Source organism: Muscardinus avellanarius (assembly GCF_963383645.1).
Source record: "Muscardinus avellanarius genome assembly, chromosome: 15".
Taxonomy (NCBI): domain Eukaryota; kingdom Metazoa; phylum Chordata; class Mammalia; order Rodentia; family Gliridae; genus Muscardinus; species Muscardinus avellanarius.
This window is the reverse complement of record NC_137801.1, coordinates 86,883,799-87,024,977: the sequence shown is the minus strand read 5'-3', so window position 1 is coordinate 87,024,977 and position 141,179 is coordinate 86,883,799. Positions and strand designations below refer to the sequence as shown.

At 53.7% G+C, this 141,179-nt stretch overlaps 2 protein-coding genes across 2 annotated transcripts; one reads left to right on the top strand and one right to left on the bottom strand.

Annotated features, from left to right (window-relative positions):
• Positions 1 to 12,368: 12,368 nt before the first annotated feature.
• Positions 12,369 to 27,410, top strand: PSD4 (pleckstrin and Sec7 domain containing 4; the record flags this gene model as incomplete). The annotated part of the gene is given in 16 exon segments (XM_080711437.1): positions 12,369 to 13,241; positions 14,792 to 14,870; positions 15,246 to 15,624; positions 20,240 to 20,255; positions 20,257 to 20,429; positions 20,698 to 20,778; positions 20,954 to 21,066; positions 21,239 to 21,297; positions 21,475 to 21,564; positions 22,861 to 22,904; positions 23,180 to 23,340; positions 24,335 to 24,405; positions 24,502 to 24,668; positions 25,541 to 25,685; positions 25,865 to 26,008; positions 27,153 to 27,410. Coding segments are annotated over 16 exon segments (2,853 nt in total).
• Positions 27,411 to 39,977: 12,567 nt separating this feature from the next.
• PAX8 (paired box 8) lies at positions 39,978 to 108,023 on the bottom strand (the record flags this gene model as incomplete). Its single annotated transcript, XM_080711436.1, has 15 exons — positions 39,978 to 40,054; positions 41,702 to 41,818; positions 48,483 to 48,584; positions 55,685 to 55,891; positions 56,278 to 56,398; positions 61,344 to 61,519; positions 61,980 to 62,105; positions 62,376 to 62,464; positions 64,848 to 65,048; positions 67,674 to 67,839; positions 101,046 to 101,162; positions 101,647 to 101,760; positions 102,266 to 102,347; positions 107,427 to 107,500; positions 107,945 to 108,023. 15 exons carry the CDS (start codon positions 108,021 to 108,023, stop codon positions 39,978 to 39,980), a joined length of 1,848 nt encoding a protein of 615 aa, XP_080567562.1.
• Positions 108,024 to 141,179: the final 33,156 nt, after the last annotated feature.

Sequence of the window (141,179 nt, the reverse complement as noted above, 5' to 3'; positions counted from 1 at the left end):
ATATATTACAAATGCAATATATATTATATTTATAATATAAATGTGATATATTATAAATATATATAATAAATATATAAATAATATATAAATATATATGCCTCCCTTCCCTTTTTACATAAATAGAAGGAAATAATACTCAAGTATGTACCTTTTGTTTGTTTAAATTTAATTATTCTTGCCAGACGTGGTGATACATACCTATAATCTTGGTACTTGGGAGGCTGAGACAGGAGGATCACAGGTACAAGGCCAGCCCTCAGCAACTTTAGAGAGATCCTTAGCAATTTAGCAAGACTCTGTTTCAGAATAAAAAAAATAAAATTAAAAAAGGGGTAGAGCTCAGAAGCAGAAAGTCCTATGGCCCAGTTCCAAACAAACAAACAAACAAACAGCCCCTTAGTCATTCTTAATAATAAATCTTCAAGACATATAGATGGACATCATCCTTTTCAGCAAGGTAGACTACCTCGTTGCGTGGCCGTACTGTGTCTGTCAAGGCAGTCCCTGTGGGTTTGTAGGTGGCTTCCCCTGTTCAAGTTTGTTTGCTCTGACAGACAAAATGCATTAAGGATACTTGTGCCAAATCTCTGTCTTCTGTGGCTATTTCAGCAGGAGAAACTGGTTTCAGCGTTGTGTGTGTCTCAGACTGTGATTAATGCTACCAGGCTGCTTTGCTTGTGTAAGAGCGGTGGCCTCCCCGTGGCTTCCCCAGTGCCACTCTCTTTTTGTTCTTGCCGATTTGACAAATAAATAAATGTAATCAGGTTGTAGTTTTAATGGGCATTTGTTTCTAGCAGGTGGTGTTGAGTCTTACGTATGTTTTAAGCTATTTGTCTTGCTGGGTACTGTTCATATTCTTGGTGCATTAGTCAGCCTTCTGATGCTGTAACGAAATGCCCGAGACAATCAACATAAAGAGGAAAGGTTTATTTTGGCTCAGAGCTTTTAAAGTTTCTCAGTTCTAGGTCAGTTGGCTCTAGGTCAGTGAGGCAGTTCATAGCAGAAGCAAAACTGCTTGCCCCGTAGCAGGGAAGCAAAAATAAAGGAGGAGCTGGGGTCCTCTCATCCTCTCTGAGGGTACCTCCCCAGTGACCCCCAAACCTCTTAGTTGTCTCCACCTGTGTGTGTGTGTGTGTGTGTGTGTGTGTGTGTGTGTGTACTGGGGGCTGAACCCAGGTCTATAACCTGGGTTCTTTGACTATACCCACAGCCTGTTTTATTTTTATTCTAAAATGGGGCCTAACTCAATTGTTGAGGCTCTCACTAAGTCGATGAGGCTGGCTTCAAATCTGCGGTCCTCCCGTCTCAGCTTTCCCAGTAGTGGGATTATAGACGTGCACCACCGTGCCCAGTGACCCCAGCACTTAAAGGCTGCACCATCTTCAACGTGTTCCAGGCTGGAACTAAGCCTCCAACACATGGGACTTTGGGGGACATATCTGATCCAACCATAGCACTCCACTTATGTCTCAAATGAGAATTCAGTCTTTTGTTGTTTCTTTCGGTACTGAATCGTAAGGGGTCTTGGTACTTCCTCTGGCTCCCCTCGTCCCAAGGACTGGCCTTTAGCCTGCCACCCCCGCACTCACAAGCAGCAGCCACTCCTACCTCCTGATGAATGGATTATCCTCAGAGCTGGACGGATTTCAGAAAAGCATATGGTACTGATTTTTATATGCATGCATCTTAAACTTATACAAATTGCATTGTGCTATAAACCACGACCTTTTCCTTACTTCTTAAATCCTATTTATTTACTTTTTTTTTTGGTACCAGGTAATGAACTCAGGGGCATTCTACCTCCAGGATATACCCTCAGCCTTTTTCATTTTTAATTTGGGAACAGACACTTGCAAAGTTGCCGAGTGCCTCACCATGCTGTCTCGCTGAGTTGCTGAGGCTAGCCTTGAGCCTGGGATCCTCCTGTCTCAGCCTCCCACGTCCTGGGATTACAGGCGTGGGCCACCACACCTGGCTTGCCAATTCACTTTTATAATCACTTCTTGCCCTTGCTAGTTCTGCCTTAGCTCTCAGCCTGAAGATGACAGGCCTCTAAGTTGGTAGAAGGACATGTCGGAAGGCAGGTGTCCTCTTGTTTGTCCTTCTACCTCCCCCACCCCCCTGCTGAGAGCTGGAGTTTTTTTTTTTTTTTTTTTTTTTTTTTTTTTTCCGCCACGGCCAGTATCTAAGCTCAAGGGCCAGGGAGTGTTGTGGTAAGCTTCTTGCTGCGAGTAATGGTGGCGTCAGGCTAACACCCAGCGGCCTGCAGAGATGGCCTGCCCAGCCTCGGCGTCCACATTTGCAGCTCGAGGCCCGTGATGGAGTGGAGGATAGCGGCCGGGGCCCAGTCTCCTGGCTTCACCTCCCAGCTCAGCCATCAGCAGCCCACGGGAGCCCAAGCGATTGCTCTGACCCCCAGTTACCTCACCTGCCTGTAGCCCGGAGACAAAAATGGCCCCTGTACCACCCCACCCAGGCCCCAGACATCCTGCGTGGGGAGGGTCTGGCGGATGGCGGGCACGGGCCTTCAGAAAAGGCTGCAGAAAGCCAGGCGCCCATTCCCTCCTCCGCCATATCCTCCCCCCCATCCCCTCTGCCTCCCAGGAGGGGTGATGTGTGTGCTGAAATCCCCAGGGCTCTCTCCTGGAGCCCCCACCCCGCCCTAGTGGCTTGGCTTGTGAGAAGCCACGCTTGTGTAGGCAGCTTCCTCTGCAGCACAGGAAGCGGCTCCCCGGGCTATGCAGCCTACTGTGTGGTCAGGAGGCGGAGTGTGCTCCGGGTCCTGGGAGGGGGACAGTGTGCTGGGGAGGGGTCCCTGGTACTGGAGAGAGGGGTTGCCAATGGCTGGCTTTCAGGCAGGTGCCATGGTGCCCCAAGTTGGAGGCCCTCCTGGGCCCCTTCCAGGGATCCTGCACTGGGGTCCTGCAGTGCTGGGAAGGAGAGAAAAGTCACAGCAGACAGGACCCAGCAGAGGAGTCCAGGACTTTGGGAATCCTCCCACAAGCGTGAGGGTAAATTGTACAGACTTTGGAAAACTCTCTGTATCTGCTGAGCTCGATACACACCTGCCTTTTTCCTCAGCCTATCCAGTCCTAGTGGACACATAACAGAATATAAATATATACTCATCAAAAGACATTCATAAGACCCGATTGGCGGTGCACGCCTGCCATCCCAGTACTTGGGAGGCTGAGACAGGAAGATTGTCTCAGCCTCCCGAATGCTGGGATTAGAACTGTCTCAAAGAGAGAATAAAGAGAAGACACTCATAGAATGGCGACGGGAGGCTGCAAGCCAGGCTCTCTGCTGTGGAGGGAATGGCTGGCGCTTGTGCTAGGGCAGCTCGCAGTCCAGGGCGCTGGAGAGCCCATGCACAGGCCAAGGGGCAGGGCCTGGGGTTGGGGCGCGGGGCTCAGCTCTCAGCTGAGTGCACTGTGGGTGGCCGGGGGGGCTGAACCCAGGGGCGGGAGCCGGGGTCCAGGAGGGAACTCACCACTGATTGCTCTTCCCCTCCACGGTTCCCTTGGCCTCGCCTGGCCTTCACCTCTGCATGGCTGCACTCTGTGACCAGTCACTTTCTCTTCTCTTCTCTTCTTCCTCTGGGCTCTCACAGAGCAGACCACTTCCTCCTCCGCAGGCAGCCTCCTCTCCCTGGTGGCAGCACCGGCTCCTGTTCCTCACATCTTCTAGGGGTCGCTCTCAGTCTCCATTGCAGACATCTCCCCTCCGGTCCGTCCGGGACAGCTGTTTGCCCCCCGGGCTCTGAGAAGGTCTCTGGAGTCACACACACTCCTGTGAGCTCCTGATATGGTTTTTCAGTCACCTCCTTGAATATCTCACAGGTGGTTCAAAGCCAACATTAAAAAACCCAAATCCCTTGCTGACCATGGCGATGCATGCCTGTAATCCCAGCGCTTGGGAGGCTGAGACCAGAGGATCGCAGATTCAAGGCCAGCCTCGGCCACTTAGTGAGACCTTGTTTTCAGATTAAAAAAAAAAAAAAAGGCTGGGAGTGTGGTTCGGAGGTAGCCGGCCCCTGGGTTCAATTCCCAGCATCACAAAACGAATTAATCTCCGCTCTCATGTCCTTGGTCCCGCTCCCTTCCCATCTCTTCCTACCTCTGCAAGGGCCACTGTCACCACCGGCCAGTTGGTGGAGCTAGCAGTCCAGATTGCCCTTGACCTCTGCAATCTCACCTTTACCCCCGGCATCCAGTGAAGCAGCGAGTTTCCGGGTGGTCCCAACATCTATCCCAAGCCCTTGCCTGTCTCCTCTGCATTGCCCCCCTGAGCCAGGGCCTCCTCTCCTGGACGTCACAGAGCTCCGTGACTGGCCTTGTTCCTAGCCTTGACTGTCTGTTCTCAATGCAGCAAAGAGGTGATTTTTTAAAAATTTTAGTACTGGGGATTAAACCCAGGGGCATTGTACCTCTGAGCCACACCCCCACCCTTTTTATTTTTTTCATTTTGAAACAGGGTCTCACTAAGTTGCCCAGGCTGGCCTTACTTGAGCCTGGATCCTCCTATCGCAGCCTCCCAAGTGCTGAGGTTACAGGTGTGCGCCACCGCCCCTGGCTCAGACAGATGATCTTAAAAATAAACTTGTATATACACAACACTTCCAGACAACCTGAAGCACGCCTTCCTGGCTTGCCGTTGCAGACCTCCTGGGGCTCGGCCGGCGCTGCCCGTCCTCTTCCCGGTCTGGCCTGCTTCCGTTCCCTGAGGACGTGGAGACCTTTCCCACCCCAGGTAAGGAGTTAGCCCTGCAGTTTCCTGAGCCTGAAGTCCTCTTCTCTGGATGCCGTGACCCTGGCAGAGGCGCTCTGTTGTCTCTCCCCACTCCTTCCTGCCCAGCATTCATCATGATGTACAATCGGGCATCGATTAATTTGCCTGCTTGTTTATTTTTCCTGTGTCACTAGATTGGAAGCCCCCCGAGGACAAGGGCCTAGTGTATTTTATTCCCCATAGATTAGAGGCTTCTAACAAAGGGCGGATCTCACAGAGCAGGTGCTGGTCTGAGCCGGAAGCCCGTTCTAAAAGCTTTTGGGGGAAGCTGGGGGGTTTGCGGTAGGTCTTGGTGACATTAGGTTTCTGGCTTGCCTGGCTGGGGAGAGTTGTACAATGGCCTTGCGGGAGGACTCCAGCCCGCGGAGAGAAGGCACAGGTGTGGGTTCCACTGACTTTGAGGTGCTCGTGGGTAAGTCAGCCGCTGACACTTGCCATCCTGTCTCAGCCTCCAAATACTGGGATTACAGGTGTGTGCCACAATGCCCCGCTTTTTGGGGGGGGAAACTTCTATTGGTATATTGTAATTATACATCATAATGAGAGTCTAAGAACCGTACCGCTACTCGCACACGTGTGTGTCTCTCCTTCCCACTCCACTCTGCAGTTCTCCCTCCTGCTACTTGGTAGTAACATCGGTGGTGAGACCTTCTTGTACGGACGTGAGATCCTTAGAGCCGAATCCTCCCTTGAGCCTCCTTTCCCTCTCCCCACGACTCCGCTGCCTGCCCCCAGATTCAACCGAGGCTCTGGCTTCCTCTTTTCTCTCTGGCCTTCACAAAGGAGAGAAAATATCCAGCCCTGACTGGCCCAGGGTTCCCTAGCGCGTCCATTTTCCTGCAGATGACGTAACTTTGGTCTCCTTTCGGGCTGAGAGAAACTGCCGTGTGTATCGGCCAGTTTCTCCATCCATCCTTCCGACCGCAGGCTCCCAGGTTGACTCGAGAATCCAGCTACGGTGAATGGAGCTGCTTAAGCGGCCGTGCCGCATAGCTCTAGTGTTAGGACTGTAATTCTTCTGGAAAGATATGGAGAGGTGGTGGCGCTGGGTCACACGGGGGCCAGGCCTAGTCTTTTGAGGAACCAGCAGTCCGGGTCTGAATTAGGATAGTCAGCCTTCCGGAATTCGGCAGAGCTGCCGCAGAGCCCCCTCCACCCGTTGGCCCCCGGCCCAGCCCCTTCCCCCCTTGTCTTCCCCACCCCGCCCCACATTGCAGGTTCTGGAGGGTGTTGACCTGCCCCGGCTCCAAGCCCTGGCGACCCCCTCCTGCTGTGGGGAGGGGCCTGGTGGCCGGAGGATGGCCAGAGCTGGACAGTCCAGGCGGCTGGGTCTGAAGGCACCTCTGCACACACACAGAGGGGTAGGGGCTCCGGGTAGCGAGGTGGGTCTCTGAGGACTGCAGCTGGGGGTGGGCCGGGGTCTTTGGACCCTCAGCAGGGAAGTCAGAAGACGTTGAGGCTGGAGAAATGGATGGCGGAGATTCAGAAGCGAGGGTATGGCTCCCGCCAGCCTCAGCCAGAGTCCTGGTCACCTGCAGCCTGCGTCCTGAGGACCTATGTCGGGAATTTAGCACGAACAAGGTGGCTTATGTTCTTAGAGGTGGCGAGTTCGAGCCCCGGCTTCGAGACTTCCAGCTGGCCGAGGTCAGGCAGTGGCCTCACTTTCCTCAGTCTGCCCCTAGTTCCGCTCCGCGTGATGAAGTCGGCGGGTAACACAGGCTGAGGCGCTTGCAAAGGGGGCACTTCTGAGCGCAGAGCCGCTCTACCAGGTGTCATTATTACCGTGGACGTGAGATGGAGTCCTGTAAAGCTGAAACGTGACATGTTGAAATCAGGAACAGAACAGTGTCCCGCGCCCTGTAGGTGACGGAGCTGGGGCAGATGGCGGAGCCTGTCCAAGGCTCAGCACCTTCCTCTTTCTTTCGCAGCCCCTTCCACTGCCAGAGGCCGGCTCAACCCTGGCGGGTTCTTCCCAGGCCAGTGAGGCAGGAGAGGGGCCTCCGGGGTGCGGGCCTGAGGCGGCGGGTGGTGCTGGGTCTGGGGCAGGAAGTGTAGGTGCTGAGGGCTGGGGAGCCCGGGGATGTGTGTGTCACTGTGGCGAGGGGAGCGGAAGTCGGAAGCTCCAGTGCCCTGTATTCGCGGGGCTGCCGAGGCGACAGGAAGTGCTCCGGGAGCCCAGGACAGCTCCCCTCTTCTGGGCCCTTTGGAGGTGAGCCAGGTGGACCTGCCTGGGTGGGGCTCAGAGGGACCAGGGGGAGCCTGCAGGAGGAGAGCCGCTTGCGGCCCTGGTGGCCAGGCGGGGGACAGGTGGGCAGGGAGGAGGCCAGGGCATTGGCTGACCCAGGGTACCTACTGGGGCCTGGCTCGCTGGACCCCATGCCCCTCCCCCATTTGATCTCCTCCCAGTCCTTCTCTTCCCAGTAGAACCAGTAGAACGCTCTCTGATGCCTCCCTTCCCAGCAGCGGCCTGCCAGTCACGGTGGGTGGCCCCGGGAAGTTTCTCAAAGTCCCAGAGACTTCTGTGGCTGAGCGCCCCAGGGAGCCTGGACCCCAGCCCCTTGGGGAGGGAGCCCTGGGCTCAGGGGCAGCTCTGGGTGCCTCCCTGGAAGACCAGACTCTGCCATTGGGGGGCTCCTAGGGGGGCTCCCAGGTTGGCTTTACATTTCAGGCCCCACCCAGACCCAGGTCCTTGTCCTGATGTGCAACAGGACCCTGTTACTCTTAAAAGTATCTCTGTTTGCGACACTCCGAGGCCACCAGTGATAGTCCTTTAACAGACGGCAAAGCAAGCCCTGGTAGGGGGCTGGTCCCCAGCCACCGCATCCTCCTTACCCAGGGCTTCAGAGTCGCTCCTATGCCAACAGGCTGCAAGGGGTGACCTGTCACCCGCTATTCACAAATAAATAAAAATTTAGGCAGGGTGTGGTGGTACACGTGCCTGTAATTCCAGTACTTGGAAGGCTGAGGCCAGCCTTGGCAATTTAGTGAGGCCCCGAGACACTGAAGTGAGACGCTGTTTCCAAATAAAAAATAAAAAGGGTTAGGGGCGGGCATAGCTTGGAGGTAGAATGCCCCTGGGGGTTTAAATTCCCAGGTATTAAATAAATAAATTAATTAATTAATAAAGACTACCCGTTGGGACTGCTGACCTCAGCCAGGCGTGGAAGGCTGGGCCTGGGTCATCCCGTCCCCAGCACCCTCCGATGGAGAGGAGCCACCCACCCTGTGCTTCTTCCTGGGCCCCTGTTGGTGGCAGCACAGGGCACCTCTCTGCTCTCTCCCCAAGTACACCACAGCATGAAGGTTCCTTCCGCCTGCAGGCAGGATGTGGCTCCCCTGAGCAGCTCCCTGGGGTGCTCTGGGCTGGGGAGGGGAGGCTGGGGCAAGGGGCGGAAGGAGCTGGGGCCCAGCAGTGTGTCCCGCCTGTGGGTCCCACCCGGCAGCTGCCTGTGCCCTGTGCCTTGCAGGCAGGATACCTCGCGACCCAGTCCCCGGACCCCAGGAGCTGCGTGCTTTTTCCACGGGAAGGAAAATATATCAGGGGGTGAGGGGAGGTTTGCTGGCTGGATCTGGAAGCTTCGAGGAGAAAGACTGACAGGCTCCAGGTGGAAGGCGTGGGGCTCCTCCTGTGGGAGGCCAGGTGTGTGGACGGGGCTGGGCTGTCGAGGAGGGCTGGCCATCTGTCTGCGTTGACCCGGCCCCTCTGAGAGGCGAGAGAGGCAGAGTTGAGCTGTGCAGGACCTGCTCTTCTCCAGTGACTCCCAAGGGCCAGGTCCGGCCTCCCCCTGATAGCAGACCTGCGGTCCAGCCTCATCTCTGTGTCTTTCTTTGCTCCACTGATAAGGAACCAGGTGATATTTTCTACTTAGACTAGTCAGTCGTGAGTCTCTGCCCAGGTGCTTTAACAGTAAGAAATGTTTAAACAAAATAGGGCGCAAACGTGGAGTTTTACCAAGCCCAAACTTGATGTATGTGAGTATTTAAACAAAATACTTCTGATAACATGAGAAAATGCCAGCCGGGCGTGGTGGCGCACGCTTGTAATCCCAGCATCTGGGAGGCTGAGACAAGAGGATCGCGGTTCACGGCCAGCCTCAGCTACTTAGTGAGGCCCTCCGAAACTCAGTGAGATCCGATTTCAAAATAAAGACTAAAAAATAGGGCTGGGGGTGGATCTCGAAGGTAGAATGCCCCTGGGTTCCATCCCCAGTATGAAGAAGGAGGAGGAGGAGGAGGAGGTGGTGGTCAGGTGTGGTGGCACATACCTATAATCCCCCCCCCCCTGCCCCGTACTTGGAAGGCCAACTCAGGAGGATCACAGATTCGAGGCCAGCCTCAGTAACATAGTGAGGCCTTTAATGAGACCTTGTTTCAAAGTAAAGTGTAACTGAATGAATAACTTAATGAAACTCTGTTTCACACTAAAAAAGAAAATAGGGCTTGGGAGGTGTAGCTCAGAGGAAGAATATTCCTAGGAACCACGCCCCCCCAAAATAAATAAAATTTAGACATGAAAAAGAAGACTTCATTTTATCTAAATTTTCAATTATAAAAAGGAATTATAATAATAGGCATATTTATTTATTTTTATTTTTTAAAATTTATTTTGTGGTACCGGGGATGGAGCCCAGGGGTATTCTACCTCTGAGCTACACCCCAGCCCTATTTTTTATTTTTATTCTTTATTTTGAAACCGGGCCTCACTGAGTTGCGGAGGGCCTCACTAAGTAGCTGAGGCTGGCTGCGAACCGCGATCCTCCGGTCTCAGCCTCCTGAATGCTGGGATGACAAGCGTGCGCCGCCACGCCCGGCTCCCCCTGGACGTGCTGAGACTGGCTGCCTGTACACGACACCATTTCGCTCTTCTCTATGGCGCAGCAGGATTGCATCGTGTGTCTGTATCTTGTTTTCAGTCTCCATTCATCTGTCGATGGTTGGTCCCGTGATTTGGCTACTGTGCCTAGCGCTGCTGTAGGCATGGATATCCGTGTGTCAGCGCAGTATTCTAAGTGTAATTCTTTTGGGAGTGTACTGAGGAGTGGTAGAGCTGGGTCATGTGGCTTTTCTGAGAAACATCCATGCTGACCTCTCAGTGTCAGTCCCACCAGTAGCGTATGAGAGTTCCCACCTCCCCGCGTCCTCGCCGGCATTTATTATTGCTTGTATTCTTCATGATTGCCATTCTAATGGAAATGAGATGGAATCTCTGTAATTTTGATTTGCGTTTCCCTAATTTCTAAAGATAGTGAACAATTTTCCAAATATTTATTGGCTGATTGTATCTCTTATTTCTTTATTTCTTTATTGGTGGTACCGGGGATGGAACCCAGGGGCACTCTACCTCTGAGCTGCACCCCCAGCCCTATTTTTTAGTTTTTATTTTGAAACAGGGTCTCAGTGAGTTGCAAAGGGCCTAAGTAGCTGAGGCTGTCCCGAACCACGATCCTCTTGTCTCAGACTCCCAGATGCTGGGATGACAAGCGTGTGTCACCAAGCCTCGCTCTATCTCTTATTTTTATGGAAGTCATGAGTGTCCAGTGGGATTGATTTGTGGCTGGGAAGAAAGTGATGTTGAGGAAAGTGGTGGACCTAGGCTCGGGCCCCAGCTCCCTTGCTTGTTAGCTGAGCTACTTGAGAAAAACTCTCAGCCTCTCTGAGCCATTCTTAGAAAGAGGGTATGTTACCACTGGTCCTGTGGCTGGGGTGTTTGGCAAGAGGGAGGAGCTCTTGGCTGAAAGCTGGATAGCTTGCCTGCTGCAAAGACTAGGTAACATTATTTATACCTTCTCCAGGAGAAGGTAGAGTTACCAAATACAGACAGCTCAGTTAAATTCGAATTGCTGATAAACAGAGAATGAACTGTTAGTACGAGCATGCCCCGGATATCGGGCACCCTGATAAGTTTATTTGCTCAGTGTCGCAACCCTGCCATGAAAGTGCGTGCCCCCACATAGGGTGGTCTCTACGGAGCTAGACCCACCTCCCACTGGGCTCTGCAACCCTGGGGGTCTCATGGGTGGGACCTGACCTTCTCCAAGTCAACAGGAACCTTTAATATTCGGATCCACTTGTCCGGTGGAGACACAGCAGAAAACCCAAAGATCCGGCCTCTCGGGGCTTACTGCCAGGCACAGGGGAACCGGAGGAGGAGGCTTAGGCTCAGAAATCCAATCACGAGGGGTGGGATGTGGCCGGCAGCCTGCAGCCTCCTGCCTCTCGGAAAATGCCCTCTGACCTCCTTCCACCAGATAAGGGCCACCCTGAGGCGTTAGCCTGTAAATGGAGGGAGGCAGGTTTGGAGTGGAGTTTGGCCCCAGGCAGACAGGGCCGCCGCCTCCCAGCCTCCTGCTCCCCAGAATGCAGAGTCCCAGGTCTTGTGGCGGGAGGCACGCGTGCTCAGCAGAGGGCAGGAGCTCCCCCTCTGAGGCCAGGCTGAGCGTAGCGCAGAGCCCCACGCGAGGCTTGTGAGTAGTCTTGAGACCGCTCTGGACCCCAAAGACGGCCCTTGAGCCGCAGGAGCCAGGCAGGCTGTATCCTTTCTCTGCTGGCTGCCATCACTCCCGAGGTCGCTCTTCTCACCTCTTGCCTCTCTCTCTGGCGCTCTGAACTTTGACTTATGTATCATCTTGGGCTTGCTGATGATTTTACAGTGTTCTGGGTAGCCGGGCACAGTGGCACACACCTGTCATCCCAGGACTTGGGAGGCTGAGACAGGAGGATTGGGGGCTTGAGGCCAGCCTCAGCCATGTGGCAAGACCCTCTGAGATCCTGTTTCAAAAATTAAGAAAAAAATTTACAAAAGGGGTGAGGGTGTAGCTGGGAGGTAGACTGCTCCAGGTTCAATCCCCAGTACTACAAAAAATAACACTACAACAGTCTGGTCCAGTTCCATCCTGGGCTCCCATGGCTCAAGACGACCGCTTCTCCCTTTTGGCCTCAGCAACGTGGTATTCTGTTAGCCAGAGCTGGGTATCTTTGGGGCAGGTGGTATTCTAGTGCCAGTTCAGGATTTGTTTTTTGTTTTTGTTTGTGGTACTGGGGGTGGAACCCAGGGGCATTCTACTTCTGAGCTACCCTCCCAGCCCCATCGTGTGTGTGTGTGTGTGTGTGTGTGTGTGTGTGTGTGTGTGTGCGCGCGCGTGCGCGCGCTACGAGGGTTCCTGGAAGCCCTTCTACCTCCGGGCTACACTCCCAGACCTATTTTATACATTTTTATTTTTGGAAACAGGGTCTCTTAAGCCAGTGCGCTGGCTCCCAAGCGCGGGGATTACAAGCGTGTGCCACCACGCCCGGCTATTCTTTATTTTGAAATATCAGCACGTCCAGTCCGCTCCTTCTCCCTGGCAGGGCCGCGGGGCGGTGCCCCTTAGCAGCGGTCACAGACACGGCAGGCACTCCAAACACGGTTCACGCCCTACACGTGGCTTCGGGAAACTTCTCTAACCTGCATTCACTTCCATCATTTCCAGGGTAGACGTGGACTCCTGGTTGCCCCCTGGCCGGCGCCCCCCTCATCCACAGGATGGAACCCTGAAAGTGGACACCCCTGGAGCAGCCTGTAAAGCTTGTGTCCGTAGATGATGGGAGACAGTGGACTCTCGGACCACCCCCAAACCCTGGAGTTTCTCAACGCCTGTTTGGGAGACACCCTGCAGCCCCACCCAGGAGCATGCCAGAGGGAGACGGGTGGCCTCCCAGGACCCCCTGAACCTTGTGGGGCGCACGCCTGGGCCTTCGATCCCCCTGAGCCCGCCGGGCCTGATGCTCCTCCCGGGGGCTCTGGCGTGGAGCCTGCACACCTGGGCAGCTCTTTTTCCCACATGCCGGCCAGGCAGGGGCCAGAGGAGCCCGGGGACAGCCCGCGGCCGACCCAGAGCTCGTCGGCACAGGTGGTGTTCTGGGCGGGCATCCTGCAGGCCCAGATGTGCGTGCTGGACCTGGAAGAGGAACTGGAGAAGACGGAGGGGCTCCGGGCTGAGCTGAGGCGCTGCCTCCCCGCAGCCGCCTCTCCAGACCTCCCCGGTGACCACAGGGAACCGAGTCACAGCCCGCCCGGGGAGGAGGACTTTGGGGAGGACGGCAGCAGCGGGCCCGAGGAGGGAGCACCGGGCTCCTCCCCGGAGTGGGGTGCGGAGGAGGAGAGCGTGTTCTTCGACAACCCCCTTTTCCTGGAGAGCCCTTGCTCGGATACCAGCCTTTATGGGGAGTGCTTTTCTTGGTGGTCCCCAGACTCTCACAGGCCCGACACCCTGCAGACCCCGGAGCCTCTGCTCCCAGGAGGCACAGGGCCCAGGGAGCCCACAAGTGAGCCGGATCTGGGGAGCAGCGCCGCGGGCCGCAGTGGGCGCGCCACCCCTCCGTTCCCTGTTCCCTGTTACAAGACCCATCCCTCCTGCTGGGCCCCGGCCGCCGGGGGCCACCCCACAGCACCTCCTGCTCAGGAAGACAGGGTAAGTTCAGTCCTGGACGCCATCCCAGGGTCCTGCTGGGACTCCCAGAACAGAGGGCCTTCCTCCTAGAGGCCATTAGGCCCGGAACGTCGTTTCTGATGCTGGGGCCTTTTGGGAGTTGGGGTAAAAAGCAGAAACCCAGAGTCACTGTGACCTTCAGAATTCTGGGAAATTTCTATCAGTGCCATGATGTCAGCTGAACACGATGGTCATCAGTGCACAAGTGTGTCCGTCTCGCTAGCTCCCAGGCCGATGCCTGGCTACATTCGGAGAACAAACAGCTCCTCCAGGTGCAGGGTGTTCCAGAACATTCTCAGATTCTCCCCCTCCCACCTCCAAGTCAAGTGTCACAGGGCAAGGGTCAGCCTGCGCTGACCTCTGCCCCCACAGCGAGGCGTCTGTGTGAGGGGTCTGAACCTGCCCTCTCTTCTCTTGAACCAGTTTGTTACTGTATCTCTGTCTTTCATTGTGCCTTGGACAGCCGTAGGGGACCCTCGATATCAGCCAGGCATGGGGACGGATTCTGTGGGAACATGGAGACACGGTTTTCCCAGGCGGCCTCTACCGCAGAGATAAGGAGCCTCAAGATGGCAGTGCGCTCTCGAGGGAGGCTGTAACTTTCTAATCTCTCCCTTCTCAGAGAACAAAAGGGGATGAGAGAGGCTTCCAAGTACTTCTGGGCATCCCGTGCCCAGGCTGGGCCCAGGTGGGGTGAGGGCGCCTGGCCGGCCCGGGCGCGCCCTCTCAGGACCTTGCTCGGAGGCGCTGGGTCCTCGGAGGAAGGCTCGGGAGCCCCGGGTCTTTGGGGTGGTTTTATAGTTGTTGTTTTAGGGTGTTTTTTAAAATTGGTATTGGGAATTAAGCCCAGGGGCATTCTACCTTTGAGTTACACCCCAGCCCAGGGTCTCACTGAGTGGCTAAGGCTGGCCTCAAAGCTGTGATCCTCCTGTCTCAGCCTCCGAAGTCATTACAGCCTCCCAAATACTTGGACTCCTGACTGGGAGCCCAAGGTTTGAAGCTAGGAGTTGCCCTCCACCCCACCCCCCAGCCCAGTGCTCGCCAGCCACCGCCGTCGCTGAAACACAGTCCCTTTTCGGACTAGCACTGGCCCAGTGGGGTATGGGAAAGGGCCGGGGAGCAAATTCCCTCGGATCAAACCTCTCTTACCTTCCTTCTTAGACTTCTCTGGAACAGGAACTCAGCCCTGCCTCACCTACAGCATTGACCTGGGAGTCACCTGGATCTGACCTGAGCCGTGACACTTGTCCTGTGCGGCCTTGGGCAAGTCTCTGCTCCTCCCTGGGCTTCGCCTTCTCTGTAAAGGGGGAACAGGAGCCTGTCGCTTTCCAGGGCCCTCTGGAGTGACACTCCTAGAGCGTGGGTCTGCTCCCATCCTGATTCCTCTCCCATACGGAGGGCCCAGGCTGGAGCCCGCATGTTCTGAGTGGGGGACGCAAGGAGAGGGGCTTCTGCGTCCTCCCGAGCTCTTCCTGTCCCCGCTTCCCCAGCACCTCTGGGCTCCAGGCCTCACGCCTGGCTGCTCTCAACAGGTCCTGCCCACCCCCGAGGGCTGGCACGCCGCAGAGCCCCTCTCCTGGCCCCAGGAGCCTCTGATCTCCCAGGACAGTGGTGAGACCCGCTTTGGGGTTCTGGGAAGCTGGGGGAGGCTTTGGGTTCAGAGGTGGCCCTCGGTTTCAGTGGGCTGTGTCGGAGCCAGCCCTTGCTTGGGGTTAAAGCTGGCCTTTGCCTCTGTGGGCTTTCCCAGACTAATAAAGTAAGTGAAGGCACATACCGCAGACGCAGCAGAGATGCCCGGGGCTGCCCCAGGGCCGGAGTGCGGGGAGCCGCTGCCTGCCTCTGCCTCTCAGAGGAGAGGTCACAGCTTGGGGGAGGACTGGCGGGTGTGCTGCTCGGCTCCGGGGGAGGCGTCCAGGGAGGGAGGATGGGAGGAGAAGCTGGCCGTTCCCCAGCTCCAGCCCCGCGTGCTCACTCAACTCTTCCCAGGTAAAAGGGATGCTGAGAGTCCCCAGGAACCTGCTGCCTGCATCCTGGCCCCTGGCCCCTGGGGCAGCCCAGCCTCCTCGCCGGAGCCTAGCAGCCCAGAGTCGGAGCCCAGAGGCCCCTGCCCCACGCCCAGCCCCGCAGCCTCCCGGGAGGGCAGCCCGCAGCCCCAGCGCCATGGCCCGGGAACTCTGCCCAAGTGGCCAGTAGGTGCTTCGCAGCCTTTTCCCCTGGATACATGCGGCGCCGAGCCAGGTTCCCTGGCCAGAGAAGAGGCAGCGGAGGCTCCAGGCCCAGCGCCAGAGGTCAAGGTTGAAGGCTCAGCCAGGACTGCAGAGGCCGCGGGCGCCCGGCCTGATGTTCACCTGACCTCTGCACAAGGGTGAGTCTCAGACCAGGGAGCTCCAGACGCCGGGCCATGGCTAGTTAACGATACCCCTAGTCTTGCCAGGTGTGGTGGCGTGACCCAGCTCGTTGGAAGGCTGAGGCAGGAGGAGAGCCAGTTGGAGGCAGGCGACTTAGCAAGCCCCCATCTCCAAATAAAGAAGAGAACCCAGCACAGGTGGCCCATCCTGTAATGCTAGTTCTTGGGAGGCCGAGATGGGAGGATCGCAGGTTTGAGGCCTGTACACCGTAACTTAGCAAGACCCTGTTTCAAAATAAAAAGGGCTGGGGGAGGGGGTGTAGCTCAAGAGTAGAATGCCCTGGGTTCAATTACCAGCATTAATAAATAATACAGTATCAGTAAATAATAAATAATAAATAAAGCCGGGCATGGTGACACACACTTGTAATCCCAACATTTAGGAGGCTGAGACAGGAGGATAGCGGTTTGGGTACAGCCTCAGCTACTTAGTGAGGCCCTTTGCAACACAGTGAGATCCGGTTTCAAAATAAAGAATCAAAAATAGGGCAGGGGGTGTAGCTCGGAGGTAGGACGCCCCTGGGTTCCATCCCCATTGTCGCAAAAAAAATAATATAAAATAAAATAAATAAAGGCGCTGGAGATGTAGCTCAGGGGTGGAGTGCTTGCCTAGCATGCGGGGGGCTGTGGTTTCCACCCCCAGCACCAAGAAGAACAAAAACAAACAAGGTTGCTGGATGGAGCCTGAGAAATGCACATGCATTCAGTATAGGGATCTTAGCACATCTGTGGCTGTGCCGTATGCATTATTTAGACTTATCTGACTGGGCACCTGTCAAGTTTTGATAAAGACTGGGGGGTTTACTTTTCATTTTTGTTAGTCCTGGGGGTGGAATCCAGAGGCTTTCTACCTCCGGGCCATACCCCCAGACCTATTTTATATTTTATTTGGAAACAGGGTCTCACTGAGTTGCCGAGAGCCTCACTGAGTAGCGGAGGCTGGCTTCGAACCCGCGCGATCCTCCTGTCTCAGCCTCCCAAGCTCTGGATTACACGTGTGTGCCCCAGGCAGGGTCGTATAACCTCAGGACTGTGCCTACCAGCAGGATTAGGGCAGCCGGGGAACCAACCTAGGTGTCCACGCGCCCCGGGCATCAGGAGTTAGCCCCGCAGCTCTACGGGGTCGGGGCTTTGTTCTCCGGCTGGCTGAACAGGAGCCGGATGAATCAAGGAGGTACCCGCGAGGGCTCGGGCCTGAGCCGATGTGCAGTGACTGGAGGGACAGCCCGTTCCCATCCCCGTGTCCTCTGGGGGTGAAGAGAACGTCAGTCAGTGTCAGAAACCACAGAGCCATTTTCTTTAGGCATCTGGAAACTGCCCTGTCCTGGAACTGTTCAGAGTCTGGGTAACCTGAGGTCTCCGTATCTGCAAGGGGAGGCGCGTGGTACCAAAGATTATTAGTTAATCCAACCTGAGACGAAAGTCCACCCAAAGAGACAGCCATGGTTTCTAGTAAATATTGAGAAGGAGCTTGATTGGGGCTTTATCTGGGTAAATGGCACTAAACATTATATAAATGAGTTTACGCTATCTTCTACTTAAGGTAGGAAGTTTAATTTTTTTTTATTTTTCTCCCTGGTACTGGAGATTGAACCCAGTGGTGCTTTATCACTAAACCACACCCTCAGCCCTTTTCATTTTGATATAAGGTCTTGCTAAGTTGCCCGAGCTGGCCTTGAACTTACGACCATCCTGCCTCAGCCTCCAGAGCAGCTGGGATTATAGGTGTGAACCACTGCACCTGGCAGAAAGTTTCATTTCTAGAAACAAGTGTGCTGTCCTCTTTCATTTGTACTTAATGTTACCGTCAGATTATAAAGATAATTGAAAATAGCTTTATTGAGATGTAATTCACAATAGCCTACAATTTACCGCATTTTTTTTTTTTTGGTACTGGGGTTTGAACACAGGGGCATTCTATCTCAGAGTTACATCCCTAGCCCTTTTTAATTTTTTTAAATCTTGAAACAGGGTCTCGCCAAGTTGCTGAGGTTGGCCTTGAACCTTCAGTCCTCCTGCTCCGCCCCTGAGATTACAGGTGTGTGCACCTGCCTGGCTCCTGTGACAGTTTGCATGTAAATAGCATTTTCCCCTCCTCTAAACATCGTTTCAGTAGCAGTAACACAGTGAGTGACTAGGTCATTTTCTGAAGCATTCTGGGCCTTTTTCCTGGCTGCTTCTGCGCGCAGCTCTCTCCATGTGTGACTGTGCGTCAGCTCTTCTCTTTCCTGCTCTTCCTGTTCGGGGCGCCAGCTCCGACAGCCCCTGTCTTGGCAGTGGTTCCCCTCTGGCGTCCAGCATGGCGTTTGTGGGCTTTATGAGATTCCCCGTGGTTTTGCGAGATTTGCGACTTGACATCGAAGTTTCGGTGATACTTATCTGCATCTTGGGATGTGTAGGAGCTTCGGGGGCCGAGGAGCTGCCCCCAAGAACTGACCTGTCCAGGGGAGGGCTGCTCAGTGTGGCCGTGACCGTTGTCATGCGAGGCGGCGCTCCCATCACCCCTGTGACCTGCCGATTGGCCCTTGAGGCTGTGGATGAGCAGGCCACCCACGCCTGGTCATCACTCTCAAGGAATGCCCAAGAGTCAGGCAGAGCCGGCGCTGCGTGGCTTCTGAGAGTCTTAGTGTCAGACCTGGATGTTCTCTGTCAGGAGGAACTGGGCCTGTTACGTGGACCTGAGTCATCTGCCATGTAAGGGCTGCTAGACAGAGGTTGCTGGGAGACTTTTTTTTTTTTTTTTTTTTTTTGGCTCTGGGGATTGAGCCCAAGAGCATTTTATCTCCAGGCTACACACCCTTAGACCATTTTGCAGTACTGACGATGAAACCCAGGGGCATCCTACCTCTGAGCTATACCCCCATCCCTATTTTTGATTCTTTATTTTGAAACAGGGTCTCACTGAGTTGCAAACAGCCTCACTAAGTAGCTGAGGCTGTCTGCGAACCGCGATCCTCCTGTCTCAGCCTCCCGAATGCTGGGATTACAAGTGTGCGCCACCATGCCCGACTCATTTATTTGAAACAGGATCTCACTAAGTTTCTAAGGCTGGTCTCAAACCTTCCATCCTTCTATCTCAGCCTCCCAAGCACTGGGATTACAGGTGTGTATTACTGCACCCAGCTGGAAACCTCTGCTTGGATTTGCCCATTGTTACTGGTGAAGGTAGAGTCTGGAAAGAATTTTTTTTTTTTTTTTTTTGGTGGGTCTGGGGATGGAACTCAGGGGCATTCGACCTCCGAGCTACACCCCAGCCTATTTTTTATTCTTTATTTTGAAACCGGGTCTCACTGAGTTGCGGAGGGCCTCACTAAGTAGTTGAGGCTGTCCGCGAACCGCGATCCTCAGGTCTCAGCCTCCCGAATACTGGGATGACAAGTGTGCGCCACCACGCCCGGCTCAGAATTTTCAAGACAAAGAGTAGAGCTACAGGCAGGTTTGTTTAGGAAAGCAAGAAACCCACTTTGAAGGGAAAATGCAGGCCTTCTCTCACGTTAGAGACACCTGCGGAGAGACACCTCTGGGGAGCGTAGCTCCACTTTTTTTTTTTTTTTGGTGGTACTGGGGTTCCTGGAAGCCCTTCTACCTCCGGGCTACACTCCCAGACCTATTTTTACGTTTTTATTTGGAAACAGGGTCTCCTAAGCCAGCGCACGTGGCTGGCTTCGAACCTGCGCGATCCTCCTGTGTCTGCCTCCCAAGCGCAGGGATTACAAGCGTGCGCCACCACGCCCGGCTTGGTCTGGTCCTTTCTGGAATCTTCAGGCCAGTGTTATCTGGATGGTGGACAGCACTTAGGCTACACCCGTGTCCCTGGGCTTCAAGCGATGTCTTTCTCTGCACTTCTTTTTCAGTCTAAAAACACATGCTGTAAGCTAACATACATATATGTACATTAGTTTACATATATATGAATATTAGTTTACATATATATATATATATATATATATATATGTCAGTTTACATAATTACACCAATTAACTGGACTTAGAGTGCTCTAAGATTTACTGGACCTTTTTTTTTGTGTGTGGGGGGGGTACTGGGGGTGGAACCCAGGGCCTTTCTACCTCCAGGCTATACTCCCAGACCTATTTCATATTTTATTTGGAAACAGGGTCTCACTAAGTTGCTGAGAGCCTCACTAAGTAGCTGAGGCTGGCTTCGAACCTGTGCGATCCTCCTGTCTCAGCCTCCCAAGTATGGGGATTACAAGCGTGCGCCACCACGCCCAGCCCCACTGGACCTTTTAAGAATTCAGAATTGCAGGGGCACAGCGTGAAGAGAGGGTGATCATGGGTTTTTAGGTTTAAAGCTCCAGGCCCTCTTTCCTGCCTCACTTGTCTTCTTCCCACCTATTTCTTTGATTTCTTCTATCCTACCTAACTCCCCTCCCACCTCTACACATGGAACAGCTTCCTTTTCCACGCCTAGGCAGGGTGCCACAGTCGCCCCTCCAAAGCCAGCCCGCTCCCTGGAGGGTTGGGTCCAGCTCCCCTGGTCCCCACCATTCCTCTCCTTCCACGGCCGGCCTGCAGGGACGCCTGGTGCCGAGCCCCTGCGTGGCCATCCCAAGTGGGAGTCTAAGGACCTGGTGGGGGCTCTTCCAGGCTTCCGGAGAGCCCCATGCTCCAGGCACAGTCCCCGGAGGAAGGACAGACACCCGCTGGAGACCAGCTGGCGACTGGTGTTGTGAACTTGGCCTCCCGCCTCTACCGCCTGGAAGGCTTCCGCAAGTCTGAAGTGGCCGCCTACCTACGGAAGAAGTAAGGCTCCGACCGGGACTGCGCGGGCTCCCTCCACCTCTCCGCCTGTCTTCATCCCTTCATCCATGCCTGGAGGCTCCCCACCCCGCCTCAGCCCTGCCCCATTCTCTGGCTTCCTCTCGTTGGACTTGTGTTGCTTCTCCTCCAGACGGCCCAGACCCCAGCCCCCTCTCAAGCAACACTGAGCGGGGGCAGGGGTGGGCTAGACCCTGGCTGCCCCCTTGCCCTCTCGGGACTTGAGGACCAGCCTGGCCACTTTCCCCCGTAGCAATGACTTCAGCAGGGCTGTGGCTGAGAAATACTTGGCCTTCTTCCAGTTTGGAGGCCAGAGTCTGGATCGAGCCCTCCGGTAAGCGTGGGGCCCGCTCTGGGGAGACTGTGGAGGAGGCATGGCCAGGGCCCCTGGAATCTGATGGGCTCCAAGCTCCTGGGGCCGTGGGGACATCCAGTGGCTGGCCTTGACCCCAGGGCCGTGGGGGCATCCAGCATCCAGTGGCTGGCCTTGACCCCGCCCTCCCTGGCAGGGGCTTCCTGCAGGCACTGGTGCTGAGCGGGGAGACGCAGGAGCGCGAGCGAATCCTCTACCAGTTCTCCAGGCGTTTCCACAGTTGCAATCCTGGGGCTTTCCCGTCAGTAGGTAGGGCCCGACAGGGCAGAGGGACTTGGGGTCCGCTCTGCGCCAGCGGGGAGTTCACTGGGCGGAGGCTGCCGGGGATATGTTGGGGCTGTGGGTAAACGGGGAGACAAGAGCTCATCCCAACTCGTGTGGCGGAGGTTGCAGGCGCCTTTCTCCTCCCGTATCTGGGCAGATTCTGTGCACACCTTGACCTGCGCGATAATGCTCCTCAACACAGACCTGCATGGACAGGTAAGGGGCGCCGTGGACGCGAGGCCGGGCCGGCGTGGCGGGCCGTGGCCACGGGTCAGGGAAGAGCTGAGCTGAGGCCTGGGTGGGTCGAGGCGAGGCCCTGTGGGCCCGGGAGCTACGGCAGGCTCTGGAGTGAGCGCTGTCACAGCGTCTTCACCACGTCTCCCATGGTCACAGAACATCGGCAAGAGCATGAGCTGCCAGGAATTTGTAACCAACCTGAACGGCCTGCAGGACGGAGGGAACTTCCCGAAGGAGCTGTTGAAGGTAGGGCAGGGCGCCTTCTCCCCGGCTCCCGTGGGGGGGCCCTGGTCACGGGAAGAGCGCCTAGCTCAGGCCCACTTTGGGAAGTCTCGCGAGGATGCGGTCTGCTTGTGGGAGGGCCACTGGCAGCGTGTCCCTGCCCGCAGCAACAGCGGGTCCTGGGATTTGTCACCTGTGTGAGTTCACAGCCCTGGGCCGACCACTGCACGCCCTCTCTGGGGCTGGGGCTCCTCAAAGCCTGTCTTGCTTCTCAGGCGTTTCTACCCTGATGAAGTCTGAGCACTTCAGAGGGTAAAACCTGTGGTCTGAGCAGATGACGAGGGTGAAATTTCATGCAGCCCAAGCCTAGAGCTCAGCTTTCCGAGCTGGGTGCTCCTGGCCTGATTTCTAGTCTTGGGCAGCCTAGCCCTTGGCCAGCAACTCAGGTTCCTGGAGGGGTAATCACGTCCCGAAAGGCTGTTTTCAAGGTGAAACTTGTCAGGCGCTGGGCAGGTGCCTGACACAGTGTGCGCTTCGTGAGCGGAGCCCTGGTTCTTTCATCTACATAGTGAACGTTTATTCAACGCCTACTATGTGCTGGGCACTTCAAGGGCTGCAAAAGCAAGCGAGACCAGCTAGTTTACCCTATGTGTCGTGTTCTTTTAAGGTTCTAGCACGCACTCATGCACCCCTGACTTCACCAAGCCTTGTGGTGGGATTCTTCAGCCTTTTTTTTTTTTTTTTTTTTTGGCATCAAATCCATCCACGCAGGATGGTGTGCAGGTGACTCGTGTCCCCTTCAAAGGACGAGCTCAGCCGGGCACAGTGCCACACACCTGTAATCCCAGGGCTTGGGAGGCTGAGACAGGAAGCTTGCAGGTTCGAAGCCAGCCTCGGCAACTTAGCGAGGCCCTCAGCAATTAAGTGAGACCCTGTTTCATAATAAAAAGGGCTGTTCATATGGCTCAGAGGCAGAACACCCCTGGGTTCGATCCACAGTATCAAAACAAAAAAACAAAAAAACAAAAAGGACTAGCTTGGGCCTTACTAAGCTTGTGCCAAGCAGGGACCTGCTCCTGGTGCCCAGAATGGGACTTGGCACAGGGGAAATGTCCACGAATCCTTTGCTGCGTGGTGCATGGGAGGATGGGTGGACATGTGGATGGATAGATGCATGCATGCATGCCTGCTCTGAGGAGAAGGGCAGCTACACCGGGGGTGGGGGCAGGCTGTGCCCATGCCCCAGCTGTCTGCCCAGTGGCAGGAGTTTTGGCCCCACAGCCCTGCGGCCCCTCTGCTCACCGTGTGCCTCCGTTCCAGGCCCTCTACTGGTCCATCCGCAGTGAGAAGCTAGAGTGGGCCGTGTAAGTGAGCGCTTCCTCCCCTCCTGCCGGACACACTTGGGCCCCTAAGCCTCCCCGTCCCCCAGCCAAGAGTTGGAGAAAACCCCAGCCCTGAAGCCAGATGGAGCGAGGGGGTGGTGGAGTCTCCAGGGATGACTCTTTAAAGACACCTCTTGGGGTGGGGGTCCTATTACGTGCCTCCCGGGCGAGAGAGAGGGTGCCATGGCCCTGGGTGGCAGGGGCACTTCCCATCCCGTGCCTGGTCCCCACTCCCAGCCCGATTCCCTGACATTCAGGGATGAAGGGGATGTGGCCAGACCCGAGAAGGCCCGGCCTTCTGCCGCCGCCGGCAGGACGAGCAGCCCCTGCCTCCAGCTGGCTCAGGACCCCACAGCGCCCACCTACAAGCAGGGCATCCTGGCTCGGAAGATGCATCATGACGCGGACGGGAAGAAGAGTGAGTGTCTGCTGCCCACAGCGGGCGCGGGTGCAGGGGAGTCTGCTCAGGGACCATGCCCACACATGCGCGGTACTCAGGACGCCCTGTGTCGAGGAGGGGTGTCCCATTCTCCTTCCTCATCACGTCCTAAACAGTGACCGTGTCCTGGGTACTGGGTAAGGGGGAGCCTGCGGTGCTGGGACGAAACAGGCAGGTTATTCCCCAGCCCCAGGCGCCCTGTGGTGAGGACAAGCAGGTCAGCCTCTGGGACACAGACAGGAGGGGCGGGTGAGGAGCTTGGGGTCCTGTGGGTTAGGGTTCTGAGGACCCACGGCGAGGAAAGGGGCAGGACAGACGTCTGATAAGTGATGGTACCCCGAAGAGAACCTGGGAGGGGCCGAGGCTCTGGATTTCAGAAGTTGGGCAGAAGAGGGCAGGGAGAATTTGCTCGGAATGTACAGTTTGCGTGAGGGCGCGCGCGGGGGGGGGGGGGTGCATTGGGCAGAACCATCAGGGTCTGCGTTCAGGTCTTGAAGGCTTCCTGGCCCAGGAAGCGGTCCCCTTAGAGCACTCGGGGAGCACAGACAGAATGGGGCGTGGCGGCCAGGCAGGACGCCCCCCGGGGGCTGTGAGGAGCCCCGGCCCTGAGCGGGGCCCCCAGAAGGTGATCACAGGCTTCCTCCCGTCCAAGATGGAAGTCCTCGGCCCCGTGGATGGATGGGCACGCAATGTCCCTGTCATGTTGCAGAAAGACGTTGGAGAGGACCCGTCTGCAGATCGCAGTGTTTCTACCTGGGGTCATAGGCATGCGGTGGGGGGTCTGGGAGTACGCCTGCGTGCAGTTGAGTCTCTGGGTCCTTTCTCAGCGGTGCGGGGGTATATGGACACTGTAGGTGTTTGTGGCCATGTGTCTCCTTGGGTTGGCATGGTCCGAGCATCCTGGCGAGGGGCGGGGATGGCGTGCGTCCCCGTGTCGGGATGTGGTGACACCCGTGTGTCTGTTCTGGGGCAGCGCCCTGGGGCAAGCGGGGCTGGAAGATGTTCTACACCTTGCTTCGAGGGATGGTTCTCTACTTCCTGAAGGTAGGCGGAGCCAACACCCCCACCGGCCGTGGTGGAGGCCGGAACCGTCCCAGGGTGGCGGCCGGCTGACTCCTCTCTGAGCCCCTGTGCCTGCAGCAGGGAGAGGACGACTGCCCGGAGGGGGAGAGTTTGGCCAGGCAGATGGTGGACGAGCCTGTGGGTGTGCACCACTCGCTGGCCACCCCGGCCACCCATTACACCAAGAAGCCCCACGTCTTCCAGCTCCGGACGGCAGACTGGCGTCTCTACCTCTTCCAGGCACCGTGAGTCCCTAGGGTGGGCTGGGGTGGCGCCTCAGGTCCCTGGCCTTCCTCACCCGGCCTCATCCTAATGCCCTCCTGACTAGGAGACCGTAGAAGGCTGGGCCCAGGTCTAGTGGGGCAAAGAGGGGGCCTGGCCGTGGCCAGCTCCTCCCAAGCCAGCCAACTCTCGGCCCCGTCCATGGATGTTCAGTTTAAACCTCCCAGAGTCCAGGAAGTGATGGGCGGGTTATTTCTGACATTGCTATCAAGTCAATTGCATTCCTGAATTTATTTATTTACTAATTTATTTCTCTCCATCCTTTTTCTTTTCATGGGGATTGAACACAGCAGTGTGCTACCACTAAGCCACATCCCTAGCCCTTTTTTTTTTTAATTTTATTTTTTTCCATAGATGGAACCCGGGGCATTCTACCTCCGAGCTACACCCACAGCCCTATTTTTTATTCTTTATTTTGAAACAGGGTCTCACTGAGTTGCAGAGGGCCTCGCTAAGCAGCTGAGGCTGTTGTGAACCGCGATCCTCCAGTCTCAGTCTCTCAAAAGCTGGGATGACAAGCGTGCGCCACCACGCCCGGCTTCTTTTTTATTTTTTGAGAGTATATCTCGCTAAATTGCGGAGGCTGGCTCCCAACCTGAAATCCTCCTGCCTCGGCCTCTGGAGTAGCTGGGGTCACAGGCCGGCACCAGGCTGGCTTCGGATTGTCCTGTCCAACAGCTAAAAGGCTCCTGGCCGGCTGGTGGTGCGGCTTCTGGGTCAGAGGTGGAGTCCCGAATGGCTGGTTGTTAACACCAGGCGAGGCACAGGACGGGCGCTTGGGGAGCAGGTGACCCACTCCGTCCCTGGGCGTCCACAGAGTCCTCCTCTGTTGCAGCACCGCCAAGGAGATGGTCTCCTGGATCGCACGCATCAACCTGGCCGCAGCCACGCACTCGGCACCGCCCTTCCCCGCCGCCGTGGGCTCCCAGCGGCGATTCGTGCGGCCGATCTTGCCCGTGGGCCCGGCCCAGAGCTCCCTGGTACGACCTCCCCTGGGCCCAGCTGGGTACCTCGGGGTGAGCGCGCCCTGCAGGCGGACCGCGGGAGAGGCGGGCATGCACCTGACCAGAACGAGAAGGGGTGGGCCGGCTGCACACCTGGCTCAGGGTGGGATGGGGGTGGGGGGCAGAATAGATTCCTCCCCGCCTCCCACTCCCAGGAGGAGCAGCATCGATCCCACGAGAACTGCCTGGACGCCGCCTCTGATGACCTGCTAGATCTGCAGAGGAACCTACCGGACCGCCGAGGCCGCAGCCGCGACCTGGAGGAGTACCGCTTGCGAAAGCAGTACCTGGAGTACGAGGTGAGGTGCCCCTGCCGCCCCCTCCTGGCCGCCTGTGTCATTGCAGCTAGTCCTCCCGGCCCGCTCGCCGCCCTCTGCCGCCCCCTCCTGGCCGCCTGTGTCATCGCCGCGTCGCTCCTGTCCAGCGGGGGCTGGGAGCCTGTGTGCAGGAGGGGAGGGTTTGTGTCCCTGTACACTCAGGCCCATGCCCTGGAGGTGCTTAGCAATTGCTTGTCCGAAATACTGATGGGGGCATCATTTTTACATTTTTTCTTCCTGAAGATATTTGGCTTTTCTCAGCTTAAAGGTAGCATATGTGGACTTGTATCACCTGCCTGGATTATCTCATTTGATTATCCAGCAACTCTGGGGTAGGCACTTTTATCCCCACTTTACAGATGAGGAAAGTTGAGGCACAGAGAGACTAAACAACTTGCCCAAAACTTGATAAATTGACATGCCTCACATGTGGTCTCAAATAAGCATGGCCTTTTATTCGTATTTATTTCTTATTTTATTTTATTTTATTTGTGGTACTGGGGATGGAACCTAGGGCCATTCTACCTCTGAGATACACCCTAGACCTATTTTTTATTCTTTATTTTGAAGCATGGTCTCACTAAGTTGCAGAGGGCCTCACTAAGTGGCTGAGGCCACGAACCACGATCCTCCTGTCTCAGCCTCCTGAGTACTGGGATTACAAGCGTGTGTCACCACACCTGGCTTTTATTTTTAGGTTTTTTTTTTTTTTTTGTGTGTGTGTGTGTGTGGTAATAGGGATTGAATCCAGGAACATCCTACCTGTGAGCTGCACCCCTAGCCCTTTTTAATTTTTATTTTGAAACAGAGTCACTTTGCCGAGTTGCTGAGGCTGGCCTTGAGCCTGTGATCTTCCTGTCTCAGTCTCCCAAGTACTGAGATTGCAGGTGTGCACCACCACGCCCGGCTTGTATTATTATAACAGGGCTGGGCGGATATGTGTGATTCAGAGACATGCCCTGCAGACCTGGCAGCTCAAGCACCGTGCCCTGCACGCAGACCTCTTTCTGAGGAGGTTCCCGTGACATAGCTTCATGCCCGGACCCCGTGGGCTGTTCCTCGGGATTCCAGCCTCCTCCCAGCCTGGACCAGGAGGGTGCTGAGGTGCAGTGCTTGTGTCTTACAGAAAACCCGCTACGAGACCTACGTGCAGCTGCTGATGGCCCGCCTGCACTGTCCCTCGGGGGACCTGGCCCAGTGGGAGCAGCAGCTGGGGAGGGAAGCTGGAGGCACTTGGGAGCCCAAGCCCAGCCTGAAGAAATCCCACTCGAGCCCGTCCCTGCACCAGAACGGGGCCCCCACCACGGCCAAGGTGAAACGCAACATCTCAGAGCGCAGAACCTACCGGAAGATCATCCCCAAGCGGAACCGTAATCAGCCGTGACGCCGGGGCGCCTCTCCTGCACCGGCCCCGCTGGGTGCCCCTGAGCTGAAGCCCGGCGCGGGGACCTCACTTCACCCGCCCGTGACAGAGGACGGGGCGCGCCCCTGAGGCTCGCGTACCCTGACTCCTCTGATGCCGCGGTGCCTGCTCACACCCACCAGCATGGCGGCCCCTCCAAGACGCCCGTCCCTGGCCACTCCCCAGAGAGGCAACGAGGTCCGGGGAAGCCGGCGCCCCACTTCTGGGGCTTGACGCCAGTCACCTCCAAACCCAGAAGAGCCTCATCTCTGGACTTGTGCGGCTGGACTTCTGGGAGAGAGCTCGGGGGCAGCCGGGCCAGGGTGCCACCGCTCTAGGACAGAACCATTCAGGCATAAGGCGGACTGCCGAGGAGACCCCAGGAGGCTGGAGCGGGGGCGGCCGTGGCCAGGGGCAGGGGTGCTCAGGCCCTGTCCACTGGGGGACAGCCTTCTGACGGGCCGGGCGCGCGTCAAGCCTTCGTCTCCGTGGTTCCTTTTGCCTACACGTGCACTGGGGCGGATGAGTGGGCCTCCCTGCTCACTCCAGCCCTTGCTCAGCAGGCCAGAGCGGATAGTGTGCGCACGGGCAGGTAGGGGGAGGGCGTCCTGAACTTTCTGGAAAGCCCTGGAGTGCTGGGAACAGGACCCAGAGCGTGCTTCTCCTGGGGGGGTGAGAGGTGGGCGATGGCAGCAGCTGATCCTGGAGTCTGCGTGTAGGAGTCTCAGCTGAGTTCAAGGGAAGGCAGGGACCGGGGTCCTCAGCCAGACTCGGGGTTCTCTCCATGCACCCCTTAAAGCTGCAGTCCTGAGCGGTACCAGGACCCCTTTTCTACTCCTACCCAGTTTCCCGGGGGGGCTTTTCTTCCCTTCCCTGGAAAATCCCCAGGTCGTGCCCTCTGGCTGCCCCCGCTGGGGCGGGTCTTGGGGCTCTGCCTACTGGAAGGAGGCTGGGCTGGAGGGAGCAGCCGCCATTGTCTCTGTTCAGCCAACTGTGTGAACAGGCTGCCGGCCAAGTGGGGCCTCTGCCGCCACCCGGCTCCTGCACGGCCACCACCGCCTCCCTGCAGACCTGCAGAGTGGGGCTGGGCCTGGGGGGGCACCTCGAGGGGTCTGGTGAGGGCCTGGGGCTGGGCCGTGTACCAAAGGGCGTGCAATAAATACAGGCCAGCCAGGAAGGAGGTGTGCATACGTGTGTGGGGAGGGGAGAGCAGGCCGGATCCCGAGTGTGCGTGCGTGCGCGTGTGTGTCCGTGTTCTTGGGGATGTTGGAGCCACCTTGTTGCACACCTCGGGATCACTTCCTTCATCCACTCAGTTATTTGGTCCTTTCACCAACACTACTAGACATTTTACGTAGGCCGGTGCTAGGGGATCTCAAAATTAGTTAAAACATGCCCCGGACTTAGTTAATCCTGCCCACTGGTTTCCAGCTGTCAGTATAGAGATGTCTTTTCTTTCTTTGTAGGGGGAGGGGGATACTTGGGGATTGAACCGAGGGACGCTCTACCTCTGAGCCACGCCCTAGACCTTTTTAAATGAAACAGGCTTAGCCAAGCGGGCCTCAAAGGGCCCGGGCGGCCGAGGGAGGGTCTGCGGAGGCGCCGGGCGGCACTTACTCCGCGCGGCCGCCGGGCGGCGCAGGCGAGCCGCTGCCGGGCTTGCAGGTCCACCCTCCTGCGCCCAGGGCTCCTGCCATCGAGAGGGCCGCCCCCAAGCCAGGGGCTGGGGTGCTGGGGCCCTCTGCGGGCGGAGAGGCGGCTCCTGCCCGCTTCGGAAAGGGCGGGACTGTGAGCCCCGGAGCTGGACCACCCTCCGCAGGCAGCGTCTGACCTTCGGCCACCTGGCTTTCTTTCCCATCATGCAGCGGGGCGGTCCTTCCAACCCTTTTCAGAAAAGGATGGGCCGAGGCTTTGGTGATCAGACCGGCTCCCTGCAGGGAGGCCGAAGTTGGACTCTGGCCTTTTTTTCCAGTCTAAAGGAGCTCAGCCTCGGGGCCTGGGGCCGCTGCTGTGACCCAGGGTGACAGCTCACTAACCTCCTCCTCCTGGTCTCTTCAAGGGGCGTGGCTGCTGAGGACCCTGGTTGTCTGCCAGACCACCACAGATGGCCAGGCCGTGAGCCTCGCCGCCTCTCTCCTTTGGGGGCTCACGGTGTACTGCTGGTGGGATTTGAAAAGAGCTGGCTGCCTGGCGTGGTGGCACAAACCTGCCATCCAGTGCTTGGGAGGCTGAGATCGGAGGTTTGTAGGTTGGAGGCCAGCCTTAGCAATTTAGACTCTGTAGCAGCTTAGGCCCTGTTTCAAAAAGAAAAAAGAAAAGGGGCTGGCCTGTAGCTCGGAGGTAGAACGCCTCTGGGTTCAGTTCCCAGTACCAAAAGAAGAGAAAAAAAGTAAAGAAAGAAAAGAAAAGAAAGAAGAAAGGAAGGAAGGAGGAGGGTCAGGGTGAAGTACTGAGGGTCTCTGCTGCAGTGAGGAGTGAGTTTTGTGCAGTGTTGCTTTTTAAGCGGATGAATGACAGGCTCTTGGCTTGAGAGACAGCCTGGGGGGCTTGGTTTTAAGAAGCAATAGGAGCTGGGTGCGGTGGTGCCCACCTGTGATCCCAGCCGCTCAGGAGGCTGAGACAGGAGGATGGCACTTCGAGGCCAGCCTGACCTCCTCCGGGACACAGATTGTCCAGTTATCAGAGTCGATGTCTCCTTCTGCTCCCATTCCTTGGAACCACGGTTCCTCACAACCTCCGAGGCGGGGCCTGTGGCCAAGGCTGGCTTTGCAAACAGAATGGCAGGTGTGAGTCAAGACCTGAGCGGGAGGGAGGGAGGGCGCCCAGGGGCGGCGCCATGGCTGACCTGCGAGGGGCGGCCTGTGCCAGGCATTGTCCGGAGCTGTTCACGTCCGTCACTTTTCGGGGCCCTCGGAGGGAGGCTCCCGTGAGGTGCGAGGTCACTATCCCCATGTCTCAGAGGAGCGCACCGGCAACTGGCCGCGGGGGGTCGCGCAGTAGAAAACGGGGAGCGGAGAGGTAGTCATCCAGTGTGAGGTCACGCCGGACCTTGGTCGGGGCTGGGCCGGTCATGTGGCCGGCGGGGCCAAGGGTTGCTGGGGGGAGGGCGAAGCCTCGGAAGACCTCAACTTGATGACGGGGGAAGGTCATGCGTGGCCCCCAGGGTGGTGGGAGAGGGACTGGGAGGGCCCAGGGGTCCTGGGAGCCCACGACGGAGAGGACAGCCAGGTGCCGCCTGTAACCCCGGCGCTCAGGAGGCTGAGACAGAAGGACCGCGCGCTCACGGCCAGCCTCAGCAACTTAGCGGGACCCTGTTTCAAAATCAAAGAAAAAGCCGGGCGCGGTGGCCCACGCTTGTCATCCCAGCATCCGGGGAGGCTGAGACCGGAGGATCGCGGTTCAAGGACAGCCTCGGCTACTTCGTGAGGCCCTCTGCAACTTAGACCCTGCTTCATATTAAAGAATAAAAATTAAAGAAAAAAATAGCAAAAGGGCTGGGGGTGTGTCTGAGCGCTAGATTAGTCCCCCCCCACCAGGCCTGTCCTCTCCTGAGTCCCCCATGAACATGACCGCTTTAAAGGACGACACACCAGAACAGAGGCTCCCCCCTTTCTGGCCTCTCTGTCCCCGTGAACGTGAACATGGGCAGGGACGGCACGGCGCCCTCGTCGGGGCTGGGGTCTGACAGCAGCCTCGCCCGTGTGTCCCGGCCCTCACCCCACTGGGTTCCACCAGGCTGGGCATCTGGCCTCAGCCACCAGCACTTCCTCTCAGGTACTGGTCAGTGTCTCCTGTTGAATCCATTGTTCAACGCCCCCTGGAAAGAAGTCCGGGGCCAAAGGGAGGCCGGAGGGAGTAGAGGCCGCCCCTGCTCAGGCTCTTGGGCTTTCTGTGCTGTCTGCACAGAGCTGGAAAGTGGCCTCCGCGCCCCTGCTGGACGCCGCACGAGTCTGTGCTTAGCTTCCGTATCGGGGGCAAGGTGACTTCCCTCAGACCCAGTGTCTACCAAAACTGCTGCTTCTCCCAGCAGCCGTGTGGCCGGGGTGGCCTCCGGCCTGACCTCCAAGCTTCAAGGCCAGCTTCCCATGGACTCCGCCGCGGCTCAGGACCCCCTGACCGCCCTCGTGGTTTTTTTTGTGGCCCCGATGCATCTTTATTGTACCCTACTAATTTATAGCATGCGTTTCCTAGGAGCTCTCCCCAGTTCTGGGACGAGGTGGGGAGCACATTAATATTTAAAGTTAAAAAAATAAAAACGACTGTCAGTGTGTCTGTGTCTTAGGCTGGAAATTCCTTCAGGGCAGGCACCATGTCTGTTTATATAGCACCTGGCACGCTGTCAAAGTGAGAATTTTGATGGAGAAGGAGAGGAAAGCCACAGAGACCCTGCCGCCAGGGGGCCCGGGACCCTCTCTTGCCAAGGGTCTCACAAGTCCTCATGCCCACACAGGTCCTCCCTGGTCCTGACCATCCGGGCTCGTCCCGTGGTTCCCGTCTGTCCCCCGACTCTCCACGCTGCCGGCATCTGTACCTCAACTGTCACACCTGGCTCCGAGCTCCCCCCCACCCAGGGCACCCACCCCCATCACCGCAAGCTCCCCAAAGCAGCCGTGCGTGCGTGCGTGCTGGGAAAAGTCACGGCTGGAGGGCCCCCACTCGTGCCTTGGCCCTGTGGGAGCCTCCAGCCAGGCAGGGACCTGGGGGGGGAGGGGATGAGCCGATCCAAAACTCCAGATGCAGCAGTTGAAGGAGGACAGAGGCAATGATCCCTCAAATTGCCACATCTGTATAATCTGCCTTTTATTTTCTGCTTCATGAAGTTTTATTTCCTATTATTTATTCACCTCCCCGCCCTCCCCTCCGCCGCCTGCGCCCCTCCTTGGTAGGCGGCATGCTCAGATGGGTCCGGATGCCCCGCCCCCGCCCCTGCCCCACAGCACCCCTCCCCGGAGCTGGGCTGCTGGGAGGAGGCTCCTGCTCCCCCTCTTCTGACTCCTTCCTTTCTTCCTTCAGGGCATTTAGGGGCTGCAGTTTCCCCCCATCTTTGTGTTCTAGCCTCTGAGTATTTCTCCCTCCATCCTCCAGGCAGGGTCTTGGGGGTATGTTCATGGGGGAGGGGGCCATGGATACAGGCCTGTCCCTAAGGACACAGTATCACTTCAACAAACCCAAGCTCCTAGAACTCACAACCAGGTGAACTCTGGGCCCCACCTCCTCTCCTACTTGCCCCCCCCCCCACTGAAGACCCCATTCCCTGACTGTCACCTACTGGGAGTGCAGGTGTGTCAGGATGGGAAGGGGCCCCGGGCATCCCGGTACTTGAGAGGCTGAGACAGGAGGATCGCAGGTTTGAGGCCAGCCTCGGCAACTTTGCAAGACCTTGTTTCAAAATTAAAAATAAAAAACAAAGCCAGGCGTGGTGCACGCTTGTAATCCCAGTATTCGGGAGGCTGAGACAGGAGGATCATGGTTCATGACCAGCCTCAGCTACTTAGTGAGGCCCTCTGCAACTCACTGAGACCCTGTTTTAAAGTAAAGAATAAAAACAGGGCTGGGGGTGTATCTCAGAGTTAGAATGTCCCTAGGATCAATCCCCAGTAACACACACACACACACACACACACACACACACACACACACACACGTGCGCGCGTGCACATACAGTTACAAAACAGAAGAGGAGAGAGACCAGTAGAATAATGGGGTTGCGGGAGAGAGGTAGAGAGGGGAGAAAGGAAGGCTAAGGAAAGAAACACTTCACACTGCTCCGCCACACGAGAAAGTATCACGAACGTGCCCGGGAGGGAGCGGGGAGCGGGCGGGCGCCGGAGGAATCACACCAGGCACGTGTGCGTGCATGTTAGTACCACATCGGGCCCATTAGGACCTATGATCACATCACACTAACAAAAAATATCAAAATACAAAGGGCTGGGGGTGTAGCTCAGAGGTAGAACGCCCCTGGGTTCAGGCCCTAGTACCAAGTAAATAAATAAATAAGAACAGGCAGGAAGACAGCCTTCGGCCTGGCGGGCTCTGAGTGTCCCCCTGCCCCCTCCGACAGGAAGCCGCTGGGAGGGGCGCAGCCCCACTAGACAGACCCGGGCGCAGGGCCCGCCGGCCTGCGAGCCTGGCTCGGGAGAGCCTGGAAGACAGCCTTGGAATGGCGTTGGAGGGTGCTTGGAGGCCGGCCTTCCTCCAGCCCTGCCCAGAAGAGCGGGTTGCCGGAGCTGCCAGAAGACAGGGATGCTGAGAGGCCTGGCGGAGACTCGAGGGGTTCTTAAATATCCCCAGAAACCCAACAGCACTCCCGCGCATGTGGCCCCCTCACGCCCCACGCGGTCGACGGACTTGCGGGTCTCAGGTCTCGGCTCTGAGGCTTGTGTTCTTTGCGGGTGGGAGATGAGGCTGCTCTGGGCCTGGTCCTGTTTTCTTCTAGTGGTCCATCCAAGGGAAAGGCCGTGGGAGGCAGTTCTTGGAAGAATTTTGAATGAATCACCCCATCTGTTAATGTGAGGGTAAAGCGAACCTTCGTGCCTCGGTCGCCGGGGTTTCTGCCCCATCCTGGAATCCTTTATTTATTTATTCATTCATTTATTTATTTTTGGTAGTGGGGACTGAACCCAAGGGCATCCTACCCTGAGCTATATCCCCAGCCCTTTTAAATTATTATAAATTACTATTATCATTATTATTGCATGTATGTATGTATGTATGTATGTATGTATGTATTGTTTGTGTGGTGTTGGGGGTGGAACCCAGAGGCTTTCCACTTAGGGCTATCCTCCCAGACCCATTTTATATTTTATTTGGAAACAGGGTCTCACTAAGTTGCTGAGAGCCTCACTAAGTAGCTGAGGCTGGCTTCGAACCCGTGCGATCCTCCTGTCTCAGCCTCCCAAGCGCGGGGATGACAAGCATGCGCCACCACGCCCGGCTATTATTGTTATCATTATTTGGTATGGTTAAGGATTAAACCCAGGGGCATTCTACCTCCAAGCTACATCCCCAGCCCTTTGTCTTTTACTTTATTTTTATTTTATGATACTGGGGATTGAACCCAGGGGCATTCTACCTCAGAACTACACCTCCGGTCCCATTTTACTTTTTATTTTAAAACAGAGTGTTCCTAAATAGTTGAGACTAGCCTCGATCTCATGATCCTCTTGTCTCAGCCTCCCAAGTACTGGGACTACAGGTGTGCACAACCTGCCCGGCCCCGGGATCCTTAGAAGCCTGGCTGTAGTTCTTCAAATGGAATCAGAAGTGGGCATTGTGGGCACCAGAAGCCCACCTCCTTCTCCCCCAAACCAGAGGCCAGATTCTGAAAAGGAAGTGTGGAGCTTGCCCGATGGAAAGCTACCCAGGCCTTTGGGAGGAAGAGGGCTTCGTGTCTAAACCGGCCAGAGGCGGCCCGTGGGCTCAGTTGAGGAAACCCAGGCGGACCCTTCCTGAGTCTCCAGCAGGAGGAGACAGAGCCGGCAGCCACTCCTCGATCCAGGCGGGGGCGCTTTGCACCTTCCTCACAGTGATGCGCAGGACTGTCACTAGGACAGCGCCCCCCAGGCTCTCACGGCCCCTGTGGCGCAGCCCCAGAACACCGGACAGGGCGGCGCTGTCCCTACAGCAGCAAGGCTGGTGGCGGGGAAGGCTGGCCCCGGGTTCCAGGTGGACGCCTCCTGGCTGCCCTTGGTGGTGGCCGGCCTCCGGGCCCTCTCTCCCTCTCTTCCCCTTAACTGGGAAATGAGTGTCCCTCTGACCCAGCCTGTCCTTCGTATGGACAATTTCTTTCCTGCTGAGACGAGTCCTGGGTCCTTTCACTCCACCACCCCTGCGGCCCTGCAAGGACACTTGTGGGGAAACACGCACCGCCTATAGCTGGAGCCTCCACTCTGGCCTCCAGCAGACCAGCCGGTGCGGGGATGAGAAAGTTGGGCCGGTGCTGTGGGCGGTGGAAAGGTGAGGAGGTCCAAAGTAAGGCCTGGGTCTGCTAGTGAAGGTTGTTACTGAACCCCTTCCCCCCAAACAGACACACAGACACACACACACACACACACACACACAGCAAATGACACAGACCCAATTTTTAAAAAGTTCTCTATTTATAAATGAGCCTGTTTCCCATTCAAGGGCGGCCTCTGGAGTCTGGGTAGCAGAAGCCGTGGTGTGTGGGCCTGGGCCGGCTTGGGATCCTGGAACTGGGGAGGCTGCCTCGGTGGAGGGGCTCCCTTGGGTGGGGGAAGGCAGAGGGAGTCCCTGGGAGAGGGCCACTGGGAGGAGGAGGGAGGCCGGCGGACGGGGTGGGCGCTGGCTGCTGCTGTTATCACTTTTGATTTATCCCTAATGAGCTCGCAGCAGCGGCTGCTCCCGGCTCACTCCCGGCCAGCGCGGCCTCCCACGGGCCCCAGCCCGTCCCAGCCCAGCAACAGCCGCGCTCGCCCAGAAAAGAGCCAATTTCCACACTGCACAGTCCGCTTCACTCCGGGGAAATCACATTTCCCTGGGAGAGCGGCGGCAAGGCTTGTTCCCTCCCCAGCCTGGCCCAGTGCCACCGCTCCCCGCCCCCATCTGGACCCCAGATCTCCCGCAGCCTGGCCACAGCCTGGTCTACTTCTTAAGAGTAGAAGGAGCCCAGGGTGCCTAAGAGGTAAAATGCCCCTCAGTACCAAGAATAAATAAAGAAAATAAAATGGAATCACAGTAACACTCCACAGAGGGGATCTGCTTTGTGACCCTAAAGATCGAAGGCCTAGGTCTGTCTGGCCACCAGATCTTAATTATTCATTCATTTATTTATTTTTGTGGTACTGGGAATTAAACCCAGGGGCGTTCTACCTCCAATGGATACCCCAGCCCTTTTTATTTTTAATTTTGAAACAGGATTTCTCCTCTCTCTCTCTCTCTCTCTCTCTCTCTCTCTCTCTCTCTCTCTCTCTGAGGTTTGGAAGGCTGGGGCAAGAAGATGGTAGGTTTGAGGCCAGCCTCAGCATCTTAGCGAGAGAGACCCTGTTTCTTCATCAAAGCCTGGAGCCGGGCAGAGGGGCACAGCAACTCTGTCCTCCAGTAGGAAAGCCACAGCCCGCCTCCAGGAGAGCCGCCTATGCACAGGGGCTCTGCAAGCTCCTGGCCCCGGCGCTGGCCCTATGGGACCAGGAGGCAGGGAAGATGGAGGATGGGGACCAGGACCTGGAAAGGGGCCTCCCATGGCCAGGGCAGTATTCCCAGTGCAAGGTGGGAGGTGGGGGACAGGTGGAGCAGTCACAGAAACCAGGAGCCCTGACTCCCCGGCAAGGCCATACAGCTTCCCTTTAAGCACCCCCCACACACACTGGGGATTAGACCCACGGGCATTCTTTCTCAAAGCTACATCCTCAGGCCTATTTTTTTTTGTTGTTGTTTTGTTTTGCAGTGATGGGACCCAGGGGCATTCTACCTCTGCGTGACACCCCCAGCTCCCCTTTTTAATTATTCTTTATTTTGAAACAGGGCCTCGCTGAGTTGGGGAGGTCCTCACTAAGTAGCTGAGGCTGTCTGAGAACCTGAGATCCTCCAGTCTCAGCCCCCAAGTACTGGGATAAAAAGCGTGCACGGCCACATCAGGCCAAGAATTTATTTTTGTTTTTTACTTTGGTATTAGGGATCTAGTCTAGGGGCATTCTACCTCTGAGCTATACTCCCAGCTCTTTTTAGTTTTTATTTTGAAACAAGGGCTTGCCAAGTTTCTGGGGGTCTCAGTGCTGCTATGGCTGGCTAGCCAGCCCTATTTATATGCAGCCAGGGCGCTCTCCCCCACCCCATGGGACCAGCAACAGCCATAGTGGCCACTGGCTCCGCCCCACAGCCGCCTCTGAGTCCTCCTCCCTGTCCCTGTTCTCCTCGTCCTGAGAGCCTGTCTCAGGGCCTCCTGACTTTTCCTGGCCCTGCCCTGGTGCTGAGGACCCTCACTTTGTCTCTCTCACCCCACAAAGACACATCAATAACTCTTTTCCAGGACCTCAAAGGGGACTAATGGTTTGACCCTGGGTGGAGTATCTGGCCGGAACCTGCCAGTCTTGGGTCACGTTGGACCTTCTGGAAACCCACACCGAGCCAGGCATCCTGGGGCAACCGGCTCAGTGCAGAGGGAGGAAGGTAAGTTCTGCTCCAAGTCCCCACAGCAAACAAAAACAAAGACAAAAAACAACAAAAATCCACAGCCCTTTAGTCACCGGGGATTTGGAGAGGACCGCACAGTGTCTCCAGCGGGTTCTGCCTGCAAACGCAATGATGCAGCCTCCTGGGGACCCGGAGCAGCTCAGAATGAGTCTTCTATGAGGGGCCTGGGGCAGGGGAGCTTCAGAGCCCTGCCGCCACGCCCATAGCTGGAGCGAAGCCGGCTACTGGGAAGCCAGCTTGTTTCAGATTCCTCTGAAGAGACAGAGACGGTTTTCTCCATGGGCAGTCCTCGAGGATCTCCTTTGGGGCCTAAGGAGTTGGGCTCTGTCTCTCTGCCTCTGTCCCCTGCCTGGCTCTATGCACAGGACATGGGGTGGGGAACCCCACTTTCCCTCTGGCTCCACCCCAGCTGTCCCCTGCCCAGCATCCACATGACCTTGGGCACCCTGGCTGCAGGCCCCTGCCCCTCGTTCCGGCTGGCTCCCATGCGGAAAAGAGGGGCCACGCAGAGACAGATCCCAGATACCCCATGGTGGGCCAGATGCCCTGCTAAATAAGGCTGGGGCCCTGGTATCACCTGCATCGCCTGTATCTTCCTCCTTGTCTCCCAAATTTCCTGGATTGTCCAAAGTCCCCGCATCCTCCATCACCCCTTCCTGACCCCGCTAACCTTGTACCTCTCCGCTGTCAAGTCTTCAGAATCAAACCAAGAAAACGAGACCCGGAACAGCAGCTGACAACCGCCCCTGGGTCTGGAGCATCCTGGGCGCGGTGGGCCCCACCCTGGGGGTGTTGGGTGACGGTGCTGGAGTTAAGGTCAGAGACTTAATTTACCCTCTTGGGCTCATTATGTCATTTCCCCCTGTGTTTCCTCCTGTGTAAGGTGGGGCTTGTCCCAGCTGAGTTTATAGGACACCCTCTGTACTGTGTCCGGCACACAAGAGAGCCTAGTATCCCCTTCCTTCTCCTGGCACCAACAGGGCACACATGAACCGATTCCCTGGGCCTCGATCGTGGCACCTCCCATCCTGTGGCTTCCTGTTAATACCGGAAGTGCCAACCACCGGATCACCTCCCCAACAGGTTCTGGGAAGCTCGTGATTGGCCCGCGCTGCACCTTGAGCTTGTTCTGTTTGTTTTGTTTTTGTTTGGGTATTGGGGATGGAACTTGGGGGCATTCTACTCCCAAGACTCCAAGATATGCCCCTAGTCCTTTCTATGTTTTTTTTTAACTTATTTATTTTTTTCGTGGTACTGGGGGTTGAACCCAGGAGTAGAGCTACACCTCCAGCCCTCTTTATTTTTTATTTGGAAACAGGGTCTCCCTAAGTTGCTGAGGCTGACCCGGAACCTGTGATCTTCCTGTCTCAGCCTCCTAAATACTGGGGCGACAGGCGGGCGCCACCGCACCCCTGGCCCCAAGAGGCTGGCTGCTCAGCCCTGCCCTTCTCTAGGGGACTCCAGCCTCAGTCCCCAGGCAAACCCAAGCCGGAGACCAAAAGCAATGGTTTATTGAGTCATGTGGCAATGGCGGGTTGTCTTTAAAAAAGAAAGAAGCAGGACAGAGTGAAGCCCAAGGTGGCGGGAGACAATCTGCTCAGGAGACACAGGCTGGGGGCGGAGAGGGGAGCTGGGCTCCAGCAGAGCCCCATTACAGTATGTACAGGCAAGCCTTGGGGCCGACCTCGGGGTCTCCTCGGCGGTTGCAGCAGCAAGCACCTGAGACTTGGCTGGACCTCTGTAAGGAGATGCGCCCGCCATTCCACCTCGCTCTGGCCCGGGCAGAGCCTTCTAGAATGTCTCTCCCCAGATGCCCGTGGCTGGTCTGGCCAAGGGCCCCTGGATAATCGATCACGGGGGTGATCACGGGGCGGGCAGCAGGTAGGGGGAGGGCTCAGCCACAGCGAGACTAGCCCAGCAGGCTGAGCGGAAGGGGCGCAGGCCGAAGAAGGTGACTCTCAGGGAGCCCGGCACGGACAGCGCTGGCCGGAAGCACTTGTTTACAGTCCGCCATGGCTGCAGCTGCGTGGGTGACAGAAGCCAGGGAAGCAGCCTCGTGCGCCCCGGGGGCCCGGGCGGGGCCTCCAAAGCTTCCTCTTCTCTCCTTTGGTCGGTGCCAACCCAGGGCACATTTCTTCTGCGGTGCTGTCTTATTTCGGGGATGGGCTGGTTCTCTTTCCCTGGGACATCAGTCCTCATCACAAGGTCTTTGTCCTTCCCCAAGGTCATCCTGACTTCCAAGGATCCCAAATCAGCCGCCCAGGGGTGAGCTGCAGCGTCGGACTCGTGCTTATTTTTTTCACGTAATAAATAAAGATTCCTTTGCAGGACTCTCTGCCCGTCCCAGGCCGGCTCCTCTGTTGCCTGGTGGCTCCCACCGTCCCCCGAGAGCAGTTACAGGTGGTCAAAGGCCGTGGCGGTGGTGGGGGGCGCGCTGGGCCTCGCGGTGGAACTGTAATAATATGAGGAACCTGTGCGCGTTAAAAGAACAAAATAACAACAGCGGTGGTCAGAGGGGAAACCGCTCCGCGGGTTCCCTGCGTCTGCTGAACTTTAAGACAGCTCGAGTTAATCATTGCTTCCCCTGGCCTATCTGATCATCAAAGATTAACTCCTCTCCCAGCGGTTTCCTCCTTTACTTTTGAGCTTCTGGCCAGAATAAGAAAGCTGGCTTCGGGGCCCCTTCCCGCCCTGGCTGGGGGTGCAGGGGGCCGCCTGGGTGGTCCCTAGCTTGCCCGCACAGTGGCAGGGCCGAGAATCTTCCTCTTCCAGAAAGATTAGACCGCTCACCTCGTCACAGAGGGTCTGGCCTTAAGACCCTTAGCAGGCTGTGAACCCCTGCAGGGTGGGCAGCTTGGGAGGCTCCGGAGGAAGGTGTCCTTGGGCACCTCTGGCGGCTCTCATTCACCCTTTCTGGCTAACCTGAACCCAGAGGTGGCTGGACTTTGTGCACATCTGGCAAATACCTTTTTGGTCAGTTCCTTCCCTCTTTCCCTCCTCCCCTCCCTCCCTCCCTCCCTTCTTCTTTTCATTTCTTCTTTCCTACTTTGGATTGAATTCAGGGACAGTCTACCTCTGAGCTATACTCCCAGCCATTTTTAATTTTTTAAATTCTGAAACAGAGTCTTGCTAAGTTGCTGAAGGGCTCACTAAGTTGCCAAGGCTGGCCTCAAACCTGTGACCCTCCTGGCAACCTCCCAAGCCCTGGGATTACAGCATGCCTGGGTCCTTCCAGTCATTTCTGTGATGCTGGAGAAGAGGTCGAGGGGAAAGGATGGTCTTCGGCTGGCCGCCCTGCCTGGACCACTGCTTGTGTCTGGCTCAAGGCCACCACACGGGGGGCTCCAGCGGGATCCCTGGCAGTCTCCATTTGAGAATACACTTTCCTGAAAACCTCTGTGCAGCCCAGGGGCCCAGGGCAAGAGGGGGTGGCAAGTGGCCCGGCCGCTCAGGGAACTCGCTCACTCACTCTCTGGACCTCCACCCTGAAGGCTGTTCAATTCTCAAGCCAAATATAGGGAACTTAGAGGAACAGGGTTTCTTTGTCGGGGCACAGTGCAGCCATGATTATTTGTGACCCACCTAGATAGGTATGGGGCACTAGGATGACGTCTTTTTGTTGGTGGTGGTGGCGGCACTAGGGATTGAAACCCAGGGGCATCCATTGCTAAGTGGCTGAGGCTGGCCTGGAACCTGCAAGCCTCCGGTCTCAGCGTCCCAAGCGCTGAGATTACAGCGGTGCACCACTAGCCCAGGCTCCAGGAGGGAGGGCCGCCTCTTGCAGGAAGAGCTCTGTGTGCCCTTCAGACAGGAGGCCTCTCCGAGACTATCCTGGTGCCCACCCTAGCTTTCTCAAAACTGGGGTCCTGAATGTCATGCAAAACAAAGATTTAACAGACTGGGCCTTGGGGAGCAGGAGGAAGACCAAAGCCAGGAAGGTGCCAGGGTTTCTGCCTCATCCCCCAAATTGCCAAGCACTTTGCAACTTTCTCTTCTGCTAAAAGTGCTCTGGCCTCTCGGGCCTCAGCCTGGGCTTCCCACGGGACAGTCGGGTGCTCCCGCCCCACACCCCTGCCCTTCCCTCCCAGCACGGGGGCTGTGGGGCTCCCCGGACTTACTCAGCAGGCTGGAGTTGGGGAACCGCCAGGCCTCGCTGTAGGAGGAGTAGGGGGCGTGGCCGTAGCTGTTGCCAGAATATTCGCTTCCTGTTGGAGGCAGAGGTGAGAGGCTGAGACCTGGGGGAGCACCAGGTGGTGCCCCTGGGGGTGCTGGGAAGCAGGGGGCAGGGTTGGGGGCCCTCCATCTTCCTTTGGGAATGCCACCGTGTGGGTCTTTGGGGGAAATGTTCTCTCCGGAGGGCTTGCAGGCACCCCAGGGAGCCCTGGAAGATGTTACCTTTCCCCCAGAAGCTCGAACACGTGCCCAGGGCCACCTGCTAGCCCTGCTGTCTCTGACCCTTGAACCTTCTTGGACCCCAGAGGAGCCCGGGGCGGGGGCAAGGGTTGTAGTATGAGGACTTTTAATACTTAATTTTTAGTTGTTGGGTTTTTTTTTTTTTTGGTGGTGGGGGTGAACCCCGGAATGTACTACCTCCAAGATATACCTCTAGTCCTTTCTATTTTTCTTTTATTTTTAAAAATTTTTGTGGTGGTGGGGATGAAGCCCAGGGGTATATACCTCTGAGCTACACTCCCAGCCTCATTTTTTATTCTTTATTTTGAAACCGGGTCTCACTGAGTTGCAGAGGGCCTCACTAAGTAGCTGAGGCTGACCGCGAACCGCGATCCTCCGGTCTCAGCCTCTCAACTGCTGGGATGACAAGCTGCGCCCCACGCCCGGCTTCCTTTTTATGTTTGAAACTGGGTCTTATAGTCCCTACCTGTGAGGCTTCATGAGGATTAAATGAGACACCACAAATTAAATGCTCAGCACCCCGCGTGGACTAGAAGAAGCACTCAGTAAACATTAGCTTGTTATTATTTTCCTGTGAGACAGGTGTTAAGGTTGGGTGAAGGCTCCATTAGGTCATGGAATCAGTCTTACAGCTGGGACTGAGGTCAGTGGGCGGTGTCAGGGGGGGCTGCTCCTTCTGTGCAGAGCAGAGAACATGTTCCTGGGGCAGGGGAAGGAGGTGGGATCCTCTCCCTGTCTAAGGAGTTGTTGTTGTTGTTGTTGTTGTTATTATTATTATTATTATTATTATTATTATTATTATCAGCAGCAGCAGCAGTAGCAGCAGCAGCAGCAGCAGCAATAGTAGTAGTACTGGGGATGGAAACCAGGGCTTTCTACCCCTGAGCTATGCCCCCGCCTCTTTTTATTTTGAAACAGGGTCTCGATACGTTGCGAGGGTCTTGCTAAGTTGCTGAGGCTATGCCAGATACAGTTTTAGTGTTCCCTGGGAGGAGGCTGATTCCACACTGGCTGCACAGCGAGGGCCCGCCTCGTGTCTTGGCCTCGCCCTACCCACGGTGGGCGCTGCAGCCCCGAAGGACGAGGGCCGCACGGAGAGCCGCTGTGCTTGCCTTCCCTCCGCGGCTGCCCACTCAGTGAACACCCGCCCTTAAAACACTCTTGTGTGTGTGTTTGTTTTGGTACTGAGGATTAGACCCAGGACATTCTACCTCTGAACAGACCTCTCTTCCTCCTTCCTTCCCTCCCTCCCTCCCTCCCTTCCTTCTTTCCTTCTTTCTTTTTCTATTATCTATCATCGATGTATCCTTTATTTAAACAGAGTCTAATTGCTGAAGCTGACCTCCACGCTGAGATCCTCCTGTCTCAGTCTCCCAAGTGCTGGGATTACAGGCATGTGCCACCACGCGTGACATATTTTCTATCTTTAGAAAAACCTTCCTACCCCACAGCCCTCCTTAGCGACCACCCCCTTTCTTTGCCCCAAGATCTCTGCCTTCACCACCACGACATCCTGGGAATAGTCCCCGGGGGGTTTACAACAGAGTTACACCCAGCCATCATCATCATCATTATTATTATTATTATTATTATTAATTTTGAGATATGATTTCACTAAGTAGCCTGGGCTGGCCTCAGACTTTCGATCCTCCTGCCTCAGCCTCCTGAGTGGCTGGGACCACTGGCACCTACGGCCTGCCTTCACCCTCGTACCCCCTTTAAATCAGGCCAGTGCCGGTCCGTACAAATCTCCCCAGTTTCTAACGGGCATCCCAGCGGTCAGCTCCGTGTCCACAAGTCCTGACCTCTTAGCTCGCTCCTCTCCCTGCGCCATGGGGTTCCAGGACGCCCAAACTCCTGGTATGCTTCTGGCCTTCCCTGCCTTTTCCGCTCAGTCTATCTGCCGGCTCCCTCTCTGCTGGACTCTGCATCACGATGAAACACCCCAACTTGGTTTGAGAGCCTTCTGGGAATTTGCACTCATAACCCTCCAGGTAAATCGTCTAACCCCTAAGCATCAAATAACAGCTGTGTGCGATGGCTGAAACGTCTACGCAGGATTCTTTTCTGGCTTTAGACATCTGCCATGTGCCCACAACATATTCAGTGGTGTCTAGTGGCCATTTCAGAACTCTCAATTCCCACCCACCACACGTGACGTCTCTTCCAGCCCTCATCTCCCTCATATATTCTTGCCACCACCATCACCAGGGCCTCGCCATATTGCCCCTCGAACCCATTATCCTCCTGCCTCAGCCTCTCACGTTTCTGGGACTACAGGCATGCGCCATCGCGCCTGACCCGAGTCATCTTTGAAAACTCGACCTGGCCACTACCATCATCTCCTCGTCTCAGAGAGCTTGCTGCTCTGTGACGCAGTCTCCTCCTTTCTGTGTGCTACCATGCTAAGCTGTCTTCCTCCTGCCCCAGGGCTTTGGCACTTGCTGTTCTTTGGGGCCAGGGATGGCCAGCCCTGGTGTGTCACTTGGCTGACCACTTTGAACATCTTCTCAGAGAGGTCTCTCTTGGTCACCCAATCTAAAGTAGTTATCGCCTCTCCCTGGGGCCCTTTGCGACCATCGCGTTTTATTGTCTTCATGCCCCGATCACCATCTGAAATGATGCCCCTTCATCCATAGACTCGCTCACTGTCCGTCCCCTCCACTGCTGGGCTGCAAGCTCTATGACCAGAGAACTCCTGTTCCCATAGTGTCCCGTACGATAGACCCTCTCTGGTATCCGTGAAGTCAAAGAATGGCGAATGGATGGAAAGGCGAAGTACGGACGGATGTGGATGATAGGAGTGTTGACGATGATGGATAGGTACAAAGACAGACACAAGGAAAGATGGACAGATAGATGGATAGGAGAGTGGATGGAAGAAGGGGCAGTTGGGTGGACAGATGGATGGGTGGGTGGACGGATGGTGGACAGATGGATGGACGGATGAACTGATGACATGGCAGGTAGATGGATGTAGGGATGGGAGATGAACAGATGAATAGAAAGATGGATAGATGACACCAGGTATGATGTGCACGCCTGTAATCCCAGTACTTGGGAGGCTAAGACAGGAGGGTCACAGGTTGGAGGCCAGCCTTGGCAATTTAGTGAGACCCTATTTCATAATAAAAATTAAAAAAAACTAAGTCAAGCTGGGGCACGGCTCAGGGATAAATTGACCTTGGGCTCAAACTCCAGTAGCATACACGCAGACGCACGGCAAAAGAAGGATGCAGAGATGAAGAGATGGACAGACGGACGAATAGAAAGATGTGTGAATGGAAAGATGGATAAAAATAGGAGTATGGATGGAAGATGGGAGAGATGGGTGGACGGAAGGACAGATGGTGGAAGGGTGGATGGAAAGATGCGGAGATGAAAGGAGAGATACACTGAAAAATGGACAGGTGGATGGTTGAAAAGATACACGAATGGAAAGATGGATAAAAACAAGAAGGATGGACGGGTGGGTAGATGGATGGATTGGAGGGATAGTGAGAGGGATGGATGACGAATACGGATGGAAAGATGGATGAATGAAGGGATGAAGGGATGGTCATATGAAAAGATGGGCAGAGAGGTAATGAGTGGACGGACGGATGGACGGAGGGACGGAGGGAGGGATGGATGGGCGGGTGGGTGGGTGCATGCACATATCTGAAGCTGTTGTTTCTGCTCTGATACTGATACGAGGGTCACTGCGTTGGCAAGACTGAAACAAGAGCAGGGAATCAGTGCCGATTTTCTAGGCCGTGTGTTTATTTCCGGTGTGGTTGGAGGCAGTGTGGTAAAGTGCTAAGCGCCCTGGATTTGAAATCAGATCTGTCTCAACAACTCAGGCACTCGGGATTGTTTGACCCTGAACACACCTTTGCTGGGATTACAGGTGTAAACCTCCATGCTTGGTCAAAAAGAATTATTTAAGAATAATTAGTACTTGGGAGACTGAGACAGGAGGATCACAGGTTCAAGGCCAGCCTGAGGAATTTAGTGACATCCTCAGCAACATAATGAGACCCTGCTTTAAAATAAAATAAAATAAAATAAAATAAAATAAAATAAAATAAAATAGAGCTGGGGGTATAACCTGAAGGTAGAAAGTCCTTGGGCTCAGTTCCCAGTGCTCTTCCCAACACACACACACACACACACACACACACACACATCATTTGCCCATGGGTATTTCTAGGATTTAGGTGATTCACTTAAAAACGATTCCATTTTCTGAAAACTGATTTGCAGGTAACATCTTGCCACTGGCTAAGGCCAGGCCCTTCCTTTCCCCAATTCACCTGTAGTCAGTGTGTGTGTGTGTGTGTGTGTGTGTGTGTGTGTGTGTGTGTGTGTTTCTCTACCACACCCAAACCTTCTGGAATCAGTGAGGGGGCCTTCCATAGGGGCCCGAGCCCTCCAGCTACCTCACAGCCAGACTCTGGCCCCAGGAACCCCTTGCCCAGTTGTGGCCCTCAGGGAGCGATTCGTAATTAAGAGAAAACCCTTATGCTTGCCTTCTCTCCGTCTCTGCTAGGCCTGAGCCGGCGGCCGGGAAGGTGGAAAGGCTGGGAGGGATGGGGGAGCAGACTGGAGTCTGGGATTTTGATTGAGAGACCCCATTATCCACACTCTTAAAAAAATAACCGAATCTTTTCCTTTTTTATCTTGACCAATCTCATTTCACGCTCCAGAAGAGGAAAGAAGGGAGGGAGGGGAGGAGGGAGGGAGGGAGGCCGGGGCCAGGAGGGAGAGAGGAGTCAGTAGTCTGTATTTTTAACGCTGCATTAAGCACATCGCCACGGTAACCGGGGCGGCAACAAGTGCCAGCTCAGCAGGTTCTCAGGAGCGCCAGCCTCCTCCTCTCCGCTGCCCAGGAGAGCCGGGCCCACCGCCTCTGCACCGGCGCCCCCGCGGGCTGGCAGGGGTGGACTCCTGCTGCAGGAAGCAGGATGTGCCAAGCCTCTGGGGTCAGGGCCAGGGAAGTGGGCCCGGGGTGGCAGGGGATTTGTGCAGGCCCAGAGTTCAGAGCCCTCCCCAAACCTGAAGCCACCGGGACCACCGTGGCACTGGGACTGGGCCAGCTCTACCCCGTCCGCCCCAGGGTCTTTGCCACAGGGCTCCGGACGTTCCAAGGGAGACTTTCTCTCTTCCCATTGTTCTCACTTGTCCAGACCCTGACATTCTGGGTCGCCGTGGGATGGGAGGTGCCAGGCGACCAGGATTCCAGACAGTCCAGATGACCATGGGACCTAGCAACCGCCTCCTCATCACCAGCTCCATCCGCTGTCATCGTGGCCATCAGCTCAGCCCTGTACACGTGTAGGTCTGTCTGTCTGCCTGTCTGTCATCTGTCTCTCTTTGTGAGACTAGGGGCTGAACCCAGGGGTGTTTCACCTCTGAGCTATACTCATAGACCTATTTTTTTCTTGTGTGTGTGTGTGTGTGTGTGTGTGTTACTGGAGATGGAACCCAGGGGCATTCTACCTCTGAGCTCCACCCTCAGCCTCACTTTTTATTCTTTATTTTGAAACAGGGTCTCACTGAGTTGCAAAGGGCCTCACTAAGTAGCTGAGGCTGTCTATGAACCACGATTCTCCTGTCTCAGCCTCCCAAATGCTGGGATTACAAGCGTGCGCCACCACGCCCAACTTCCTAGACCTATTTTATTTATTTATTTATTTATTTATTTATTTATTTATTTATTTTGTGGGGCTGGGGATGGAACCCAGGGTTTTTCCACCTCTGGGCTACAGTGCCAGAACTATTTTATATTTTATTTGAAAACAGGGTCTCACTAAGTTGCTGAGAGCCTCACTAAGTAGCTGAGGCTGGCTTCGAACCTGCACAATTCTCCTGTCTCAGCCTCCCAAGCGCAGGGATTACAAGCGTGCGCCACCGCGCCCGGCTACACCTACTTTTTAAAATTATCATTGGAATTTAAAACATTGGAAACGAGGTCTTGCTAAGTTGCCAAGGCTGGCCTCCAACCTGCGTTCCTCCCTGCCTCTGCCTCCCAAGTACTATGATCATCACAGTGGTCAAGCACTATGATTACAGTTGTGTGCCATCCATCCTACTGGCACACCAGTAGCACCTCCAGAAAGAGAAAAAAAATGGAGATTCCTCAGATTTAAGTCACGGGGCGGCCTCTGAATGCTGGAGGGCCAGGCTTAGTTTGGGGCCCAGGTGTGGGACTGGTCCCTTGGTCAAGTTCCATTCCTAGTACCCACTGGATCAGTGGAAGACAGCGGGAGCTGGGATTCGAACCCAGGTCTGTCAGCTCCTCCCTTCTCATGGTGGGAAATGTGGGAGGTCGGGGGAAGAAGGAGGCTGAGCTGGGCAGGGTAAGGAGGAAGTTGGGCCTGGGGCATTTTCTCTAGGTGTCTAGAAGGTGCCCCTGCGCGCCATCCTCCAGGGTCCCTAGAGATGGGCCTGGCCTGTCTCTGCCCCGCCTCCCTCTTTGCGGTGCCCCCCAGGCTGCCTCCTTACCTGCCACCATGCCTGCGATGGCAGAAGAGGCGTAGTTGCCCTGCCCGCTGGTGGGGATGTGGGGCGGGTATCCGGGCAGCGTGGGCCCCACCATCTCTCGCCCTGGAAAGACAGGGGGCAGTCACGAGTTGCTCCACAGAGGCCCCTGTGCTCAGCAAGTCTTCCTTCCTGCCATCCTCTCTGCCCAGAGCCTTCCTCCAGCGCCCTCCACCCCCTCCTCGGAGCCCACGTTCCCGTCTCCTCTGGGGACCGGGGCTCCCAAGCCAAGAACACTCGTTTTACGCTCCCATTTGCCCCCGATTCTCCAGTCGTTTCCTCTGAGTGAAGGCTATGTTATCTGTCTCTGAGTCTCCACCAACCCCGCCACACACACCCCAACATAGCAGCGGTCTAAATAAAGTTATCAGAGGCCACGTGGCGTGGAGTATTCCTTTCTGCTCTGGCTCTGAGCAGCCAAGAAGAGGGCTCTGTGCTGGAATGGCCGAGGTATGGCCCTCTGGTCCGCCACTGTCCGTTTAGGTCTGGGGCAGACATTACTAATCAACTGCTATTCCCTTTCCCTGAGCCAGACAGGGAGCTCTGACTCTTCATCCTGGCCTTCCAGCTGGACATAATCTATCAATCAGAGTTGCAAGGGCTATAGAACCTATTGGGTATCCCTGACCTAAAAGAAGATGTGGCTGAAAGATATTTAGCTTTTGCACGCGACGGCAAACTGCACATCTCTTAGCTGCGTTTGTTTGTTTGTTTGTTTGTTTTTCTTCTTCTCCTTTTTTCCCTTTTTGTATTAAGGGGCATTCTACCTCTGAGTTATACCCTCAGCTCTATTTCAGTTTTGATTTTGAAACAGGGTCTTGCTAAGTCGGCTCTGTCTCTCGTCTATCAGGAAGTCAAAGCTTCCTCCCCACACAGGAGACTGCACCTGACCTGGGACCCCTGGGATCCCTCGTCTGGCCTCCTCTCCCCTCACCCCTACGTTCTGTGGGTCAAGGCCGGGATCGCCTCCCTGCAAGGTTCTTGCCGAGACGCGCCCAGGTGTAGGGATTAATAATGCCATGTCGCCCTCAAGATGTTCTGGCTGAGTGACACATCACTGGTCACCCAGACTCTTGGTGACGTTGACGGTTTCTCAGTCAGCCGTCCTGACATTGCGGTGGGGCTGCCTGGCACGGTAGGAAGCCTAGTTGCATCCCCGGCCCTGTGAGTCCTACCTACCCCATGTGACGACCCCGAAATACCCCTGACATTGCTGTATGTCCCCACCGGCGAGGGGGGCAGTGCTGCTGATGGCCCCGCTGTGTCAGACTACCTGATTCCCATGCCTTCCACCTCTTTCTTCTCCCAGGACTCACACGGGCTCCCTGCGAGCTCCTGCCCACCAACTTACCAGGCCCCGCTTGTCCAACTCCCCCCACCCCCGGCTCCCCCAAGGTCCTCAGACCTCAGCCCCTTGGAAGGGCACCACTAAGGATGGCTGGGAACACACCTCCATAAAGCCCAACAAGCTGTCAACACCGCCGGGACAGTCTCTTCCCCCTTACTCCAGAGAGTCCCCGAGGACAATTGGTTCATTCAACAAATACTTACAGCTCAAGTACCATGTCTGAGCGCCTGGGGAGACAGGTACGGCAGCGAGCCAGAGGATAATTCAGCAAAGCCACGCACTAAGTCAAGACGGGGTGTAGGCCTGGACGGGCATTAGAGCCGAGCCCACGTGTCAATGAGTGAGCGAGGCCTGGAACGGCAGCCCCTGCTCTTCCTGGAGACTAAGAATCAGAGGACTGGGGGTCCTCATCCTGCTTCTACAGCTAATTTTCCGTGTGCCTTTGAACAACCGTGTGCCCAAGCCAGTTTCTTGCCATGTAAAATGGGAAACAATTAATCTTACACACCTTGTTATGATCACTCTGAGGTTATCAAAAGAATTCAAAGCCAGGTGCACGCCCACGGGTGCAATAGCACATTCTAGAATGATTCCAGGTCAGAGAAACCCCTATAGAACAAGCCCTCCGTGAAGCAAGAGGGGCTCATTACTCGAGACCGCGTGAAGGTTTCGAAACCCCCGTGCACCACCCTCTCATTCCTTTGAACTGTCGCAGTGCCCGGCTCTGACTGATGCCGGAGTGAACGCGGCTGGATTCTACAGGTGGGCGCTGGTCATCGGCCCGGGGCCCCCCAGGGAACAAAGGAAGGGTGAGAAACACGGGGAAGGGAAAAGCAATGTCGTACTTAGAAGAAGGAGAAACCGAAGCCTGAGCTTCGTGTGAACAAGGCTGCAATATGGCGGAACCTCACTGGGCGCCCCTGGGCCCAGGAAGACTACCTGGCCACGAGAGGGGAGACGGAGGGGAGGTGTGGGAGAGCAGGAGCACGGCGGATGGATGGCATGGTAGGAGAGATGGAGGGGTGTCAATCGCAGGCCTGCCTGAGACCTCCTTTCCTCCCCTTCCCTACTTGAAGAGAGACAGAGACAAACAGAGAGACCGACTCCGGATTCAGGCCGGCCCATGAATACGGGACAAATTAATTTCTCCAAACCTCATCTCAGCTCTCACACGAGGAGCTAATTTGAGTGACAGCTCGTCACGGAGGTCCACTCTGCCTCCCGATTGGCTGGCAGGGCTTCCTGGTGTACCGTGTTAAGGAGGATCCGGAGGACCCGTTTGTGTCTACCAAGACTGGGCGAGTGGCGGGGTGAGTTCAGGCTCTCGGTACCTGTTTGCTAGTGCTGGCCCTGGCAGCTCGGGGCCCCATGCTCCCCATCCTCCTGGCCTCACCCTGCAGGCTCCTGAGCTGTGCTGCTCAGCGGGCGAGCTCTAGGGCCACAGTGCAATTCACGAGTGTCCCCGGAGCCCGCCCCAGGAGCCCTAGCGCACACCCTGCTCTTGCAGATGGATTCACTGCTCTTCCTCCCCTTTTTCTCTGCTCCTGGTGGGGTAGAGATTTTGGAGTTAAATACTATGGCAGATCCCCCTAAAAGTTCTTTTCCCATGGAACCTGGTCCTCCTGGAAAGACTGGCAGAACTTTGTCCAGGATGGCCCTCGCCCGAGCTCCCCTGTCAAGAGACCGCGCTCGCTGCCCCACAGAAGGCTCTGCTCCAGTTCCTCAAACTATTTTAGCCTTGGGCTAGCGGTGCAGCTCAGTGGTAGAGTGCTTGCCTAGCATGAGTGAGGCCCTGGGATCCAACCCCAGCAACACACACACACACACACACACACACACACACACACACACACTCACACACACACACACACACACATAAATAAAAATAAATTTCTAGCTGGGTGCGGTGGTGCACCTGTAATTGGGGGGCTGAGATAGGAGGATCCCAGGTGCCAGGCCAGCCTCAGCAACTTAGCGAGACACTGTTTTAAAATAAAAACGGCTGGGGGTGTAGCTCAGAGGTAGAATGCCCCTGGGTTCAATCTCCAGTGCCAAGAAAAAGAAAATATTTTTTTTCTTTTAGAAAACCAAGAACTTGGCTTCGTCCTTAGAAACTGAACAGAAGCCATGAGTTTGAGACGCCCCGGCGTGCCCATGCCCTCTTTCTACTGTTCCTTTTTTTTTTTTTTTTTTTTGGTGGTACTGAGGATGGAATCCAGGGGCATTCTACCTCTGAGCTACACTCCCAGCCCTATTTTTGATTCTTTATTTTGAAACAGGGTCTCACTGAGTTGCAGAGGGCCTCACTAAGTAGCTGAGGCTGTCCGCGAACCACGATCCTCCTGTCTCAGCCTCCCGAATGCTGGGATGACAGGCACGGCCCACCACGCCTGGTTCTACTGTTCCATTTTTAAGGCTCTTCATCATAAACTTATCTTTGCTGTGTATCAACTCCTTGGCCCTCAAATATACTTCCAAAGTGGCCCGATTTAAAACCTTGACCTAGGCCTGGGTCCATGTGGCTATGAAGTGGGGCTCTCTAAGAAAACTCTAGCACCCCAGAACTCTAGGTACATATCCACGTGGTGCTAGAGAGCAGACCCAGGGAGCCATGCGCGGGAGGAACGATAGGAAAGGGTGGTGCAGGCGATTTCTTTTGCCCCTTTGATGTCTGCCCTCCACGCAAGCCCTTCTCAACTCCTTATCTCGTTCCGATAGCAGGGAGAATTATGGCAACCCAGACATCTCGTTGGCAGGACTGAAGATAATTTTGCACAGAAGGATGGAGGAGGAGGTGGACTCTTTGATGATAAACCTTAACTGCAGGCTTTCTTTTATTTTCTGCTTTTTTTTTTTTTTTTGGCACTGGGAATTGAACCCAGGGGTGTTCTACTTCCTATCTCTACCCTCAGCCTTGCCCTCTTCTTTTTTTGTATTGCTGGGGTTTGAACCCAGGGCCATTCTACCTCTAGGCGACACACCCACCTCTTTATGTTTTTGTTTTGTTTTGTTTTTAAACAGAGTCCCACAGGTTGCTGACAGTCTCCCTAAGTTTCTGAGGCTGGCCTCAAACCTGCAATCCTCTGGTCTCAGTTTCCTAAATACTGGGATTACAGAGGTGTGCCACCATGCCCAGCTCTGTTTTTTATTTTGAAACAAGGTCTCCCTAAAGTTGAGGAGGGTCTCCCTAAGCTACTGAGGCTGGCCTGGAACCTGCGATCCTCCCGTCCCAGCCTTCCAAGTACTAGGATTCCAGGCATGCACCACTGCTCCTGGTATGCTCTCAGACTCTTGAAATTGTTTCTTTTCTAATTTTGCTCCGCCAGGGCTTGGCCACATGCTGGGTATTCCGGTCTGAGGTCTGATCATGACTGGAGGCCTCAGGTTCCCGGTGTAAGGCTCTCGGGCCAGCATGGACCGTGTGGTCCCCTGAGCCACAGTTCTGGCTTGCTTCCTACTCTGGGCTCCCCGCCTGGACCCCAGTCCCTCCAATCTGAGCCTGCGTATTCGGCCACCTGGATGACCACCCGGTGCCTGCTGCCAGTTGTGCTGCCCCACGGGCTGCATCACCTCCCAGTCCTGCAGCTGCCCCGGAGAGGGGGCCATGTTCCCTAAGAGGACAGCTGGCTGAGGTCGGGAGCATCAGCCCTGGCCGGGGCAGGTGGACAGGGAGGCCGGGGAGGTGAAGCGTGGGGCCTCAGGTGAGGGCTCTGGCTCTGGGGTCTCAACTGACACGCCCCCAGCAGCATCACCCGCTTCATCCACACCCCCGCTCCTTACCTGCCAGGCGCCCATCCCCAGGCCTGGCCTGCCATTCCCACGAGACACTTGCCCGGTGGACCAGCCCACCAGCAGCCCCCAGCCTGCCGGCCCTCCCGTCTCCCCGCCAGCCCATTTCCTCTGGCTGACATCATCGCACTCAGCTCAAGGTTTTTTTCCCCCCTCTTTTAATCACTTTGGTCAAAACAAATGACCCATCTCTGCTGACTTCATCCTCTTGAAATTTCGAACTCCGAGTCAACCCCCCATGTCAGCTCCTTAAACAGTGCCTCTCTGTGCATACGCTGGGCGTCCGGCTCTACCAAGAGTCCCCCCCCCCCCCGTTAGGTTTGGGGAGGCACAAGGAAGACAGACATTTCCAGGTGCCAGACAAACAGAAAGTGCAGAGCCGGTGCTGGGAGCGCACCGTGGACGGGACTCGGAGGACCCGCTGTCCCTCTGTGATGGCTGAGGTCCCAAGCCTCTGGTGAAGTGGTTTTCAATCCAAGGGCATTCTCGGGGTAGGGTCCCTACTTCAAACAGAGCAGCCCTGCACAGTCTTGCTGGGATACCTGGCTTCCATAAAGGGTCAGATTCCAAGGTGACTTGTAACATGTTTGAAAATCACTGACCGGCCAGAGGCCCGACTGCTGTCCCCGCCCAGGTCCCCTCCCCAGCTCCACTGGTCTCTGCTCTTAGCACCCTGCAGTAGCTTCACTGGGAAGCAGGGGCTGGAGGTAGTCTCTCTGGTACAAAATGCCTGTACGTCTGTCACAAAGGAGACTCCCAAAGGCTTCTTCCCCTGCTCCGGACCCCCCAGGCCCCCGACTGAAATAGTCTCATTTCTGTGAAAGCCCCTCAACGATTCTTAGGAGTCTGTGACTCCTAAGCTACTGCTCAGAGCCTGGCTGGCCGGGAGTCCTGCTGTCGGGGAGACCCAGCTCTGTCTAGTGTACCTGAGGCCTGGCTTTGGGGCGCAGGCCCAGCCCTAGCGTGCGGGACTCCATGCGCCCTAGAGACTCTGGCCCGGGCCTCCGTATAAGGAGAAGTTTGCCCTCAACTCTTTCAAGCTTTAGGCGTTCGGAAGCACAGGAGGTCCCTGCTAGGACCGCCCCGTGGCCACCTCTCCAGCTGCTCAGTCTCTAGTGGGCTGTCGTTTTGAAAGATGCCTGGGGCCCAGCGTGGCGGGCGCGCTGGTCATCCCCGCACTCGGGAGGCTGAGACAGGAGGATCGCGGCTCGAGACCAGCCTCAGCTACTTAGTGAGGCCCTCTGCAACTCAGAGAAACCCTGTTTCAAAACAAATAATAAAAAATAGAGCTGGAGGTGTAGATTGGCGGTAGAATGCCCCTGGGTTCTATCCCTGGTACTGAAAAAAAAAAAAAAAAAAAGGAAAGAAAAGAAAAAGAAAGAAAGAAAGAAAGAAGGAAAAAAAGAAGCTTGGGTATCTTTCTCGGTGCTGGGCTCAAGCTGGCAACTGGGCTTTAATGTAGTTACACCGAAAAGGTGTAGATGGAACTGGTCCTCATTCCTTTTCAGAAACTTGATACATAGACTTACAGACCTTCTTCCTCCAGATTCCTCTCTGTTTATTTGGGACTTACTAGGATTGAATTTAGGGACACTACCTCTGAGCTACACCCTCAGCCCTTTCTTTCCTTCCTTCCTTCCTTCCTTCCTTCCTTCCTTCCTTCCTTCCTTCCTCCTTCCTTCCTTTCTTTCTTTTCTTTCTTTCCAGAGTCTTGGTAAGTTGCCGAGGCTGGCCTCCCAGCTGCGATCCTCCTTTCTCGGCCTCCCAAGCCTGGGGTTAGAGGTGTAAGCCACCGCCCCGGCGCCTTCTGTATTTGCTTTGCTTCTTCTTAAGCCAAGACCAGTGTGCACAGCCTCCAGCTCCTTGCCTGAGGGTCCCTGTTGTTCTCGGGGTGACACACGCGGCTTCCTGGCACCCCATCGCCTGCCTCTTCAGAGTATGACCTGGCCCTGAGGCGGGGGCCTCCACCGGGGCGAGGGAGGCTGGACCCACCCGCCCGCCCGCACCTCGGGCCGGGACCTCCCCGTACCTGAGAGCAGGGCCTGGCCCGCGAACTGCCCGTACACGGAGGCAGCCTGGGGAAAGGCATTGAAGGGCGGGACCGAGGCGCCGGCGGGGCCCCCGGAGCCCACTTGCTGCAGGTCCAAAAAGGCGGAGCTAGATAAAGAGGAAGGGGTGGAGCTAGAACTGGGCAGCTCAGGGGTTTCCTGCTTTATGGCGAAGGGTGAGAGAGGATCTGCCGGAGGGAGGGAGACAAGGAGAGAGAGGGTGTGAGATGGCCGGGCGGGGACATGCACAGCCGGGATGAGATGCGGGTGCTGGCGGGCTGTGGGGCCCCGGGGCCCTGGCTGGGGCGGAGGAGGCCGGCTGGCCGCGCCCCCTCCCTGGAGCACCTGCGCCTCTCCACGCAGCATGGCCTGCGGAGCCCCAGGAGTGGGGAGGGCGGAAGGCACCGACCCCTGGCCCACCTGGAGGCCCCACCATCACAGCCCACCTGTCCTCTCTAGGAAGCTGGGTGGGGGGCAGACACCTTCCTCCTGGCAGCCGCCACCTGTCCCTCCCCCTGCCCCGCAGCCGCCCTCATGGCTGGGCGAGATGGCCCATGAGTCTGGGGCATCCTACCTGTAACCACCGGGTAGGTCTGGTGAGCGGAGAGGTTGCGCCCCAGGGGCGTGTTGGAAGGGGTCAGGCCGGCCTTCCCATCGTCCAGGGTGCTGTTGAGCAAGGGCAGCGGGTACAGGCCCTGGGAGACAAAGAGAAGTCAGCGGGGCAAGGAGAGAGGCTCTGGGCCAGTCGGCCTTCTCTGCGCTTGGCGCCCCTCATCCCTCTCCTTCCTGGTCGCGCTCCGTGCCACCCAGCATGTTTGGGTAACGGGTTCCCACCCTCCAACTCAAAACCCTGTTGTCCTCCTTCCAGTGCCAGCTGAGGGCTTCCCCTTCCGTTCCCAAGAATTCAAGGTTGGCTCGTGGCACGGGAGCCTGGGTACTGGGTACTGGGCTGTGGCACGGCTAGACGTGGGTCTCCTGTCTGTTCACATGATTTGGGCCTGGAGCACAGGACGGTCCACTGGCTGGACGGGTCAGGGCCCTGCCCTCTACTATTAATGTCTTCTCTGGATGGGAAATGCAGGCATAGACCGGTTAAGACACTCACTGCCTCGCCTGTAATCCCAGGATTTGGGAGGCTGGGGCAGGAGGATCGCAGGTTTGCAGCCAGCCTCAGCTATTTAGCGAGGCCCTCCGCAACTTAATGAGACCTTGTTTCAAAAACAAAATACTAAAATAGGGCGAGGGTGTGGCTCAGAGGTAGAATGCCCCTGGATTCAGTCACCAGTCGCATATGTGCACACACAAATAAGAGATACGAAAGGAAACTCATCCCTTCCCGTTAGGGGTGGGACTGGCATTCAGACCCCTGTGCCCCTGTCCAGACTTCAACTGCTGCCCTGAACTGGATGGCCCTTACCCTTGCAAAGCGCTCACAGGAGAGCTTGGTCTCGGTTGTCATCATTGAGCCCCCCCCCCCCCCAGTAGCCTCTTGACATGGGCAAGCAAGGGTACCTCTGTCGTATACAGAGTCCACACCCCAGAGGGTACGTGTGTTAGTTGTGGCTATCAAAGCACTCAACCTAGGACTTCAGAGGCTGACTCGGACGCGCTGTTCCCTAAACGGGTGGACGTATTTACTCTCTCTCTCCGCAGCCAAGCAAATAGAAGCATGCAGACTCGGCTTGACAGATACTTGGGCTTAATTTTGCTTGAAAAAGTCTTTAAGAGGTACTTGGCGGTTTTCTTCCATCAGATCTCAGTTTAGTCTCCTACTGGACACACCCACGCCCCCAAGCATGGCAGGGCTTACGGTGCTCCTTCAGAAAGTACTCTCCCTCAGCTACAGTGAGGCTGTCTGTGACGGCCTCAGCTACTACCTCAGCTACTTAGTGAGACCCTGTTTCAAATGAAGAATTTAAGAGCAGGGCTGGGGGTGTAGCTTGGGGTAGAATGCCCCTGGGTTCCATCCCTAGTAGCACAAATAAGAAAAAAAAAAGTACTTGCTCAGCCGGGCGTGGTGGCATACACCTCGAATCCCAATCTTTGGGAGGCTGAGACGGGAAGATCACAGCTTTGAAATCAGCAACTTAGCAAGACCCTCCGTGACTTAGTAAGACCCTGTTTCAAAATACAAAATAGAAAGGGTGGGGGTATAGCTTGGAAGTAGAATGCCTCTACTCCCAAGTAATCCCCAGTACCCCCAAAAAAATGAAGAGGCAAAAATGTGCTCAACGGAAGGCAAAAGCATCCTCTACCCTCCCCACGACTCCCTTCCTCCAGGGACAGCAAAAGCACAGTGCCCCACATACGGGTCACACACATCCCGGATGCGCCGAAGGAAACATTGGGCAGAATCAAGATGAAGGAACGCGCCGAGGTTGGTTAGCAGCTCCGCCGACGGCCGCCGCCCTCCGCGCTTTCCACGAGCCGGGCCTCCTGGGAGCCGCGGCACTTTCTGTTTGCACGCTGGGCACTTTTGGAAGCCGCAGTCAATTCCGGAGGCCACCAGGGCGCCATCAACAGACAGCAGCAACTGCTAACTAACTGGCGCTCTGGTTCTCTGCCTTCTAGGGGGGCCTGCTTGGAGGCAGGGTGGATTGCTTAGCAGCTCGCCTGGTTTAATGATATTGAACAAAATACCTAATTTCTGGAGTGTAAGAAAAGTTTAAAATGCCTACAAATATTTTGATTTGATATCATATATTTGATCAAAATCAGTCCTTCCTTCCTTCCTTCCTTCCTTCCTTCCTTCCTTCCTTCCTTCCTTGGGGCACCTCTACCTCTCTACACATACAGCCCTTTTCTTATTTTATTTTTAAATTTTAATTTATTATTATTATTATTTTATTTTATTTTTGGTGGTACTGGGGTTCCTGGAAACCCTTCTACCTCCAGGCTACACTCCCAGACCTATTTTTATACTTTTAAAAAAAAATTTGGAAACAGGGTCTCTTAAGCCAGCGAGGCTGGCTTTGAACCTGCACGATCCTCCTGTCTCCGCCTCCCAAGCATGGTATTATTTTATTTTAAAACAGAGTCTTGCTAAGTTGTTGAGGCTAGTCTTGAACCTGCGATTCTCCTGTCTCAGACTCCCAAATACTATGATTGCAGGTGTATGCCTCGGTACCCAGCTTCAAAATCCAATTTTTTTTGTGTGTGGTACTAGGGATGGAACCCAGGGGCATTCTACCTCTGATCTACACCCCCAGCCCTATTTTTTATTCTTTATTTTGAAACAGGGTCTCACTGAGTTCCAAAGGGCCTCACTGAGTAGCTGAGGTAAAAATCCAATTTCTATTCTACAATCCAGACATCCCGTGAAAGAAAGAAGAAAGAGACAGGCAGAGTCAGACGTTTTGGTGATGTTGCGGTATATGGCTTAGGTAGCTCAGTGCTGACTGGAGTTTTCGGGGTACTCATCTTAATGTGGGGCCGGGGAAGCACGATGCTTCAGAACCTGGGCGGGCTAGAGCTGGGGTTGTATAGTGGCCTGCCAAGTGGCGCCGTGCACACAAAGCCTGAAGTCTCGACTTTCTCGCTGCCGTACTGGAGACCGTGATCTACGTCACTGACTGATGTAAAGATTAAAACGAGACACTGTACAGAGCGCGGCATGCCTGGTGACGGAGGACTCAGTCAGTAAGTAGGACTCGCGCCGATCACCCAGGCCCTCTCCCGCGTCTCCCCCTGCACCCCGGTGGATGTCACAGCCAAGGCTGATAAAATCGCTGACGCGGGCTGCCTGGCCAGCTGTGGGCTGGCGGGGGGCCAGCAGCCCACTGGCCACTCGCAGTGGTTCAGTGCTTATTGGGAAAGCCATTGTCCTGCCAGATCTGCCTTTTCTTTTTGTACTGGGGATTAAACCGAGGGGCGTTCTACCCCTGAGCTGTGTCCCTATCCCTTTTTTTCTTTTAATTTTAAAACGGGTCTTGCTAAGTTGCTGAGGCTGGCTTTGAACCTGCGATCCTCCTTTCTCAGCCTCCCAAGTACTAAGAGTAGCGGTGCTGACCATGCCAGGCCCCAGCAGACCATGCCAGGCCCCAGCAGGTCTTCAAGGACTACGTACAGCTCGCGTCACTTTGGGATCAGATGACAGTGTGAGCCAGGGGGGGCAGCAGACGCACCCCAGAGATCCCCTCAGCTGGGTGACGTGGTGGGAGATGTGAGTCAGAGACAGACCAGGAGCCCGCTCGGCGGTCAGCAGTGTCGTGCGGTCTTCGTTGGCTTCAGGGTGGGACTCTCTCTCTGTTTTAATCTCACGTTGCTGTGTGACCCTCTCGGTCCCATTTCTGATTTTCACAGAAGCTGACCTGTTTATTATACTCCCTTTCACCTGTCCTGAGCTCTAGAAAGGAGAGAGGTCTCTGAAGCTTGGGGTTTTATTATTCCGGATTTCTCAACACATTCACGTGTTTGTTCACTTAATACACCTGGATTGTGTGCCCGTTAAAAGATGGGCACGGCTGGGCGTGGTGGCACACACTTGTCACTCCGGCATTTGGGAGGCCGAGACAGGAGGATCCAGGAGGCTGAGACAGGAGGATCTGGGTTCAAGGACAACCTCAGCTACTTAGTGAGGCCCTCTGCAACTCAGTGAGCCCCTGTTTCAAAATAAAGAATAAAAAATAGGGCTGAGGTTGTAGCTCAGAGGTAGAATGTCCCTGGGTTCCATCCCCAGTACTGAAAAAAAAAAAAAAAATGTAAGGCGGGCCCAGGCAGGCACGGTGGCACATGCCTGTAATCCCAGTACTTGGGAGGCTGAGACAGGAGGATCACAGGTTGGGGGCCAGCCTCGGCTACTTAGCAAGACCCTGTTTCAAGAAAAAAAGAAATCAAAAGTGACTGCGGGAGGTATAGCTCAAAAAATGGTTTAATCCCCAATACTGGGGAGAGAGAGAGAGAGAGAGAGAGAGAGAGGGAGAGAGAGAGAGAAGAGGAGGGGGGGAGGAAGAGAGCAGTGCTAGGTGGTAGAGATACAATTGGATCCAGAGAAGCTACCCTGTCCTTAAGAATTCCCCCGTGGCTTCACCCCGAGTTCGCCGGTCATTACAGAGCCCTGTGGGAATTCGCCAGCAGTCAGTCACAGGGTGTGCGGACCACAGAGGCGGCAGGCTGGGTCACCTCGGAGGGCAGAGACAGCCCTTGGAGGGGTGGCTGGGCTGAGTCACAGCGGGCCAGAGGTATGGTATTTTTCCAGATTCAGTAGGAGGAGGAAAGTCATCTGCGAGGAGGGCACACGCTGTGCGGGGCCCAGGGGTGGGACCCGTGCTGGGGGGCAGGAGCCACCCACGAGGCAGGCAGGCCCGGGAGCAGCCAGGTGGGGCCGCCATTGTGTTCAGATCCCCGTGGGAAGGCTTCCAGCTGCGCTGTGCAGTTACAGAATCACCTCGGAATCACCTCATGGCAAGGGCGGCGCCACCAGCTTCTATGGCTTTCCTGAAGGGCTGGGCTCAGAGTTTCGGTTGAAGGAAGGCAAGAGGGACCGGAGAAGAGGAAGGGCCAGGACATCGGGCCAAAGAAAGCCCGTGCCAGGCTTGGAGCCGCCTGGAGCCGAGCCCTGCGCCCGTCGGGGCAGCTTTGAGCTCGCTGGTGGCGGGATGGCAGGCCCGTGGGGACAGGGCTGGCTGGTGCGGCCCTCACCTGCTCGCCTTTGGTGTGGCCGGGGGAGGCGTAGGCCTCGGGGTAGTGCTGCCGCTCGAAGGGGCACTCCAGCGGCTCCAGGTGGTGCTGGCTGAAGGCGTCCGTGCGGAGGTGCTTGCGGGGGCCACCGCCACTGCTCTGCGAGTCGATGCTCAGCCGGCAGCTGTCCTGATCACCTGGGCCCGGGCGGGAAGAGGGCTTTCAGGGGGCCGGCCACCCACCCCACCGGCCAGAGCAGAGGGACAGACTGGCCGAGGAGGGAGGGCGAGGGCCAGGCGCCCAGGCAACCCTGCAGGAAAGATCTTCTCCCCTATCAAAGCCTGAGCACGCTGCCCTTCTGTCCCAAGCTGCCCTGACCCCTAATATGCCCTCCTGCACCCCAAAGCGCCCTCTCGAGCCCCGGCTGTCATCCTGCCCCCAAGCTGCCCTCTGCACCCCAAGACGCTCCTGTACTTCAAGGGTGTCCTCCTGATCCCAAACTGCACTGTAAACTATGCGATTGCACCCCAAACTGTTGTCTTGTACCCCAAACTTTCTTTTTGCACCCCAAACTTCCTTCTCACACCCTAAACTATCCCCTTGCACCCCAAGCTGCCCTCCAGCCCCCACAGCACCCTCTGCGCCCCCCGCACTCACCGTCGTCCATTTTCCTCTTGCTGTCGCTGCCCGGCTGAGCGATCCCCAGGAGCCCGTTGATGGAGTAGGTAGAGCCCAGGGAATCCGACTGGGGCGACTCGGGGGGCGTCACGGCCGAGCTGGGGACTGCAGCGGGTGGGGGGGGGTCAGCCCGTGCGATGATGGAGACACCCCTCCCGTCCTCACCGGCTGCCGCCTGGAGGAGCCTGTGAGCTAGGTGGTGAGCAGAGGCCTCTGCCCCTGGACCCAGCGAGCCGGGGCCCAGGGAGCGGCTCCGTGGGCACAGGCTCACCAGTGCGCAGCACGTGGGGCTGTGTGTGCGTAAGTGTGAGTCCTGGAGTCTTTATGGGAACACAGCGGGGGCGGGGGCATATGCATCAGGGCCCGGGCACTCACTGAGCGTGTGTCCAGGGCTCAGGGACTTGGTGGCCACGCAGCTGTCCATGGGGAGGTTGAACGGTTGCTGTACTTTGGTCCGGATGATTCTGTAGGGGCCAGCAGAAGGGCCATTGGAGAAGAGGGCACCGAGGCTGCCCCAGACGCTGCCCCCTTTAGGACATCCCACCCAAGTGTCCCAAAGGCCTCTCCTCAATCAAGCCATGACCTCACCCCACGCCTGGGCCTCCCCTTGGCCACTGCTTCAAGGACAATACAGATTAGTCTCTCTCCCCTCCTAATGGAAGCCCCCCGAGGTCGGGTTTGACCCCTGCCCTCCCCAGCGCCCACCCCTCCCTCTCAGGACCAGCGCCTCCCACACCCCGCACCCTTCTCTCCCTCCAGAACCACCTCCTGGGCCACCCCACCCACGCCGGGCCTTTCTGAGGGGTTCTCCCTGTGAGCTGCCGCTCAGCCTCCTGCTCAAAATCTGCCAAGAGCTTCCCTTGGCTCCTGGGTCAAAGGTAAAGACTGTGTCACGTGACGACGCCCGCGCTCCTCCTGCTCCTGTTCTGTCTCCTGCCTTTCCCTTAGCTTCTAGCATAAGACCGGATGGGCCACAGGGCCTTTGAATGTCATCTCTCGGCATTTTGTTTTGTTTTGTTTTTAGTACTGGGGTGGAACCCAGAGGTGATCTACCTCTGAGTTACAGCCTCAGCCCCTTTCGTTCTTTATTTTGAAACAGGCTCTTGCTGAGTTTGTATGGCTGGCCTGGAGCCTCCTGTCTCAGCCTCCCACCTCACTCCTGTTCATTGTTTCTTACTTAGAGGAAGTCTTTCAGAACCCCCACATCACCCTGTGCTAGCCACGTGGCCTCCCCGTTGCTTCCTGGCCCGGCAGGGTCTGGAGCTGCGTCTTTACCACGCCTGTGTGGCGCTGGCTGCCTGCCGCTGTCCCCGCTAGACGGCAGGGCTGTGTGTCCACAGGCCCACCGCACAGCGGCGGGTGGGTTATGTGGATGAACGATGGAGGCCCTGAGTGATAACCACAGGACTAACTGGCTGGGTGCGGGAGTGAAGGCCGGGCAGCGGGAGCAATTCAAGAAGTCTTTTGTTAGCGGAGCATGGTGGGCCACGCCTGTGAGCCCAGGACTTGGGAGACTCAGACAGGAGGATCGCAGGTTCAAGATCAGCCTCAGCTACTTGGGGAAATCCTCAGCAACTTAATGGAACCCTGTGGCTCGCTCTTCCTTCTTCCTTTCTTTCTTTCTTCCTTCCTTCCTTCCTTCCTTCCTTCCTTTCTTTTTCTTTCTTTCTCTTTTGTTCTTTTCTCCTCCCTCCCTCCCTCCCTTCCTTCCTTTCTTTCTTTTTTCTTTCTCTTTTGTTCTTTTCTCCTCCCTCCTTCCTTCCTTCCTTCCCTCCTTCCTTCCTTCCTTCCTTCCTTCCTTCCTTCTTCCCTCCCTCCCTTCTTTTACTCCCTCCTTCTTGCAATATAGATGGAACCCAGGAGCTAAGCTACATTCTGCCTCTAAGCTACATACCCAGTCCCATTTCTTAACTTTGAATCGCAGAGGGCCTCACTAAGTTGCCAAGGCTGGCTGTGAACCTGTGGTCCAGCCTCCCAAGTACCAGGATTACAGGTGTGTGCCACCACACCTAGCTGAGGTCCTGTTTAAAAAAAAAATGTTTTTTTAAAGGGCTTAGAGCCAGATGTGGCTGTGCGCACTTGTAATCCCGGTACTTGGGAGGCTGAGACAGGAGGATTGCATAGGTTCAAAGCCAGCCTCAGCTACTTAGTGAGGCCCTCTGCAACTTAGTGTGACTCTCTTTCAAAATAAAGAATAAGCCGGGCGGGGTGTACAGGATTGTAATCCCAGTGCTTGGGAGGCTGAGACAGGAGGATCACATAGGTTCAAAGCCAGCCTCAGCTACTTAGTGAGGCTCTCAGCAACTTAGTGAGGCTCTCAGCAACTTAGTGAGAGCCTGTTTCCAAATAAAATATAAAATAGGTCTGGGAGTATAGTCCGGAGGTAGAAAGCCCCTGGGTTCCACCCCCAGTACCACAAAAATAAAATAAAGAATAAAAAATAGGGCTTGGGGGTATAGCTCAGAGGTAGAATTCCCCTGGGTTCCATCCCTAGTACCCCAAAAAAGAAAAGAAAACAGGGGGAGGAGGAGGAGGAGGAGGAGCAGGAGGAATTGTTTCAGTGTTTTGTTGGCCGATGGAGGATGTGGTATGTAAGGAAGGGAGCTGTGGATGTATGAATAGATGATAGATGGATTGATGTAGATAGATAGATAGATAGATAGATAGACAAATGGATAGAAAGATAGATAGGTAGATAGATAGACAGAACACCTGCTGTGGGGCTGGAGGACCAGGTGGGGGGGCAGGATGCCGCCCACTCCTGAGCATAGGCCCCTCCCTCGGAGCCCCACCCCAGGGGGCCCTCCCTCAGGTCTCCCCGGTGACCCGGCCCAGGCTGCGCCTCACCGGTTGATGGAGCTCACGCTGGGCACCGTGTCGTTGTCGCAGACGCCCTCCGCCAGCAGCCGGTCTCGGATCTCCCAGGCAAACATGGTAGGGTTCTGGCGCTTGTAGTCTCCAATCTTTTCCACCACCTTGGGTGTGGCCACCTTGGGCTTGGACCCCCCTATCACTCCAGGCCGGATGCTTCCAGTCTCATAGTACCTACTCCAATAGAGAACCCCAAAGAATTACCCGATAAGCAGGTGGGGTCTTTGGGCCAGGACCCAGCAGCACCACCTTCTCTCTGAGGGGTATGCCAGCACATTGGGCCCTGAATTCTGGCCCCCAAAACCTCATGGGGGTCCGGCTGTGGCACACACCTGTCATCCAGTACTCAGGAAGCTAAGGCAAGAGGATTGCAGGTTTGAGGCCAGACTCGACAACTTAGTGAGACCCTATTTCAAAATAAAATAGGGCCGGGGATGTAGCTCAGAGGTAGAATGAAAACAGAAAAAAGAAAGAGAGAAAGGAAGAAAGAAAGAATGAGGGGGAGGAAGGGAGAGAGGAGAAAGGAAGAAGGAAAGGAAGGAAGGAAGGAAGGAAGGAAGGAAGGAAGGAAGGAAGGAAGGACTGTGTGTCTCTTTCCTTGCTGGGTAGGTTTCTGCCGCTGCTCAACAGAGCCCTTGCTACCTCTGCTCAAGGTCTTGCCTGCCTTCTCTCTTTCCCTCCCTCTGGCCAGTCCCCTGTTTCTGCACCTGCAGGAGCCACCTCTCAAGGAAGGTGATCTTGGCGTAGGTGCGGTGTGCATCACAGACTCACGGTGGCGGCTCCTCTTGGCTGAGGCCCGACGGCTGTTCTCCTGGGCCATCTTGGTTTCCAGGGCGGCTGGGCCTCTGCCTGCCTGGCCTGAACCTCTGCCCCCTGCCTGTCCAGGTCGGAGCCGCACCCCTCAACCCCACTCACTGCTTTTCTATCAAGTTGAAGGTGTCCCTCCGACCCTGGGGTCCCGGCCTTGCTTGGATCACTGTCTGGGTCTGGCCCTTAAGCCAAGCTTCTTCCTCCTCCGTCTCAGCAGCTCCGGTCTCTCCTCCGGCTCCTCCAGCTCTGGCACTCGCGCAGCAACGGCCAGGGGCCGAGCACCTCCCTCTCCTTGTTGTAGAAAACACTCTCATCTCTTCTGCCTCTTTTTTATGTTTTTATTTTTATTTTTTCAGTACTAGGGATAGAACCCAGGGGCGTTCTACCTCCAAGCTACGCCTCCAGCTCTATTTTTTATTCTTTATTTGAAACAGGGTCTCACTGAGTTGCAAAGGGCCTAAGTAGCTGAGGCTGTCTGCAAACCGCGATCCTCCTGACTCAGCCTCCTGAATGCTGGGATGACAAGCGTGCGCTGCCACGCCCAGCCCTGTTTTTAAGTTTGAAATAGGGGCTCTGTCAGGCTGCCCTTACACCTGCGATCCTACTGTCTCAGCCTCGCTAGTATGGGATTCCAGGTGTTTGCCGCCGCGCCTGATTCTCTTCGGCCCTAAAAAATAAATCGGGCTTTTTGCAACTCCATTCTTTGGTTTCAGTGACCCAGAGCTCATCCTCTCTCTGGTACTCCATAGCCATCTTCTGAGTCCTCTGTCCTGGGCCCCAGAAAAAGGCCACACTTTTATTTAATTAATTTTATTTTGTGGTACTGGGGATGGAACCCAGGGGCATTCTATCACCGAGCTACATCACCAGCCCCATTTTTTTTATTCTTTATTTTGAAACAGGGTCTCACTGAGTTGCAGAGGGCCTCACTAAGTAGCTGAGGCTGGCTGCAAACCCGAGATCCTCCTGTCTCAGTGTCCCAAATACTGGGATTACAAGCCTGCGCCACCACGCCTGGCATGTACTTTTTCCTGGCTGGGGGGGGGGTGCATAGTTTCACAGTTTATTTACAGCTCCTTTGCCTCCTGTGAGCCAGGCTCCTCCTGGATTTACATATGTTTGGGGTAGGTACACTGAGCTGACTCGAACCCCCAATCTTCTAGGAGGGACAGTTCTGGTGGAAATATCTCTCCAAGCTGGGACACATGGAATAGCACGTTGCTTCTGGGCCTCCTGAGCCTTTGGGCCAGCAGTCCTGGCTAAAGATAATTAGAATCCCTCCTCCAGGGATGGAGGCCGACACCCAAACTTGCGTCCATTCCCCTAAGATGGTCCAGGCTGGAGCCCAGACACTTATTTATTTTTGTTGGTCAAATTAAGGCTTGGTGTAATGAGGCCGTGGACCACTGCACCACGTCTTGGAGACCAGTAGCGCCTGTGTTCCCGAGTGTCGCCTGCTTGTCCCACAGGAATCACTGCATCCGAGCCAGGAGCGGTGGCATGTGCCTGCAATCCCAGTACTTGGGAGACGGACACAGGGGGCCGCTTTTAGCAATTGAGCAAGATCCTTTTTCAAAATAAACTTAAAAAGGGCTGGGGCATTGGTTTCTGGAGTTTTGGGTTCGAGAAGGCCAGACCCAGGCATCTGTCAGCGGTTAGACCTCAGGAGCCGCCTCTACCCGCGTGTCCCCTCCTAAATGGCTCCGTGTTCCTGGGTCTCGGCATGGGGAGGACTTTCAGGGATGATTCTCCTACCTCGGGAGCAAAGACGGCTACAGAAAATGAGACCCAGCGAGGAGAGCAGAGAACGATAAAGAACAGACGGACAGAGCCCTGGGGTCCGCATCACACATTGTTTAGATTCTAGAAGCAAAGCTGGGCATCAAAGCGGACCCCAGTCCTGGGGAGGGAAGGAGGCAGGCTCGCGGCCCCAGGTCGGCACAGGAGGCCAGCCCTGCTGGGAAGGAGGTACAGGGTGAATTTCGTGCTTACCTGCCAAGGATCTTGCTGACACAGCCATGGCTGACCCGGAGCTGGCGAGAGATGTCACAGGGCCTGACGCCCTGGTGGGCCAGGTCCACGATGCGCTGGCGGACCACTTCGGGCAGAGGTCTGCCGTTCACAAAGGCCCCTCCCAGCTGGTTCAGCCCGCCGTGGCCTGAAACGACAGTATTCCCAGGGACCGTCCAGTAAGGTCAGGTGAGAATGAGCCGCCGGCGTGGGAGCTGTGTGTGTGTGTGACCACGACTGTCAACTCCTGCTCAGGCCTGCAGCGCGTCCCCCCGACTTCCCGCCTCCCAGGAAGGCTGGCCCAGGTGTAGATGATGGCCCGATCCCACCCCAGGCGAGGGTTCCATGGGGCGCATCGCCATCTGGAGACCTCTGGTCTATTCTGTTCCCTTCAGGCCCCCAGCCCATCACTCTAGATAGCAACCCCCATCTCTTTCCTTCCCTCTAAAAAGCAAATTAGGAGTATCAGGCTCAGTGGCTTCCCACGCTGACAGGGAGCGGGGTGTCCTCAGAGAGAAACGCCCCCCTTCCAGGGGTTTCTTTTCCTTTTCTGTAAAATGGGCACAGGATCTTGCTAAATTGCCCAGGGTCTCACCTGGGATCCTCCTGCCTCAGCCTCCCAAGTACTGAGATTACAGGGGTGGCCACCGCATGGGCGACAGAAGCAGATTTTAAAACAAATCTCAGGCACAAAGGGTTGATCTGGGGCAGAATGGACCTGAACCCAGATCAGGCGAGCGCCCCACCTGGATGATCCCCAAGGTGACATCTCTAACAGATCAGGGCTCTGAAAGTCTCGGGGACACACCCCCACGGGCTCCGGGTCGGCCGCCTTGGGATGTAGACACTGCAGGACTAGGAAAAAGCGTGGTTTAAGGCTCGGCTGCGTTGCTGTAGCCTCTGCTCTCTGGCTTTGTCTGTTTTATTAGGAGTCCATTCATCTGGTCTAACCCATATTTATTGAGTGTGTAGTATGGATTAGACATGGTGGTCAACTGAGCAGAGAACGAGAGAGAGAGAGAGAGAGAGAGAGAGAGAGAGAGACAGAGAGAGACAGAGAGAGACAGACAGAGACAGGGAGCTGTTCCAGGCAGTGGGAGCAGCCTATGTGAAAGATTCTAGGCAGGAGGGTGTGTGTCTGTTAACCAGATTTACACACACACTCAACTGTGAGCCTGACTGCAGCACCAACATTTCCATTTTCCTAACCAGGAGACTGGGGCTCAGAGAGCTTTTGTGATGGCTTATATGACCTGTAAGACTCTGACTAGATGAAAAGGAGCCACAGGATCCAACCAAAACCTGCGGCTCAGCCCAGGGCTTCTTCCCCGGCGAGCGCTGTTTCGTGGCCAGAGCTGAGCACCTGGGATCGGCCCTGCGCTCTTGCACCCAAAGGTACCACGGCCTAGGTGTGAAAAGCCAGGCCCCGTGACCTGGCCTGGAGGTGTTCAGAGCACTGGGTGTGGAGTCCAGGGAGCAGGCAGGTGAGAAGGAAAAGCCAGTGCTGACGCGGGCCTTCTGTGCGGGCCGGTTAAGACTATTTATGGCCAAGGGTGGGAATTACCTTTCGCTGGGCACACAGTACCCATTACCACCCACGGACTTAGCACATTCAGAACTGCCCGCAATGTCTCCTCGGGGGCTGAGCTGACTGCAGCAAAACAGGCAATCCCTCTTAAAGAAGAAGAAAGAAGAGCTCAGAGCCCGCCGGCCAAACTCCAGGGGCCGGATACCGAGGCCCAGCCTCCCGGTAGAGGCAGCTGGCTGAGTCTGGGCACGGCTTCTGCCGGTCCCTTTCTAGGTGGCGTGTCCCAGTGAGTACGCATGCGCCAGATCTGGGGCAGTGTCTGAGGGGCCCTCCACGCGGCCCAGATGGTGGGCACAGCGGCCAGCACCCTGGCCCCAGGGGCCACCCTGGCACCCATGGAGAAGGGGCCCCGGCAGCCTCCACCACCACCATCTTTGCTTTGCAGTTTTGGGGTCTAGACACTGAAAAGCAGGGGGCATCAGACAGCCTCCCAAAGACAAGACCCCTCTCAGTCCAGCTCTGTCCCATTTTCTAGAACTTTCGATGCATGTCCACTGAGGCTCGGGTGTTGGTGCTGAGACCTTTCTCTATCTCTCTGGAAGCGAGGTTTCCTACAGGCAGGAAACCTTTACTCCTAGCAAGGGAGTATGTTTTAAACCACACGTGTCAGTGCTGGGCGGCAGGGGATGGGTGTTTTGCCTCTTCTTTCTTGGTACTGGAGACTGAACCCAGGGGCATTCTACTTCTGAGCTACACTTGAAACAGATGTTGCTAAGTTGCTGAGGCTGGCCTGGAACCTGCCATCCTCCCGTCTCAACCTCCCAAATATTAGGATTACAGGTATGCACCTCCATGCTGGGAATTTTACCTTTCTTTTATCTTTTGAAACTGGTGATTGAACCCAGAAGCATTTTACCTCTGAGGTGCACCCTCTGCCATTCAGTCATACATATACATACATACATACACACACACACACACACACACACACACACACACACACACACATATAATGTTTGTTTATTTTGTTTTGAAACAGGGTCTCATTAGATTGCCGAGAGTCTCACTAAGTTGCTGAGGCTTGTCTTGAACCTATGATCCTCATTTTCAGCCTTCCAAGTACTGGGGTTACAGGTGTATGCCCCCACGCCTGGCATGTTTTAACCTTTAAAAAAAAATAGTCTAGAGTCGGGCGTGGCGGGGCACGCTTGTAATCTCAGCATTTAGGAGGCTGAGACTGGAAGATCATGGTTCGCAGACAGCCTCAGCTACCTAGTGAGGCCCTCTGCAACTCAGTGAGACCCTGCTTCAAAATAAAGAATAAAAAATAGGGCAGGGGGCATAGCTCAGAGGTTGAATGTCCCTGGGTTCCATCCCCAGCCTGGCAAAAAAACAAAAACAAACAAGCAAACAAACAAAAGCCAATCTACCTCATTTGTCCAATGTAAGCCGTGCAGACTAAACTACCCTGAAGGGCTGGCTCAGTACCTTAGAAAGCCAGACTGTCAGGAACCCTCCCAGAGGTTATTCACCGCATTAGCCGGGATCCTCAGGTAGGAAAGATAGTCACAGCTCTGGCCCAGAACTGGGAATACTCTGGGAATCATTTTGTGTTATTATGCAAAGGCCGGATTCCTGTCCTGACGCTACCTGTGTTAGCCTAGTCATTTGAGGAAATAGGTGTCTGTTTTCAGACTTCGCGTTTTACTTTCCTATTGAATGTAGCTTAACAAATCTCATTTTACACGCTGCCGTTCTGTAACGACTGATATCAGAAGATAGAAGTGATTGGTAGCTGTAAATCTTGATATAAATATCCAGTGTGTTTTAGTCTTTCTGTTTTTTGAAACAGGGCCTCACTGAGTAGCTGAGGCTGTTCGTGAACCGTGATCCTCCGGTCTCCGCCTCCCCGATGCTGGGATCACAAGCGTGCCCACCGCGCCTGGCTAAGTATTTCTGCCTTTCTACTTTGAATGGGTGAGTAAGGTGAGCCAAGCTTGGCCCTAGGATTAGGGTTGTTCTTTTGAAACTTGAGCAAGCCTTAGAACCACTTGGGGAGATATTAAGAAATGCTGGGCTCAATCCTTGAGTAGGTCTGGGATGGAACCAAGAGCTTGTTTCTAAGAAACTTCCAGATGGTACAGATGTTGCTAGTCTGGGCTACATATGTGGGCTACTGGTGTAGGCCAGGCAATAGCTCGTAAATAATTTTATTTTTGGTACCGGGGATTGAACCCAGGTGTATTATACCTCCGAGCTACACCCCCAGCCCTTTTTCATTTTTTATTTTGAAACAGGGTCTTGCTAAGTTGATAAGGGCCTCACTAAGCTGAGGCCATCCTCAAACCTGTGATCCTCCTATGTCAGCCTCCCAACTACTACAGACATCTGCCACTGCCCCTGATTCTGCTAAAAAAAACTTAAGAGAATAAATTCTCAGAGTTCCACGTTATCCAACCTTCCATAAGAATACTAATCATTAGATTCGAAGCCAGCCTTGCTGGCTTAAGAGCCCCTGTTTCCAAATAAAAATTAAAAAGCCGGCGTGGTGGTACACGCTTGTAATCCCCGCACTTGGGAGGCGGAGACAGGAGGATTGCGCAGGTTCGAAGCCAGCTGCGCGCGCTGGCTTAGGAGACCCTGTTTCCAAATAAAAATATAAAAATAGGTCTGGGAGTGCAGCCCGGAGGTTGAAGGGCTTCCAGGAACCCCAGTACCACACACACACAAACAAGAATACTAATCATTATTTGTATGCTATGGTTTTCTTTTTTTAGTCCTGGGATTGAACCCAGGGACATTCTATGTCTGAATACACCCCCTAGCTCTATTTTTTTGTTTGTTTGTTCTTTATTTTGAAAAAGGGTCTCGCTAAGTTGTGGAGGGCCTCACTAAGTAGCTGAGGCTGGCTTCGAACCTGCAATCCTCCTGTCTCAGCCTCCCGAATGCTGGGATTACAAGTGCACACCACCACACCTGGCTTTACTCTATGATTCTGATTTCTTTTCAAGTGAACACTCATTAACCCAGTGTCAGTCATGACTTGGGTACAAAGATCTGGCGAGACACCCCCGAATAGGCACGCTGCCCCTCGGGGTCCTTACCCTTCCAGGGGTACAATCAGGTCAGGTGGGAATTGTCATGCAAAGGGAGATGTCTTTGGAAAGAGGTTAAAACTGGCCTCTTGGAGTAGGGGAGAAATGACCTTGTAAGTAAGTGGCCCATGGAAAGACACGGGGAGAAATGACCGGGCAATCAGTAAGTGAAGAGCTTTCCATATCCAGGAAGCAGAGAAACGTTGCCTGCAAGGGCCTGGGTGCTTTGAAGTCCGCTGGCATTCTCTGCGGCTTCAGGACAGGAGGGCAGGGCCGCTGGCTGCATATGAAGGGCCTCTGGTTGCTTGAGGTTTTGAACCACGTCCTTGCAGTGGAAGGACCTTTGTCTTCCCTGTGTCCGGTGTGGGGGAGTGGACTCCTAGGTGAGTCACCATCTCCCCATCGGATGCTCAGAGGTGGGTGCAGGCTTCCTTCCTGCCCTGGGGACGGCCCGGCACCCACTGGGCTCACCCCTTTCCGCTCTGCTCTGCGGCCGCCGGGTGGGTCTTGAGGTCGGAAGCCGGCCATGAGTAGGAGCCCCTGGCCGGTCAAGAGGGGGTCAGGGGCAGGTGTAACCAGAAAGAGGTTTGACGCTTCCTAAGCTGAGCCCCTGTGCATGGGTGCGCGGCTGTGGGTGAGGCAGGTGGGTGTGGCAGAGGAAGATGTGACCATCAGACAGGATGTGAGGAGGTTCCTGAGCGTGGGCGGAGGTGCCCAGCCTGCCCGGGCCGGAGAGGACTTAGCGTGATGCACATTTGAAGCTGTCCCTGGAGCTTGTTGCCCACAAATGTATACTTGGGCAAAGGGACCATTGCGAGGGGGCCTGAGGCTGCCCCACATCCGCACAGCAGCCGACTCCCCCTCTAAGAAGTTATGTGTTGTCCTGGCACACGGACCCTAGGACTCGGCAGGACAAAACCTCTCCGGGGCTCTTGGCAGCTCCGGGGCTCCTGGGCTTGCTCCAGAAGGAAGCTGGAGAGGAGGCAGCGGTCGGCCAAGGTGTCCCTCCTGTTTCTGACTTGGTTCTAAGCCATCCCCCATCTTTCTTCCACCTGCTCCATAAATGATCCTCCTGGCTGTTTCATTGTTATTATTCTTGGTAATTTTATTTTATTTATTTACTGTTGTACTGAGGATGGAGCCCAGGGGCATGCTACCTCTGAGCTCCACCCCCAGCCCTATTTTTGATTCTTTATTTTGAAACACGGTCTCACTGAGTTGCAGAGGGCCTCGCTAAGTAGCTGAGGCTGTCCGCGAACGGTGATCCTCCGGTCTCAGCCTCCCGAGTGCTGGGATGGCAAGTGTGCGTCACCATGCCCAGATTTTATTTTTTATTTTGAAACAGGGCTTCCAAGAGTTCTTCTTTTCCATCATTTTCTCCGTGGTATTTGTCCCCCTCTCCTGAGGCATCTCTGAATCCCAGCGCCAGCTGGGCATGGTGGTCACACATATGTGTGATCCTAGTACTCGGGAGGCTGAGGCAGGGCGATCAAAGATTTAAGACTGGCACACGATAACTTAACAAGACCTTATTTTGAACTAAAAAATAAAAAGGTTCGAAGTGGAAGGCTCCCGGGTTCAATTTACACACACACACACACACACACACACACACGCACACGCACACGCACACACACACACGTCCCAGGGCTGATTTCTTCTACAAGGCTGTTCTTGATGACCCTACTCTTGCTGTCCAATTTTTGTTTTTGTTTTGTTGACACTGGAGATTGAATCCAGGATAGTCTACCTCCAAGCTACACCAACCCCTGGGGCCCTTTTTACTTTTAATTTTGACACAAGGTCTCGCCAAGTGGCTGAGGCTGGCCTGGAACCCGGGATCCTCCTGTTTCAGGCTGCCAAGCACTGGGATTACAGGCGTGCGCCTGTCTCATCTACTACCCATCTTCGGATGGCATCGTGGGCATCCCAGGTATGTCTAGCGCAGTCTTCCTTCCATTTTTATGTTCAGTTTCCTACTGGAAACCCCTTAGGTAATAAAGAGGCTCCTTCTCCAGCATCGACCTGCGGCCATGTGGGCGCCACGGAAGCAGAGTCGGCCCCTTCAGCCTCGTCTCTGTTGTCGGCCTCTGCAGGCCGCTGGAGCTCTGAGTCGGCGCCCCGCTCGGGTTTGCATATGCCAGCCTGGAACGCTTGCCTTCGCCGTCACGGAGTCACCTCCCCAGACGGCGCCGCTTGAGCCCTCCCCAGACGGTGCCGCTCTATCCTAGCCAGGAGGCGAGGGACCGGCGAGATACAGCGGCCTCCTCTGCCTTCTTCACACAGCACTCCTTATCAAGGCCCAGCATGGAGCGAGTGTGGCTATTTTCTTGGGCAGTTTGGTTGAAATCGAGAGGAAGCGAGAGCTGCATCGTCGAGGGAGACTTGGGGGTGGGCAGGAAGGCGGCTGGGGAGGCATCATGGGTGAGTCGAACCGCCGTGGCGGGTTCAGATTTCTTTGCAGGGTTATATGTATGGATAATTACTCTCTTCTCCCACCTGACCGGAAGCTGCTTAGGGATAAAACGGCCTCTGTTCGTTATGAGATTATAGAGGCAATTCACAAATGAACCAAGAGCCTTCATCTCCTTCCATTCTCCCAGGTCAAAGACTCACCGACCACAGCAATTTTACCTCCTACATATTTGTACCGGTATTTCCCAGCTGTCTCCAGCATTCACAAATCCACGTATCCATCCACCAAGCATCTTCTGGACCTACCGTGTGTGCAGCACTGAGGTCGAACTGCTGGCGTAGAACCGAATGTCACCTTTGAGCAGCTTCTGGCCTAGCAACCACCGGCCAAGGGTCCACTTTAACAAAGCACTATGAAAAGCATAGTTTTTGCTTGGGACAAGTGCTAAGAAGGACACATAGGGTGCGGGGTTAGAGAACGATCGGGTGGGAGTGAGGTATAGGGTTAGTTCACGGTGATCAGGGAAGATCACTGTATCTGATGTGCGGTCGTAGTACAAGGCGAGGAGGGGTGAACGAGTCACCTGGACTCCCTAGTTCCTGTCCAGCTTTGCACACGTGATGTTCTGTTACACAGCTGGGAAGGAACAGGCCCAAACCCAGGTCTGAGCCTGTCATGCCCGTGTGCCAAGACCCTTCCAAGGCGCGGCACCAATTCCTCAGGGAGCTGTACAGGCGAAATCAGGGGCAGCGGCACGCACAAGTGATCCCAGAACGTGGGAGGCTGAGACAGGAGCAAGGGGTCGAGGCCAGCCTCAGCAAGCCCTGCAGCAGCGTAGTGAGATCCTGTTTTAAAGTACAAAACTTTAAAAGAGGGCTGGGGGTGTTGCTTGGAGGAAGTATGGGCCCTGGGTTCAATCCCCAGTACAGAGAGGGTGAAGAGAGAGAGAAAGGGGGGGAGGAGAAGGAGGAAGAGGAAAGGAGGAGGAGGAGGAGGAGGAAAGAAGGAGGAGGAGGAAAGGAAGAGGAGGAGGAAGAAAGGAGGAGGAGGAGGAGGAGGAGGAGGAGGAAGAGAGGGGAGGGAAGACACCAGGCAGAAGGAGGAGGGAAAGCAGACCCAAGTTCCTAGATCTGGTGGGTGCCCCGTTCTCGGGACCTGACCCAGCCTCGTCTCTTAATGGAAACCTCCAGCCCAATGCCCCAGCCACCAGGGGTCGCTGCGGCCCCCCATCCGAATCCCCTGGTCCCGCTCACCTTGCCCTCAGAGCCCCTCAGAGCCCAAGCTCCCTCTCCTTGCTGTCCGGTGATTTCTGATCAGACTCAGAGCAAGCACAGGCCGCTGCCTCCCATGGGAGGCCTTCCTTGCCCTCCTGCCTCCTCTCTCTGGTCCTTTCTTTTAAGCCAGCCAGGGCCTAATTTCTACCACTACATTTAGCAGAATATAAGTGTTGACTAACGGGCTCTCCTGCTGCGTAGACGGGTTGCCTCTTGAGGACAAAACCTTCTTTTCTCTCTCTCCCCTTGAGGGACGACATGGCTTTATTATGTATATAATATATAATATTATATATTTATAATATTATATAATATATATGATATTATAAATATATATATATTTTGTGTGGTACCGGGGTTCCTGGAAGCCCTTCTACCTCTGGGCTACACTCCCAGACCTATTTTTATATTTTTATTAGGAAACAGGGTCTCTTAAACCAGTGCGGGTGACTTCGAACCTGCGCGATCCTCCTGTCTCTGCTTCCCAGGCGCGGGGATTACAAGCGTGCACCACCACACCCGGCACAACATGGCTTTTTAAAAAGATCTCTGAAATCATAAAATCTAGTGGAATTCTTGGTGCACAGTAAGCACCCAGTGAATGCTGATTGGAATTGTTATTGGAAGGGAGGGAAGAAAGAAAAAAGGGAGAGAGGGAGGGAGGAAAGAAGGAAGGAAGGGAAGGAGGAGGAAGAAAAAAGGAGAAAAGGAAGAATGAAGGAGGGAGGGAGGGAAGAAGGCAAATCTGCGGGTTTAGCGAAGCCCATACTCCTTGGGAGGCTGAGACAGGAGGATCGCAGGTTCAAGGACAGCCTCAGCAACTTAGTGAGACCCTCAGTAACTTAGTGAGACTGTGTTTCAAAATAAAATAAAAAAGGGCTGGGGGTGTAACTCAGAGGTAGAATGTTCCTGGGTTCAATCCCCAGTACCATTACAACAACAACTAATAATAATAATAATAATAATAATATCATCACCATCATCATCATCACCATCATCATCTGATTTCTGGTTCTCCACGCTGTGTTTAAGGCCAAGGACACCATTAATCCAGCCCTGAAGTCCTGTTTCCTCAGACTTCTGGTATGGAGCATCTGTCAGCCAGGGCAAGTTCAGAAGACGGAAACGTATCCCTCAGTATTTCAACAAAGGGGCTTTAACACAAGGAATTGCTTGTCTGGGTGTTGGAGGATTACAAGACCATGAGGATGAACTGAATTCGCTCGGAGATGTATATTGAGCATACGAACCCCAAAACCCCAAATCTGAAACTCTGGTAGCACCGAGATGACACCTAACATCTCTGAGACCAGTGGCCATCAGAACACAGGCGCATAAATGTACTGGCTAGACACGCTTTCAGGAGATAGGCGCAACCAGCAGTAGCTGCAACCCAGATGAATGCCATGCTTAGACGGGGTCAGCCTCAAGGATGCCACCGAGTCAGTGCAATACACAAGGAGAGAGGTCTGAAATCCCAGGCTCTTCTGAGCGCCCAGCATCTTGAATGAGGGCTATGCTGCCCGTAGCAGCTGCCGGAAGCAGCCACTGCCCCGGAGCAGGAGGGAGAGGGGAGTTGGGAGGACTCAGGTTCCCTGGAGGAGAGGTCCACAGGGCCGGCGCCCGGGTCTCCAAGGTGATGGCTCCTCCCGGCTGTTGCTGGGTGACCAGCGGGGCTGACTCTGGCTGAGCTGGAGTCTGGATGGACAGCTGCTGCGGAGTCCGGGCTGACGGCCTGAAACAGGACAGAACCCCGCGACCACACCGCAGCCTTTATCAGACCCTCACAGAAGCCCAGACGGCGGTCAGGTCTGAATCCCGTTACCCACGCACGGATGCCGTTCACGCCTTCGTTTATTTCCAGGCTCCGAAGCTGTGTAGGGTAGAGATTAGAAAACCTCTGCTTCGTCTCTAGCCTGTGAGCTTGGCTTGAGCGTCACCCCCCTCTGACATCCCTCTTTTTTTATATTAATTTGATATTGGGGACTGAACCCAGGGTCATTCTACACCCTAGCTACACTCCCAAGGCTTGGCATTTCGTTTTATTATTTTTTTAAAAAAATTTGAAACGGGGTCTTGCTAAGTTGCTGAGTCTGGCCTTGAACCTGCTATCCTGTCTCTGGCTGGCCTCCAAGTACTGGGATCGCAGGTGTGGGCCACCACGCCCAGCTCTTAGGCCTCTTGTGCATGCATGCAGGAACTTAACATGGGGCCTGGGCCGCAGTAGCCTTCCAGAAATGTTTGTCATTGCTATAGCCACTATTTTTTTGTGTGTAGGGCCCTGTTTCAGGCTCAAGCAATTCAGAGATGAAAGAGAGAGAAAGAGAGAGAGAGAGATAAAGGTGTCTCAACCCTTTTAAAGGTTATAGTTTTATGGAAGGTTCTTTCTATAATGGTTTCAATTTAATTTTTCATATCTTAGAAAGTGACAAAGCTCCCCCACCCAATCCACCCCCCTCTTTTTCTTCTTTTTGTGGGAGAGAACTGAACCCAGAAGGATTCTACCTTCGAGTTATACTCCCAGCCTTTGTTATTTTTTATTTCGAAACAGGGCCTCACTAAATTGCTGAGGCTGGCCCTGAACCTGTGATCCTCCGGTCTCAGCCTCCCAGGTCCTGGGATGACTGACCGACACGTGACACCACGCCGGGCTCCCATCTGCCCCCTCTTCCTGCCTGGATGGCTTTCTGTTCCCACTCTTCCAGAATCTTTAGTGATGAGAAAAGGCTGGAGGGGCAGGAAATTCCGCCACCCCACCCCCTCCGTGAACGCTTGACTAGGTGGCTATTCATTCACCCCAGAGGGGCTTGCTAATGCCTTCTCTTTGTCGAAGGCCTCCCTCCCTCCAGCAGGACTTCAGGCTCTCCATGCAACCCGGAAAGCCAGATCCCGCTAGAGTCTGAAGCTCTGGCAAGTGTAAGGGTGTCTCTCCCTGGGGTGAGTAGTTTGATTTCCGGGGCTCCGCTGGCAGAAGATGGAGACAGAAGATGGAGACGGAGGTCTCAGCACCGTTCTTTGTCTCTGAGGGGAGGAAGGGGCAGCGGGAGGGAGACGACAGTGGATAAACAGGTTTCCTTTGGACTAGCGAGAGCTGGGACTAATGCTGGGTCTCTAAGAAGAGGAAGGAGAAGCAGGAGGGAGAAAGGGCTGCTCCCTGGCATTCAGGTATTCAGCCTCTCTCCCCAGGTAGTCCCTGCTCTGGCATAATAATTGCAGGCAGCAGGGCGTGTTTGTGCTTGAACCCAGCCCACTGGAAAAGCACCTCCCCAGTTTGGCCTCTTGAGGGCCCTCTCTTTGTGCAGGAGGAGATTGCCCAACCAGGCCTCAAGCTGAGGGCTCCTGGATGCCACTGAGGGCTCCCCACTGCCGCTCCTGCCTCCACCTCCTGGCCCAGCCCGAGGCAGCCAGGCCTTCCCTAGGAGCAGGGAGGGCGCCTCCCCAAACCCACCTGCGGGGCCTGGCCAGGTTTCCATTTTGATGGGCCATCTTTCCCCAGTTTGGATTTTCTCCCATCAGGAAACAAAAGGAAACCCTTCACATCCCAGGACCACCCGCCTCTAGTCCCTCCTTTCCAGCTCCCTGCCCTGGAGTCTGTTCCTCCAAGCTCCGTCTCTTCCAGTTGCTTCCATTTCTTGGATTCCCACCGGGCTGGTTACCCCTCCCCATCGGCCGGGCCCCTTCCTGTCAAATGTGGAGACCCCTCCCAGGCCACCTCTCCCTGCCCACCTCCCCAGTCTGCCCCTGGGCCCCTCCCGGGCCCACCCCTCCCTGCCTAAGCTTCCCTGCCTGCATGACTGCCCCGCTCTCCATCCCATCTCCCCGCAAAGGCATCCCCGGCTCCGCTGTTATTCTTGTATTAGCACTGAACCCATTAAAGCTAATTTGTTTGCCCTAATCTCCATTTATTTTTCCCTAGTTGATATTAGATTTCCCTTTCTATTGCTCCAGCATGATTTTCTCTTTGTCTTCCTAATGGTCTACCCCCCTCTCTCTCTCCCTCTATTAATCTGGTCGGCTTCGCTGGGTAGCTTCTAGGCCTTTCTCTCCACCACCCCCAACCCTTAGATTAACCCTGCCACCTCCCTCCCAGAAAGGCCCCCAGTGCATGGATGTCGGGGATACCGCTATGGCCCATGTCAAAGCCCCCTCAGCTCCCTGCAGGCTCCAGAGCCAAGGCCCTGCCTCTTCCCTGAAGCCAGCCTGGGGCCCTGGACACACAGGGACCAAAGGGGTCACTGGAGCAGCAGGGGCTGTCCGGAGCCTGAAGCCACCGCGCCCAAGGGTTCCCTGGGTAGGGTGGCCTCTGGGGCTTTCTGGCAGCTTCCTGGAGGCCTCTGCCAGCCTTCCTAGCTCCTGTAAGTTCTCTCAGTAGGCCAAATGGCAGACGGGCAGTTTCCCCTTGTGGTAAACCTGGGCACTGCTTCCTGAGCAATGAACACACCCCTGCTCCCTTCCTGAGCAAGTGGCTTCCGGCTAATCCACACTAGGCTCGGGCCTCTGTGCCGAGGAAGGAAGCCTCTTTAGAAATAACAGTGCTCAGGGACCCTCGCTCCCTGCCCGCCTCCCGGCCACAGCGGCCATCGGAGCCTCGTACTCAGGTGTCCCCCAGACAGCCAGGTCCCTGAGGACAGGTGCAGCCCCTTGTCTGCCTGTGCCCGTTGTCTGCAGGGAGCAGAGCCTGGCTCAGGCTCCGTCCCGCCATCAATGCAACCACAGTTCATTCCCTCCCTCCCTCCCTCATTTTAGAGATTAAACCCAGGGAGTGTTCTGCCTCTGAGCTACACTCCCATCCTTTTTAAATTTTGAGACAGAGTCTCCCTAAATCACTGCTCACAGGCCTTGACCCTCCTGTCTCAGCCTCCCAAGTGCTGGGGTTAGAGGTGTGCCCACTGTGGTTCTGGAACTGAACCTAGGTGTACTGTACCCCTGAGCTATATATTTTATCTTATTATTTATTTGTTTATTTTTGCAGCACCTCCGAGCCACACCCTCCATCCTTTTTTTTCTTTTTTTTCTTTTTGCGGTCCTGGGGATGGAACCCAGGGGCATTCTACCTCTGAGCTACACTTCCAGCCCTTTTTTATTATTATTTATTTTGAAACAGGGCCTCATTGAGTTGCAGAGGGCCTCACTAAGTAGCTGAGGCTGTCCGCAAAGCACGATCCTCCAGTCTCAGCCTCCCAAATGCTGGGATTACAAATATGTGCCACCATGCCCAGCTTTTTATTTATTTTTTATTGTTTTTGAAACACGGTCTTGCTAAATTGCTGAGGTTGGCCTTGAACCTGAGATCTTCCTGTCTGGGCCCCCCAAATACTGGAATTATAGGCTTGCGCCCTCACACTCAGCTTGCACCTTAAAGCCTTTCTTAAAGCCTTTCTTGTGATTGGCCGGAGTGTATGTCCACTCCATAGATGTCAGTAGCCGTTTGCTGAAAGCATCCGTTCATTCATTAAACATGAGCATCTGGTTAGGGGCTCCTTGGAGGGTTACTAGAGGTCATTATCTGGTTCCTTCCTGTGCTTCCTAGAGGTCCGCAGACCCTGGGCATCACACAGTGGGCTGTGGGATGACCCTTGGGCTACACAGCCAGCCAGAGCTCTGTGCCCCAGAGCAAGTGAGGACACCTGCTCAACACCCCACCACCACCAGTACCCACCCAAACCTTGCGCTGCAGCAGGCTCCCTGGGGCCGGAGCCCCGCCTGTGGCTACTAATGCCAAAACATGGCTTGAAACCAGGCGTGGTGGCACACATCTGTCATCCTGGTGCTTGGGAGGCTGCGACTGAAGGATCATAGGTTGGAGGCCAGCCTCAGCAACTTAGCCAGATTCTCAGCAACTTAGCAAAATTCCATTTCAAAATAAAAAAAAATATATAAAAGGCCGGAGGTGTAGCTTGGAGTTAGGATGCCCCTGGGTTGAACCACCAGGACCCAAAATAACAATCACCCACAGGTGGGTAAAGAGGGGGACAGAGGGGTGCTAGAAGACCCCCTAGTTGGGGACAGGCCTAGAGTAGAGAGAAGAGGGAGGGAGAGGGGCTACAGGAACCCGGAACCCCAGGAAACAGCTGGAGTGGGGTACTGAGAGCTGGGGGAGAGGAGCCTTCAGTACAATGACGTCCCATAAAGTAGAGAAAAGGGCTTTTCTCTCGGGAGAAGACTAAGGGGACCCCCTCTCAGGCTCTTCCTAGCTCTGAGACTCTTCTTTTGAAATCTTCACTAAGATAAGGCAGAACTGCCCAGCTCTGGGGGAAGAAAAGGGTGGGCCTTCACCTGTGTTCAGCGTGGCAGGAAAGCCCGGCCATGTATATATATTTAATTTAAAGCAGGGTCTTGTGAAGTTGCTGAGGGCCTCACTGAAGCTGGGCTTGAGCCTGTGATCCTCCTGTCTCAGCCTCTCGAGTACCGGGATTGCTTGGCTGTCTTCATCCAGTTTACTGTTGCTATAACAAAATACCTGAAAGTGGATATTTAACAAGAAACAGAGGCTTATTTGAGCTGACCTTTCTGGAAGATAGAAAGTCTGAGCTCAGGCAGCCCAACCTGGTGAGGTCTTCTGCTGCATCCAAACATGGCGCCTCCTGGCCAGAGTGTGGGCAGAAGAGGCCAAACACACAGGGAGGCCTCACTTGATAACAGCTCGCTCTCCTGGTAACTGATCTAGTCCTGTGAGAGCTGGCCCGCTCCCCTGAGATGGGCGTGGTGTTCTCCCATGACTGAATTACCTCTTACGGGTTCTACCCTCTCCCAGAACCTCACACTGGGGACCAACCTTCCATCACCTGAGGTCCTGAGAAACAAACCATATCCAAACCACAGCACTGACCTTCAAAAAAAAAAAAGTCCCTGGGAGCTAGTGACAGATACAGGTTGTTTTCAGAGCCCTACATTTACTAACAGCACCTTTTGGTGCTGATGATAGGAGGATCACAGGTTTGTGGACAACCTCAGCTATTTAGTGAGGCCCTCTGCAACTTAGTGAGACCCTGTTTCAAAATAAAGAATAAAAAATGGGGCTGGGGATACAGCTGGGAGATAGATAGAAGGTTCTGGGTTCCATCCCCAGTGCCACAAAAAAAAAAAAAAAAAAAAGGAGGAGGGAGAGAGAGGAAAAATAAGATAAAAATTCTTTTATCTAATAATACTTAGTAGGCATCTAGTCTATGCTTCCTTTGCACCATGTATGATTTGGAGTTTTAGCCCCAGCCAACAAGACAACCCTCCTGTGACCCTTGGCCTCACTGAGGCTCTGACCCCAAACCTAATGGACCACCTTGCCAAGTGGACGCCCGCATCCACCAGCTCGGTCCCCTGCTGGGTCAGAACTGCCCAAGCATGTCTGATCAGCACCTTCCCGCGGCCACCGTCGCCTAACCTGGCTCCCTCGCATTTAAGCTTCTGTGCCAGAAAGATGTCCCCAGGGCCAGGGAGGTGATACAGTGGGGTAGCTCTGGCCTCGATGACTGCCATGTTTCCTTGATCCCCTACCTGTCACTCATTATAAAGAAAACAGAAGCCGAGTGTGGTGGCGCACATCTGTAAGCCTAGTCCCTGGGAGGCTGAGACAAGAGGATTGCAGGTTTGAGGCCAGCCCCAGCAACTTAGCAAGAACCTCAAGAGCTTAGGGTAACCTTGCTTGAAAAGTTAAAGGTAGCAGGACTTGGTGGAGGATCCCAGGCCTTGGGAGGCTGAGACGGGAGGGTCGCAGGTTGGAGACCAACCTCAGCAATTTAGCCAGACCCTGTTTCAAAATAAAAAGTGGAAGGGCCTGGGTGTCTAGCTCAGAGGTGCCTCTACATTCAATCCCTAGCGCCCTCCTCCCCAAAAAAAGAAAAGATAAAAGGAGAGTCATCACTGCAATGCCACGGAAAAGGACTGGTTGTGCTTCCTCCTGGGAAAACTTTTACACACCAAACTCAAATATGCAAATCTGGCCAACTCGTAAAACAAGAACACCTGTTATTGGAGAATGAGGCGGAGAGACGCCGACGCAGACACGCGTGGGAACCCGCACTCCACACAGGACTCCTTGTGAGGTGTCGGCGCGAGCAGGAGGTCATGGGAGACTTCTTTTGTCTAACTCAGAGGCAGGTGTCGCTAGGAGAACTCAGTGACAAGTGCTGTGAGTCCCAGGTACTGAGTGCCGGGGAGGGAGCACGGCGGGTTGAGTGGGTAGGATGGTCACGAGGCTGAAAGAGCCGTAGCTGGTGACGGGCGGAGGGCGGACGGTGCTTGGCAGCTGCAGTGAATGGGCGAGGGCCCAGAGGTGGGACTGGGCACGGCGTGTTTTGGAAACAACGACTTGGCTGGAACATGGTTTGCATACATCAATGGTGGGAAACAGGGTCGGGGATGTGGGATGGAGTCTTCTGGAACCGCACGCCAGCAGCTGGCCCCCAAAGCCTTGTTAATGATTGGATTAAAAGGCAGGGCCAGCAGGAATCCGAGATTCGTTTGGAAAATCACCAGGGCAAGTTTCTCTGGCGCCCAGCCAAGAGGGGAGAAAAATCAAACATTCTGAGGATGCGAATCATCTAGTGATCGCCGCGGCTCTTCCACTTAATAAAAACACCGCTGAGTCCAAGAGAGGACGGCGTCAGGAGCTAGGCGGCTCTGGCCAGCGGCAGAGAGGACGTGAAGACTGCCAATCACAGAAGCAGGAGGTCAAGGTAGAGGGAGATGGAATGGAAGTTTCCCGCACAAGTCAGTACGAGGCTCTAAGGAGACTTCCGAAAGGCAGGTGACAATCAACGAAACCAGAAATCACCAAGCCGGGCATGGAGGCGCACACCAGAAACCCCAGTACTTGGGAGGCTGAGAGCGGAGCACCACAGGTTCAAGGCCAGCTCAGCCACTTAGCAAGACCCTAGCAACTAAGTGAGACCCCTTAGTGGGCACAGCTCAGACGCAGAACAGCCCTGGGTTCGGCCCCTAGTAGCCCTCAGCAGGGACGCTGTGTGTAAGTGCGCGTGTACCACGGGAATGAGCGGTGCGCCACCCCACTCCAGTAGCTCACCCCAACTGTGAATACCTCGCTCTGTCACAGGGCACCTGGGCTTAAGTGACCAACACGCATGAGCCATGTACCACGTGCCTGGAAAGGGAGTTTTGTTTTGGTTTTGGTTGTTGTTTTGGTACCAGGAATTGAACCTAGGGGCGTTCTACCTCTGAACTACATCCCAGCCCTTTTTTGGCTTTTTATTTTGAAATAGGGTCCTGCTAAGTTGCTGAGGCTGGCCTCGCTCCTGCAATCCTCCTGTCTCACCCTCCCCAGTAATGGCGTGGGCCACCACACCTAGCTACAAGAAAGATTTTGCTAGAAAACGTAGACGTGAATGAAGTGGTCCTGAGATGCCTCCTGATAAACAGAGCTACTTGAGTCTCATGATTTCTCATAACTGTGAGCTGTAGTCACTGTGTGGACATCAGACAAGTCCAGCGTCAGGCCAGTAGCAGGTATTGCGACACTTGTCAGACGTGGGGCACCTAGAAGGTCAAGGTGTTCTGCAAAAACACACAGAACAAACAAAAAAAAACTCCACAAAATGGAGTTTGACTCAGCAAGAATCATAATGTGCTGCAAAATCAGATCCCAAATCCCTTCCCCTCACACACCTATCTTGTGAGAGTCCTCAGCCACGACCCTTGATCCTTTATTATGGAGACCAAGATGAGTTCTCTGCTATGGCCACCACCCACCTGGTATCTGCCCCATCTAGGAGGAGCCAGAGTGACCCCTAGGGTCAGACTCCCATGTCGGGGCTCCCACTGGCCAACCATCAACTTCCCTGCTACCTCATCTGAACACAGCCAGGCTGAACCCCAAGGTCTCTACTGCGCCTCCGTGACCACCCGTGTCCCGCGACCCTAGTGAGGGTTAGGGGTGGGGAGGGAGGGCGTGGCTGGATGCTTCTGTCCCTCTGTTCAGACCTCAGAGCCCAGGCCCCAAGAACAGGGAGGTCACCGGTGAGGCACTAGTGTCTAAACTGACTCACAAGCCACACCTGCCATTTTGCAGCTAAGCCTCTAGGGATCTCTGAAAGCAGAGGGCTCCTTTGGCCTCTTCTCATCACATTATTATTATTATTGTTATTATTATTATTATTATGGTACTGAGGATTAAGCCCAGAGAGAGGCATTCTACTGCCAGGCTATACCCCAAGCCCATTTATTTTTATTATTTTATTTATTTATTTATTTATTTTGTGGTACTGGGGTTCCTGGAAGCCCTTCTACCTCCGGGCTACACTCCCAGACCTATTTTATATTTTTGAAATAGGGTCTCTTATGCCAGCGCGGCTGGCTTCGAACCTGCGCGATCCTCCTGTCTCCACCTCCCAAGCGCGGGGATTACAAGCGTGCGCCACCACGCCTGGCTAAGCCCATTTATTTTTATTTATTTTATTTTGAGACAGGGTCTTGCTAAATTGCTGAGGCTGGCCTTGAACCTGCAATCCTCCTATCTGTCTTAGCCTCCCAAGTGCTGGGATGTGTACTGTCATACCCAGTTGGCCTTTTTTTTTTTTTTTTTTTTAAGCACCCGTAGACCTAGGACAGTGTTCATCATACACCCCATACATTTTACAGGCTTATTCCCAGTATGTTTTGGGGTGTGAGAAGCTGAGCATTGTCTGTCTGTGTCCATATGTATGCCCATGAGTACATGTGCTGTGTGTATCCTGTATGGAGAAGTCGAGGGAAGGCAGCCAGGCATCCAGGCCATAGGACTGAAGGAGGCGCTTACTCCCAGGGCTACCCTTGCCCCTGCCTGCGCCCCAGAGGGAGAGCCTCCTTAAATTTTGTACCTTGGGTACCTCCATATCTGTCCCTAATCCCAAGCCTGGCTGAACGCGAGTGTGTCTCTGTATGTTTGGGTGTGAGGGATGGGTAAGCGTGTGCACATGTGTGAACGTATATGAGTGCCTGGATGTGTGTATTTGCAAGTCTCAGTGTTCTGTTAGGAGGTGTGGAGGGAGAACGCTTTCTTCTCCTTTACCTGAGTCCTGCTCGCTCAGAACAGGCCACGCCAGTGTCCCTGGGCTTGGGTCTGCCTCTCTACCCCTTCCACACTAAGAGGCCCCAGTGGTTCTTGGAGAGAGTCCCAGGATGGGGAGGAGACCCTGCTGGGCCACCTGGGCAGGGGACATGGGGCACGGCACACCTCTTGGTTCCGCCTCAGAAGGATGTGATGATAGGCTTGTTTTTGTTTTGTTTTGTTCTTGTACTGGGGATTGAATCCAGAGGCATTCTGCCTCCAAGTTATACCTCCAGCCCTTTTTATTTATTTTTTCAGTCCCCAGGACCTGAAGCTCATAGCTCGTAGGAGGTGTGATGTTCTGCCAGGCTGCCGATGAGCTCAAGTCAGGAAGGCGAGAGCCACGGAGAGCAAAGTCCGCTCTACCCAGAGCAAAGTCTGCTCTGCGTCCATGTGAGGTGGGGTGGGCTGCAAAACACAGGGCCAGGAGGCCTTGGGGAGTCTGGGGAGGAGGAAGAGGATCCTGGAGGGCTCTGGGGGAGGCGGCCTTGGGGCTGGGTTGGCTGAGGCCTGTGGTTCACAAGCTCTCAGCAGCCCTCTGGGGCAGGGACGAGGAGAACCACTCCAGGCAAGGGAAAGGGCTCCGAGTCACAGGAGTGGGTGGTAGCATGGGGCTTCAAAGCCAGCTGTGTCTGAGGCCAAGGCCAGCCTCAGAAGCGCTCGCTTTTACCCTGTGAAGGGGGAAAATACATTTCCTGGCCTCAAGATAGGCACCATCAACGTGGGGCAGAATGAGAAATGCAAAAAAAAAAAAAAAATTGTCTGCAAATAATAGATGCCGGGCGTGGGGGCGCACGGTTGTAATCCCCGCACTTGGTAGGCTGAGACAGGAGGATCATGGTTCGAGGCCAACCTCAGATAACTAGTGAGGCCTCGGCAACTTAGTGAGACCTTGTTTCAAAATAAAGAATACAAAAATAGGGCTGGGGGTGTAGCTCAGAGGTATCCCCAGTACCATAAAAAAAAAATAGGGCGCTGTGCACAGTTGTGTCTTCACTGCATGGTACAGAGAGTGACTTCCAGGGAGGTGAGGACGGCAGCTGCGTGGGCAGGGGCACGCTGTGCTCCTGGGTTTCAGATCTCCCAGGGTGATGGACGCTTTCCACTAAGAGGGCCCAGCCAGGTCCCTGGACAATGGCTGGTCAAGGTGGGGGGCAAGAGGAAAAAGCCCACAGCTTGTGGACCTATGAACCCCCTAACCTAGGGGTTGAGGCTGGGGGTGTCTGGCCGGCGCTCTGATTTGGCCAAGTGGGCATGGCTCCTCTGCACCGGCACCCTGGCTCTGCCGCGACTTCCCCCGAGGTGGCCAGCTGGCCAGCCGGCCAGCGATGGCGTCCCAGCGAGGCCCTCGGGGAGCCGGCTGGTCCTGCGCGGGCTCACAGGCTGCCTTTCTGAAGCAGGGCGCTCCAGGAGTCAGGCTGACTCCAAAAGGCCACAAATGGTTTGTCTTAAAGAGTGAAGATGTGGCTGGCTGGCTTTAGGGAAATGACGGGTGGTGCTCCCTAGTGCTCCCCCACCCGGGGCGGGGGCAGTAGTGCCTTCCTGCACTGCTACTGAATGGCTTGTCTGGATATCCTCTTTACAGCCGGGCCTGGAGGCACATGCCTGGAATCCCAGTATTCAGGAGGCTGAGACAAGAGGACGCGCAGTTCATGGCCAGCCTCAGCTACTTAGTGAGGCCCTCTGCAACTCAGTGAGACCGTGTTTCAAAATAAAGAATAAAAATAGGGCTGGGGGTATAGTTTAGGGGTAGAATGCCCCTGGGTTCCATCCTGAGTAACCGAAAAAAAAAAAAAAAAAAAAAAAAAAAAAAAAAAAAAAACCATCTGCTTCTTTAGGCTCCATGGGTCTGGTATTTATTTATTATTTGTTTGTTTATTTTTAGTATTGAGGGTTGAACCCAGGGGCTTCCTACCTCCAAGCTACACCCCCACATCCTTCCTCCCTTATTTTTCTGTTGTTTGTTTTTGTTTTTGAAACAGGGTCTCGCTAAGTTGTGGAAGCTGGCCTCGAACTTGCTATCTCAGCCTCCCAAGTACTGGGGTTATAGTTGTGCAGGTCTGTCCTCTGAGAGGGAATTGCAATCCGCTGGCTCCCTGCCCTGAGAAGGCGTCTTACCTTTTCACGATGGAAGCCCAGCCGCTGCCCTGGCCATGGGTACCACCATCACCGGTCAGTACCCTGCATATGGCAGGTGGCCCTCCATGAGGACTTTTTGTTTGTTATTGGAGATTAGATCCAAGGACATTGTATACCCGCAGTCCTTTTTAATTTTTGTTCTGAAACTGGGTTTCACTAGGTTTCTAGAGTCTCGCCACGCTGCTGAGGCTGTCCTAGGACCCGCGGTCCTCCAGTCTCAGCCTCCTAAGTACTGGGGTTACAGGTGTGCACCACCACACCCGGCTCATAGGAGGACTTCTTAAGCCAATGCGCTTGCTGACCTGGGATTCCAGCTGCTTTCTAGCTTGACTTGATTTCCCTTTTCCACCCTGACGCCCTCTCCCAACCTCCTTTCTCTCCTGGTCCCCCCCGCAGCAGACGCACCTCACAGCATGGTCCCCAGTAAGCGATGGGGCCACCCCACCAGTGGCACACCCATTCGTGTCAAGAATGAGTGTGTGTCAAGAATGAGAGCAAAGCAGCCCAAGGCAGAGGCCCGGCTCTGCGACTCGCAGACTTCTAAATGTCCACCGGGGCTTGCTGTCATGCCCAAGCTGGATTCTTCTCAACCTCAGTCATCTTACAGAGGTGGATGGGGAAGGGAGGAAAAGAGAGAAGAAAGAGGAAAATCAGTGGGTTTGGATTTTCAAAAATAAATGCGTAGTTCTGTGTTGATTATTTTATTTTATTTTATTTTTGGTGGTATGGAGAGTGGAACCCAGGGGCTTTCTACCTCTGGGCTATTCTCCTAGACCTATTTTCTATTTTATTTGGAAACAGGGTCTCACTAAGTTGCTGAGAGCCTCACTAAGTAGCTGAGGCTGGCTTCGAACCTCTGCGATCCTCCTGTCTCAGCCTCCCAAGCGCGGGGATTACAAGCGTGCGCCACCACACCCGGCTGAGCCTACAGCACCCAGTATTCCCAGGCGGTCTCCCATCCAAGTACTAACCCGGCCCGACCCTGCTTAGCTTCCAAGATCAGACGAGATCAGGCGTGTTCAGGGTGGTATGGCCATAGACCTCTGTGTTGATTAGAAACAAGCTCTCAAGTGTTCCTGGGACCCCGTCTTAGCTGCGTACACAGCAGAACCACATGCTCTGAACTGTGAACTGTTTTACTCTAAGATCAATTCTACTAAACCCTTAGAATGTTTCAACAGGAAGTCAGTGGACGGTCCATTTGTTCAAAAACTTAGCCGCTTCCCTAAGCCAGATGTGCAGTGGCACACTCCTGTAATCCCAGTCTTTGGGAGGCTGAGACAGGAAGATGGCAGGTTCAAGGCTAGCCTCAGCAAGTTAGTGAGACCTCAGCGACTTAGCAAAACTCTATTTCAAAAATAAAAGAAAAAAAATTAAAAGGGCCAGGGGTGTCGCTCAGAGATAGAAAGCCCTTGAGTTCAATACCTACTATCAAAATAAATAAATAAAAGAAAACCCTTTCTAGATGTCACCTAGGGCTATGGTGACAGCGGACAGTGGCCACAGGGGTCTTGGCCGGCACTTTCCACATATCTATTTAACTTTAACACGCCTGCATGCTGGGCCTTAGCTTGTCCAAATGGAAGATTGAAAGGTCTGACCTAAATTTCAAATGGAGCAATGTTTCGGTGCTGGGTTTCAAGTCGCCCATTTCCAGTTTCACGGGGAACATAAGACAGTAGAGAGACTGGAAGTGTGCCCTGTGACCGCTTCCCTGGTGACCACTGTGCGTGAAGAAAAACATCTCCAGTAGCTACTGTGGGCCAGCCGTGGACACTGGCTCACCTCCCACCACTTCCTAGGGCCCCTGTGACGTCCCCGTATTTTAAAAATATTATTTAAAAATCTTATTGTTATTGGTACTGGGGATGGACATTCTACCTCCAAGCTATACCCCATCCCCCTTTTTCTTTTTAAAATTTATTAATTTATTTATTTTTGGTACTGAAGATTGAACACAATCGGAGCTACAACCCCAGCCCTTTTCATTATTTTTTTATTTTGAAACAGAGTCTTGCTAAATTGCAGAGGGTCTCACTACATTGCGGAGGCTGACCTCGACCCTGCAATACTCCTGTCTCGGCCTCGCAAGTACTGGGATGACAGGTGTGTGCCACTACACCTGGCTAACATTCTCGTATTTTATACAGATGAAGATATTAAGCCCAGAGACGACTGTCTTGCCTAGGATCACACAGGAAGAAAACAGCGCTGTCTGGGCCAAGGTCAAAGCTTTGGGAGCTGAGCCTCCTCCTCCTGCCTCTGTGGAACGGAGCTGGGGTGCCCTGTGACGGGCCGCTTCACTGTGATCTCAGAAGTCCCTCACCCTTTTGACACCTCGCAGCCCCTGAGCTTATCCCAGGAATAATAGTCTTGCTGTTCTCTTGGAGACACTGAAGAATCAAAACCTCAGCGCGCAGAGGCCCCGAGTGTGTGCAAACACACAGCTCACACGCTGACAGTAGATTAAGCCATTTTCCTACTGGAAGTGTGGCCAGCCAGCTCCCGGGCCTTGCTGCGCTGCTGGCCCCACCGTTAACAATATGTCCCTGAGGACTAATTAGCACTAAGTACTCAGGTCACTCCAAGGCCGTGGAGGAAAACAAGCAAAAACCGCAGAGCCGGTGACCACTGGGGCTCAAGACAGAAGAAGAAAGAAAAAAAGGTAAAAGAAAAGAGGGCTGAAAGGGGAGGCAGGTTCAAGGCCAGCCGCAGCAACTTGGCGGGACTTTGTTTCCCAATAAAAAATAAAATAGGGCTGGGGGTGTAGCTCAGAGGTAGAAAGCCCCTGGGTTCAAGCCTCAGCAACACACACACACACACACACACACACACACACACACACACGGAAAACATGAAAATAAGACCCCTTTCAGGCCCAAAGAAGTGACCCACACCTGTAATCCTAGCACTTGGGAAGCTGAGACAGGAGGGTTGAAGCCAGGTTCAGCAACTTAGAAAGACCCTGTTTCAAAATAAAAAATGAAGTAGGGCTGGGGGTGTAGCTTGGAGGTAGAATGCCACTGGGCTCGACCCCAAAGCCAATAGATAAGTAAAGGTAAAATAAAACCCGTCTCTAATGAAGGTTACAGGTGGACCATGGGCGGAGGCCTCAAAGCCCAGGGAGCGTTGGTTTTGAACTTATGAGTGAGGGCGAAACGGACCCCAGAAGCTGCAGCGGAAGCGAAGGTCGGGTTAAAGGAAGGCTGCCCAGCACCTGCTCCACCCCTGCCTGGCCCAGTGGTCCAGCGGCACAGGGCTGGCTCTTGGCAGAGGGGCAGACCCTCCTAGAAGCCCCGAGCTACTGACACTCACAGGACCTCACCCTTCCGTCCCTGGAGTGGACCCAGGCAGCGAGACCGAGTGTGTGGTCTCGAGATGCAGGAGTAAGGAAGGAAGTGGGTTCCCTGCAGAATTGCCACTGGTTGAGGCGTCCAAGGAGAACTACTTTAGGGAGAGACAGAGGGCTTTCGGGGCTGCGGGGGATGCATCCCAGGAAGGCCTGTTCCTCTGCTTTGTTCATTTATTTTTGCGGTACTGGGGATGGAACCCAGGGGCATTCGGCCTCCGAGCTACACCCCCAACCCTATTTAAAATTCTTTATTTTGAAACAGGGTCTCACTGAGTTGCAAAGGGCCTCATCAAGTAGCTGAGGCTGGCCACGAACCGCGATCCTCCCGTCTCAGCCTCCCGAATGCTGGGATTCCAAGCGCGCGCCACCAGGGCCCAGCTCGCTCGGCCTTTCTTAGCGGCCGCCATCGCCTTCCTCTCAGTGCAGCTTCCAGGAAGGTACAAAGACAGCAGCTGGCTCCTCTTCTCACACACAGAAGGCTGAGAACCCAACCCTCCTGAAAAGGGGGTTCTTTGGTCACTAAAAAGTTAAGGACTTCAAACAGAGGAGATCCTCCTCTATAACAGACTCAAGGGAGCCCCAGGGGCATGGCGGTGCAAGATTGTCATCCCCGCGTTCAGGAGGCTGCGACAGGAGGGCAAGGTTCCTGACAGCCTCAGCTACTTAGCAAGACCTTGTCTCAAACTAAAAAATAAAACGAGAGCTGGGCGTATTGGTGCAGGCTTGTGATCCTTATAATCCCAGCATTTGGGAGGCTGAGACAGGAGGATCGCTGTTCTGGGGGTGAGGCTCGGAGGTAGAATGTCCCTGGGTTCCATCCCTAGTATCATGCAAAAACAAACAAACAAACAAACAAACAAAAAACCCAGGGGGCTTGGGTGAAGGAAACAGTTTAAAAATGTTATGCATATTATGAAGGTATCAGTACCAATCTCGATAATAGGTCCAGGGAGGAGCGCGCTGGCGGGACCTGGGGGGAATCACACCAGGCGCTGTGCGCTTATGCCTTCCGGTCGCTCCGGACCCCTCTGCTGATAATTACACGGCACCAGTAAGAATCTATATATATATATATTTTTTAAAAGAGGGTCACTGGTGAGAAAATTGAGTGGAAATGGAAGGTTGTGACAGCCACCGGGTGGTCTGTCCCGAGTCCCCAGGCTGCAGCAGGGGTCCTGAGCATGGGCTTGGCGGGTGGGGCCACTGTGAAGGGAAATGGATCCCAGCAACCTCCCCGAACAGCAGTTCTCTTGGGTAGAAATGTCAGTAGTGATCCCTGCCTGGCTGGGCTGTGAGGAGTAAACGGCTGGTGCTGAACAGGCCTCAGAGCACTGGTGGAAGCCACCTAGGGCAGCACAGGGTATGGACGCTGGCTCCTGGGGAAGGTTCCCGCCCTTGTTTCTTTCTTGGGGGCACTTCTACCTCTGAGCTCCTGAGCTACACCCCCAGCCTGTGTGTGTGTGTGTGCGTGTGCGTGTGTGGTGCTGTAGCTTGAACCCTAGGGGCATTCTATCTTTGAACTATTTTATTTATTTATTTATTTTTATTTTATTTTTAATTTAATTTTATTTTATTTGCGGTCCTGGGGATGGAACCCAGGGTCATTGTACCTCCGAGCTATATCCCCCCTGCCCTATTTTCTAGCCCTATTTTAATTTTTTTTTCAATACTGGAGATGGAACCCAGGAGTATTCTACCCCCAGCCCTATTTTTCATCCTTTATTTTGAAACAGGATCTCACTGAATTGCAGAGGGCCTCACTAAGTCGTAGTGGAGGCTGGCTGTGAACCGGGATCCTCCTGTCTCAGCCTCCCAAATTCTGGGATTACAAGTGTGCGCCACCATGCCCAGCTTAAATTTTTATTATTTTGAAACACGGTTTCCCTAGGTTGATGAGAGTCTCATGCTACTTGCTGAGTCTGTCCTCAAACCTCTGATCCTCTTGTCTCAGCCTCCCAAGTATTGGGATTAAAAGTGTGAGCCACCACACCAGGCTGGTTCTCTTTTTGGGGGGCTGTGAAGGAATAGTTGGTATCCCTTATGGCATTAGGTATTGTAATGGGAACTTTAGGAATAAACACAGAAAAAAAAGACCAGAGTCTCTCCCAGGGAGGCCCTGAAATTCTCTACTCTGATTTTGAACACGCCTCAGTAAAGAAATGCTAGTTTCTGCCCAGAACTCTTGCTGGGGAAGGAACCCCAGTTCAGGTAAAGCCCAGATTGCGTGATACAAATTACAGGTTTAAAACAGAAACTGCCCCACGAAGATTTTTCTGCCCGGTATCTTGTATAAAATGTTGAAAGGTCTAGGGGTATAGTTCAGAGGTAGAGCGCCCAGGGTTCAATCAGTATAAGACAATGTGTAAGAGACGCTTACTCATCGGGTCCCCACCTGGCCAAGGGGTGGGAGGGCCTAAAGGTGCTTTTGATAACTCAAATTGACCGAAGAAATAATTATCAACCCTCAGTGAGCTACTTAAGTGTCATCACTGCAGATAAATACAGAGGTGGGCACCGGGCCGCCCCGCCTGGCTCGGAGACTCCAAGGCGGCCGGGTACTGACGAGGATTTTCAGGGCCCAAAGAGAATCATCTAGAGCCTCGTGAGAAGCAGACATTGCGCGCGGTCCCTAGGCACAAGGTGCTTCAGATCCTTCCCCCAAGAGAACCCAGGTTAGAGTTTTCCAGTCTAAACCCAGGCGGAATCATTTCTTCAAAGAACCCTGAGGGTTCGGCGTAGCGGTGCACACCTCTAATCCTAGTTCGAAGCCACCCTCAGCAATGTAATGAGACCCCGTTTCAAAATTAAAAGAAAAAACTTTAAGGTCTAGGGGTATAGTTCAGAGGTAGAATGCCCTGGGTTCGATCCTTATAAGACAAAATAAAACATCAAACAACAGAGCAAAACAAAACGAAAAGCAAACAACAAATCAACCCAAACTCAGAGGGCCGGGCACATTCTCCCCTCTTAGGGGGTGTCCAGCAGCCTCCCGTTCTCTCTCTGAATGGAATGGGGGGGTCAATGAGAACCAGTGTCGCAAACCTTCCCAAGACTCCACTAACCACAGAAGCAGGAATCATCCACAGTCCTGAATGGGGGGTTCTTTCCTGCACCCCCCCCCGGAAATCATCTCTATTTTTCCCCTCCCTTAGACTTAAAAACTGTTTCTTTTATCTTGCGTTTCCTTCTGTGCTCAGAAGCACAGAGCTCAAAGCGTCTCAGCTCAAGGGAGACCTCTGCACCTCTTGGACTGATAAATAGAGCAGCTTTAAAATGCTTAGAACTGAAGACAGACCAACTGTGGCGAGAGAAAGTAAACACTTCCAGGCACCAGTCAACCTTGCAAGCTCCTCGCTGAGATTACAAACTGGAGTTCCTGCCGAGCCTGAGCTGGGGCCGGGCGGGATGCGCTACTCTGGGAGGGCCAGACCACAAAGCAGCCTCTTCTTCGGCCCCAGCGAGCTCGCCTGGGAGTCTTTGGGGCCGGCTCGGATACTCCTAAGGGTAGCGGCCTTCTGGCCCGCATGCCCCCCACCCTTCTGGTTAGAAATAGACCAAGAGGAGGAGGGAGCAGCCTAGTTGTTCCTGCTGCAGAGGGGTTCCTCCCGGTGTCCCCCAATTCCCTAAGTGCCCGGTGAAACTTCCCACTGAGAGAATTGGGATTTTTCACAAAATAGAATATGATGAAGGCATAATTTAATATGAACATTTGAGGAACTTTTCTAATGGAAAATAAATACTTTTCACACTTCCCTCCTCAACACACACACACACACACAAACACACACACACACATACACAAATTGTTTTTATGAGAACCAATTAATAAATGCTAATTCATTCGGGCATATCTCCACTAAATTACTGCTTCATTTAATTGCAGGGGAATTTTCCATTATTAAACTCTCCCTTGCTGATTTTGGTTTTGCATTATTTATATATTTTTTCAGTCCCACTAATAGTGAGGTTGGTATGTGATATTATCTGCTGTTTGTACGTCTTAAAATTTTTTTTCGTTTAAAACATTTCCTCATTCTTGTAGCTCCACATAATCAGGGAGAAACATTTTTAAAGGGAGACAAGATTTTACACACAAACGACTGTAAAAGGTTACTGGGCTGAAATGAACCCGACAGGAGCGTGGTCTTGTGTGAGCCTGTTTCTCTTTACAGGCGTGCACCCGTGTGTTTGTGTGTGTGTGTGTGGGGTGTGTGTGTGTGTGTGTGTGTGTGTGTGTGTGCGCGCGCGCGCACGCAGGCATGCCTACTTTGGGTTAATGCAGGAATTTTTTTATTTGCTAATTCACCAGTCTCTCTGTGAAAAGACCGTGCATAGGTAACTAGAGATAATAAGCACAGGGGTGTTAGAATAAAACAAAAACATTCAAATCTCTTTATAAGTTCCCAGAGCGCAATGTGTATTGTTTTGCTTCTTTTTTATGAACCCCAAATAAAAACTTTGGTACCCAGATACCCAGTACCCCAACCAGCCGGCTCCCCAAGATTCTGCCTCTTTTTGTGCATAGAAAAGTGGGTTTGAGCACAGCATGGTAGGGTATGCCTACAATCCCAGTACTTCAGAGGCTGATACAGGATGATTGCGCGTTTGAAGGAGGCCAGCCCAGACAGCTTAGTGAGACCCTGAAAAAAAAAAAAACTAAAGAAATCTAGGGGTGTATCTTGGAGGTAGAACTCCTCTGGGTTCATCCCCAGTACCCCCACACAGAAAGAAAGAAAGAAAGAAAGAAAGAAAGAAAGAAAGAAAGAAAGAAAGAAAGAAAGAAAGAAAGAAAGAAAGAAAGAGGTACTGGGGGGTGGTTAGGGGTGGCTTAGGGGCTATAGTAGAGGATGTGTTTTGAAAGCAGGATTTCAGTTTTCTTATATTGAGGAGCAAAGGTTCCATGCACCTGGCTTCCTCGTCTCTGAAACGAGTGCTTTCATTTCCTTCTCCCGAAGCTGCCTTCCCATATCTCCTCCTCTGCCTCCTCTAAGCCCCCCCCCAATTCTTTCTGTCTTGTGGTAAAATATTGCGGAGAACGTAAATGATTGAACTGTTTACGCCAAGGTTTAGGCGCAGGAGCGCGGCACCATAAGTAAAGTTTCACCTTTCTCCCCAACTCCATCAATAATTACAGAACCAGGAGGACTGCGAGGAGACCTTTCTTACAACTTGCTCTTACAAAACCCAAAGAGTGATTGCGTTTATTCTGAGCGGACCAAGTTCGACCGATTTTACTTTGCACGAAAATTAATTTCAAGGCAAAGGAACCCTCTCCGAATTGGAGTCAGCATATAAAGGGCTTAAAATATAAAATGCCTGCCTGTCAAATGTACACCTTGGTAAAATTAGAGACCTGCAGCCATACATGGAAAGTTTTTTTTATGTTGTATTAGATGTGCTCCTTTGAACCAAAATGTCTCTTAATAATTAAAATTCCACAAGACTGATTTTGGGGGGGGGGGATTCCCTTTACTTTCTTTGTCCTCTTCAGCAAAATTGGGTAAGGTCTTTTTGGGTATGGACTGATAAAATTAATTAACTTTCCTTCCAATCCTCCCCAAAAAGGCCCAAATAAATGCTTTCAATAGACATCAAAAAAGTGTCAATTAGAAATAATTACTTCTTATCAATCAGCGGGGCAATTAAAGTGACACTGCTTGAAAAGATACTTATCTTAAAACTAATTCACAAGGTAGCTAAATTATCTCCTAATTAACTTGCATTGAGAAGAGTGGAGCGTGGGTCATTTTGAAACAAAGATAAATTGAGAAGCCGGGTACCTCTTTCTGCTCCTGGACCCTGTTTTCTTCCTAACAAGAACTTCTTTTGAACCCGGGCAAGAAATCCAGGGGAAAGCAGATTCCTCCCCAAAGTACTTAGCACTCTTCCATTCTGAAGGCCGGAGGAGGACTGAGTTTTCTGTCCCAGGTTCCGGGAAGCTCAGGCGGTATACTTCCTCCTTGATCTTACTTCTTATATCACCTCTCAAATTTTCAGGGCCAGGGGGAGAAGGTTTCGACAACATATTTCACCTAACTTTTAGTGAGAGTGTCCGTTTGCTTTCACTAACCCGTTTCTCGCAGACACGATATCGTTTACATTCACTACCTACGTGGTGTTTCTTATTTCTCAAACATCTTTGAGTAATTTTTAAAGGCTTTTGTGGGAAAGGATTTTGTTCCCTGATGGAACAAAACTCTCCGCGGGGCTCAAGGAACCGTGGGCCCATCGATGCCCCATGCACATCTGGATTATTGCACACACGATTCCTTCTGAAGGGGATAAAGCCCTAGAAAAAATTTTCTGCAAGCAAGCCTAGCCCAGAATGTGCCAAGGGAAAGCCGCGTGCCTACGGGGCAGAGGGTGCGCAGGAAACTTTTCTGGGGTGGCTCTGATTATTGGAGAGTGCGCTCAGCCTCGCTCCAGCGAAAAGCTGCAAAGTCTTAAGGTTCTCTCCTGCCTAGGGGCTGCTCGGGAGAAACTTAGGGAACTCAGAAACGCAGCGCCTTGGGGGGCAGTGGGAAGGTGCTGAGCCCTACGAGAGAATGGGCTTAAAAAGCAAGAGAGATCGGTTTATTAATTTAATTCTAAATAAAAGCAACTATTTCGAGTAAAGGGAACAGAAAGGCCCAGAGACTTTAGCTCAGATTTGCTCAGGAGAGGCATCGGGAAGGAAATAGGGGAAGGCCTTGAACCCTTCCAGCGGTTGGGCAAAACAACTTCTTCTTCTTCTTCTTCTTCTTCTTCTTCTTCTTCTTCTTCTTCTTCTTCTTCTTCCTCCTCCTCCTCCTCCTCCTCCTCCTCCTCCTCCTCCTCCTCCTCCTCCACTAAAGGAGAAAGTTCCCTAGTCCCTCCCTCGCAGCTTTTTGGGGAGTGGGTTGAAGAAGCCCCTTGGCTCCCCCAGACAGGAAAGCCCCTTGGCCGGGCCAGGGCAGATGGTTTCTCCCCAGACCCAGTTTCCTTCCAAGCTAGGGGGAAAGCGGGCTCATCCTTGGGACCGCTGATTAAAAACAAAGTAAAACGAAATGTTGTCTTCTGTCCTTTCTTTCTCTTATTCCCGTGTATTCTAGCGAGCGCGTCTAGAATGAAAATAAGCACCCTAATGAGCCCACCCCGCGGTCTTATTTCTGGGACAGGTTGAGGGGAGTAAGGTCCGGGTCGTGCTGCCAGTAAGTCCGAGTTCTTAGAGCTCTCGCCTCTACCGACGCCCGAAAGGTCAGGGGAAGGTTGGGGGGAAAGGCCGGACCCCGGAGGGGCAGAAGTGGCCAGCAGCAGCCTTGGGGGCGGCCGCGCAGCCTCGGACTGTCCCGAGACCTAGGCGGGGGACGTCGTGTGTGTACCGGGTTGGCTAAGGGCGAGGGGTCCCAGACCTTGTCCCGGCCTTAGAAAGTGGCCTGGGGCTCGCCTGGCTCCCGGGAGCTGCAGGGGGAAGGATGGCCGGGCAGCCCGCCTGGTCCCCCCTTGCCAAGCCCGGGGCGCCGGAGGACAGCGCGGACCCTCGGGGGTGGCCGGGCGCTCGGCGGGCAGGGGGGAGCGTCCCGCCGGCTCGCCGGCCACTCGGGGCTCTGGGCGCCCCGGGGTGTGCGGGCATCCCCCCGGCCGCCCTTGGACCGCGGCGCCCGCCGCTCAATAGAGACCTCAGCCCTTCGCGCGCGACCCGACCCTCCTCATTATAACAAATGTTCCGTTGGCCGAGCGGGACTCCATATTCGCCGAGAATTCATCTGAAATATCGATTTCCTCTCACTTCGCCGGCCCCAATCGATGGCGATGCGCCCTGGCCCATCAATCGCTTCCCCGCGGCCGGCCCGGCTCCATCCATCGCCGCGCGTCTGGGCGGCGGCGCTCCCGGGACCCCGGCCCCGACCCCGGCGCCCTCCTGGTGCCGACCCCGCCCGGCCCGAGCCCGGGGAGCCGGCGCCGCGGCCCGCGTGGGGTTTGGAGGCCCCGGGCCGGGGCGCAGGTGGCGCGGGCGGCGGGATCCCGGGCAGCTCGGTCCCGCCGAGCGGCCCCCGCCGCCCCGGGTCCGGCCGGGAGGAATCCCAGAGCCCGGAGCGTGGCGCCGGCTCCAGGCCTCGGACACAGGGGTCTCCGGTCCCCGCCGGGGGTCCCAGAGCCAGGACCGCGCGCACCCATAGCAGGGACTGGAGGTCGGGGCCAGGGAGCTGCTAGTCCCGCACCTGCTCGGCCCGGGGCCCGGGGATGCGCGGATTTCTCCCCCAAGGGGCCTCGCAAGAAGGTCGTGGGACGCCCGAAGGGGACCCCTCACCGCTCCGAGCTGTCCGCAGAAACCAAGGCCTGGGGAGGGTGGCGCAGACGGGCCGAGGGCCATCCGAGAACCGCGAGGAGGCTGCCCCAGCAGAGAGCCAGGCCCGAGGCGTCTCCGGCGCGTTCCCACGCAGGGGGGTCCCGCAAAGGCCGAAGCGTGAACTCGCCCCAGCCCCAAGGACCCGAGCGCACGCAGCGCGGACGCCAGGCGGCGCGGGCCGGGGTCCTCGAGCGCAGTCCTTACCGGATCTGATGGAGTGGTGAGGCATCGCCGGGGAGTCGGGGAGCCGCTCGCAGCCGGCCCGACACTCGGGGCCTCCTTCCCGCAGGTCCAGGCTGCACCCGCCGCCACACGGCTGTCCTGTACAAACCCAGAAGGGGCCATGAGATTCCGAGCCCGAGCCTGAGACCCCTCTCTGAGATCCCTCGGACTTGAATTGCCCGATAGGAGTCAGGGTTTTCAGGCAAAGTGGGGCAACCTCAGGCAGGCTGGGCTCGGGAGGCTTGAGGACTTGGAGGTGCGCTAAGGTCTCTCCAGATTTCAGCCCTGTAGCCTCTCTCTCTCTCTCCTCTCTCTCTCTCTCTCTCTCTCTCTCTCTCTCTCTCTCTTTCTGTCACTCTGTCTCTGTCCCTCCAATACCTCAGCCATATCCCATTTAACTTGAGAGGGTAAAGGCTGTCAGTTTTCCTGGGGACCTCTCCTTTCTGGACTCCCAGCCACCCCTCTGCTAACCCCTGCCTTCATACCTGGTCAGCTGGCTGCAGGCCTCAGTGTCCGGGTCCACCCTGGGCCCAGTGCCTCTCTTCCTTCTGAAGTTTGCTCCCATCCACCCGGCATCGCCAACCGGTTTTATCCCACCGAAGCCCTGGGAGCTGGGTCTGGCTCAGCTCGAAGGCCACCGATTGGCTGGCGAGGTGCAGGGGTGCGGGAAGGGGAGGATTTTGCAAGGGGGACATGGCTGAGTGGACTCAGGAGTTAGAAACGTTCTCAGGAGCTTCTGTTTCCAGCCCTGGGAAGGAGAGGGAGGCAGCTGAGCCCTGGCTCAGGAGGCCTAGAAATACCGCAGGCCTCTTCCTCAGGCCCCTGCGGAGGTTCTCTGGGCCTTTGGGGGTCTCTCTAGCACCACCAGAATGAGAGGTATGGTGTCACACCCTGCGCCCACCGCTCTGTCCTAGTCTGCTCACCAGGAAACAATCTTTTCTTTCTCTTCTTTTTTTATTTTTGGTGGTGATGGTCCTGGGGATTAAACCCAGGGGTGTTCTACCTCCAAACTACACCTCTTGTCCTATTTTACTTTTTTATTTTGTAACAAGGTCTTACTAAATTGTGGAGGCTGTCCGTGAACCCTGATCCTCCTGTCTCAGCCTCCCAAGTATCTGGGATTGCAGGCCTGCTGCCGCCTTGCCCAGCTGGAACTTTGGTTTGTATGCTGGGCACTCTGCTCGCCCTAGAAGCCTGCTCACAGAGCTGTAGGCAGGTGAGACTCCTCAACAGCCCTGAAGCTGTCCCTTCCAGGGCCACACAGGCCAGCTCACACTGCACTCGCTATGAGGTTAAGGGAAATGGTCACCTGACCCAACCCACAAGTTCTTCTGTTCTCTGGAGCACAGGCACGGCCCCTCTCACCGCCCCCCCCCCACCGCCTCTTTTCTTGCTCTTTGAGGATTTTGAACTTGGGAGAAGTGTGTGTGTGTGTGTGTGTGTGTGTGTGTGTGTGTGTGTGCAAACTCCGCAGTCACTTTTCTTAACTAAAAAAAAAAAAAAAAAAAGACAAAAGAAAAGTGAATTTGCCGGGAGCGGTGGTGCAGGCTTGTAATCCCAGCATACGGGAGGCTGAGACTGGAGGATCACGGTTCACGGATAGCCTCAGCTACTTAGTGAGGCCCTCTGCAACTCAGTAAGACCCGGTTTCAAAATAAAGAATAAAAATATAGGGCAGGGGGTGTAACTTGAAGGTAGAATGTCCCTGGGTTCCACCCCCAAAACCGCAAAAAAAAAAAAAAAAGTGAATTCACTGTCTGTCTCCTCCTGCCCAACCTTTCTCCTGTCTCTAGGAGAAAACCATTTTGTGGAGAGGAAAAGAATGCCCCTAGATAGGATTCTTCACATCCACAAGGGCTCTTAGCAAAAGCAACCGGGACTTTATTGTTTTAAGGGTATCTCCAAAAATTGCTGTTTAAAAGTGCCCTGTGTTTCGTAGACATCCAGATCCTCGACCTTCTCTGATCAGACCTCCTGGAGAGAGAACAGCCTCAAGAGCCTTTGAAGAAAGCAGCTCCTGGTGGAGGTTCCTTGATTCCGGGAGCCAGTTTCCACCCAGGCCCCTGCCCTGGAGTGGAGGGGCCACGGCAGAGACTGGTCACCGGCACCCCCAAGCTCCCCTCCCACCAGGGAAGCCTGCTCCAGGGTGAGTCTGAGTCTTCCTCCAGAGGCTGGAAACCCCAGCCATCCCACAGGGCAAGCAGCTGCTAGACACTGGAGCCACTGGAATGCGTATTTCCTTAGTGACAAGTGCTCTTTTTTTTTTTCCTTCTGGTACTGGGACTAAACCCAGGGGTAGAACACCCTCCAAGTTATACCCCCAGCTCTTAGTTTTTATTTTGAAACAGGGCATCGCTAAGTTACTGAGGTCTTGCTAACATGCCGAGGCTGACCTCCAACCTGTGATCCTCCTGTGTCTGCCTCCCAAGTTTTGGCATTACAGGCGTGTGCCACTGTGCCTGGCTGCCAAACACGCTTTCTATTGCCCTACAGGTCTCCTGTTTCCCTCCACTTTGGGGGCAGATGTTCTCAACAAGTGAAAAGAGTAAGTTGTTAAAACATTTCTGTCCTGCTTGTGAATTCATTTATCAAAATATCACTTTAATACACAAACTTGACATGTTACCATGCAGGACTCCTCCTGGGGGGGGGGGACACCCACGGGCCTTGGAAGCTGACGTGGCAGAGTGCAGGTAACTCGGCTCCGAGGGGAGGCAGGCAGTGAGGACACGCCGCGTCCCTGCTGCAGAGATAACCGCAGCTGGCTCTGCTTTCAACCACCATCGGGGACCACGGCCAGCTTCTTCTGGTACTTACTGCATCCTCGAGACCAGGGCCAAAGAAATGTCCTGACCCCACATCCAACTCTGGCTCTGCTTTCAACCACCATCGGGGACCACGGCCAGCTTCTTCTGGTACTTACTGCATCCTCGAGACCAGGGCCAAAGAAATGTCCTGACCCCACATCCAACTCTGTCTCCCTGGCATCAGTCTCTTCCTTTGGAAAACAAAGTGTTGAAAGTACATATATTTAGCCAGGCGTGCTAAATTATAGGTGGCGCACACCTGTAATTCCAGTGCTTGGGAGGCTGAGACAGGAGGATCGCAGGTTCGAGGGCAGCCTCAGCAACTTAGTGAGGCCCTCTGCAATTTAGTGACACCCTGTTTTAAAAATAAAATAAATAAATACAAAAATAAGTAAAAAAAAAAAGCCAGGCATGGTGGCGCATGCTTATAATCCTAGTCTTGGGAGGTTTGAGATAGGAAGAACGCAGGTTCGTGGCCAGCCTCAGCTACTTAGTGAGGTCCTCTGCAACTTAGTGAGACTGTTTAAAAAAATAAAGAATAAAAAATAGGGCTGAAGGTGTAGTTTGGAAGTAGATTGCTCTGGGTTCCATTTCTAATACCCCCCAAACAAACAAACAAGCAAGCAAGCAAACAAACAAACAAACAAACTGGGAGTGTGTCTTGGAGGTAGAACACCCTGGGTTCATTCCCTGAACCCCTGTGCCCTCCAAATAAAATAAGCTACATTTATTTACTTATTTATGTGGTACTAGGGATGGAACCCAGGGGCATTCTACCTTTAAACCTTTACACCCATCCTTATTTTTTTATTCTTTATTTTTTATTCTTTATTTTGAAACAGGGTCTCACTAAGTTGCAGAGGGCCTAAGTAGCTGAGGCTGGCCGCGAACCTGTAATTCTCCTGTCTCAGTCTCGCACGTATTTGAATTACAGGCATGTGCCACCTTGCCTGGTCAGCTACCTTTATTTAAAATTGTGTGTGTGTGTGTGTGTGTGTGTGTGTGTGTGTGTGTGTGGTATTGAGGATTGTTGAACTCGGGGGCATTCTACCTCTGAGCTTTGCCCCCACAAAACCCAGCCCCAGTCTTATTTTATCTTTTAAATTTTGAAACAGGGTCTTGCTAAGTGGCCCAGTGCTGCCTTTGACCTGCAGTCCTCCTCCTGCCTCAGCCCTGTACGTTCTGAGATCATAGGAGTATGCAACTGTGCCCAGCTTAAAAATATCTTTAATCAAAGTTTTTCTTCAGACTTTTCAATGTCTCCAGCCTTCTTTTGACTTTGAGATCATCACAAAACACACCTGCATCATGACCTTCAGTTCAATGGGAAACTGAGAACTTACTTTTTAAGACCAGCCCCTTCTCCTCTACCTTGTCTTATCAGATTTGATGTCCAGAAGGCTTTGCAGCCAAGATTTATCAATTGGAAGCCTGTGCTTTATACCTGGTTAAATTTTTCTAAACCCAGCGTTTTTCAAAAATACATTTATTTATTGCTAATATTAAAATGCCAAAATAGGGGGGAAACGGTCGTTCTGGTTTGCTTGGATAATCTGGCCACGGGATTGATTGTTTAATTATTGCTTTTGTTTATATTTCTGTGGAAATGAGGAGTTTTTCGGGTTTAGCCTTCTGACAATCCCAGGTACTGCTCAATTTCAGTGAGTTTTCGAGTTTGCCTAAAAATTCCTCACTTTTAAATCCTTTATCAATCTGCCGAACTTTCAAAAGATGGCCATTCATGCTGGATTCAGCTGAAAGTCACTGTGGGAGGATGATGAGTATCTGATTTGCCCCAGAAAAAACCTGGGGCCTTGCCAAGATTTGAGAGTCTCAGGGCTAAAACTGAGGTTGTCCTGGGCAAGCCAGATATTAACTGGAGATGGTCAGGCTGGCTGCTAGACCTGGGGAGAGGGCTGATTTTGTTTTGTTTTGTTTGTTTGAGAGTGGGGATTGAACCCAGGGACATTTTTACCAGCCTGATTTGGGAAAACAGCTCAGACTTTCAATTGACTAGCAGGTGAACGCGCAGGTGGAATCCTGCGGGCTCAGGTGACTGGGCCTTTATATTGCGGCGCGGCCTATGGGCCTCTCCGGTACCCCAGCGCCGGAAGCCTGGGGCCACCTGCTCCCTGTGGCCCTGCAGGCTCAGAAGTGCAGACTGCTTTTTGCTTACCTTCCCTGTGGCCTTCTTCATCCCCGGCTCTAGACTGCATCCTCAGCTGGGTGCAGTGACACAGGCCTATAATCCCAGTACTTGGGAAGCTGAGACAGGAGGATCGCAAATTTGAGGCCAGCCTTGGCAAATTAGCGAGACCCTCGGCAGCTTGGCCAAGACCCCGTTACAAAGTAAAAATTATAAAGGGCTAGGAGTGTGTCTCAGAGGTAGAATGCTCTTGGGTTCAATACACAGTATTACACCTACACGCCATCAATGATAAAACAATGCGCGTCTCTCTAGGGAGAAGGCAGCGGAGGCTCCTTCACGGGCCACAGGTAAGTACTCTTGCTCAGATTGAGCGCGATGGGCTCTTGCTTCCTTCTGAGCCTCAGTTTCCTTTTCTGTAGGATGTGGGTGCCTACGCGGAACGGGGAGGGCGCCACCCCCCTCACGGCGTTGTTGTGAGTCTGACTAGAGTTGTGAATGTGAGAGCCCTTTGGAAACCACAGCCCGGAGCCCAAGTTAATTATTATTAGCCGACAGAGGCAGTCCTGCAAAAAGACTCAGTGAAACTCCTCTGCCCCCGCCAAGCATGGTGAGGTTTGCAAAAGCCGCCTGAGTCACTGCCTGAGAACGTGGGCAGGAAAGAGCCGGGGGCGGGGCGGGTTCGAGTGCAGGTGCAGGGGCTGTGGTGGGCAGGGGGGCTCGCGGGGACCAAAGATGGAGAGGAGGACTAGCCAGTGGTGGGAGGGAACGGCGGGGGCAGCGCTGTGGAGCTTCCCCGGGGATTTCTGCCTTTTCCCTCCTCTCAGGAAGTAAGCCTACAGCGTGCCCCGCCTCCTGGTGGCGGTACCTGAGGATCAATCATCAAGCGCCCCCTGGCCCCAGCCCTCAAGGCTTGCAAAACACAGTCCTGGAGGGTGAAAGGGGCCGCCTATGGCCGAGGAAGACACTTGGGAAAGGCGACCTTTGGCATTTGTCCTGCTGGGTAGGATCGGAGATGTGCCCCTCGCACGCACACGCAGGCACGCACGTGTCTCCAGGCTCTGAATCCCCTGGCTGCCTGGGCTGTCCCAGGAGAACCCGGTGCTTCTGAGCTGGGAAGGAAGTCCCTCCCGACAGAAGCAGAAAGGACTGTGACCAGAGGAGGCAGCTGGCACTGTCTGTGAAAATCCACCTACCCTAGAAGGACTATCGCAGGTGGATTTTCTTATTTTCCTCTCATAGTAATAACTTAAAAATAATTACAAACGATGAGCCCGACCCTTAGCGAAATCTGTCCTGCGAGTGAGTCCCGGGAAAGCTAATAGGACTGGGGTCGTCCAGGTCGACGCGCTAGAGACCCGGGCCTGGCCTGACATCTGCTTGCCCCAGCTGGGTTCTGCTCCCTCGTACCTGCGCCCCTCCCATCAGTAAGGAAAATTCTGGAACCCCGGGTGAGGTCAGGCCCCCACGGCCAGAAAACTTTCCTGCCACAGAAGAGGAGAGAGCTCACTGGGCAGGAATGCCCTCCTGCGGGTGGGGTACCCCCGCGGCCCAGCCCAGAGTGCAGGAGTCAGGACGCAGGAATCCGGCTTGGCCAATGCCAGGGCACCAGGGTGGGCTGCCTTCCAGACAGCTGTTCCTGGGGAAGCGCTAAGGCCAAAATAGACCCAGTGCTGGCTTTGGGCTCCGTGGGGCTGGAATGCCGGCCATCCCTGCAAATGTACACACAGGAGCAGGGAGCCCCGACAAAACTACCAGAGGCCTTGGTGGTTCAGGAAGGGAGACAGAGGGATGGAGAAGAGGTTGATGGGTGAAGAGTCGGGAGACTTAACCTGCCCCCAGCCTCCTCTGCTCCTGGTACATGGGGCCCAGCAGCCCGGGGCACCTTGCATGCCTCCTGTGGGCCGGGGTCACTCCCACCCCATCACCTGCCAGCAACACCTCCTGCTCCGGGCTGCAGAGCATGTGCGCAGGAGCAGCCTTGACGTTTGGGGCTCGGACCCCCATGGATCTCTCTGCACTCTGGTAGTTTTGTCAGGGCTCCCTGCTCCTGGGTGTGCACTTGCAGGGATGGCCGGCACTCCAGACCCACGGAGACCAAACCATGTTTGCTACTCTCTGCATCCCAGGGTGGACACATCCCCTGGAGGAAGTGCTTAGCAGGGCAGTCTCTTCTAATGGCCACCACTTCCATTACTATTATTATGAAGTATTCCTGAGTGCCAGGGACTGCCCAGTGTTTTCTGGATGGTCCTGTGTATTTTTTTCATAGCGCCCAGGAAAGCCGGGTTTGGAGGCATAGAAGTTGTTTGGGGTCTCCCGGTGGTTGGGCACTGGAGTCTGGTTCGGTTATGGTTTCAGTTTGAAATGTCCCCTCATCCCCGCCTAAAGCTCATGTGTTGAAAGCCTGGTGCCCAAGGTGGCGGTGTTCAAAGGTGAAATAATTGAATCTAATCTCATCCGTGGATAAACCCACTGAAGGACTGGCAATTGAAGTGCATTTACTGGGCGGTAACTGGGGCCGGGTGGGGACTGGCTGCGTGCGCAGGTCACTGGGGGTGTGGCCTTGGAGGTCACCTTGGAGGATCTGTCTGTTTCTAGGGGGCCCCCCTTCCCCACCCTCTGATTCCTGCCGCCATAGGGTTGAGCTCAGCTCTCCTCAGCCATGACAGCTGCCTTGGAGTCAGCGACCAGGGACAGTAACTCTGAGGCTGTGAGCCGAAGGAACCTTTCTTCTTCTACGTCTTTCGGATAAGGTGCCTTGGTGACAGTGTTGGAAGAGTGGCCTGATGCAGGATCTGACCTCAGGCCCCTCTGATAGCTGAGCTGTCACTGTCTCCAGTACTCCATGAGCTGTCTTAAAATTCAGACAAACCAGCTATTGGGAAAAGCTAGAAAATAAACTCGAAAGGATCTCTGTTTGGGCGCCTGCCGTGGTGTTGGGAAGAAAATGGTTCCTTAGTAAGGAGACTTATGATTTCTAGGCACTCGGGGAGGCCCATAAATGCAAGAATGAGAAGAAAAACAAAGGCCTTGGGTGTGGAGAGCCCTACTGTTCCAACCTCACACTCCCGCCGCTCTGGCCAGGCACAGGAGCAGGGCACATTTGTGGTAAGTACAAGCTGAGTCACCCACTTGTATATTTTTCTAAACTGTGCTTTAAAACTCTGTCTTTACCATGCCATCTCTGTATAAGATAGCTTTTCTTTTTTCTTTTTTGTGGTACTGGGGATTGAATCCAGGGGCATTCTACCTCCGAGCTGCACCCCCAGCCCTGTTTTTATTTTTACCTTGAAGCAGGGTCTCACTGCTTGCTGAGACGGTCCTTGAGCCTGTCTCAGCCTCCCAAATCCCAGGATTCCAGGCGCGAACCACCAGACCCAGCCAGCACTTGACGTTATTCTCCGAGTGCCGTGGAGTGCGTTGTGTCCTGATGACTTGTATGCCTGGCTCACATCCCCCGTCCATTTCGAGATTTGACTCTGTTGGTCCGAGTGGCTGCAGCCCTGGTCTCTCCATGCTTAGCTTTGTGTTGGGCAATGTCTGACCTGGCTGGATTCATCTAGACTCATCGAGAAGCCACCGGACTCTTCTTTCCATTTTTTATTCAAACTTAACACATAATCTCAAACACAAATGATTAATGTCAGCTTCTTCTAGCCCTCCGTCGGGGATAACCTTGTTATCTCCTTGATATTTGCCCCTCCAGATCTATTCTGTTTAGATGTCTGCTACCACTGAAATTATGACCTTTGTTTTAGGGCTGTGTGTTTTATTATAAAAGTAGTGTACTTTTTTTTTTTTTTTTTTTTGCAGTACTGGGGATGGAATCCAGGGGCATTCTACCTCTGAGTTATACCCCTAGCCTTATTTTTTTATTATTATTCTTTATTTTGAAACAGGGTCTCATTGAGTTACAAAGGGCCTCACTAAGTAGCTGAGGCTGGCCACAAATCGTGATCCTCCTATCGCAGCCTCCCAAGTGCTGGGATGACAAGTGTTCACCATCACACCTGGCTTAGTATACTGTTTTTGTAAGTCGTGCTTGGCAGGTTGCTTTTCATTTTACTTGTTTGTTTATCTGGGCTTTTGTTTGCTTGTGTTTTTGTGTGTGTTTGGAACTAGGGACTGAACTCAGAGGCATTCTACCTCCAAGCTACACCCCCAGCCTTATTTTATTTTAAGATAGGGTCTTGCTAAGTTGCTGAGACTGTCCTCACTTAAACCTGTGGTCCTCCTGTCTCAGTATCCCAAGTACCAGGATTACAGGTGTCAGCCACTGCACCCAGCTCCTTTTTTTTTTTTAATTGAACACATTCTAGAGTGAACTCTATGTGTACGTATTTTTCTATTTTCAAACAGAAGGTGAGCCTCACTCGGCGCCCTGTGATTCCCAGGCTGTTTCTGTAGGTCAGACTGTAAGACCAAGTTCGGTCTTGTGCTGTCTCCTTCAGGGTTGCAAAGAAAGCCGGTCCCTGTCTCCTCCCCACCCTGCCCATGCTTGGGACTCCATTCCTGAGAACTGTGGGAACTACTGGAAGCAGCCGGACTCAGAAATCAGGGAGATCTGGGCTTGGGGTGTGGCTCTGCTCTGGGCAGTGTGGCTTTGGGGTGATCCCCCATCTACTCTGATCCCCAGGGTCCCTCCTTCTGGGTACCAATGAAGGCGTAATGATAGGCACGCTCGACCAGCAGGGTGGTGTGAACGTGATTTGTACACTTCAGCATAGAGCAAAGGTGGAGACGGTGAATTTGAAAAGAGTGTCATGGCAAGTGTAATGCCAGGTCCCCTCACATGCAGAACTATTTCCTTTCTCTCTCCCATGCATTTAGTTGTACAAACAATTAACTGAGCGTCTCCTAAGATCTCCTAAGGAGTGGGAATTCTGCTAGGACCTGAGGATACGATGATGACCAAGACAAGAGTCATGCCCTGGTACAGCAAGTCGGCGGGCTCTTGCAGAAAGTTGCGCTACCTCCCGTGGTGGGGCTGGGGTGTGGAGCACGGAGAGGGTGCCTCGTGGAGCCTCGGCTGTTCAGCCTCTTAAGCGTTGAGCAGTGGGTAAGCTGGTCTTGGATTTCAGATCCCACCCCAGTCGGGACCAGTGGCACCCCTGTGGTCGAGCTGCAGAGATAGTCTGAACAGGAGGAGGGATGGCATGGTAGATTACGCGAGGGACTTCTGCCTGTGACAGAGGGCATTGAAAAAGACCTAGCAAGAGTCAGGAAGCTGGGTGTGATGGCGCACACCTGCAGTCTCAGTACTTGAAAGGCTGAGACAGGAAGATCAGAGGCTCAAGGTCAGCCTACGGAATTTAGCAAGACCCTTAGGAACTTAGTGAGACCCTGTTTTCAAAATACAAAGTAAAATAGGGCCGGAAGGGTGTAGCTCAGGAGTAGAGTGCTCTGGGTTCAGTGCCCTCCCATAGTTATAATGACATTGCCTGATAGGACACCTCATAGTGAATAAGTTCAACTATTATACATCCCTGATCACGTGTGACACTGTCAGTGTGCGTGTATTGTTATACATAGAGCTCTGCGCATCTGCCATACAGTGATGCGCCACGCTGTACATGATGTAACAATGTATGTTTATATGTGTGTCCATTTAATATGTAAGATGTACACTCTTGCAGGCGTGAGATTCTAATCAATTCCAGGTCACAATTAGTGGCTCCCTTGCTCAGTTAAGAAAAATGGCAAAATTCTTACAAGGGCCTCCGGAGTCCTGCCGCATCAGCACATGCTCCGGGCCCGCCCTTGCTCCAGCGCCTCCCCTCTGGGCTCTGCCTCTTCTCTGCTCTAGCTGCCCTGGCCTCTGCTCTCTCCCAGAATGCCAAGCTTGCCCTCCTCCTGCATCTGCCTGCAGCTGCTCCTTCCCGGCCAGCTGATGCTTGCCCCTCTCCTGGCCAGGTCTTGACTTCTCCTTGGTGAACGCTTCTCCAATCTCCCTATTGCAAATCTTCCCTCTTTTTTGCCCCCTTTGTCGTAGGGGTTGAACCCAGGGGCGTTCTACCTCCGAGCTACATCCCCAGCCCTTTATATTTTTTATTTTGAAATGGGGTCTCGCTAGGTTGCACAGGACCTCGCCAAGTTGCCGGGGCTGGCCTCAAACCTGCAACCTCCTGTCTCAGCCTCTCCCAAGTACTGGGATTACAGGCATGCACCACTACACCCATCTTTTCTCAACTCTTCATCCTTGTTACCTGCTTTATTTCTCTCTCTTTTTTCTTTTCTTCCTCTCTCTCTCTCTCTCTCTCTCTCTCTCTCTCTCTCTCTCTCTCTTTTGTGGCACTGGGGAATGGAACCCAGGGGCATTTTACCTCTGAGCCACACCTCCAGTCCTATTTTTTTTATTCTTTTTCCAAAACAGGGGTCTCACTGAGTTGCAAAGGGCCTCACTGAGTAGCTGAGGCTGGCCGTGAACCGCGATCCTCCCATCTCAGCCTCCCAAATGCTGGGATGACAAGCGTGCGCCACCACGCCCGGGTTCTCTTAGTTCTCTCTGCCGTTTGACATCTCCCTCCCTCCCTCCCCTCTCCCTCCCTCCCTCCCCTCTCCCTCCCTCCCTTCCACAGCTGTCTGAGTTTCGGGAGGACAGGGCCTGCTTGTCAGTCCTTTCTACGTCCCTGCCCTCAGTGCCCAGCCCTGGCATCCTGCGTGTTTCATGAAGTGACCCTGACATGAGAGGGCGACACAGTAACCCCCTGCGCTCTGGTGGCAGGCCTAAGCACTGTGTACGCAGCAGGTAGAAAGACAAACAGTGAACAGAGTCCCAGCCCTGCACGGCCCTGGGTTCTCAGCAGTGAGTGGTAGAAACAGAAACTCAGTAGTCCATGGGTTTTCCCTTGGGCGTGGTGCCGCCTCTCATTTATTTTCGGAGGGACACATGGCCGGCGTCAAGGAGTGCTCCCCGACCTCCTCCTCAGGTCTCAGCCCCACTACCAGGAGCTCTAGGTCTCTGGGCAAAGGTCACGGCACCTGCTGCCCGGAGCATGTGACCACTGGAGCGGAGCCCTGCGGGTTAGAACACCCTGCACAGTCAGGCCATTGTGCTAACCTCGCAGGTGTCTGGGCCAAGCCACGCCTGGCTGGTGCTGCCAGGCCTCCTGCAGCCGGCCCTGATTTGCAGGGCCCCCCGGAGCTGGGAGGGGGTGTCACCCAGGTGACCCTGGGGCAGGATGAGGTCTCTGGCCTGCCCCAAGGTCCAGGGAGATGGAAGCCTGTGCCGGCCCCAGGACCTGCGAGGGGTGGCAGGCGCTCACAGCACCATGGCAGGTTGATTCTTGGTGACACTTTGGCGCTGACCTTCGACTGCTGTTCTCCAGCGCTTGCTTTGGGCACCGAGCACTGACCAAATCACATAGGTTCTCAGGGTTCCTCCTGTGGTGACGGGGTCCAGGAATTCCCGTCAAGCCACTGTCAAATCTCGGGGAGCACCTTCCTGCTAACAGCGGGTTCTCAGCAGCCCACCAGATGAGATTTCAGGGCTACTCAACTCCCGGTAACCCCGGGCAAAGTGGGCCACAGAAAGAAGTGAGTTCCTGGAAAGGGAAACTGAGCCCGGGGGACATACCCCAGTTTTCCACTTTAAAGCCCAGGGGCCTTGGGCAAGTCACCTAACCTCTCTAATGCTCAGTTTCCTGGTCTGTAAAAGGGGGATAAGGCTGGGTGTGATGATACACGCCTGTAATCCAGGACTTGAGAGGCCGAAAACAGGAAAATCATCGGTACGAGGCCAGCTGCAGTAAGGTAGCGAGAGCCTGTTTCAAAATAAAAAATAAAATAAAGCTAGAGATGTAACTTGGAGGTAGAATGCCCCTGGGTTCAAGCCCCAGCACAAAAAAACTAAAAAAAGGAAGAAAGGTAGGAAGGAAGGGAGGGAGGGGAGGGGCATAGGAATGTCTATCATCCACAATCGTAAATGATCTTAGATGTATAAAATGTTGACTTGCCTAACAAAAGCTCATTTGTTACTGTGGTTCTAAGAGCGAGACATCTTAAGCACCGCTGACACTCAGACAGAGCTCACTGGTAGGTTTTGGGCCACTCTGACTGTAAGCTAGTCCCACCCTGCTTGGATTAAAAAAAAATTTTTTTTATGCAGCCTCAGTATAAGATGGGCCAGGAGGTTAATGGAGCTCCGCCCTGCTGTATTCCAGGACATTCTGGCTGGGTGAGGACATCCTGGTTTCCCTACGTCTCCACCGGGCTCTGCAGGGTGCAGCTGTCTGGGCTGGCAGGGAGCTGCCAAGTTAACAGTCTCTCCTCTAGGTGACTTCAAAAGAGGGTGTGATGAGCCAGCCTTCACCTGGATCCCACCAGGCGGGTGAAGAAGGAATATTCCTTGGGTGTGACACGAGGTTCTCGAGTGTCTGGTATACAGTGAGTGCGAAGAGAGGCCAGTCTGAATGGAGGTGCTTAATTCAGGACAGTCATGGCCACTGTGAGTCCCCAGTACCTGGTATGCCTTCAGAGATCTCAGCTCTGCACTGTCCCATCCTTAGCAACCTTTCTACAAAAAGAGAGGAAAGGACGGGCAGAGCAGTGTGTCCTCATCTTGTCTTGATGAAGGCTGCTGCGCAGAGGTCGGGACCGGGGCCCCGCGGCCGCCTTTGCCCAGCGCCCTCGCTGTCGGGGACCCGCCGCGGATTTCTGTGGCCCTCGTTTTGCCTTTGCAGAAGCATCTTTCAGAGAAACGCACACACCTTGGCCTGGTGACAGGAGGTCTGGGCAAGGGAACAGGGGTGTTATGATGACTTATTTTTAGTACCGAGGATGAACCCAGGGGCGGTCTACCTCCGAGCTACACCTCCGGCCCTTCCTATATTTGTTCTGATATAGGGTCTCGCTAAGTTGCTGAGGGTCTAACAAACTTGCTGAGGCTGGGCTCAAACCTGTAATTAGTACTGTGTCTCAGCCTCCCAAGTACTGGGATTATCGGCAGTACCACTGTGCCTAGAACTTTTTTTTTTTTTAAATGGTACTAGGAATTGAACTCAAAGGTGTTCTACTTCTGAGATATATACCTAGTCTTATTTTATTTTCACTTTGTAACAAAGTCTTGCAAAATTACCATCTGCGGGCCTCAAACCTGCAACCCTCCAGTCTCTGCCTCCCCACTACGGGGCTTACAGTGACTGAACACCGTCTTGCGCAGGCTGTGTTAGTTTGCTGCCCAGAGTGCTTGGTGCCCAGCATTTTCACCTTTCTTGGCGCCCTGATCCCTATGGAAAAGGGTCTGGTGGCCTGGCCAGTCCTGGAGGCTCCTTCATGTCACCGACTGTGAGGCCTTAGCCAGAGAGGCCCTCCTGGAGGCCTGGTTTTAGGACATCGACCTCTCCAACACTGTGGGAGTTAATGAAGACAGGAAACACTGGCACGGGGCCTGTGAAGGGCTCTGGAAATTTTAGACGGAGGATGATGACGATGAGAACATAGTGGGAGCCCTGAAAGCCCCACAGATGTTACCCCGGGCTTCGCTGCTTCTTGGAATCTCCAGTTGGGCTCCCCTGATGCTGTGGTTTCTGGGAGATCTGACCATATATTCCCCCCTGGCCTGATTGCCTGGGGCCAAGCGCCTCCTCCCTTCCTCCTGTACCACAGAAATGCCCCTCCCGTGAGGTCTCGCGGCAGGCTGAGGGTCAGAGGAGCCAGGAAGAGGAAGGGGTACCGGAAGGACCTGGGAGGACAGCCAGCCTCCAGGGCCGGCCTGGCTCCCCTCCTCCCAGGAGCGTCTGCTTGCTCTAATTCCTCTCTAGCTGGTCTCTGGTGCCTTCATTAATTAAAAGTGTTTAGCCTTCTGCTACACTGGTCTCCATTTGCATGGTATCTTTCTCTTCTTGCAGCCTCAGTATCTGAAAGAAGCAGGAGGTTAAGGAGCACTGGAGGCGGCTGGCACGTCCCCAACGCCTGGAAGGAGCTGCTGTTGGGTGGGGTGGAGCTGAGGAGCGCCAGCCCTCCAGGGCGCCTGGCTCTGCACCCACAGGGTGGACCCCAGCCTCCTGCTCCTGCAAACATGCTTACAGATCCTGTTGCTGTCCTTACAGCCAGGTGCTCCCTACAGCCAGGGCTGGTCCTCCGGAGATTACACAAAGAATTATGGTACCGATATCAGCCTAAAGGTGGTTGACAACTCCAGGAAGGAAATATTTCACCCTTGTTTGGTTGATCGGTAGCATAATAGTCCCAAGTTCTTTCCATTTTCCTGTAGATGATATAATTCTGTTCTTTATGGCTGAATAAGATGCCATTGTGTGTATATACCACATTTTCATTACCCATTCATCTGCTGACGGACGCCGGCTTGGCTCCAGAATTTGGCCATTGTGAATTGTGCTGCCATAAACATGTGCGTGCGTGGCTACGGGTGCAGCTACGCCGAGGGAGTGGTGTATCTGGGTCGTATGGTGGTTCTGTTCCTAGTCTTTTTAGAAATCTAAATTTAGAAATTTAGACGTGGGGCTCTTTGGGTATGGTGACATACACCTGCAATCCCAGTACTTGGAAGGCTGAAACAGGAGGATCTGCGGGTTTGAGGCCAGCCTCAGCAATTTAGCAAGGCCCTATTTCAAAGTAAAATAAATAAATAAATACAAAGCCGGGCGTGGTGGTGCACGCTTAGGCTGAGACAGGAGGATCATAGGTTCGTAGCCAGCCTCAGCAACTTGTGAGGACCTCTGCAGCCTAGTGAGACCCTGTTTCAAAATTAAGAATAAAATAGCGGGGATGTAGCTCAGAGGTGGAATGTGCCTGAGTTCAATCCTCAGTATCACAAAATAATTAAATGAAATTAAAAAAAGCCTGGGGGTCTAGATCAGAGGTAGAACATCCCTGGGTTCAATCCCCAGTACAGAGAGAGGGGGGGAGGAGAGAAGAGAGAGGAGAGAGGAGAGAGAAGAGAGGAGAGAGGAGAGAGAAGAAGGAGAGAGGAGAGAGGAGAGAGGAGGAGAGAGAAAGAGAAACCAGGACCTGGGAGGCCATTGTTTTTCTTTCTCCTATCAAACAACAACAAACAACAAATGCTCCCTCAAGGGTCAGGGTTGAAGGGTCAGGGTCAACCTTTCCCTAAATACCCATTTGTCACAATTCACCCCCCAGGGCTGGCTGGGAAGGGTGTTATAATCTTAGGAGGTGTTAGCAGTGACATCACTTCCAAGATAAGGGGCATTTCCCTCCCTCTCCTTCTGAGTCACTCCACACTGGGTTATGAGGTCAACAGGACCTAAAAATAAGAGAAAAGCAAAGGAGACCCGGGGCTCTGGGGCCCTCTAACCCTTGCCCGCTGAGGATGGGTTGAAGGACAGGGATATTTGGTCTAAAAAGATAAGTCCGAGGGTCCTCTGCAGGAAGCTAGACCAGTGGCTGGGGGGAGTCCGCGTGCTTGGTGTGTTTCACGGAATCCATTTTGCTGGAGTCTGAGCAGCGGGTCTGGGGCAGCTGATCTGCCTGGAATGAGCATTCCCCTGGGAGGCAGCTGAGTCTCCTCTCAGGAATCAGGATGCTACAGATGCTGGGAAGAATAGACCTCTGGGTAATCCTAAACCCGACAGACCATGCGATCATCCGGGGGAGTGAAAAGCCAGAAATGACTGGCGGACTCCATCCAAGAGCTGCAGAAACCGAAATGCAAGCTGGGGGAAGGGGAGGGAGGGACCCCTAGTTTCCAGAATCTTCCCACAGCTGATCTGATGGTCAGCTGGACCTGGCAGTCCACAGCCCTTTAGGAAGCCTTCCAGCCGGGCTGGTGGCGCTCACCTGTGGCCCTGGCCACGTAGGAGGCCGAGTCAGGAGGATGCTTGAGCCCACGAGTTCAAGGCCAGCCTGGGCCCCATGGTGAGATCTTGTATCTTAGAAAAAGGAAAGAAAAGAAGCCTCCGCATTCTAAATTTGGATGATTGATCTCTCCCCACATCAGCAGCAGGAGCACCATCTGGAGCTTGAGTAAAATGCAAACTCTTGGGCCCCACTTGAGACCTGATGAGTCAGAAACCCGGAGGTGGATTTTAGCCACGTGTCTATCAGAACAGGGATCCTGGCGCCGGCCCAGATCTCAGAATTGCTGGTCTTTGGCATTTATTAGTTTTATTTTATAGTATTTCTTGATTACTTAATTATTTCATAATTAAATGTTCTTCATTAAATATTATTTAGTTACTTTATAATGAAAATAAAACAAAGCTAATAAATGCTGAAGATCAGCGATTATACATTGATAATTTATGTAATTCACATAATTTATAATTATATAATTTACAATTATAAAATTTGTTATATATTTATAATCATATCATATGATTTATAATTATATAATTTACAATGATAAAATTTATAATTTTTTTATACTACTGGGGATGGAACTCTTCTACCTCCGGGCTATACTCCCAGACCTATTTTATATTTTATTTGGAAACAGGGTCCCTTAAGCCAGCAAGGCTGGCTTTAAACCTGCGTGATCTTCCTGTCTCCTCCCAAGCATGGGGATGACAAGCGTGTACCACCACGCCCAGCTAAAATTTATAATTATATATTTACAATCATATCATTATTATATGATTTATAATTATGCAATTTATAATTATATATTTTATATGGTTCATAATTATATGATTATTTTATGATTTATAATTATGTGATTTGATTATGGATTATATGAAATTAGTTTATTAATTTTTAGTTTCTCCATTTTCGGTTCTAGTTTACTTACAGTGCACAGTGTCTGTTGGAGCAGTGAGTTTCACTGGGTTCATCACATAATACGCCTGAGCCGGCCCCATGATGGCCCACGTTTCCATGTGGAAAGCATCTCTGGCTTCCCCTCTTCGTGCTGGGTGTTGTTCTTTCTTACAGGCTGACAGGGTTGGTGTACATGACCCCTGAGTACAGCACATGTGATGATATATTAATTCTGGGGCTGTGCTGTGGAAGACAAGGCTTTTCTCTTCTGTCTCTTGGATCACAGGCTGGATTCAGCCACACAGCCCCTGAATCCCTGGCTCTTAGGAAGAAGTGTTTGAGTTTTAAAAAAGTGTTTGTTGCTGGGTGTGGTGGCACACGCCTGTAAACTCAGTGCTTGGGAAGCTGAGACAGGAGGATCACAGGTTTGAGGCCAGCCTCAGCAACTTTGCCAAGACCCTGTTTCAAAATAAAAAACTGAAAGAGCTGGGGGTGTAAAATGCCCCTGGGTTCATTCCTTAGTACCCAACAAAGAACAAAGTGTTATTGTAAGCTGCTAACCTTGGGAGGACTTCTTTTGGAGGACCTCTGCAGAAGGAGAATGTTGAGCTGGGCGAGGGGAAGGGACAGTCCTCTAGCTTCCAGCAGAAGAGAGTGGTATGAGTGCATACCACACCCTTGGCCACCAGTCTGCACTCAGAAATTCTATTCTTGGCCACAGGAGTATTCTGCCAACAGACTGCTCTGAGAATATTTCCTTGTCTAGACAAGAAAATAGAATTTGTCATCTCTCTCTCTTCTTCTCCTTCTCCATCTTCTCCATCTTCTCCATCTTCTCCTTCTTCTCCTTCTTCTCCTTCTCCTCCTTCTCCTTCTCCTTCTCCTTCTCCTTCTCCTTCTCCTTCTCCTTCTCCTTCTCCTTCTCCTTCTCCTTCTCCTTCTTCTTCTTCTTCTTCTTCTTCTTCTTCTTCTTCTTCTTCTTCTTCTTCTTCTTCTTCTTCTCTCTCTCTCTCTCTCTCTCTCTCTCTCTCTCTCTCTCTCTCTCTCTCTCTCTCTCTCTCTCTCTCTCTTCTCTCTCTTCTCTCTTCTCTCTCTTTCAGTCCTAAATTAATTTCTTTGAGCTTTAAACCTGCCCTGTAGCACTGGTGCTGAGGTTTAATAAATGAACATTTCATGAGTTCTTGTAACTTTAGATGGGGCTAAGATCAAGTTTTCAGAGCGGATCCTACAAAAAGCCAGTCAGGAGACATCGCGATGCTCCTTAAGGTACAGAAGATACCGGACATACTTCCTGAGATGAGGGAAGGGAGGCAAGTGCACAGGAAGCCTGTCTGGGTCTGTGAAGAAAGTCTCAAATTCCTTCTGGGATTCCAAGTGCACCTGGGATGCTTCTTTCCATGGGTTGGACTCTGCCTGTAATTCAGGCAGGTGCCACCAGGTGGCGAAATTCTGGATTGCCACTGCAGTCCTAATGTACAGGAAGATAGAGTTTTTAACCATTGTACATACAACTGTTCACACACACACACACACACACACACACACACACACACACACAGTTACAATTACTAAGTATGAAGGGCTGGGGATGCAGGTCAGTGGCAGAGCGCTTGCCTAACATACATGAGGTCCCTGAGTTCTGCTCCAGGTTCCAAAAAGAAAAGAAAAGAATCCACTAAAATACAGCTCATCCGACAAGTGCCAAGCATTGTAAATTTATAAAAAACATTGCTCCCAAACCTCTCCAGGCCTCTGTTGCCTCATCTTCAGAGTGAAAATATGAAATAAAGAGATGTCTGATATCCAGCTCTGAATTTCTAGGATTCAGAGTAGAACTCATTCCATTATTATTATTATTATTATAATTATTATTATTAATGATTATTATTATTCCTTAGAGTGTGGGAGTCACCACCACATTCTCATTCCTCCCTTTTCATATTTCAACTTAAGCTCTGTCTCCTTCGACATCAACACCACTAAAAGTCAATTTCCTCAATTTCTCTTTATTATTTTTTGCTACTGGAGATTGAACCCAGGAATATTCCACCGCCAACCTATGCCCACAGCTCTTTTTATTTTCATTTTGAAGCAGGGTCTCAGTAAGTTGCTGAAGGTCTCACTAAGTTGCAGAGGCTGGCCGAGAACCCGAGATCCTCTTGTCTCAGCCTCCCGAGTACTGGCATTGCAGCTATCAACGTGCCAGGATAGCTTCTCTTCATTTTAAAGATGCCTCTATATCTTCACTTATCTATTTTCTTGGTACACTGGACACATGACTTTCTGTGCTTTCTTGGATCCCCTCAACTGTTTACGCTCCCTTTCCTGTCTGGGCGCAGTCCGTGCTGGGCCATCCCTTTACTTCCAGCCCCAGTACCATCATGAGATCTGGACTGTTCCAGTGAGTGAAGACTGGATGACACAACTCAGAAGCCCAGGGGCATTTTCTTCCTATTGGGTGACTACATTTCCCTTCTGCTTCTGTGGATACTTTGACGATATAATTCCTTCTTGAAAGTGTCTCTGAGCAGCCCAGAATGGCAAGCGAACGTGTCTCATCTGCTATGTGTCCTTGATGGTTTATTCTGTGTGTCAACTTGACCAGACTACGGGGTGTCCAGATATCTGGCTTATCATGATCTCTGGGTGTGTCTGTGAGGCCATTTCTGGATGAGATGCACATTTGGATAGATGGACTGAAAGAAGCAGATTGCCTTCCCAGTGTGCGGGTTCCAAGCCAGTAAAAGCCAAAAGTGAACAAAAAGATGGAGGGAGAGAGAATGTGTTCTCTCTGCCTGACCGCTTGAGTTGGCCTCATTCTTCTGCCCTTGAACCACAACCTACACTTTCGATGCTCCCGGTTCTTGAACCTTTGGACTTGGACTATAACTGCACACTAACTTTCCTGATGTAGCAGTTGGCAAATGGCAGAACGAGGGACTTCTCTGCCTTTAAACCAGCCCCTTATGATAAATTTCTATTTCTATCTAGCATCTATCTGTCTATCTATCTATCTATCTATCTATCTATCTATCTATCATGTCTTATCCTATGTATGTATGCATATATGTTTGTATGTATCTATCTTATCCCATCATCTATCTTTAACTATCATTTATCCTGTCTATAATCTAGCCTATCTATCATCTATCTCATTCTACCTATCATCTATCTCATCCTATCTATCTATCTATCATCTATCCATCCAATCATCTGCCTGTTTTAGTCAGCATTCACATTGCTGTGATCCAAATATTTGGCACACAAAACACAGAGGAGGAAGAGTATCTGCTCACAGTTCTGGAGATTTGTTTGTGTTCCACTAGCTTCCAAGTCGGAGCTGGAGCTGTGGGTCCTCAGGGCACAGTGGTGGGTAGTGGAGAGCACATGAGGTCAGAGTAAGACCCTGCACCTGGGTGAGCCCTGGCCACCCTGCACCTGGACACCCCCCCAGGAATCCATCCTCTCCTGCCACACCCAGCTCTGAACATGGCTGCCCCCAGCACATGAGCTCTGGGAGACATTCTATATTCCAATTATAGCACTATCAATGTAGGCACATTGTTAGGGGGACATTTTAAATTCAAACCACAACAAAATCTATGTATCTATTGATTTATCTACCCATGTACTCATACCTTATCTATCCACTTATCCATTTATTCCTCATCTATCATCCATCTCTCTGTCTACCCATCTATGAGAGGTATATATCATTATATATTTAGATCCATATATATTGTATGGGTTCTGTTTCTCCAGAGAACTCCAGTGGCATCTTCCCTGCGTGTTGTAAAGCTGCTTCCAGCACACAGTTGACTTTCCCCTCTTCCCTGTCCTGACCCCAGCTCCTTCCCCATCCTCTCACTCCTGGGCTGCACCCCGTGCAGCACCAGCACTCCTGTCCTCGGTCGCTGCCTCAGGCTCTGCCTTCTGTGGAGTCGCAGCCAAGATGCCCGACCCCAGGTCACTAAGTGCCCCCGCCTCTTTAGTGCCAGGTATTTCTCTGGGGTTCTCAGCCAGTCCTTTCCTGCCTCTCCCATGCCTCATTAACCACTCCATCGTCTTAAACCTCGAACTTGCCTTTCTCTGTGGATTCCTTTCTCTTAGTTTATGAACATTTTCAAGGGTTTTCATAAAAAGCAAATCCCCCCTTTGCTAAAAGTGTTTGATTCCAGCTCTTCCTGAAAAATCACTTCTTACAAAGTTAAACTTGCTGCCTGTATTAGTTTTCCAGGGCTACATAACAAAGGGCCCCTAATTCGGTGCTTTCAGACAACAGAAATGTGTTCCCTCACAGTGCCGGAGTACAGTGTGGAGGGGCAGGTGGCCCTCTCCCCCTGAAGGCGCCAGCGCAGGAGACTTCTTTGCCCTTTCTGGCCTCTGGTGGCTCCAGGAGTTCCTCGACTGTCAGGAGCACAGGAGCCTCCACCCAGCCTGCACACCTCTGTCCTGCCTCTGTCTGCACATGGCCACCTCTTCCCTCTTGCAAGAACACAGTCACAGTGAATTAAGGTCCCATGCTCACGACCCCGCGTTAACTTGATTACGTCTGCAAAGACCCTGTTTCTAAAGATGATAAATCCAGGTGCCAGAAGCAGGACTTCAACCTATCTTTCGAGGGGACACGATTCAGCACATAAGACTGAAGGTTCTTACTGAACGTTCTTACTCCTGAAACACTCTTCAGCTCCTCCCATGATCCTTTGGAGGCTGCAGACTGGAAATTCCGGGGGTCGCCATAGTCTTATCCTTGGGGCCGTGCTGCAGTAAGGAGATGGTTATCTCCCCCTCCTTCCTGGTCACTCAGTGTCCAGGGTCACCTCTGCGAGTCTGATGTTCGGTCACGGCGCACAGCAAGGCTCCACCTGTCTTCTGGATTCTTCTCTGGTGTCATATTTCCTTCCTTCCTTCCTTCCTTCCTTCCTCCCTCCCTCCCTCCCTCCCTCCCTCCCTTCCTTCCTTCCTTCCTTCCTTTTCTTTGTACTAGGAGTTGAACCCAGGGACACTCTACCTCTGAGCTACACACCAGTACTATTTTATTTTTTTATTTTGAAACAGGGTCTCACTAAGTCATTGTGGGTCTTGCTAGGGTGCCCAGGCTGGCCTTGAACCTGCCATCCTTGGGTCTCAGCCTCTCAGTTCTGGGATGACAGTTGTGTGTCTTGTCTGACTCTGCCTTCTCTCCCTCCTCTCCCTCTCTCTACTTCCAGCTGCGTCTTAGCGTTGAGGCCTTGGGCACGGTCTCCTTTCCAGTGTACTCTCCCCGGCTCCTCCCGACCGTCACGCTCTGGTGCTTTCTTCTAAGAGGGTAACAGATATATTTCTCTGGCCTGGCTGTCTCCATGCTCAGGGCAAGCACTACTGCCCAGTAATCATTGAAGAACTTCAAAGGTAACATAGCCCAGGCGGCACACACACATACATACATACACTCTCTCTCACACACACACTCACACACACACTCATACTCACACACACACTCACACACTCACACACCCAGTCACACACATACATACTCACACACACTGTCTCACACACACTCGCTCATACACACACACTCACACACACTCACACACATACATACTCACACACACTCTCTCACACACACTCACTCATACACACACACTCACACACACTCACACTCACTTCTTCCATCCTCTCTCTTTTTGTCTTTTTCCCCCCTTTGTAGCAAGGGCCTTGAGTTCTGCTCTTGAGTTCCACCCCCAGCCCTTCTCCTTTTTTTTTTTTTTTTTAATTTGGTATGGTGTACTGGGGATTTGAACCCAGAGGGAGTCTGATCTCTGAGCCACACCCTCAATGCTTTTAATTTTCTTTTTTTTTGAAACAGGGTCTCACTAAGTTGCTGAGGTTGGCCTTGAACCTGTGATCCTCCTATCTCAGCCTCCCAAGTCCTGGATTATAGGAGAGTGCCACCATGCGCGACTTGAGATGTGTCTAAGTCTGTTGTTTTCTGTGTCTGCAACTAAATATCCCAGGCAGAGTCATTGACAAAGAAGACAGGTTTATTTCGCTCATGGTTCCGGAATCTGGGAGGTCCTGGGTCACGGAGCGTCATCTCCTGGGGTCCTTCCTGCTGTTGGGGGTCTTTTCTAGGGTCCCAAAGTGACACAGGGCATGGATCACATGGCCAGGAGTATACCAGCTAGACACTGCATGGGCCTGGCTTTTATAACAGACCCACTCTGGAGATAGCCCAGTAGTCTACTAGCCCTTGAATGGACAGTCTGCTCACAGCTCCAGGATCTAACCACCTCTTACAGGTCCCAGCAGGTCTCTCCTCTTAACACCTCACAGTGAGGATGAAATTTCAGGAGAGCTGGGCGTGGCAGCCCATGCCTACAATCCTAGTATTTGGGAGGCTGGAGCAGGAGGATCACGGGTTTGAGGTCAGCCTAGCGTAGATAAATTAGCAAGACTCTGTCTTGAAATTTAAAAAAAAAGGACTGAGAGGGTGTGGGTCAGGGGTAGAGACCCCCTAGGCTCAAACCTCAGTATAAAAAGCACTGTTTTTTTTTTCAACATGAATGTTGGTGGGAGCAGTCTAACTGGCCCAAGACGAGTTCGCTTAGAGAGGTAAGCCCCGTCTGTCTGTCCTCACAGTCACCGGGTTCCGGAGCTCGGCTGAGCCGGCGGGTGCGGCAGCCAACTCCGCCTGGCTTACCTGGGCAGGCGGCGCGGGCTGCAGGCCGGGGAGTGATCCGGGGAGAGCGTCACCTCCTGCCTGACAGGCGGAAGATAAACAGCTCCCGCTAAATCTCACTTAATGCTGATATTTATAAATGTATTCGGCGTGTGGGTACTGAATCGAGAGAATGCCTAATAGCATAACGTGCTCCATCTCGTCTGTTTCTACTAATGAGCATGCCAGTGCGTAGCGCTTAATTTTTTTTTTTTTAACATTTCATTTGCTCTCTACTCTCTCCGCCTCGGCCTGTTGTTGTTGGTTGGGATTTTAATTTGCTGCCACACTCTTGGAAAGCTGGGGCCTCTTGGGCATTAGTGAGAAGGGGCAGAACCAAGCCGGGGGCAGTAGATGTCCCAAGGTCCCCGCGCTGACCCCGTCCCTGTGTGCAGTTCACCCCACGAGCCCCTGGAGTTGGGTGACGAAAGGGTGGGACCTGCGGAGGGGGAGGCAAAGCCCCGCTGTGCCCTGCTGCAGTGGTGGCCGGGGCTGGGTGGCGGTGGCAGGCTTTGGGTCAGAATTTTGAAGTTTTTACGACAGAGAGCAGGAGGATGGTATCCTTACACACACCAGAAGTTTGGCCAGGAAGCTCAGAGAATATGTAGGGATGTGGTTCCGCTGTGCATGAGCGTGCATGAGTGTGTAAGAGTGTGTGCGGGCGTGCCCCCACGCCTGCCTCAGTTCCCCTGTTTATCCCAAGGGCAGCGGTGCTGGGCCCTAAACATGCAGTGCTCGGTGTGCCCGGCAGGGGGAGCTCCCGTGCGGGGCAGGGAGAGACAGGTGGGCAGGGGTGCGGGTGCGGGGTGGTCTGGTGGTTCGGCTTCCTGGGGTGAGCAGGAGGGGACACAGTGAGGTGGACCCCGAGTCGAGGGGAGGACACCAGCAAGGAGCATGGGATGGACTGGGCCTTAGGGGGCGCACGCTTGTAATCCCAGCATGTAAGAGGCTGAGACAGGAGGATCGCAGTTCGTGGTCAGCCACAGCTACTTAGTGAGGCCCTTTGCAACTGAGACCCTGTTTCAAAATAAAGAATAAAAATCAGGCTGGGGGTGTGGCTCAGAGAACAATGCCCCTAGATGCAGCTGGCCATCCATCCCCAGTACCACAAAAAAAGTGAGATAAACATGTTTGGCCTTAGACATAAAAGTGAGATAATTCACTGCTTCCTTCCTCGCCCCTCCCCACCCTTCCCTTTCTTTTTGTACTGGGGATTGAACCCAGGGACATCTGACCTCCAAGTTAACTCCCCCATCCCTTCTTATTTTTTTATTTTGAAACAGGATCTTGCTAAGATACAGAATCTGCGATCCTCTTGCCTCAGCCTCCCAAGTACTGTGATTACAGGTGTGCACCACCACGCCCGCCTCAAGCTCTACTTCTTGAACATTTAAGTGCCCTCGGCAGGTGGTCTCCCTGTCCGGGCACCTGTTCCCCTGCCTGTGCAGAGTGAAAAGTGAACATCTGAGTTGCCACAGGTCCATCTGCGCCTGACCGGGGGCCTCGTGCCCAGGCAGGTTCCCACCAGGTGCCCGGCCTCCTCCTCTCTGGCCTCCTGGCCTCTCTCCCAGGAGGGCCAGCTGCATCTAGTTTTGCCTCCGCGAGTCGGGCCGGGCTGGTGGCGGTGGTCACTGGTGGCTCCCGTAGCAGGCGCCTATTTTAGGAGTCACTTGTAAAGCTCTTCCTGCCTCTTCCTGGGTCCTGTCCCCTGGATTCAGTCGCCTCCACGTGTGGTCTGCTGTGTCCTGTGGGGCTCACACCTCTGAGGCCCATGGGAACGTCCAGCCATCCCAGGCTCCTCCCTCTCCTGCAGCAGAAGCAGGAACTCCCCACCCCCACCACCCATGCCTCCCTCTGGGCGCAGCTCTGTCTGGGGTCCCTTCGGGGAGGGGGCAGGGGACAAGGGCTCATCCCTCTCCTTTGTGCCGCCTCCCCCTCCCACTTCCGCTCCCCTCCTGCTCCCCGTGACCTTTCACCCCTCCCTCGGATGTCCCTCAAAGGCTTAATAACTTCGGAGAGCAGTTCAGCACAAAGCTGGGGCCGGAAGCCATTGTCCTGGGGACAATGGCCGCGCAGTCCAATAATGAGGTGGCCGCAGTGTTGTCTGACGTCCTAGGTTGCCCTGGCAAAGGAGGAGGGGCAGCGGGGCCCGGGGCCCTGGCCTCTCCCCCCAGCCAAACAGTTTCCCTTGCGCACACAGCTCCCGAGGGGGACAGGCACCTGTCCCCAAGTCGGAGCACCTCCCAGGGCTTGCTGCGGTGGACATCACCCAGGGAGCCACACCGCCCCCAGCACAAGCCACCTTCGCTTTTGCTGCTACTTTGGGGCTGGAGCAAGTCAGAATGTGACTGAGTATGGCAATTGATTGGTTCTGGCAAAGCGATAAGGGAGGGGAGACTGCAGCCCGCTGCGGCGCAAGAGACACCTGGAGCCGGCCGGCGTGGGTTCGCGCTCGCCTTCCTGGCTGTGGAAACTTGGGGGTCACTTGACCTCCCAGAGTCTCCACTTATTCATCCGTGAAAGCGAGGGCCGGCTGGGAGCTGCCAGGGGGGCTCTCAGAGCTCCCCGGGAGGTGGGCGTCCTGACGTCCACGCGCTGCGTGCCCCTGCCTCTCCCGTGGGTGCCTAGGACAATGTCTCTCCTCGTGTGAGTGGCAGCTCTTTATTCTGCAGGTCCCCGGCGTGTCCCAAGCCAGACTGTAAGTGACAGAGGGACATGGAATACTGCAGGCTGTCCTTTGCACGGTGCTAGGCACTTGGGAGATCCTGATGAAGCCACAGAATTGATTGCTGAGAACCGCAAGAGGGTCTCCCGCAGCTCTCAGCCCTGCTGCCATTAGGGTTACTTGGAGGGGGTTAAGAAAGACCCAGAAATGTCGGCCTAATCGCCATGGACCGTGGCAACGGGACTGGGGCAGGTGGCGTCGTCCATTGGGTGTAATGTGCAAGTGTTTATGCAGCCAAGTCTGATCGTGGCCGCCAGGACGAAGGCAAGGTGCTAGCAGGGTACCCCACCAGCCAGCCCGATTCCCTCTTTTATAGATAGTGCTTAGAGGCAACCCAGCTGGGTAAGCCTCCCAGGACAGGAGGGCTTACTCTGAGCCAGGCGTAGGACAGGCTGAAAAGACCGGGCAGGTGTCCGGCCACCGCAGGATGGAGACGCCGTGAATGGGAATGAGGCTCATTTCCTTGGCTACCCAGAGACATTACTGCTGGAGCCCAGAGGCCCCGGCTCAGTTCTCCTCGGTCCAGGGCCACTCTGAGCAGGTGCCCAGGCCCTAGCGGGGTGTGTCTGGGTGGTCTAAGGAGGTGGCCCTTGAGTACTGGAACCTGGGGATGCTGGGTAAGACAGAGATGCTGTTGGCCTGAGCCCCAGAGCCTCGTGGGCGATCGCATGGAACACTGGCTTAGCGCTACCTGTTTCTGAGAGACGCAGCTGCACTTTCCCTTTGGAAAGAAAGAAGAAGGTTCTAGCACCCTCTTCTCCCTTGGAAACGGACCAGACCTCTCAGGAAGAAGGGGTTCCGCCCTGACCGCGGCCAGCTGGGGCCCGATGAAGTCAGAGGGCCGTCAGACCTCTGAACTCCCTTGTCGTACTCGGAGCCAGTGCTCCTGGGGGCTCCGGGAGGACCCTCATCTTTGGGCTGACCCGATGGAGGTTCTGCCAGGGCCACCCAGCTGGTAGTCAGCTCCATTTGCTCCCCAGAGGAACGCGGACCTCGTTTTGCCTCCCCAGGAAGATCCGCACACAGAACGTAAAGCCCCCAGGCAAGATCGCAGGTGAGCAGACGGGGCTAGGAGGAGGAAGGCCACCGAATCCTATCCGGCTGCATCTTGAAGCGCCTGAAAACATAGATTTGGGAGTGTGTGTGTGTGTGTGTGTGTGTGTGTGTGTGTGTGTGTGTGCGCGCGTGCTGGAGATTGAGCCCAGGGGCATTCTACCACCAAGCTCCACCTCCAGCCCTATTTTTTTACTCTTTATTTTGAAACAGGGTCTCACTTAAGTTTCTGACGCTGCCCACGAACCTGCCATCCTCCTCTCTCAGCCTCCCAAGTACTGGGATTGCAAGCGTGTTCCACCACACCCAGCTGGGAATTCTGTGTGTGTGTGTGTGTGTGTGTGTGTGTGTGTGTGTGTGTGTGTGTGTGTGTTACTGAGGATTGAGCCCAGGGACATTCTACTTCCGAGCGACACCCCCACCCCATTTTATTTCTTATTTGAAAACAGGGTCTCACTAGGTTGATGGGAGTCTCACTACTTGCTGAGGCTGCCCTTAAACCTGCGATCCTCCCGTCTCAGCCTCCCGAGTACTGGGATCACTGGCATGCGTTACCACGCCCAGCTTATATTTGGGATTTAAATAAGAGGTCAGAGTTGAAGGCATAGAAGTGGGAGTTAAGATGACAAAGCGAGATGTTCCTGGGGAGGCCGTGCAGCCTGAATTGTGTGGATCGAGCGCCTCTAGAGTCCTGGGGATCCAGCACCTCTAGAGTCCTGGGGATCGAGCGCCTCTAGAGTCCTGGGGATCGAGCACCTCTAGAGTGAGTACTGGAGATCGAGCGCCTCTAGAGTCCTGGGGGTCGAGCACCTCTAGAGTCCTGGGGATCAAGCACCTCTAGAGTGAGTACTGGAGATCGAGCGCCTCTAGAGTCCTGGGGGTCGAGCACCTCTAGAGTCCTGGGGATCAAGCGCCTCTAGAGTCCTGGGGGTCGAGCACCTCTAGAGTCCTGGGGGTCGAGCACCTCTAGAGTCCTGGGGATCGAGCACCTCTAGAGTCCTGGGGATCGAGCGCCTCTAGAGTCCTGGGGATCGAGCGCCTCTGGAGTCCTGGGGATCGAGCGCCTCTAGAGTCCTGGGGATCGAGCGCCTCTAGAGTCCTGGGGATCGAGCGCCTCTGGAGTCCTGGGGATCGAGCGCCTCTAGAGTCCTGGGGATCGAGCGCCTCTAGAGTCCTGGGGATCGAGCGCCTCTAGAGTCCTGGGGATCGAGCACCTCTAGAGTCCTGGGGATCGAGCGCCTCTAGAGTCCTGGGGGTCGAGAGCCTCTAGAGTGAGTCCTGGGGATCAAGCACCTCTAGAGTCCTGGGGATCGAGCGCCTCTAGAGTCCTGGGGATCGAGCACCTCTAGAGTCCTGGGGATCGAGAACCTCTAGAGTCCTGGGGTGGCCAAACCCAAGTGGAGCCTGCCTGCGCAGCCCTAGGCATGAGCCTCAGCCCTGTTCTGATCGGCTGTGCATCCTGTGTCTACCAAGGAAACATTTCTTCTTGCACTGACATGAAGAAATCGAGAAGTTTTGCCAGGCATCAGTGTGGTGGCACATGCCTGTAATTCCAGTCCTCGGGAGGGTGAAGCAGGCAGATGACAGGTTCGAGGCCAGCCTCAGCAACTTAGCAAGACCCTGTTTCCAAGTAAATTAAATTACATTAAATTTAAAAAAGGACTGGGGGTATAGATCAAAGTTAGAGCCTAGGTACAAAAAATAAGGTTTGTTACAGTTTAGACACACTAGAATTCAAATCCTAAGGTTTTAGGGATTCTCTCTAAATTCCCATATAGTCCTGGACATCAGAGCTGACCTGGGCCACCTCCTCGGGGACTCACAGGGTATGGCCAGGCCCACACTGGAAGGACCGCGAGAGAGATGGCACAGGTGGATGGCAAATGTGATTTCAAGTGAAGAAAAAACTAGTTTGAGGGAGGCATGGTGGCGCACGCCTGTGATCCCAGGGCTTGGGAGGCTGAGGCAGGAAGATCACAGGTTCGTGGCCAGCCTCATTAACTCAGTGGGACTTTGTCTCAAAATTAAAAAAATAAAAATGAAAAAGGGCCAGAGAAGAAGCACAGAAGTAGAATGCTCCTGTCTTCCATCCCCAGTGCCAAACAGAACAAAATAAAACCAAACATGGCTCGTGCTCCATCCCCTCAGTAAAACACCGCAGAGGCTGCACCTGCCTGCCAATTGCCTGCCAATCAAATGGAGAGCATCCCCCAGGACCGCACGGGGCCGCCAGGTCCGTGTTCCACAAAGCGAGAACAACTGCTAGTTAATTACGCAGACAGGAGGCGAGGAGTGCGGCTGTCCCTAGAGGTCACTCTCAAGGAGATACCTCTGCACGCAGCTCCCGAGCCAACGTGGGGGGCGGGCTTTGCAAGTTCCTGGGAAAAGGGGTCCACAGGCTCGTCCGCCCCAAACTTTGTCCCCTCAGCTACTCCCAGGCACTCTCTGCCTCGCCTACCCCATGCCTGGTACTTGCTCTCCGCTGGGAAGGAAAGCATTTGCTCCTGCCACCATCTCTGTTGAACAGAGGGGAAGGAGCAGACAGCCTGGGTCCCAGAGCTCTGGTGCCTGGCTTTGGCCCTAAAGCTCTTCTCCGTTGCTCTGCTCTCCCCCACCCCTCCAAAAAATCCAAAACTTCAGTATGAATGCACACCGAGGCACCGTCTGATCCAAGGTCCTAAATGATGCGAGGACACAGCTTTCAAATGGAGTAGCCAAGCCAGGTGTGGTGGCACACGCCTGCAATCTCCCACCTGTGCTTGGAAGGCTGAGATAGGAGGACCACAGGTTTAAGGCCAGCCCCAGCAACTTAGCAAGACCCTCAACAACTTGGCGAGACCCTGTTTCAGAAAGAAAAAAGAAAAAAGGGCTAGAGGGTGTAGCTTGGAGGTAGAATGCCCCTGGGTTCAATCCCCAGTACCCCAAACAAAACAAAATTAAACTACTAACGAAAAACCCAGCGAAGCCATCTGCTGAACTCTCCCTCTCCTGGATCCCAAGGCACAGCTTCCCACGGATCCCATTGGCCTTGAAACACATCTCAACACAGCACCCAGCCAATGGCCTTCCATGTAAGAAGACACTTGGACCGGCTCTGGATGAGAGGGTCACGCCCAGCACCAGCAAGTAACTATGCTCACATCTATGGCCTGTTTCCCTGGCAACTCCAGCATCCTTTACAAACCTCACCCCATTGGGAGGCTGGACCAGCATCGATGACAGAAACATCTGATAGCCCCATTAGCATATTCACAAGTGGACCTCTGCAGATGGGTAGCAGTTGGTCACCATTATTTTTTTAACTTAATTTCCTAAAAGAGCAATTTGGAATCACATGGAGATTTCTGTGGTTTTGGTGGACTGTCAAGTCAATGGTATGTGGTGTAGTTATCAAGTTCCTTTGAATGAATGAATGAATGAATGAATGAATAAAATTAAAGCTCTCTTTCCCCCAGCAGTGCAGTGCTATCTTTCCCAAAGCTTCCATCACAGGAAAATGTTTTTCTTCTTTTCTTTCTTTTCATTTCTCTACTCTTTCTCCTCCTCCTCCTCCTCCTCTTCCTCCTCCTCCTCTCCCCCCCTCCTCCTCCTCCTCTTCCTCCTCCTCTTCTCCTTCTTCTTCTTTTCTTATTCTTCTTTTTGTAGGTACTAGGAGTAGAGATCAGGGACCTTTTACCTCCAGGCTATACCCCTAGTCCTATTTTATTTTTTATTTTGAAACACTGTCTCACTAAGTTGCAGATGGCTTATGTAGCTGAGGCTGGCCTGGAACCTGTGATCCTCCTGTCTCAGCCTCCCGAACACTGGGAGTAGAATCTTGTGCCACCACACCCAACTCAGGAAAATCCTTTTCAAGTGAAGCAGTGTCTACCATCAAAAAACCCCCAGAGAAGCCATCTGCCAAACTCTCCCTCTCCTGGATCCCAAGGCACGACTTCCCACTGTTGGCGAGGAGATATTGCTGTGGAAACCTCGAAGCTTGCAAACCAGAGTTTCTTCTTCGGGTAGAGCGCCAGCGTGCTTGCAGTCAGGGTGCTCAACCTCCCCACCCGGGTAGCAGCTGTAGCTGCCTCCCATCCTGCGGTCCCATGGGGCGAGGAAAGAGGGGCTGGCGATGAACGCTGTGAAGGATTTTCTAAGTAACGGCCATTCCTACGATGCTCCATAGGGTGGGCAACTGTGTCTATCGCCAGACTTGATACTAACGGGCCACCAGTTGGCTGGTGGGAGTCAGTCGCTCGGCTGCGCTAGACCGCCTGGTGGGGTTGGCATCCAGAGGCCAGCACCCTTACATCCTCCTGCAAAGGACCAGCAGCTCTTCTGTTTTATCCTCGTCCCTGGGTACCACGGACCTGCCTGGGCTATAAATGGAGTGAGCGGAGTGCAGGAGGCGGCGTGCTGTCTCTAGAAGGCGCTGGGGGCTAGAGAATTCGACGTGCCTGAGATGGAAGGAGCCCCAAGGAGTGTCTTATTTCAACCGAGAGACCACCAGACCCAGAGAGGGAAGGAGCCTTGTAAAATTAGAGCAATTATTGGAAAGAAAACTGAGTCTGGAATCCAGGTCCCCAATTACCGGACCCCTTCTCCTGCAGGTGTCTCATGCTGCTCCAGGATAGACCATGGATGTCAGCCTGGGTTCCCCCAAGAGCACCCACAGTCTCTCTCTGGAGCGCCAGACGCTCCAGGGAGGACGGGCAGGCTGAAAGGCTGATGGGACTGGTCTTGGGCTTCCGGGTACACGCTGTGTAATCCTCATCTCCTCAAGGCTCTGCATCCCCATGGAATGGGGAAATTTTGTGCATTTTCAAATGTTTATTTATTTATTTATTATTTATTTATTTATTTTGTGGCACTGGGGGTGGGACCCAGGGGCTTTTCTACCTCTGGGCTACACTCCCAGACCTATTTTGTATTTTATTTGGAAACAAGTTCTCACTAAATTGCTGAGAGCCTCACTAAGTAACTGAGGCTGGCTGTGATCCTCCTGTCTCAGCCTCCCAAGTGCTGGGATTACAAGCGTGCGCCACCACGCCCGGCTCCGAATGTTTTTTTTTTTTAATGTTTAACATGCAGCCAGGTGCGGTGGCATACACCTGTAATTCTGGCTCTTGGGAGGCTGAGACAAGAGGACAGCAAGTTTGAAGCCAGCACACAATAACTTAGTGAAACCCTGTTTCAAATAAATAAGTAAATAAATAATAGGTAAATGAATAAATAAAGCTAGCCTAAAGTTCCTGCTTTTTTGGAGAAAAAAAAAAAAACAAAGCCAATCTGGGCTCATTTCAAGGAAGAGAGAGAAGAGGAGGATGGGGTTCAGTGGCTTGCCAGCCCACGCGGGGCCCGCAGGGGACTATGACCCTCAAGTTTGACTTAGGGCTGGAGGTGTAGGACTGGGAAAAGTGGAGAGGCTTCAGACTGGAAGAGGCTGAGGAGCTGAAATGAGTTTGTGGAGAAGGTTGCGGATGCTCTTCCCTGGGGAGCCCTACAAACGGGTCAGAGCAGCCATCAGTGGCCATCATCAGTGGTTCGCTGCTCATGAGAAACCAGGGTGGGCTGGTAAAATATCGGCCGGGGTCAGCCCGGCTGCCCCACTTCCAGAAGACCTGCTTTGTGAAACCAGCTTGCGGACCGGGACATCGGAGGGATGGCTAGTTATTCCGACATCTTTGATCCTTGTTCCTCTTGGGGACCTTTGAACAAGGGACTCCCTGGTGCATTTCAAATTAATTAGACCTAACTCATTTACAGAGCATCTCAGAGCCTCCACCTGCTGCACCCGGCTGTGTGTGCCTCAGGCGCTCTCGGTGGCTGCTCTGTGAGGGCCTGCGAGGCCGGTCCCCTTTGGCATCCCAGTGGACCTGAAGTCTGTGCTACTCAAGAGGCGTGCACCGTGGCGCTCCAACCTTCCTCCCCGCCCTACCTGTTGTGCTTGCCTTCTACCTGGAGATGCCTGCTCTTTCTGCTCGGCTTTTCCTGCCTCTCGGCTCTGGGACCCTTAGCTCTGCCGCCTCTCCCGCTCACCCCGCTCTCTGGACCTCAGGCTCACCTGGATTTCCCTTCTGTATGCATCTCACGCTTGCCCTTCAGGTTGTGTTTCTGGATTCTGCAGAAAGTCCTTGGATAAAGAACCCCAATATACTCGTGTCAACCTCTAGGGCATGCAGGAGCTCAGAAGACGGTGTGGCCGAGCCTGACATGGAGAGCACACCTATAATCCCAGTACTTGGGACGCTGAGGCAGGAGGATGGCAGGTCGGAGGCCAGCCGCTCATGATAACTTAGTGATATTCTGTTTTGAAATGGAAAACAACACAGGGCTGGGGGCCCCTCTGAGGAAATGAGGCTTGGACCGCGATGCAGAGGGCTGCGTGGGCTAAGACGCGGGAGGCAGAGTGGGTAGCAGATATGGGGCCCGCTGGTGAGGAGGGTGGGCCTCTCCCTGCAGAAAGGAGAGCCAGGGCGGGTGTGGCAACAGAGACTAAGAGGTTAGGTCATTTGAACAACATCACGCGGCTTAAAAGAACCAGAGCTGGATCCGGTCCTCCCAGTTGGGATCCTGTGGCCCTACTTGGAGCTTTTCAAATATTAGGTGCTTTGTTCAATGTGGGTATCTGGGATAGAGCATCTTACCACTCCCAGGGAAACACAAATATCATCACATGTTGCTAATCAAGCGTCTGGAACACGCACACAATATCTGCATAGTAGGAGAGTTCATCAGGCGTGTCGGCTGACTGCTAATGTGGTCTGGAGGATTTCTGGTTGGGGACACCACCGCAACAAGAGTAAGTTCTGTAAGAGAACATCTCCAGTATCTCAGGCCGGCGATCGCCAGTGGCCGTCTCAAAGCTCACCAGGGCCCTATGCTCACAGGCTCACAGACCATCATCCCTACGCGGTAGACAGGTTTGAGAGACGCGTTCTCTTCTCCCAGTCGAATTTGGGCAATGCGGAAACTGCTAGTAACCTAAAGAATCTTTCCTTTCAGAACCATGTTTGATTTTACACATTTCTGTAAAAGTTTTCTTTTCTTTCTTTTTCTTTTCCTTCCTTCCCTCCTCCCTCTCCCTTCCTTCTTCTCTCCTCTTTCTTTCTTTCTCCCTCCTTTCCTCTTTCTTTTTCTTTCCTCTTTCTTATTTTTTCTCCTTCCTTCCTTCCTTCCTTCCTCTGCTGGGAATTGAATCCAGGGACACTGAACCCTGAGCACAAACCCCAGTCCTTTTTATTTGAAAACAAGTCCTCATTAAGTTGCTGAGGCCGGTCTTGAACTTGCAACCCCCTATCTCAGCCTCTCAAATACTGGGATTACAGGGGGCACCACCTTATCGGGCCGACGACAAGCTCTCTTAAGGCAGACCTCCCTCTACCATATCTTGTCAAGCTATGACCTCACAGGAGAGTGCTGACTATTGTATATTGCAGTGACATTTTGCTGTCTTCCTAAGCAAACATGGCCGGCGTAGACATGATTGGTGGATACGTGCATGCTTTTTTTTTTTTTTTAAATAACCTGGTAGTTGCCGTATAAGGGCGATATCTAATATTGTGCATCATGGTAACTGATTTCGGCTTTCTGCACTCACCTGGAAACCTTTTTGGCCCGGGTGACTCCGCATAATGGAAACAGGATAGCTGCCCTTCAAGGTCTCTTGCCCAGCCACGCGCACTCCGTAATGAACCTGGCACACTGAGCCTTGTGCCCAAAGCTCTGTCACTGCAGATTCAAGTGTCCTCCGGCTGCTTCTTTACCCTCGCAGCCCCTATCTGCGCTGTGTCTGCCTCCTCAGGGCTCCCCGCCCCCACACCCGGCGGTCCCTGTCTGAGCCTTTCCACTCAAGGCGTCCCACAGTCTCCAGCCTCCACAGTCAAAGCCGTGCTCTCGTCCTGCGTGGGGGAGAGTCCCTGGTCATTTACAGGGTCACTCATCTTGGCCTTCTTCTTCTTCTTCCACTTCCTCCTCTCCTCCTTCTCCTTCTCCTCCTCCTTCTTGCAATAGTGGGGATGGAACTCAGGGGGTATTCGACCTCTGAACTACACCCCCAATGCTATTTATTATTCTTTACTTTGAAACAAGATCTCACTAAGTAGCTGAGGCTGTCCGCAAACCGAGATCCTCCAGTCTCAGCCTCCCGAGTGCTGGGATGACAAGCGTGTGCCAGCACACCCGGCATCTCGGCCTTCTTTGAGGGGCTTCAGGGTACACCTGGCAGGTACTGAACAGGGCAACACCTCTAGATGGCGGAGTAAGAACTCTGGTAGCAAGGGGACCTTTGTTTGAATCCTGACTGTACCACTTACCAGCATAGGGCCTTGGTCAAGTGTTTACACTCTCCGATCCTCAGCTTCCATAACTATGATATGGTTCCAAGCTCACCAATTTGCTTGTTAAGAATTTAGTAAGCTGGGCGTGGTGGCGCATACTTATAATCCCCGCGCTTGGGAGGCTAGACAGGAGGATCGCACGGGTTTGAAGCCAGCCTCAGCTACTTAGTGAGGCTCTCAGCAACTTAGACCCTGTTTCCAAATAAAGTATAAAATGAAATAGATAAATATAAATGTGATTTTTAAATTATTTAATTATTTTTATAAATAAATGTGATTTTAAAAATAAAAAAAAAGAATTTAGTAAGCCGGGCATGGTGGCACACACTTGAAATCCCAGCATTTGGGAGGCTGAGACAAGAGGATCGTCGTTTGCGGCCAGCCTCAGCTATTTAGGCACTCTGCAACTTAGTGAGACCCTGTTTCAAAATAAGGAATGAAAAATAGGGCGGGGGGCAGGTGTGGAACACCCCTAGGTTCAATCCTCAGTATTAAAAAAAAAAGAATTGGGAGGGATACTTTAGTAATCCGTGCTTCTGTTGATGGCACCTAGGTTGCCTCTATAATTTGGCTATTGTGAATTGTGTGGCTGTAAACATGGTTATGCATGTATTACTATGATTTCAGTCCCTTTAGGAAGATACCCAGGGGTAGTATAGCTGGATCACATAGTAGATCCATTTTCAATTTTCTATTTTTATTTTATTTTGTGGTCTGGGGATGGAACCCAGGGGCATTCTACCTCTGAGCTACACCCCAAGCCCTATTTTTTATTTTTTATTTTGAAACAGGGCTCACTGAGTTGCAAAGGGCCTCACTAAGTAGCTGAGGCTGTCCTCAAATTGTGATCCTCCCATCTCGGCCTCTCAAATGATGGGATTACAAACACATACCACTCTGCCCGGCTGACCCATTCCCAGTTTTCTGAGGACTGTCCACACTGGTCTCCATAGTGGCTGTACTAATCTGCAATCCCACCAACAGTGCAGAAGAGTTCCTAGCTCCCTACATCCTCACCAGCATTTATTGTTGTTTGAGTTCTTGAAGATTCTAATTAGGGTTGGATGGAATCTCAGTATAGTTTTGATTTGCATCTCCCTGATTGCTAGTGACGTTGGACATTTTTTCCTGTTTCATTTATTAGCTTTCTGTATCTCTTCTTTTGCCGAGTGCCTATTTAGTTCAGTCGGGATGCCAGAGGGACTTCAGGTAACGGAAGAGAAACTTCAGTGGAGTCAGGGCAGTGGTCTAGGGGAGGAGAAGGGGGAGGCTCAAGGAAGGAATGATCACAAATGGATATTAAGTACCTATGTGACAATACCAGTGTTAATACTGTATGGGGCAGGGGGATGGGGAGGGAGCTGGGGAAAGCCGCCATGCCGCGTGTGTGCGTGCGTGCGCGTCACTCTCATATATGATTTACATTATGATGAGAAACTATAATGCGCCAATAAAAGTAAAAAAAATAAAAGAGGCTTCAGCAGTAAAAAATAAAATAAATTTTAAAAAATTGGGAGAGATAATGAGCAGAGGGTAGGGGACTCCGGTCCTGATTCCCTGACCACAGGAAGGCGGTTCTGTGACTGAGCAAGCCCCCTGGATTCCTCCTGAAGGAATCCCTACCCCGGGGAGCCCACCCTCCCTATCTGGTTGGCCTGAGTTCTTCCAACGATGACATTGTTTTATATATGGCTCAGTTTCCCATCGGCTGTTCTTATGCCAACCAAAATAAGTTTGAGTCTCTGTGACTAAGAAGATTTTTCTCCAGAAAAACCTGAGGCCACAGCTCTTATTATTTCTTTATTATATATATTATATATATATTATATATATATAATATATATATAATATATATATATATATTCTGTTATGGGTACATTATAGTCTTAAGAGTTTCACATCATAATGCAGTAAGCAGTGAAATAACAAGGTGCTGGGCCACCAGGCAGCTATTTTCGCTTCTGAAGCCGAGCATCCACCTGGCTCGCCACTAGTGTTCATCTCAGCAGGTCCCAATTTGCACTATAAAACCGTGATGGTTTTATTGGCCAATTAACATAGGTTAATGATGATTGTTTCTATGAAAGTTGGCGGGTCACCCTCTGGGCGGCAGGTTGAGCAATGTCATCTCAGCCTTAATCAGAGATCATAAAATGTTAGAGCTGGAAGCGGTTGGGAAGTCAAGGCGTCCGACCCTCTTGTTTAACAGAGATGGAAACCCAGGCCCGGAGGGGTGAGCCCCCGGGTCAACGTGGCCAGAAGGACAGAGATCTGGGAGACACAGAGTTGGCACTGCTCCCAAATAACTCAGTAAAGAGGTTTGGGTCTCTTCACACTGTACATACAACACTTGGCTTCTTCGTCGGGCCCTTCCTCCTGGAGAGAAGCTCCTTAAAGACAGAGGCTGTGTTACTTCTTTTTGGTTCTTTTCCTGTAGTCTTGTTGATAGTCTGTGCTCGATAAAAGGTTTGCTGAGTGAATAAATGAATTTTTTAAATTCCATATAGAGTAACCAGGTCTTCCGCAGAGTGCAGAGTTGGTTTTAGATCAGAATGGACTCTATCTGGTTGGCAATTTCTGAGGAAAGACAAGACGTTGGTAGAATGAGAACAGGAATACATTTTATAAAAGCTGCTGTTTGAACATTATTTCACGATCACTATCTACCGCATTATGATGTGAAACTGTAATGCTATAATGTACCCATAAAGGCATATTAAAAACAAAATAAAGAAATGGTAAGAGCTGAAGCCTCAGGTTTTTCTGGAGAAAAACTTCTCAAATTTCACCGACACTTTTTAGCTCAAAAAGAGAGTCATTTTTTAGCTTAAGAAGAGACCCAAGACCACCTTGAACTGGGAAAAGAGGTTTTGTATCAGCCGTGGTGGCGCATGCTCATAAGCATGCCTCAGCTGCTTAATGAGGCCCTTTGCAAATCAGTGAAACCCTGTTTCAAAATAAAGAATAAAAAACTAGACTGAGGGTGTAGCTTGGAGGTAGAATGGCCCTGGGTTCCATCCCTAGTACTGAAAGAAGGAGAAGAAGAAGAAGGAGGAGGAGGAGGAGGAGGAGGAGGAGGAGGAGGAGGAGGAGGAGGAGGAGGAGGGGTTTTGCAGTAAGGGGGCTGGCTGGAGGCCAGGCTGCAGCACCAGCTTTCCTTCCTGGGCCTGGCTTACCTCTGTATTCTGCAGCCAATCCTTACCCTGCTGTAGAGAACCCAGCATGGGAGAAATCTGAGTTTCCCCACTGCTTAGAAAAAGGAAAAGAAACAGGAGACCATTCGGTTCACACTTTAGTGACCTGCATTTCTACTATCCCCGCCCGGCTGTCCAGCCAAGACCTGTGTGTGCCCTCTGGGGGCTGGGTTCTCACCTGGAGGCTCCAGTTACATCTGGGCCAGAGGACATGGCTGCTGCCCGCCTCCACACCAACCTGGCAACCCCGTTCTGAAATGAAGTTGCGGCACTGACAGATTTCTTCTGTTTTACTGTAGCCTGCTCAGTATCGTTGATCTGTGCCATCCTGATCGTCCAAATGAGCTTGCAGCTGTTCATTGTCGTCAGAAAGTGCTCTCCGTAAAGTGCTATTTCATCCACAGGGCCTGAGGTGTCGAGGCTCTGTCTCCAGGTCATCTGTAGGAAATCCCATGTCTGCCCAGGACCTGTTGCTGCTGGGAGGGAGAG